Below are 144,179 nucleotides of genomic sequence, written 5' to 3'. Positions count from 1 at the left end.
TGGTAAGTTTGAGCTGAGACTTTTCCACCAAGGATAAATTGAACCACAAATTACAGCTCACAGGTGTCAGCTACTAGTGTGCTTGAACCCACTTTCATATCCTTACAAAATAGTTTTCCACTTCAGATTGAATAGTATTTCTTCATTAAAATTCTGACTAGAAATAAGTTCAATATTTTATCTTTATAATTAATCTTCCCGAGGTTTCAAAATATTGTCCTTTCTTCCTAAAAACATGTACCTTTATTTGAAATGGGAAAGGGAAGGGGGGAAAACAAGATGATTGGAAGGGGAGAGGTGAGGGAAATGGGGACAAAAACATGAGAAGGGGTATCAATGTGTGAGAAGTAATGTATCCTCTATCTAGCGAATATAACTGTAGCCCCTCTATATATTACAATAACAATATAATACCACTCCTCTTAGGTTTAACATTTTTCACACATGAGGCCTATAATTTGTATCACCATCTATTGTATGTATGTAGTTGTATTTATGATGGAAATATATACTTGCCCTAGTATTAGTATAATGACCTTTCTAAATAATTTCATTAGGATAGGATCCCAAAAGTGAAAATGATGTGTAAATAAATATAACTTTTAATACGGATCTTTCTTACAGAGTATCTCCTGACATAGGATGCAATGCTCTCAATGTAGAGTATTCACCCTGGTTATGCTGTCAGATCACCCTGACATAATTACATGTAAGTTTTCTGTGTGTTCTCCTGAGATAAAAGGTCAGCCTCTTTCTCTATCGTACTCTGTGCCAGTCCTTTTTTCTGCCAAAGAGAACTGCAGGGAGACCAGAGGAGAGATTGTCCATGATATAAAGATGTGACTCAAAATCATTAGCAAATTTTATTAGTGATTCAAAAGATATAAATTAAAAGCTAGGCTGTAGTGCATATAACATATTAACAGCTGGTAACTGGTGGCTTACATCTGTAATCCTAGCAACTCAGGAGATTGGATCTAATGGTTCAAAGGTGGGCCAGGTAGCAAAGCCTGTAAGACTCTAATCTCCAATTAAGCACAGAAAGACACAGTGATACACAGAGATACACACGATACACACAAGCCAGAATGCAGCTGTGGCACAAATACTCAGTATCAGCCCCCTGGTCCTGAATTTAAACCCCTGGGACACACACACACACACACACACGCACACACTCACCATTTCTGGACAGTTAAGGGTCTTCAGGAATTGTGCTGTTATATATGGTATCTAAATATATTACAGAAGTACACTGCAGTTAATAGTAAATTTTATAGCTCTGAATTTAAAACATCAATAAATATTCTTTGTATCATGTTTGGGGTATAAATTGCTCGACCACAATCTACAATAATTTTAACACAATGCCATAAAATAAGTGAATTTAATGGTATCAAAATAGTGTCAAAAGTTGTGGACAAATCAGTAACAATCAAGATGCTAGTTTTTTGGGTGATTATCTGAAATATCTGGTGCCAAGAGGTATGGTGGATTCTTGTCTGGACTGCTTGTGCCCTGTGAGGAGAAAGTAGTCCAAACCCAAGATGAGGAGTGGTAGACTACTTTAAAGGTCAGCTCTGAGGATTCACACCGATAATCCTAGAACCAAGGAAAGATGAAGGTTGTGAGTTCAAAGCCAACTTCTGATACCAGGAAACTCAGGAGGGAAGTCACTCATCTCTTAATAGCTGATCTCTGTAATGGCTGGGCAGTGAATAGAACATATTAAATTATATGCACGTGGTTCCTTTTCTATTTCACTTTTTTTGGACATGTGTGACTAGTGGACACAAACTACCACAGCCATCATATTTCCTAAACAAACGTAAAACCAAATGGAGGTGAAACCAAAGGGGGCAGGCAAAGACAAGCTATGGAGATAGAATCAGAATAAGAGTGAAATTGGATAGGGAAGGGGGGAAAACAAGATGAGTGGCGAGGGGCTGGGGGAGGGAAACTGGTACTATGACATGAGAAAGGGTATCAATGTATGTGAAGTAATGCACCTTCTATCTGGTGAATATAATGTAACCCTTCTATTAATTACAATAAAAATATATGAAAAAAAAGAGTTGTGGTGCAAACATAACTTGGGTAGATGTCAGGTATTTTTTTGTTCCATCTGCATCCTTTCTATACTAGATATTTATTCATACTTAACAAATTACTGTCAGAATCAGTAGTTGAATACTATAAATTACTATGATTTTGTAGTTTTCTGTGCAGCAGGTATCTAGATGCAACTCAGCAAAGATCATCTCTCATGAATCTGCGATTAAGCAGTCACCCAAGGCCTTGAGTTCTGGTGAGGGTTTGACTGCATGACGACCTGCTATAAGTTCTTCAGATGGTGACTGGCACAACTCAGTTGCTCCCAGGCTTTTATACTTGCGATGTTAGCAAAAACGCTTCCTTTTTCCTTAATATGTGTGTCACCACAGGACAGCCTGAAACTTTCCATCTGGTTTCATGTAAGCACCATGGCAGGACAGGAAACTCAGGAGGGAAGCCATTCATCTCTTGCTGATTGATCTCTCTAATGGCAGGGATCTATTTCTGCCAAACTCAGTTCATTCAATAGGAGTAACAGCATCCAGGACATACTGAATGAAAATGATTGCATAGGACCATGAATATTCAGACAGGAGGCATCAAAGCCATGTGAGAAGCTGCCTATTAAAGTTCTTATACCACCCTGCTCTCAGCTTCAGACGCAACTACATCTAGTGGCCACAAGCTAGTTAGTACATACTCATCTCAATTTAAAAAGTTAATAAAAAACATTGGGGTATATAATATAATATAATATGTAATCTACAATATTATACAGTTTATAATATATTGTAATATTTATTATATCAATAATTTTATAATATATAATTAAATATTATATTATATATCTATAATAATATCATACACTATATATTGTATTATGCATGCTATATATGTTAACATATATTATACTATAATATTTACTACTTAGTTCCCTCCTCAATAGTAATATGTGTAGAAATTATATGTAATGTATTATATCTATAATATGATGTAATATATAATCCTATAGTATTTATTACCTCCCCATATTATGTGTAGAAGTTATATACATAATGAATGCTGTTAATACTAGATAATCCTGTTCCATACAATTTACCTACTCTCTAATATTTCTCATAAAATCAATAAACCACAATAACATATGCACACCACTTTCTAAGGAATATTTTACTTTCTCCAAATGTAAAATGCTATGAACAATACAACAAAAGTCACCATCGTAAACATTCTCTGCATTTATGAAAGAACACTTCTTGACCTGAGTGGCTTTTTTTTTTTTTTTTTGCCAGTCCTGGGCCATGAACTCCGGGCCTGAGCACTCCCCTTGGGCTTTCTCAAGGCTGGAGCTCTACCACTTGGGCCACAGCACCACTGGCTTTTTTCCCCTATGTATGTAGCACAGAGGAATCAAATCCAGGTCTTCATGCATGCTAGGCAAGCACTTTTACCACTAGGCCAAACTCCCGGCCCTTAACCTGAGATTCTTTAGATACAACTTTTAAGCAACAAATATCAACTTTGTTGATCACAGTAGAGCTGTTTTCCAAACAGGTATATTTGTTTGGATTTCATCCACAAAGGGATAGTTCTTGTTTCAATGGCAGTTGAAATTGCTGGCTTCAACAACATTTTCCACTTTGATAGATTTAAAAATCACATTTTATTAGGGCTTTAATCAGCACTTGCCTAATTACTCCTGAAGTTCTGCATATTCTACTCACTGAAACACATGAACTTGGCATTCAGACTCCCTTCTCTGAGGCTTAGCTGTTTTTATAATTTGTGTTTTCTAGATAGTTTCCATTTTCTTTCTTACCAAATTAGTGGGGCTTTCTATTTACTAATGTTTGCAGTCCTGTGGTTTTGACCACAGGTTCTTTTACTTACCAGGCCAGTGCTCTAATGATCCCAGCATGTTTTGCTTTTTAGTTATTTGTCAGTTGTTCAGCTGTTTGTTTTTTTTGCCAGTCCTGGGGCTTGAACTCAGGGCCTGAGCATTGCCCTTGGGCTTTTTCAAGGCTAGAGCTCTACCACATGAGCCACAGCTTGAGCTACTTCCAGCTTTTTCTATGTATGTGGTACCGAGGAATCCAACCCCCTTCTTCGTGCATGCTAGGCAAGCACTCTACCACTAGGCCAAACTCCTGCTCCTCAGTTTTTCAACTTTTGCCTAGACATAATCCTTCTACCTTTGCCTCTTGCAACCTTAGGTTATATAGATGCATGGAGTCTTTAAGGTGTTTCTTAAGATGAGATCGAACTAAATGTGAGCTACTGCCCTGTCCCACTATTAATTATTTTTATGAACTCTTTACTCAATATATGCGTGACAAATACTTCCTTCCATTATATCATTTATTTTGTTTAATTTTATATATTTAACTTCATACAAAAGAATCACATCTTTCCTTGTTAAATTAGTTGCAAAATGTCTTTGATTTTTGTGCTTTTTATATTATATTAAATATTCAAACCTCAATTCCATGAAAAATTATTAATTTTACTTGTATTTTTCTCAATGTTCTGTTTTAGTATATTTCATTTTATCTTATTTACTTTTGTCATTTTGTGTCAGCATTTCTAGTCATCTGGTAGTTGTACAATTTTCGAATTCATCATGTTTTATGTCTTCTGTAACAGAGGGGAAAAGAAAATACTTGGGTTAACATAAATGATTTCTGTTATTTTTTCTCATTAATTGTAACCAGAGTACCTTAAATAATGAGTCAACAAAGTAGATAATTTGATAAAGGATTAAGTATTAAATACTTAAACTATCAAAGAAATCTAAGGAAACAAAATTGAACTGTGTCTTGTGGCTAAAGTGGAAATAGCTCAATGTTTTGGACTGAAATAATAAGGCTGACCTCAAGATTTGGTCACACTTGTCCCTGACATCAAACTTTGTCATCTCTCAGGAAGGGAGTGAAGTATCTGATGTAAAGGTTTGGGCCAAACACAAGGGTGGGGTAGAGGGTGGCGGGTGGCAGTGGTATGCCATGAAGAGGTGTATGACGCCAACAAAGGTCAAATAAGAACTGACACCATGAGTTTGGAGTGAAATCCACTCACATCCTACATGGTTTCTCCAAACACTCAGTAGATCAGATCGAATGTGTTGCTGTGGGTTTGGGCACCAAACTGTAAGAAGGAAGATCTAGCATGTGGCATAGTCCTGTAACAAAGAGGAAGAAGACTCAGAGGTGTAGAGAGATATGTGCACAATGATGCTACAGCCATTTCCAGCTAGAGTACATGATGTGAAAATAAGAAACTATGCAGAGAAAATCGATTTTCTGGATGTCAGGATGCTACTATTCCAAATTCTGAAAGGATTTACTTTATGGCAAGTCAGTTTATTTAAAAAATGGTGGGGTCACCAGTAAGGTGTTGGATACTTTATCCATGTGCAGAAAGTAGTTTGATCATAAGATGGTCAGATGAAGAAATAAATAATGGCTGTAAATTTGGAATGTAATATTTTATAATGCAAAATATGTAGTTGTTGAGACATGACAATTCGAGTTCTGATGCATAGAAATAAATGTCTAAAACTATAAGTTGTGATTAATACGATTTGTCTTTCCTACTGTGCTAATTGTTATTACGAATGAGACTCTCTGGGGAATTAAATGTAATGATTGACCTTATACTGATCTAATGTATGAAATGCTATTGTATTGCCCGACTAGGTTGAAAAAGTTCAAATCGTAGAAAGAATGGAAAACTATGTTAAAGACATCTAATGTAGTCTCCCTTGAATTGTGCTAATATTTGAAAAGCCAAATACTTTTATTCTACCTCAAATGAAGAATGATTAGAGAAAGAAATACCGAGTACATGTTATTACATGGTCAATACTCTACTTAGATAAACAAGCATCATTTGATATAAGTTATTATTCATTTTTGCCTAGAAAATGCAAATGAATAATCAGCAGGAACACCAAACTGAAACTCCACTTAAGTAATAAGACACAGCAGGCCATGGTATTGTTTTAGTAAACACCCTGCAGTGAGTTAATGTTATGATAATGTGGTTTCTTTAAGCAAACCAATTACCGCATGCACAGGTGGTAAGTTATCACGGGTAGTCTGCAGCTAACCTTTCTGTTTCTACACACATGAACACTTGAAATTTCATATTCTTGAACATGGGCATCATTAATTAACTGTTTCATAGTTTGCTCAGCTCCAGCTGATTACTTGGCATGAGTTTTCTTTCATGTTTTTTAGTATATTTATTATTTTGTGCTCAGATAAAAACCCTTTACACTGATGAAAATGTACAAGGGACTCAAACAAAATACATATACATATATCTGTAGTATATAAGTGATCATTGTTTTTCCTTACAAAGATTATATTGTAGCTATATCAACTCACTAGAAGGCAGACTAGGGGGATTTCTAGATCTTGATGTGTAAGTCTTCAAGGAAACTATTCTTTCTTAAGGAGAAAATGTATTCAGTGCAATGACTCAAATGTCAGTAAAAAAAAAAAGTCTTAACCTCCATAATGATAAAGCTGGAGATTCAGAAGAGGGACAAACAGTATTTGCTAATATTGTAAATGAAACATAATATTTTCAATGAACCACAAAAATAAGCAAATTTTCTTCCGTCAAAAATAGGAGCAGTTGCCTAGGTAGAAAGGAAAACATTGTTGAAAAGATTCCAAATACATGCAAGAGTTAACAGGCATCTGCTTTGTAAATTATTTTCACTAAAATAAAATGGAGGTACTTTCACATAATATTTCTGTAAGTAAATGAACCTATGACTTCTAATGTATTCTTTGAGAAATATTCAGTGAGCATTGACTGTGTAGCATGTGCTACAGAGTCCAGGAGAGTTAAGATGAGGGAGAGATCAAATGTATAATCTATTCAGATTTTAATGTGCCAAGTTTTTCTGATGAGCCCTGAAAGTGTAGTTGAATAGAAAATGTTAACAATACAATACCCATGGCTTGACTTCAGCAATTAACTAGACAATGTTGCCATTTACTGGTGATGGAGACCAAATTTGTAAGCTGCAAGATACCCATGACACATTTCTGGTATAAAATGGTATCATTATTGTTGTCCTTAATGTATTATGTTATCTCTCATCTCTTTTGCTGTCCCTTGATTATCTCATATTGTTACAGTATTTTACCTTGTAATCTGATATATTGTCTATGTGCTTATTTGGTTATTTGAAATAGGATAGGGAAAGGGGGAAAACAAGATGAGGAGCAGGGGTGAAGGGAGGGAAATGGGGACCAAGACATGAGAAAGGGTATCAATGTATGTGAAGTAATGCACCTTCTATCTGGTGAATATAATGTAACCCTCTATTAATTACAATAAAAATATATAAAAAGAAATTAGATATAATACATTAAAAAATAAAATGATATCATGAATGTATATCTGCATTGTATTCCTTTTTGATTGTTTTTATTTTTTACATATTTAAGAAGCTTTGGAAATGCTATTTCATTTTACCTCTCAATAATTAAGAAGAAAGTTGGCTGGTTCCTGGATTTTTCTCTAGTTGACCATTATCAAAAGCCTCCCTGTCCAGTCTGTCATATTTATACACAATGAGAAGTGATTCAAATGATGTTAGATGCATTTCTGTCAAGCTAGCATGAATAAATAGCAAATTTTGTTTGAAAGGAAGATAGAGGGAGTGGAGAATGAGGAAAATAGAAACTTTATGTCCCTTTTTAAAGTACACTAGACACATCTATGAAATTTTAACTATGAAACATCTTTGTACAATGCATGACTTCTGACTTCTAAACATGTAATGAAATGACAAGACAGATACAGACAGGCACACATACACACACACACACACACACACACACACACACACACACACCTACTTAGTATGCATTAAGCCACATTAAATGATATTGAGTAACCTTCATTAAAAAATATCCTTTCCAAATATTTGAGCCACAAGCTCTGACTTCATTTCCTTACAATTCCAAGAGATAGCCTAATCAATGGAAGTCCCTTTTCTTTCTTCAGTTATTAATTTAATGTGACTACTTTCACATCTCAGGTGAATCTGACACGCACATCTTGAGAACCAGCCTAGGAAAAGTTACTGTTTCTGCTTTACCTCTAGTAAACCCTGCACTATCCAGCAATTGCCCAATTGGAAACTTTAAATTAGTTAATACAGCAAGACTGTGTATTGCACCTGGGTTTATACTTCATCTTTCAGAAAGAGCAAGCAATTTAAATATATTTCACTGCACAGTATTTGCTTGCTAACAGAATCAAATCCATCTATGTGGTAAGCAAATTATTATGAAGTCCTCGATTGCAGCCCACAAAATTTATGGTTGAAAATATGGACATGTCTCTTTATAATATATAAAGTTGGTCACCATCTTGGGTTATGACATTCTGAACAATTCCACATTTGGCCACTGCACTACCTCCATGAAAGCCCCTACCAACACTAGAATAAAACCAACACAACTAAGAAGAACCATAACTCAGACTTAACTAAAAATTCCATCTCCATGAGATTTTATTTTTGGTAACTAATATGGAATTTGCTCTTTGGAACCACTTTTTATGATGGGTGGTAAGTTCTCCATGAGAATGTGTCAAATTCATTTCACAATTTTTCAATCATATTAAAATTTTGGATTCACTGATAATTACAGTAGAATGTTATTAACGAGTGTTTTGCTAAGAAGTGACATAACATATTCAGAGTGTTAAAGAAATTATTGAGACCATATTGTGAAAAAATGAGGATGTGGAGAAATGTGCGTTGGGCCACTTGTCCCGATCTCAGGAGGAGCAAAGCTGTTATCTGAGAATTGATAATGAGATGTTAGAAAATGAGGTTTTAGAGGAACTATTAGGAGGTGAAATGATCACAAACTTACACACACTGAGGGTGAAATGCATGGGTGAGAGACACATGGACGAAGCTAGGGTTCTGACATCAAGGAAGGACAGTACAGTCTATGAATGCATCAAAAGACAGACGTTCCAGTTTTCCTCAGGCTGATCCTGAGCAAACTCTGCTCAGGTACCAAAGATGGTGCCTGGGAATGTGATGCTCAATGAAGAGGGTATCTTGGGTTTTCTGATAAGGAAATTGTCCATGTTCAGGGGAACAGAGGCAGGCGAAGGTAGAAAACTCTGAACAAAAATGAAGTAAAAGATAGAAAATGCTGTACAGGCAAAGATGAGTCTCCTCAAGATAAAAATTGGAGACAGCACTGATGTATGCATAGGTGAGAGTCATGCTGGGATTCTTTCTAAAAGGAAGAATGACAACTAGAGTTCTCTCAGAGATGGAAGAATAGGGAATTGTTGTCCTCTGTTTTCTAAAGTGGACAAAGTTATATTGCAAGAAAAGGCACAAATTGTGAGGCTCTCTGAACAGGATGACAACTACAGATAATGTATTGTCTATCTGAAAAAACAAAAATCTGGATTTTGAAAGTTTCACTACCAGAAAGTTATTACCACCTCAAGAGATAGATATGTTTCCTGACTTGAATATTTTATTATCCATTCATGCAGTGAAGCCTCAAGTTGATGTGGCTGCAGTACTGCAGTCTGCATTCAGGTCTTTGTACTTGCTAGGCAAGCACTCTACCACTTGAACCAGTCCTTTCTGCCTTTTGGCTTTAGATTATTTTCCATGTAGGGCCTCAGGCTCTTGGCCTTGGCCACCCTCAAATCACAATTCTCCTATACCTTCTGCCCAATGGTTATTAAAGAAATGTATACTACATCTAGCTTATTTGTCAAGACATGGTCTTATTAATTTTTTTGTGCAATAACTATTCTCAGATCATGATCCTTCTGATATCTAACTCCCAATGAATTATGATTGCATTAATTATTATTATCTTATTAGTGTGCTAATAAATGATGGATATATATATGTATATAATATATATACACATAGTTTCGCTTTTACAATCTAAAGTAATCCAATTAAATACAGGCTTTACCAAGAGTGGCTATGGCAATTCATGAATATAACTCTAGCTATTCAGAAAGTTGAGATCCAGAGAACTGAGCTTCAAAGCCAGCCTTGACAGAAAAGAGCTTCCAACAGTTAACCAACTAAAAGCTCAACTGGAGGCCTGGTTCATGTTGTATAGCACCAGCCAAGCAAATAAAAGGCCCTAAGTTCAAGTCCCAGTACTGGCCAAGATAGATGGATGGATAGATAGATAAATAGATAGAAAGACAGATATAGATATAGATATAGATATATATTTAGATATATATATACACATAAACATATATACATGTATACGTATATACATACATAGATCCAGTTACTGAAGTCATTACCAATGTACTGAACTGTTATAAAGCTGTTTAAGCCTAGTTTAGTAGAAATAACTACATAATTCCTATCTATTCTGCATCTCTTTCATAACTTTTTTCTTTTCTTTTTTTGATATCTATACTTTATCATAAAGAGAGGAACTTTCATATCCTTAAGGTGGTTTTAAAATATATCCATAATGTGCAGATTCATTTTCAGTGTTTTTCCATTAATTTCAAATTTGTTTTCTCTTTCTCATGCAAATATAGTATGGTATAGGTTTTTATTTCATCGGAGTCAATAGGATGATATGTCCTTTTCATCAACATTACATTTCCTTTATCTTTTTTTACTGTTCCATATTTTTTTACTGGATCACCATGAGCCTTTTATATTTATTTAATATCTCTAGCTTTGCTTTGGTTGCTAATCTGTAAAGTCATACATTATGTTCACTTGAGGGTTTTTGTTTCCTCAAAATAATGTCACATACAATGATACAATTTCTTATAAACTTTCATGTGTCTGTATGCTTTGATAATATTTTTTTTGGCCAGTCCTGCTGTTTGAACTAGGGCCTGAGCACTGTCCTTGGGCTTTCTCAAGTCTATAGCTCCACCACATGAGTCACAGCACCACTGTCAGCTTTTCTGTTGTATGTGGTCCTGAGGAATTGAACCCAGGTTTTTGTGAATGCTAGACAAGCACTCTACCACTAGGCCAAAGTCCCACCCTTAAATGTGATTTGTTTTTAAAAAGACAGAGAAAGGATATGTCCCCACAGGTTTGATAAAATCAAAAATTGCATTCGTTGGATGATACAAATAAATAGCTGATTGTAATACCAGGGCACTAACTTCAGATGAAGGAAGGAAGGAAGGAAGGAAGGAAGGAAGGAAGGAAGGAAGGAGGGAGGGAGGGAGGGAGGAAGGGAGGGATGGGAAGGAGGGAAGAAAGTAAGGAAGGAACAAAGGAACTAAGGAACTAAGGAACAAAATAGCTAAGTAACACTGAATTGTGGCATGAGCCATAGGAGGAAAAAAAGGGAGATCATAGAATGAATGAATGAATATTGATAAGGAAACTGTAAAATGTCAGGGTACAGGCTGAGAGGAAAAATGAAGTGTAAATATCAAAGGCAAAAGCACAGTGAAATGGTTTGAGAAAGGTAGAGTGGAGAGGGGCGCTGGGGATGACAGAGGACAGGTGATAGTCGTGAATGCCCCTTAGGATGAGAAGGCAATCAATTTCACTTGTATACCAGAAGCTCTGCTCGAGGTGTATTAAAAAGTCTATTTCTCAGATGTTTTGGGGTGTGGGGGGAGAAAAAGCAAATTGCATGAAATGAAGGGTGCTTGTTCAGGTGAGATAATGGAACTGGATGAACGAGTTGGTCTGAACACAGTAGCTCTGAGTATCTTCTTGTCACCTCCAGATTGTGCCATGGAATCCATGTAGATTAGGAGATGGTGAAGTGCCCTTCAGAAGAAATGAAGAAATCAGTCTGCTGGCTCCACTGCAGCTAAAGCAAGGCTATGTGTCCTGAGCTTATAAAGGAGGACATATGTATAGTTGAATAGTGTTCTATTTAACGTGCTGAATAGTATTGACTCCATAATTTAACATGGATTTCTGTGAGTGTACTGAGTCAAACAGGATGAATTATATCTTCCAAATCTCAAGAGAAAATAACAAGTGTGAATGTCAGAACATTGGTTTACTTTCCGCATACACACTTATTTATATGTTCCAATGATAAAATTGATGTAATTGTTATTGTTTAACCTGTGCATCTTTGTTAATTCTCCATGAAGGCCTTCTGTTTCTATAAATTCAGATGTTATAGACATGCTCGGTAGTATCTTTTCATAAGTAGTTTTGCAAAAGACAAAGCAAATTTTGTTCTGGAGCACTGGTACTTAGGTTTTCCTATAGTACAGTGATGGTCTACAGAGTAGTTTCAAAATGCATTTATCCTGAGTCGTTTCAGATGCATAAACAGAGACTTCTGTCTTCTTCATGAGGCATTTGCTTACATTCCAAGGTGATTTAAAGGAAAGATGTCTATCTCGTCAGGTAAAGATGGACAGTTTAGCTCACAGGCCCTTTTTAAAACTCAGAGTGCATTAAATACAAAATTCTTCTGGAACCAATGAAACCCTGGTGCCTAGGGACACCTCTGCCTGTGTCATGCTCTACCGTGGAACAAGATGGGGCCATGGAGAACTGACACAAGACAATGCCTTGCTAATCCTTTTATTTATAGTCAGAAACCTTGATTCATTCCCAAATGTCTTTCTACCAGTGTGAAACTGAAATGAAGACAGCTGTCCAGATTTCATATAAGTATTCTTTACTTCCTGACTTGCCAAATTATTGTTGAAGTTAAAAACCCATTTCACACTTCAATTGTATCTATTGATTGTAACTTTAAAAAGTAGGTTATCTTTCTCCATGCTTTTCCTTGCATTTCTAAAGTGGTATTTTTCTTATTAACTATGGCAGATCTCATACATGAGTGTACCACTTTGGCTTCCATTGATCATTGCTTTTTAATTATATTGAATTGTTTTACACTTTTTTTTCTTTTCAGCGTGGAGCAAAATTATCATTTTTATTTTGTATTTCTTCTCATTAAGTCTATGTTTAAAAAATGTTGTCCCATTCTGAAAAACCTCCTTTTTCTCCAATTCTGAGCATCAATAATTTCACACAGATGAGAGCAGCTTACAGGTTTACTTTTTAGTGAGTTTTCTTTGAAATTTTAACCTTTAACAACTCTGAGGTATATCTCAATATATGCATACCATTAGAAGATAATTAAAAGTCATTAAATATATTTTAATCTACACTAGTACTTGGAGAATACCTTACCTAATTCACTTCTGAAGTTTTGAATAAACCTTTTTGTTTTGCCTCATAGCATGTTAAAATACTTGGAGTTAGAAATGTTTGTAAACTAGTTTATCTGGCATATTAAAAGTACAATTTTAATTGGACATGGAATTCAAATAAAATTTGATAGCAGAAAACACTTAGAACAAATGTCTCTAAATTTTTGCTGTTGTTTGGCAAATACTTTAAAAATTGTCTTGCACATTGGATCTGCTTCAGTAATCCTGTCTGAAAAAAATATCAGCAATAAGTATATTTGAACGTTTTTTCCATGAGAATCTCTGGTTCAACAGAACTTAAAAGGGCATCCGTGTTTTAAAATTGATAATACATGATTTAAAGATGTTTAATATAAACCAAACAAATTATGAGGTCAACACATAATTGCCTTACAAAAATAAAGTATTCTTTAAAGAAATTCTTCATCTGGTCTTCCATGATGGTATTAAAGGAGATGGCCTTTCTCTTTGATATATAAAGGCTCATCATGAACTTCACTGGAATGTAGTAATTAGAGAGAGCTGATTCACTGTGCAAGATGAATTGAGGAGAATTTATAGCCTTTATAATTCCCACGAACAAGATCTATCGAGCTCCAATGGTTTTACTATTGATGGAGTATTTTTGCCAGAGGGTTTTAAGGAGAGAATATCTAATCTAACTACATCTTAAAGTTTTTTTCCTACTAAATATTGCAGTAGTAAAAGCATAGAAATAGTACAAAAACGTGTACCTGAAAGGATTTTCTGAAAGAAACACATAAAGCCAGCATTCATTCCAGATTTAGCAACGCCTTCATTGATGACCTCTTGAACTTAGCATTCTCTGTGAAAGATGACCATTAAGCAGATGCCTAACACGAATATGGGTTTGATTACTTGCATCCAAACTTTTCATAAATGGAAGTGCTCAGCATAAATCTCCCCTGTGCCTGGCTTCTTTCATTTATGTGTTTAGGTATGGCTGATTTCTGTTATGTGGCCATGCTTCACCTTGCATTGTTCATACTTTAGGTTGCACAATCCCTTTTGCCACAGTCACTACCCTGTGCACAATTCTTGCCCTCTAGTGACCCAGAGCTCTTCCCAGGTGGTGGCACTCAATGCTCTTTGGGATAAAATTATCTTCACTGACAACCACTGCTCTTTAAAAGTGAACATACCAAAACTGTTGTGTCCATTACTGCTGGTTAGCATTTACTTCATGCTAGCAGATATCTTACATTCTATCAAATATTATATATATGTATCAAACCTGATGACGATATGCATGTGAGTACAAGAATATGCTTTTGTCCACAGGCTGAGTGATTCTGAACATGAGTGTGCTCATTTATTCTCCCATGAGAAATGGTGGGAGCCTTAGAGCTCTGTGTATGAGCTCTGTCATTTGAACACTTATGAGGGGAGGGGTAGAAAGTGTTTTATCAATATGCTTTTACGTTTTCGATCAAGTAACTAAATGGAATGCTTTTTTTCTCTGTGGAATGAACATTTGGGTTTTTTTTTTTTGGATAGTGCATGCACGCAACTTTTGCAGCTGATTTTAAGTGACTTGGCACTCTATGATTTAAGTCTGTAGCAAACAAATGTACATTTTAGATGTCAATACCTTGTGGAAAATGAGTGTGCCAGGTATCATTGCATAATGCATTCCTTGCCATTTCCCTTTCTAAACAGAGCTTTGGGGATAAACAGATGTGTTTAAGGTAATTTAATTCATAATACCTTTCCTTTGTAATGTTTGTGTGAGCCACATGAGAATTTTTTTGACTTGGCATATTGTCATGTGTTGTATTCTTCAGGTGTTTTTCATCTTTGTTGTTCATTGTGGGGTGAGGGTGTTCTGTTTTCATTTTTTTGTTGTTCTTGTTCAATTTTCACTTGTCTTTCCATGACTAGGTCTGGAGAAGTGCGGTGAGAAGCCTTCAGTCATTGGAACCCTGGTCTTCCTGTTCTCTAAGTGGGGAGCAAGATTAATATTATGAATGTTTCATTCCTAAACTCTGCTCCAAGTTTGCAGAGACTCAGTTGCTCTGCTGGGGAGCTCATTCCAGTCCTTGAAGTGGTTCCTGTTTGGCATGACCAGTATTAGGAGTAGGGTATGTTTCATTTACATTTACTAAGATAAACTAATTGCTTACAAAGTTTTCATTGTGATAGTCCTGCACACATACTTAACAATGTGCCTGGATCAAATCCACCCCAGCTGTTGCTCTTTCCAATCCTAACTATTTACCTTTTTAAAAAGTAATTTTTGTACATTCATAGACAGTGCTTTGGATATGTTGTCTGTCAATCCAATCTAAGGATACCCTCTGTCGATTTCCTTCAGAGAGTTTTCTATCAGCAATTCTGATTGCAAAGCAAAGCAAAACACAGGCCTCTCCTCAGCAGGGGGAAAGGAAACAAGCTGTTTTCTGTTTCAAAGGAATGCAACATTTGCAAACTCAATAATAATAATTCATTTTGTTGTTTTCCTGTTTTAAATTACCAGCCAGGAATTTCAACATGAACATTTAGGGTAGGAGTTCATAATGTCCCTCTTTGCAGAGAACTAAATTCCAGTGATTTCTGGCTCCTCTCAGAGCTAGGATCCATGCCTGTTTTTCTCACCAGGATATTCAGATTGGATTTCGGATAAACCTGAGAATATCACATAGGCATCACTTCTTTGTTCTCCACTAAGCTGTCTGTTAATACTTGAGGCAAAATGGTAATGCATGAAAAATTGCTTTATCTTATCTGGGAAGATACTCTAGTCCCCTCTGCTAGGAAATACAAATTTATCAACTGATAATTTCCATTAATAAAAAAGGGAGAAAATTGCCATACAAGTAAATAAAAAGAAAAAGTATTCTACTTCTTGGTAATTTTGATGGCTATGTATTCTGCTGCTAATTGCCTTACATTTCTGTTATTTCTTTTTCAAAGTACCAATGAAGGTACATTGATAGGAACTCAAATACCACATTGATTGTACTTTAGTATTGCTCACTTCCTGTCTCTCAGAAATTGATTGGTCTATTTTTCACCTTAGTGAGTCCACTACAGTTGTCTCCGCAAATAAGACCTGTAGAGAAATGATGTGCCATTATACACATTTAATCAGATAGCCTCTTTCTGGAAATTTCAGATGGAAACAAATCCCTGAGGAACAGATAACTCATTCAGATACCTCCAGTACAGAAATCTCTGTCCTTGAAGTTGTTCCCAGCACCCTCTTAGCTACAGGAAGCTCCTATCTAGAAACAAAAGAAGCTAACCCATACCAATTCTCCATCCATCAGGGTTCTTTCTGAACCTAATGAAAAAACAACAAAACCCCCACTACTGTTAGCTTAGTAAGAAACAAAATAGGATGCGCCATCCTCTCTGTTAACTATTTTATGAAACTTCTCATCTAAAAATCAAGTGGCTGCAGATATCTCATGGAGAAGATTCATGGGGTATTGATGAGTTTGTACTTCCTACTTCCCCATGTTTGACATGACTGCTCCTACATTTTCTTAGAGAACTAAACATTACGTGTGATAGCCAAATTCTACTAGTTTACAGATGGATCCCTTTATTTATTTATTTATTTATTTATTAACAAATCCTCACTTGGGATTATCTTCTGTTCTTCAAACTGCAAGTCTTACAGCATTGATTCTTTCCACTTGCTGACTAAGCTTTTAACAAATTCCAATTTTGCCTGATACCTAGTGCATTTTTCTAGCCCATGACAACATACAAAATGATAAGTCCTGTTCTCTCAAAAAATCGAACGTTATTTATAATTTTCTTCAGATCAACTGCTAGAAGAATCCTTGAGAAGTTCTTGGTCCTGGAGGATATGCTTGATGGGAATTCTAATGTTTTCAAGCTAACTACAATCTATAGACCATCTGATGGACGCCGAACAAATCTACGCCTTTAGCTCAGAAGCATTCACAAGAGATTGTTGTTAGTGCCGTTGAGACTCCTTTTAAAATCTCCTTCAATGACTTAATATCTATAAAACTTTAGTTTTATTCTGCCTAAGCATCAGGGATTCCAACTCAACAAGACAATACTTACTTTAAGCACACTGTTTTTTGTAACTTCTCACACTACCCCAAAGGCAAGCAGTTTTCAGTTCACTGTGTGCCGCAGGGACCTGTACTCAGGCCTTGGACCAACCACAGTACCAAGTCCTGAATTCCAAAAACAAACATCGACCCATGGTGAAAGCGATGACATCGTTCACTCCACCCACAGGTCTCTGCAGCCACCAGACAGCTTTCTTTGTCTTCCCGGAAACATAGTTGCACACCCTCTCTCCGAAGTGTTACTTATTGCTATCAGTTGGAACTTGCCTGTTAGCCCCAAATCCATGTCTTGGCTTGGCCCCTTCCGTGGTAATTCTGCACCGTAGTAAATCCCAAGGGGAAGCGATTCATTGAAAATTGGCTAGGGTTCCTTCCTGGTCAATGGGGCAAACACTTCGGCTTGGGGAATGGCTCCCGCCAGGATGTACAACCCTAGGCCCCAACCAAAGTGACCACCCTGACATGCACTGCCACCCTTGAATTTGGGAAGCCAAGCAAAACACCTCTCATGATTAGCTGTTTGCCCAGAATACTTTGTCACAGTAACAGAAAGCTCATTCAAACCCACAACGTGGAAGGAAATTTAACAGCCCATCTGAAATAAATCACAATGGCTAAACTTCTATGAAACTTGCCGAGGCAGCCTCGCCTGTACAGGGCGGATGTCATCCGTAAGATACGCACTCCTCAGCCATCTGTAAGGAGGCCTGTGGAAGAGGACGCAACACCTCTAGGCTCCAAACTATTTACAGAGCGCCTTGAGTGGAAGAAACCTCATCAATGATAATCATAGCAACATATTCTTATTATTGTCTGTAGGTGTTTTGCTGATAGGCTGGTGGTTTTGTTCAGGCTTTGACTTTGCTTTTTCCCTAGGACAAAAGTGCACCTATTCATTGTAGACTTCGGAGAGTCCATTTTATTAAACTAGTAACTAAAAGCCTTGTAGATACTTTTTGCTTAAAAGCTTCACTCTCAAGTTTCTCCAGAAAATGGGAGTGAATGAAAATATCCTCATAGAAAACTTCCAAATCCAACTGAGCACTGGTAGCTTAGGCCTGTAATCCTAGCTACATAAGAGACTGAGATCTGATGATGGCTGTTCAAAGCCAGCCTGGGCAGAAAAGTCCATGACACTTAGGTCTCCAATTAACCATCATAAAACCAGAACTGAATCTGTGGCTCAAACAGGTAAAGCACTAGCCTTGAACAAAAGAGCTCAGAGTCAGTACCCAGGCCTTGTGTACAAGCCCTACAACTGACAAAAATTTGCAAATGTATATGTGTAGCACTCAAGTAATTAAAGCCAAATGTTTTTCCATGAGTTTCCATGACAGCAATCTAATAATAGGGACAAATTTGTTTGGGTTGAATGTAAGCTTATTTAAAACAAGGTCAATAATGCTTCCCCAAATAAAACATACGTTACTTTTAGTTTAAAAAATTAAGTTCTGAAGAAATTATTGGGATTTAAGAATTTTGTTGAGGATTTAGTAACTATAGTCACTGAGATTTTTCTGTAATTTTCCTTTTCTGAAATAGTTTCCCAGGTTTGGGTTCAAAGGGAAAGGTGAATTAGTTGGATAAATTGGGATATTTTCTCATTTCCTTTATTGTGAAAGGGCCTGAATAGATCTGGTCCTGTTCTTTCTCAAAGAACAACTTAAGCTTAACTAATTTCAATCAATAGATTAATTATTTAACTGAATAAATGTAAAAGCTTTGCTGTATTGTATTTCAAATATAATTATATTTGTACAAAATATTTTCTTCTGTGTTCAACTACTGTGGAGATGGAAATAGAGAGGATTATTTTTATCCTTGCATAAACTTAGTGAGACTCATGCCTTATCTAGTAGCCTGTCTTCCAAATTATGTAGGATGTGTTATAGGGGAATCACAATCCAGGCAAAACTCAAGACTCTATCTGTAAAAGAATTAGAGCCAAAAGGACTGAGTATGTTTCTTGAACAGTAGTTTCTGACTTTAAAGCTCAGTATATTTCAAGCCTTATTCTTTTATGTCTATTCTTCATTGAGCTAACCTAGCACCTACCATATGCACAACTAGCATTCTGGGCTAAAAACTGAACTCTGGGAGGTTCAAAATGTCCATACAGCCCCTCCATCCAATGTACAAAACACAGAAACAAGCAGTAGTGAAAGTCAGAGAAAAGAGATTTGTTATACAGAACAGGCCATGGTAAGGAAAGGAAACATCAGCTTGGCCTGGCTGGGGGTTATAGATAGATGAGCTTAGATGTAAATAGAGCGAAACTGGGGCAAGAGTAGGAAGTTTCAGTAGTTAAACTCTCCTAGGCACATGGTGGCCTGGTTGGTCATTTTCTAAGCTCTGGTCCTGAGAATGTCTCTAAACATGTTAGAGCTGCCATTGTTTGAGAGTGCAATCTAGATCCTAGTGGATTCATATCCTTGCTCCTGCTTATCATCATGGATTACTGTCTTCATTTTGGCATTGATGTGTCCTGTGAAGCTTTCCTCTTCCTTTCATGTCCTAGACATGTTATAGGACACACATTTCACTTTTGGAAACCAAGGTGATTGTAAGGGAGAGATATTCAGAATAATACAAATTCTAAATGGAATCCCAGATGCCAAGCTCATAACCTGTTTCCAGATAACCTGTGTATCCAAGTAAGGAGTCATTGCTTCTTAGCACAAGCAGTTTCACACTACCTATCAGACACATGGTTACACTACATTCCATAACTTACCCTCTTTATACAAAATGATTCCTTAAACTAAAACTATAAAGTTCACTTTAGTTCATTTATACATATATGACTGAATTTTAAATATGTTTTAATGGAAAGTATTTTTATTATTCATTTTTTTCAGCCCAATTCAACTCGATTACACATTTTTTAAATGTGCAATAATCATTTTAATGTAACATGGCACACACCTGTCATACCAGCACCTAGGAAGCAGAAGTAAGAGGGAATGCCAAACCAGCCCAGGAAAGAAATAAACACAGAAACAGAAACATACACATCTGACTACTCAACTCTCTTAAAAAGTAACATTTAGGGTATCAGTATTTAGAACATTTTACTACTCTTAAAATTACAATGACAAGCACTACAAAAAATACATTCACTTTGTCCTCAGAATATAGTATAGTTAGAATCAGTGATGCAAACAGAAACTTTCTATTTATTTTTATCATTTGTACATGACATTTTCATTGTTACAATTAAATTATTATGTTTCTGACCTCAATACATTTTCAGCATCATTGTATTTTTCACTTTGATTACCAAATGATGCTATTTCTATAGCTATTCATGATCCATCAGTGATCATCTCACCACCAGTCTTTTGCAGGGACTGGACCTGGACAGTATTTGACTTCCTATTAGTTTTTACTTTGTTGTGAATTTTTATTCTTTTATTTCTCCATCTTTAGTTGCAGAAGTCGCATCTCTTGTCTGGCTCAATATTTTCCTTTCCTTGATTTGTTCACTTTTATTCAATTTTCCTTTATTGAGAGTTTTTAAAACTCTCATTTTGTTCATCTATCTGGTGATATTATGGACTGTATCCTCAGTAGAATTGGTGAATAGAAGAATATCATCTCTGCTGGGCACTGGTGGTGCACACCTGTAATTCTAGCTCCTCAGAAACCTGAAATCTGAGGACCACAGTTTGAAGCTAGCCTGGGCAGGAAAGTCCAGGAGAGTCTTAGCTTCAATAAACCACGTAGAAAAGGATGGAAATGGTGCAGTCACTCCAGTGTAGAACACTAGCCCTGAGTTCAATCCTCAGGACTTGCCAAAAAAAAGAGAAAAATCTATCATATCACAAATAATTGAAGCTTGAGGTTGTTGTTACAATTTTATTGATAACAATGTCATGGAACAATCAGAACACTCCAAAACTTAGACCAACAAGCCTAGTGAGGATAGTGTGTTAAAAGTAAAGAAAATGAGAGCCTGGCTCAGTGGCTCATGTCTGTAATCCTAGCTACTCAGGAGCGTGAGATGTGAAGATCAAGGTTCAAAGCCAGCCCAGGCAGTAAATTCCATGAGATTCCTATCTCTAATTAATCACTGGAAAACGGGAAGTGGTGCTGAGGAGCTCAGGGACAGTGCCCAGGCCCAGAGTTCAAGTCCCACAACTGACAAAAAATTTTAAATAAAATGAGTATACTAGAAACAATTGTCCATGAATGTAGATCAAATCCATAATGTATGATATCAGGTTGTATGGTACTTAATAACTTACTCCAATTCAAATCTGCTTACATATTTTCTTCCTTATTTTAGAGACCCTATTTCCATGATCAAGAGGCTGATATAATTGCACTCTGTGTAGATACTTTCAACTTTCCCATAGGTCAGAAACTAGGAAATGTTGGACATGAAACAAGATTAGAGCAGTCTTTCTCTGCCCAAGAACTGAGGCCCAGAAACTTCCTGTGGATATCTTCAGGATATCCTGAGAGCAAACTTCTGTCATTTGTCTTCAATGCCTACAAATAATGCCAGGTTTGGAAGAGAATGTCTTGATTTCTTTGAGATTTTAATCCACAGTGACTTAAAAGGATAGCTTTGAGCTTAATTCCTAAAATCTCTGTATAGCTTTGAGTGATTTGAGAATCTGATGCATAGAGACTTAAAAGAAATCTGAAGCTGGCAGCTCTCTACAAGCGGGGCAAATGCTATCTCATTGTGATTTACAAAAAGGAAAGTTAAAAAAAATGTCCTTTGTTTTCAGAAAAAAGACATCCTTGGAAATAAAAAAATATTACATTAATATATTCAGCAAATGTCAAGTTAGACAAGGTGGAATCCATCTTTTCATGATTATTGCCAAATATTAATTCCAAATCATATTTCTCAGTACATATACATTATAAAAGCACATAATGGAGCGCTGAGTGTGACCTAGTGGTAGAGTGCTTGCTTAGCAGGCATGAAGCTCTAGGTTTGATTTCTCAGTACCACATACACAGAAAAAGCCTGGTGGTGCTATGGCTCAAGTGGTAGAGTGCTAGCCTTGAGAAAGCTCAAGATGGTCATTTTGGATGTACGCTTAAATTAGTATTTATTTGTTACTGGAAAACAACAAAACAAAGACAAAATTCTTTAAAATGTTTACTAAATTCAGAAAGGCAAAATTATAGCAAGTTCAAGTAACTTTAAGCATGTCTACTTCATCATGTATTATTCTAAAAATGGAATATTTAAGTATCTTAAAATATGACTATTTTTAAATGAAAATAATAGAAATATTTCAATCTCACAAGCCAAGCTTTCATTGTTAATTATTAAAATTTATTATAGCAGGTTAGGCCAAAATGACATATGTATCAGTTCAGTCTCTGGAAGCATCTCTTTCCAAACCTAATATTTATGGAGAAAGAAGTACAAGAAGCAGTTCATTGTTGGTGCATTTGTCTCAAGGATACTGGCCAATGCAACAATAGAGAAAGAAGATAAATCTAAAGAAGAAAAAGGAAAATACTGTATGATAAAATAAAAACCAAGATCTGCCACAATGGGTCTTTCCTTTCACTTTGGGAAAAGAGTGAAATCAATTTGTCTCTCAGGATTGGCTGAGGTTTGGAGAGATTTCCACTTATGACTAAATTTATTTATATATCTAATAGGTGTGCATATTTTGTCTTCCTTAACATACAAATTTATATTAATAAGCAAGAACAAAGACGAAAAATCTACTACATACTATATTCTAATGCAATTTCAATAATGGCCATTGAATGTCTGCGTACCGAAATGGAATTAGGTGTAGGAACAGAGAAAAGACTAAAAGCAGAGTTGTATTTTTCTGGTTCGAAACAACCAAAATGATCATGTCATTAACTGGAACACCTAATGTACCTATCAGATTACTATAATTACATCCAAAGTACACCCTGGACTTACAAAATGAAGAAGTGGCAAAATAAGAGATTCATATTTTATTCAGATACAAAAAAAAATCATCTCAGACTCAAGTTGCACACAACAGTTTCTTTTAGTCAACATGACTCTTTGTAAAGGTTTTAGTTTATAATAGGACTTTAGCACTCTAATTATCCTTAGCAGATAAGGCTATCAGGTACCTCTCTAAAACCGTTATTAAAAAAGCACATATTTTATATCTCTCTTATCCAACATGTTTATTCCTTTCAGGATTCTTTATCTCTGAAGCCACCATCAACCACTCTTGCCATGTACTAAATTGTTTCTCCTTAATTTCTCCCTCTTATAGAAAATAGTCAAGTAAATTTAATAACTTGAGAAATTTAATAACTAACTTTTGAGTGGAAATTTCATTGACTAAATATTGTTGAAACAAAGAAAACATAGATAAAATACTTAACAAACCAAACAAATTATAAAATCGAATGATTTATTAAGAATCTAAGTTTTCAGAGTTTATCAAATGTTATGTCATGTTCCTTAAATAAAACTGCTCAAACATTTCAGAGGGAGGAAGAAATGCTTATTGTAAAATGTTCATGTAGAGTTTGTTTGTAGGTTGAGTCAAATTGTAGCTGATTATGTTTCTATTCTTGGGACTTCATTCTAAATCAAGACCTTCTGTTTGCTGCCATTAAAAATTTCTAAAATTATTCCATGATGGCCAGTACACATAATATATAAAATTTTGAATAATTACTTTACCAAGATTCTGATACATGAACAGAGCTAGCCTAACATTTGGGACTCTCATGGTGCAATTTCTGTTTTGACATGATTGTCTGACCTCTGACCTCTTTCATATGGTTTCATTCTGAGGAGACATATATATATATGTATATATATGCATATGAACACAAGACATACTTATATCTGTTATACTTATATATCTGTTATACTTATATATGTTATATAATATATAATATGTATGTTATGTATTATATATTACATATGGGGGTATTTTGATGACTGTTTATATGAACAATACATTGTTTTCCATTTGAATTGATTTTTATTTATAAATTATAACTGGCATGCATTTTAGTACAAAATGCTTTTCTAGATTAACACAATACACTTCTTGCCTTTGATAAACCATCATTACAAAAATTAAATCAAGCCTGTCCTTGACAGGAGAATATTTGATTTAAGCACAAGGATTATTTTATCTTTGCGTCTTTGGTAGTGTCTCACATATTATTGCTGGTATATTTCATTCATGTTAAAATAATGCCAATTTTATTTGTCCATACTACAATTGCTATATGAATTGATCATTTGTTTAATAATATATTCCTATTAATATAAGGTAATATATAAATTTAGGATTTAATGCTTAATTATGTACACCCTCAATATTTATGTACACTACACATTTAGGCAATGTAATATTGGTATATTTAATATAATTAGAAAATAAGGAAACTCAGAAAAGGCATAAGAACTAATTGTATGAAAAACACCTGAATACCCATTTCTGCTACCTTTCTGACTTAGTATAGCATGTGCCATATTCAGATCTGAGATGCTGAATCCCCACCAGACTATTCACGTTTTTACCACTTCAGCATTCTCAGGAAATCTCCCATAGGATTTAGTCTTTTGATCATAATTTATTTGCACTGTTTTTGTTATTCCATCATAATTAGGCCCCATGCCTTTACTTTCCCAATTTCTTCCTCCAAAGTAAGTTGCAAAACTTCCAGCCTCCTGGACAACACATTGTTTTCAATGGCTCTAAGCCATAGCTACTTTATGTATTAGCTTTTCTGGTTTGTCTGAAATGTGTCTTTGTCATTTAGCATGTAAGTAGGTGTTGATTTTCCATTTCCTTTTTTTTTTTTTTAGCCAGTCCTGGCCCTTGAACTCAGGGCCTGAGGGCTGTCCTTGGGCTTTCTCAAGGCTAGAGCTCTACCACTTGAGGCACAGCACTACTTCCAGCTTTTTTCCATAAATGTGGTACCAAGGAATCGAACCCAGGTATTTGTGCATGCTAGGAAGGCACTCTACCACTAGGCCAAACTCCAGGCCCCCATTTCCTCTTTTATTTTCTTCTAAGTAATGGAAGCTCTCCAACTATTGCTATTTTGTATTTCATCTTCGAATTCAAGTTGAATTTATTATAATGTAAATATGAAATGTCAATATAATTGCAGAAAATCATGCAAATGATACAGGAGGAAATGCTTGTATTTATTCATCACCTGTTTTGTTTGTATTAATAAAAATGTCTTCAACTAATTAATAAGCATTTGTGTGTCAAGTCCTATTGCAACTTGTTGGTGAAAACCAAATTTTCTTCCAGAAAAATGCTGTATAAAGAAAAAAGAAAAAGAAAAATTTTTGTTTGTGTGTGTGTGCTTGTTCTGGGCCCTGATCTCAGGGTTTGCAAGCTGGGAGCTGTCTCTGGGGTTTCTTGCTCAAGGCTGTCACTCCACCATTTATTTGAGCCACAGCTCCACTTCTGGTTTTTAGGGTAGTTAATTGGAGATAAAAGTCTCACATGCTTTTCTGGTCGGACTGGCTTGACTGCAATCCTCAGATCTCAGCCTTCTGAGTAGGATTTGAAGAGTGAACCACCAGCACACTGCAGAACTTTTATTGCTCTCTAGTCAGTAAGACTGAATATGTTATGCAGCACAATGTATTAAGAGATTACACATAGAAAAGAAATGTCGCCTTCATATATGTCAAAGTACAATCCATGCATACTGGATATCAGGGAAAAAGATAGCTATTCTTCCAGCAAGAAGACTTAACACCAGAGTCACGCAGAATTTATGATGAATTTATCTTATAATTGGGAAATCTATTTGGAATGATCAAGTGGTTTTAGCCAAAGGAGAAACCAAGCCTATTTTTATAACAGAATGTAGTTTTTGGAGTAAGAATCTCTATCACAATTGGACAGTGAATTTATATTTAGAAATACTTTTTTCATATATTTTTATTGTAATTAATATAAGGGTTACATTATATTCACCAGATAGAAGGTACATTACTTCACAAATATTGACACCCTTTCTCATGTCATGGTCCCCATTCCCCACCCCTGCACAACTTGATTTCCTCCCTTCCCTCTCCTATTTCAAATAACCAATTAAGCATATATAAAATATATCAGATAACAAGGTTAAGTTTGGCCTAGTGGTAGAGTGCTTGCCTGGCATGCACTAAGACCCAAGTTCGATTCCTCGGTACCACAATCATAGAAAAAGCCGGAAGCAGTGCTGTGGTTCAAGCGGTAGAGCTCTAGCCTTGAGAAAGCCCAAGGACATTGCTCAGGTCCTGAATTCAAGCCCGAGGACTGGCAAAAAAAAAAAAAAGAAATACTTTTAGATTGACTGCTTACTTAATATAATTTTCCCAAGTCTTTCCATTTCATTACAAAGAGCATAATATCATTCTGTCTGATTATATTAACTGAAGTAAGCCAGGTTAAGCGAGAAGCACAGGTTTCCTGCTTTCCTTTATCTGTGGGAGCTTGAATGTGCCTATAAATCTATAAGGAAACACACTGGGTACTATGAAAGCAGTTATAAATGAATTGATGGAAGTATAATGAACTCTATCAAAGAACAAATACTACTTTTGTAAACAGCCAAACTCAAAGTCCAACAAAATAAGTACAACGGAATGGGGACTTGCAAAGTGGGAGGTAGATGAGTAGAAGAGTGAAGGCAGATAGGGGGTAGAATCTAAGCAAGAACGCATTGCATATACCACAAAATTGAGAAAAATCAGAGAAGGAGAGGGTCAAATAGAGTGGGGGAAAGATGTGAAAGGGTTGACACCAATTGAGCTGTATTTTATGCATAAATGGCTTTGTTAAATGGCAAAAATTCAACATGTCACATCAAAATTAAGACAGTAAGGGCAGGGATGAGTTGGGAGGGGTGGGTTATTACTGTGCTCCTAAATTGCTTTGGTGAATGGAAATTCATTCATACACTTTCGTAAAGAAAATGAAAATACTCAGAAAATGAAACACTCACACAGAAATGTACCATTTTTTTTTTTTGCCAGTCTTGGGCTTTTAGATCAGGAACTGAGCACTGTCCTTGGACTTTCTCAAGGCTAGAGCTCTACCACTTGAGCCGCAGCACCACTTCCAGCTTTTTTCTATGTATGTGGTACCAAGGAATTGAGCCTGGGTCTTCCTGCATGCTAGGCAAGCACTTTAACCACTAGGCCAAACTCCTGGCCGAAATGTACCATTTTTAATGGCAGATTTATTTCCTGATTCACATTGCCCTTTACAAGGATCCTTGTGCTTCACAATTTTATCAATAAAAATAATGCAAAATGAGTTTTAAAAGAACCACAGAATAAAAGCTTTGAAATAATTTTTTTGATCATTCTTTATCCTCCATCTACTTCCATTTACATACAAACAAGTGAAAGCGAGGTGCTCAAATGATGTATTGAACACACAGGAGTCTCTGATGTTCACACATTGAAATCCAAGAAATTGTTAACGCATTCAGTGCATTCATCGTGAGGACATGTATGTTTATATACTAGATGACTTGTTTGTACAAATGCATTTAGCACGTATATTTTCTTTTTCTTTAATGTCTATTCAATAGAAAAGAGCTAGAGCTGATCTTATATAAAGTATTATTCTTGAATGTGCAGACATCATCTGTTTCCTGCCTGTCAAACCTCATGAATTACTCCACAGTTTGAAACAGATGCTTTGTGAGAAGTCATAAATACGCAGGAAGTCTATTTTTTCTATGTGAGGAAACAAATCAAAAGATCTTTTTAAAAGTCCTTTTTATAGTTTTAGCATCATTTTATTAATGAGTTCATTGTACAAGAGGGAATTTCTCCTGAGAACAGTTTAACATTTGTCCTGTTCATGTTTTTTTTTTCTTTTCCTTAGCTGAAATTATACATTTTAATGATTACTGTCAATGCCATTGCTAGTCACAGATAAAGTCTGGACATTTGATGGTCAATTATGCATTATAAAAGACATTCTGTTTTGCACAATGCATGGATTGTGAACCATTCATTTCCGCTCTCAGATCCTATAAGATGGGAACAGTTCGTTTTGACACTAGTGTGCTTATTATGCTATTTTGAGTAAGTATTGGGGGGAATTGTCTCTATAAACAGATTGAATTATGACATTTACATCTTCCACTGGGTGGTATTCTAGCTAAACAATGAAACATAAAGCTTAATTCTACTGTACAACGTTTTGTTTTCTTTTTTTCTTCTCAAATTTACTCTTCTCTCACTCTTCCATTCTCACCATTTAAATACTTAAGGGTAGACAAATACCAGTTTTCTGGTGCTCATTGTGTTGGATTATAAATTTGGTTTTCTGAAGAACTGTATCATTTTCATTCTCACTTGCACTTCCATTTATACATTTGTGTACATTTGCACCCAATCTGGTTTGTGTTTACTTGTACATTTATAAATTGGCTCCGGCTTTTAAATATGAGAGAAAACATTAACTCTTTGTCTCTGTGGGACAGAGTTCACTGAACATAACTTTTTTCTGGCCCACCTTTTTTATTCAAGAATTCCATTGTGTATATACAGCACATTTTATTTTATCTATTTGACCAATGATAGGCATATAAGCTATTTCCATAGCTTTTGGTGGTGACGGGGGCTACAGTGAACATAGGGGAGCAAGTGGCTTACTGTCTCCTGATTGTTCATTGCTTTACTAGGGATGGTAAGAATATACAAAACAGCAGTGAATGCCTGCAATCCATGCTCACACCCCTGGTAGAGGCCTAGAGTTTATACAAAATATGAATATTTTATGCAGATGATAGAAATGATATTAAAAAGAAACAAGAGCATTTAGTCACCATAGCTGTTTTTCTTATTACATTGCATGTGTGCTGAAACTTAAGTCATTCTTATTGTTCATCTCTATTTTTATATCAATTAGAAAAGGATGAAGAGATTGTATTTGATGTTTTCATATGATATGAAAAAGAGTTTGAAAGCTTTTTGGATGTTTCCCAAATAAGTTATTTTCAACAGGGTGTAACAATTTTTTATTTTGTTTGTAACATAGATAAAAGTTATATAGCCAGAACTGATGAGTCAAGGGTATAATTTACCTTAATAAGGCCAGTTGTTTCCATTAATATAAAGGTTATATTTCTATATTTATTCTAAGGATATCTTTTTTACAAGGCAGGCTCATAAATTAGTATTAATTTTAAGGAAATCATCAACCTTTGAAAATATGTTTTAAGTGATGGGTACCAAGACATGTGAAAGGGTATCAATGTATGTGAATTAATGCACCTTCTATCTGGCAAATATCATGTAACCCTTTTATTAATTACAATTAAAAAAAACTCATGATAATGTATGCTAAAAAAAAAGAAAATATGTTTTAATAATATAACTTACCCTTATTTTTGAGATACTTTCTAAATTTCCAAATTGTTATTCTAATTTAACAGTCTTCTCAATAAAACCTCAATGAATATGCAAAATTCTCTAATTGTAACATATAATGATTAATATGATATATGTAATATGTTACATATGATACATGGTATAAAAGAGAAGGAAAAGAGATAACTCATGAACAAATAATTTGTAACAATGTCAATCATTGTTTTCTTAATAATAAAATTGTTTTTTTTTATATTTGTCATCTATTTTAGCCTATTATCCAAAAATAAATAATTAGGTTTGATAAACAGCCTTTATGTTTGTTTCTCTGAAAAGATGACATGGTATTAATTGTGAATTCATTTGGGTGATGTCTTGATTAGCAAGCTGACTTCCTAGAATTTATTCTTCTTACTAGTATCAGCATTTGAACTCACAATCATACTCTTTGCATAGGTATTTGTTAGTCTGGCCTAACAAATTTGTCAAGCCTGGAATATACAAGTTTTCATTATTATGATAAGTTATTTAAATGGGATTCTGAGTGAGTTAAACATTTTCAAAAATGGTAATAGGTTTATTCTTATTTCACTAGAAATGTGAACTTTTAACAGTTTACTCTGCTGCAGAATGTTTGCTGTAATTTCTGTGCTGCCTTAAGAAATCTCTAGTATCTTTCTACATTTCAAAATATTAAAGCATCAATTAAATGGCAAATTTATTAGCTGTTTCTCCTGTGTTTACAGAGGTGATTATTGGTTTTATATTTTCTAACTTTACCGCCTTTCATTTATTTTTCCAAATATAAGTATCCCTGACATTTCTTCAATGGAACAATTCCAGAACATTTATTTTTGTACAAATGTTTCCCGAAGTTCTTCTTGACCTTCAAATGTTCTTAATTAGTGGGTTTTATTAGAGAAGTTTTGTTCAGAGAAATGAAGCCGATTGTACAGTGATGTCTTGAGGCCCTTCCTACTCACGGGCACCCTGTGTTCCTCCCACACAAGCACCTCACACATTCTTGTTGTCCATATTTTACACTTGATGGGTGGTCAGAACATCATTACTATTAAGTAAACAGGATAATTCACAGGGTCACCTTGGATTTAATTTAGGGTTATTTTTGGTCGGTTTGGGGGCTTGAACTCTTGGCTGGGTGTTGAGCGTTTCAGCTCAAAGCTAGCACTCTACCACTTGAGCCACATTTCTACTTCCTGGGTTTAAAGGTTTCAACAAACTTGTAATATTTAGAGTATCATGCAATCCTTAGGGCATGATAGAAAGACCTTCAAAGATTTAAAATTTCCCCAACGATTAACCTTTCCTTTCCTTCTCGCAGTTCTCTGGAAACTAAGATTTAAGGTACTATGTAACTATGCCATTTCCAAACTTCAGTACATTTCGATTCATAGAATATTTACATTTCAGACTAGTTTCTTTCACTTCGATGAAACATACTTCTATATCATATATGCCTAGACAGTTTATTTGCTTTTATTTATTTATTTTATTTATTAATTTATTTTTTTTTGCCAGTCGTGGGGCTTGAGCTCTGGGCCTGAGCACTGTCCTTGGATTTTCTCAAGGCTAGAGCTCTACCACTCGAGTCTCAGCACCACTTCCGGCTTTTTTCTATGTATGTAGTATCAAGGAATCGAACCTGGGTTTTCGTGCATGCTAGGCAAGCACTCCACCACTAGGCCAAACTCCCACGCCCCCTTATTTGCTTTTTAATGCTGAATTTTAACAGTTTGGAAGTTTTTTGCTATTTTGCTTATTTTTTTCCTCGTTTTTTTGTCATGAATTTATGATCTATAACAAATTATATGCTATTTTATGTGTGATCATGAATATTGGTTTTGTTTTGTTCTGTGTCTGTCCCTGTGCTTGAATTCAGGGTTGGGCATTCTCCCTGCGATTCTTTTCCTCCAACCTAGGACTCAACCACTTGAGCCTCAGCTACACTTCTGCCCTTTTCTGGGTAGATTATTTTGAATAAGAGGGTCACAAACTTTACTGCCCAGCTTTGATCGCTTCAAACTGGTCTGCAGAGCTCAGCCTTTTGAGTAGCTATGTTTTCAAGTGTGAGCCATGAGCGCTCCTCAGTGAGCTTCCAGCTCATTTGGTGGATACCACGTAGTTCCTCTATTGGCTTAAAAGGAAATCTCACACATAACTTTCGTAAGAAACTTCCAGATCTTCTATAGCATCTATGTCATTTTTCACTGTTGTCAGTAATGAATGGATATTTTCTTTGCCACACACTGCCAGCAGTGTTTGATACTGACCATGTTTTAGATTTTTTACAAATCAGTGTGTTGTTTTCTTTGTTCTAATTTATAAGGCTTTATTTGGTTATAATGTAGGACAATTTTTATTTTCCTCCTTGAAAATTGGTATAATTCCTTTGGTAAGATGTTTGTTGAAACAATTGTCTCGTTATTTTTTAGTTGTTGTTGTTGTTTTTCTTTTTTTTTTTTGCCAGTCCTGGGCTTGAGCTCAGGGACTGAGCACTGTCCTTGGACTTTCTCAAGGCTAGATAGAGCCTTAGCACCATTTCAGGCTTTTTTCTATGTATGTGGTACCTAGGAATTGAACCCGGGTCTTCGTGCATGCTAGGCAAGCACTCTACAACTAGGCCAAACTCTTGGCCCCTGTCTTATTATTTTTTAATTGAGTTGCATGATGTTATAAACTATTTTAAACTATGATATGGTATTTTTAACTATGTAATTTTAAACTATGTAAATTGCACCAAAGAGAGCAGAAAACCTAAGAGGCAACATTTCAACATCATGGGGAGAAATTCTAAATTGTTAAGTAAGCATGCATTCATGTCACAGAAGAATAATAAAGAAATAGTGGGGTAGGAAATGCATTGAAACTATTTACAGTTGAGGTTCACATGTTTTCTGAATTTAATTACAAAATCAATTTTCCAGTTCAAATACTATTATTTAGAGAACTTTCCCATTTTTCAAGTATAAAATAATAATTAAAGCTTTGTTTCCAGACCTTCAAATCAATAACATTAGTACACTCTATTTGTTCCTTTGCAATAGGAATCTGCGGTCATACCTTGAATAGTCTACTGTTTCCATAAGTATTTAAATATCTCACAAGAATTGGAATTGCATTTAGTTTGCTTTTCTATAAAATGGTATTGGCTTTTCTGGGATAACTTGTAGAAGAGGATATTTCTCAGGTGCATTGGATGCCAGCACCCTCCCTCTGGCTGTCTTCTGGGGTGGGTGACTAGCTGCAGTCGCCTGAGGAGACCTTTAGATGAATGGGTCAATTGTTTGGTCTCATTTTTTTTAATTTATAAATTCTTATAAAGGTGATACAAAGGGGTTACCTTAACATAAGCCAGGTGAAGATTACATTTCCTTTTGGACAATGTCAGCTCTTCCCACACTCTCTTAGAGTCTTTCCCTCTTTATTTGCTTTTTTTTTGTCATAACAAAAAAGGAGCTAACAGTGTAAAAACCACACCAACAATTGGTGAATAGATCAGCCTTGGTAACCACATAGAAGTGCCAGTGAACCAAGAAAAAAAAAACTAATTAGCAATATTTTAATGGTAAAAATCTCATGTTGAAGTCAGGCCTGCCTACAGAATATTGTTTCTTTTTAATGATATCTTTTCAATTCCAGTTTCAAATAATATAAGATTAGGGTTCAAATTTTTCTATGATTTAAAATTCCATGACGTGAGAAAGGGTATCAATGTTTGTGAAGTAATGCACCTTCTATCTGGTGAATATAATGTAACCCTTCTATTAATTACAATAAAAATATAAGGAAAAAAATCAGACTTTTAAAATCTTTGTGTGTGTGTCAAAAATAAGGAACAGAATAGTTCATGAAAGGAAACAACATTATGAAACAAACTATTTCCTAAAATAATTTATTTAGTCTCGTATTCTATTTCTGGCCAATTCTTGTTTGGTGCACTATTACAATATTACATTTTATCTGAAACATTTTTGCTTTATCTTGAAGAAATGTTTTTTAGATCTCCTAAGTGGTTGTATGATTTTATTAGAATTATGTTTGTTTCTTATCTTTTTTTGTGTGACTTTCATGAAAATATATACAAATGTTGTACATGCATTCAAAATTCTTGGGTTTGAGGGTTTCATTTTTTTGGGTCAGTTTGTACGAGTGTGTGTATGTGTGTGTGTGTGTGTGTGTGTGTTGCATAAATGTTCAGGGACTTGTACAATTTCTTTGGAACAAATAGAGAAAATAATTTCTAAAGCATTAAATGTTTTTAACTTATTTTTTGCATGCTTTTAAAATGGTTCACATCTTGAATATTTGACATACAAGAAAAAAATCTCAATGAGCTAATAAGTGAAGCAATCACAATTGTTACATGCTTGCAATAAATTTGAAGAGTACATGTACAGTGTCAGATTTGAAGAAAAGAGATAGACAGACAGGAAGGCAGATAAATAGATATCTGATTCTTTTGTTCAACAGTAATTCTTTTTGCTCTATAACATTTGGTAAAGGATCATGAAATTTCTAAAATCTCTTCCAAAACTAAATACTTAGGATTTTGTTACTTGTTCCTTTAAAATTATGTCCTCTTCACATTTATTAAAGTGAGTTGTTCAAATAGTTACTCTTTTGATTAATTTCATTAAAAATACTTTATTAAGGCATAAATATCTTCAGGTTAAAATTTTGAGATTTGTCATATTGCCTAAAATGTTGCTTTATAGTAGGAAACTCCTTTATTTTTGCCATTCGTGGGCTTGAGCTCAGGGCCTGAGCACTGTCCTTGGACTTTCTCAGCACCATTTCTGGCTTTTTTCTATGTATGTGGTACTGAGGAATTGAAACTGGGTCTTTGTGCATGCTAGGCAAGCACTCTACCACTAGGCCAAACTCCCAGCCGAAAACTCCTTTGTTTTAAAAAAGAAAACAGTATACACTGTGTAATACACAAAAGTGTTTTACACATGTAATTAACATGAAAATGTTGCTATTTTTTCTTTGGTTTGCCATTTTAGACACATAGCACATAGTATTCCTGCTCTAATACTCCAAAATTTAAACGCTAAAATTTCTTATATTTATCACAGAGTAACTAACTGGTTAGAGCTGGCAGTACAGACAAATTTGGATTTAGTGGGCCATGTCTTTAAGAGGAAAATATATGTTTAGAAGATATAAGAGATGTGATTCCTCTGAGACAAGCAATAAGGGAAGAAATAGTTTTCCCCTGGGAAGGAAGTAGATAAGAAATGTCAGGAGAGTTATTGGTACCAATTCTTGGGACTAGGGAATTTGTTCTGGTGAAATGTGACAGCATACCTACCCTAGAAAGATCTCAGTGGGCAGATTAAGCTGAATCTCAATGAAGAGCCTCCTAGAAAATCCCTAGAGACCCGTTAGACTGGAAAATGCCCACTCCTTTCTCCGCCATTAGTAGAGAAGAGATAACTCATTGTCCAAATCCCCAAAATTATTACTATCATTTTCTTGTGAAGAAAAATTTTCTTTACAGAATATTTTCAAAAAAACCTTTAGTAATACGTTCCTTCACATTGAATCAATTTTAATTGTATAAATTATACCAGGACATCTGGCACTTTCAAGGTTATTGTCTGAAGATCACAGTTCATGGATCATAACCATTTATTTAGCACATTACTTTTTCAAAGAACCCTTATGCCTGTGGTCTTATATACTTCCTAGAATTAAAACTGACAGTGAAGTACAACTGAACATTTGTGAGCTGGAATTCAACAATCCTGGTACCCATTTGTCTTTATTTCAGAAGTCACAATATTTGTTGTAGAAAGTCACACTTATAGTAGGACTTGATAAATGTAAGGTGATCCTGTTCTTGCCTCTACATCATCCAATTTCACTTATTTGCTCATGAGTTTCTCTTGGATTATTAAACTATGTAATTTAGTATAGTGGATTAGTCATTTCATTGGTGACGAGTTATTTCCACTTGTTTTGAGATAGAGCTGTAGTCTGTGTGGGTCAGAACTTTGGTCATGAATAGGTAAATAAATGTTATAGGTACTAGCAACTGTACCTGGATAAACTTTTGAGCTGGAGACAGGAAGTGCAGTGTCCTATAAGTTAGCCAAACTGATCGAATGCAAGCCAGGAGGAGTTTGGAAACCTATACAAGATACATTGCAGATAAATAATCCAATGCAAAGGAATGAAGATATTGGGAAGACAGGAAATACCCATCAACATGAACATTTGTGTTCAATGACATTTGTCAAGAAACTTATAAGCCAAGTTGAGTTGTGATGCTGTCCTTTTGAAGAGGTTAACTACCCATTTTTATTTACCAACACAAAGAACAATGGAGGCCAATATATATTTATTAAATGATTAGTTCATTTTTTTTTGCTTGGGCCTTAAACTCAGGGCCTGGGCACTATCCTTGGGCTTTCTCAAGGCTAGAGCTCTACCACAACACCATTCCTGGCATTTTGCTATGCATGTGGTACCGGGTCTTTGTGCATGCTAGGGAAGCACTCTACCACTAGGCTAAACTCCTGGCCCAAATTAGTTCATTTTTTAACCTCATCATATATGTGTTAGTTTTCCTTAATTCTTTTCCTTTACCAATCACATATCAGAATATATATATATGTATATATTTAGTTACAAAGAAGAGTGACATTAAATTAAACCCTATCTTTAATTGACTTGCATAAGCCACTTAGAAACACAAGAATCATTTTATCTCCATGAAATTTCCAAACATAGACTAACTAATTTTCTTATTGAAATGATGATCATGAATAAAGTTATCTATGACTATTACTAGGTGATGGATGGGAAAAGAGATGGGGGCCTAACTAGAGGAAGTAGTTTCTGGGCCTTTGAAGGCTCTGTCTTATCCTCTTATTTCTTTTTCTTTCTGTGTTTCCTCATTCTGTAAGGTGAACAGCTCTTCCAGGTCTGTTGCCTGACCTCAGGCCCAAAGCAGCACTAGCAGACAACTATGACTGAAACCTCTGATGCTGAGAACCAAAGAAATTCATCTTCCCTTAATTATTTATGTAAGATACTTTTTCACAATGAAAAATAAAAGAACACACCATCAAATCAGTGCAAATCTAAAAAGCATGTGCTTTGCCATTGCAATCAGTTCTTTACTGGAATATGGATTTACCAAGCACTTTGGATGTGCCAAAACTCAATCTGTTGCATTATTATTATAGAAATTATCATAGCAATTCCCTTTCCTGTATTAAAACTAGCAAATTGATACTTTGTAAATAGCAAATTTTGCCTAATGTCCATTTTTTGTTTTAATCTGCTTATTTATTTACTTATTTATTATTTTGCTGTATATTGGGGTTTGAGCAAAGCACTTTATGTTTGCTCAGTTAGCACTCTACCACTTTAGCAGTTCCTCTAGCCCTGCTTTTTACTTGTTATTTTCAAAATGGAAGATTCCCAAGCCAATTTTCAAACACAATCCTGCAGTGACCAGAATTACAGACATGAGTCATCAGCTCTTGGCCTTTCAGGGTTTGGGACATATACAAAGATAAAAATATACTTGTGACAATGGTTTTGTAACCTGGCAATTAACCTGTACATTCAAGTACCACTTAAGGCAAATCTTCACTAAGAGTTCAGATGGAATCTTACTTCAAGGACATGAGCAATTGCAGGTTTCTGCAGGGCTGTTTCTGCAGAGTAAAGTGCAGATCTTGCTCTCTGGAGGTCCAGAACGAGGCAGGCTTGTGCTTCTCAATTACATCAGCAGAAATAACTTAGTTATCGTGAGTGTCCCCTCACCTTGTGGTACTCAGTCCCTGTTCAAGTTTCAGTTGATACATAGAGCCTAATTGTCAGCTTTCTGTCCATTCACGACCAATTGACCTTACCTGCTGGTCATCTGACATTGAGCTTCCCATAGAGTTACATAAGTTACATCATTTTATATTGTACCTGCAGAAAAACACTAACTTATCCCTTGTCCTCCACAGCTGAACTTGGCCTCAAGTCTACCAATCTCTATTGCTGCTGTCCAGCTTAACACTCTTCCTGAGACATTCTTGCTGCTGTGTGCTTTCAGCTATTTCTATTCCTGCTAGGATCCATACAGCCAGAAGACAATAACTATATTGAGGAAGAAAAAGCGAATAACAAAAGTTGTTAGCTGAAGCCTTTACTGAAATCTGAGAATAGTACAGAGATACAAGCAACACATCTCATTCTTATATCTTAATCGCTGGTGGACAGCAAGTAGCTTGAAGAGTTTTTAAGGCAAGTTGAGACTGGTCAGGTAAAGTCTGTTTTTTTTTCCCCAATGACTTTTCCTTGAGTAATTCTGGAGATATAGGAACTAGAAGTTAAGTTCATCATGGGATTGATGTGGTGGCATCAAGACTCATTCCACATTTTGCAGCTATTGAAGCACAGCTATGAGTTAAGAGGTAATAACAAATTCATGTGGCTAGATGTGTAAAAGTCTTATGCCTTTACTATATTGAAATTTGGTACCTAGTAGATTTGCCATGGACTCACAGGAATTCTTTAATTCATCATTTTAGCCAGTATGCTTTATCACATACTAGCTAAAGTGTTCAATAGCCCTTATTCCTTAAGCCCTCCAAAGGAAATAGATTTAAGTTATAGCAGTCTAGGAAACAAAGTATAATTTTGGAGGGGTATTGGAACAGTGATATCCATGCTGTGCAGATGCTCACATCTTAATCCACCCTAGATGACTGTGTTTAAAAACAGTTTTACACTAGTACTTAAACTAGAATCATCAATTTATTATAAAATGTGTCCCGGAATGACATTGCCCCATTTGTAAGGAAATGGAAAGACAGAAAAAAAAATCATATTAAGTGAACTAAGCCAGACCCAAAGTAACATAGGCTCAAGGGTTTCCCTCATTTGTCATAATTAGTATAAACCTTGGACTCTCCTAGTAGAGCTTTACAATAGAGCAAAACCGAGATACATAGGCCATATAGGATGAGGCTAAATGAAAGGACCTCCAGGATATAGACAAGAGGCATATAAGGGGTGACCATTGTTTTTAGTGTGTTCTGTTATTTCTCATCTTACCTAGTTATCTAATATATTGTAGATATGTTTATTTAAAATAGGATATAGAAGGGGGAAACAAGATGAGAGAAGGGGTGGGGAAGAGAATTGGGGACATAAACATGAGAAGAGGTAGCAATGATTGTTAAAAAAATGTACCTTCTATCTAATGAATATAATGTAACACTTCTATTAATTACAATAAAAAATTAATAAAAAAGAAAGAAATCAGGAAATTTGGACATGAACGACTACAGTAGAAAGCCTTGGTTTTACAATTCCAGACTCAAGGAATATAAGCAAACAAATTCCCATTATGTTAGTTACCTAGTCTGTAGGGCTTTCTATAAAATAGCTATAGCAAAATAATATGCCTCTCACCTTTAGGTTTGCTGTCTGAGAGCTTCTTAAAAGACATAGCCACCTAAAAATGGCTTCTTCAACTATTAAAATTAGTTTCCCCAAAATAAATTCCTCCAGTTTAGGGGTACACAGATCTGAGTCCTAGAGCTCAATGCACCTTACATTCCACACAAAGCACACACTTCTCCTCTCAAGCCAAACGCTTATACATTTAATGATGTTGCAAATTGCTATCCATGGTTAGACTGTTAAATTAAATGCTTCTCTGAAAAGGTAAAGATCCTTTACTGTAAACCAGGCTATCATTGTAGGTCACTAGTTAACAAACACAGGCTTAGAGGACAAACTCTGAGAAAAGAGTTTGCTGCCTCTAATTTGTGAAGCATCTTTAGGAGAGTTCCTTGATTGTTCTTCTGTTTTCAAGTTATGGTCAATACTTGAAGTAATGGTGTTTTCATTAGACTTGCTTAAACATAAATGCCTTAAGGTGTCAAAGAGTATCTTCATTGAAAGAAGAATTGACTACATGGCACACTTGAATGTGCTTGTATTTCTAAATGAATTTATAAGCTCATCCTGATGAATGACACATTGGCTAATAACTTGCAGGGTTGGAGAATAAAGTTAAATAGAAACAAACCATGAGCACATAAAGAGATGATGTGTAATCTAAAATTTTATTATATGTCAAAATAATTCATTTTATTGTATGATAAGTGAATAGATTACATTGTGAGCTGGAGTTAAACATTAATTGAAATTAAGACTCTCTTGCATAATACTTTAAGATGCTTGTCTCCTTTTTAAACAAAATATTCTAGTCAGGGGCCAGGAGTTTGGCCTAATGGTAGAGGGCTTGCTTAGCACGCACTAAGACTCGAGTTTGATTTCTCCGTTCCACATACATAGAAAAGCCAGAAGTGGTGCTGGGGCTCAAGTGGTAGAATGCCAGCCTTGAAGAAAATGCCCAAGGACAGTGCTGAGGCCCTGAGTTCAAGCCACAGGACTGGTAAAAGAAATAAACAAAATATTCTAGTCATCAAGCTAGGCGAAATCATTTCAATTTCTCAGTAGTTGTGAGAATTATTACTGTACAGTCCCTAGAAATTGGTAAACGTTCAATAAATGTTAGTTTTATGGCATTAGCTTGCATGGGCAGAAATATTGATATTACAATAAAATTACAGTGACTAACAAATATACTTTGATTGTAGTTTTTGCTCCTTTAAGGAGATATCTTTGTTTTCTCCTACCACTACAACAATGTACCATAAATAAAGGGGCTAAAATACAAAGAAATATCTTCTCACCATCCAGGAGGATGGAAACCTGAAACTAAGGTTGTCAGCAAGTACTCTTGAAGCCTCTGAAAACATGTTTCTTCTGTGCATATTTCCCTGCTTTTGTGTAAAAAGAAAGCGATTGTTTTGTGCTTCTGTGTTTCAGGATATATAGATAGCTGACTCCAGCCCTATTCCAAGGTTCACCTGGCCTTCAATATAGAACTGCCATCCTACTCACATCTTACATTCATTAATTACATGCACAAAGGCCCTGTTAAGACCATACTCAATTTTTGTTTTGTTTTGTTTTTCATATTTTTATTGTAATTAATAGAAGGGTAACTTTATATTCACCAGATAGAAGGTACATTACTTCACAAATATTAATACCCTTTCTCATGTCATGGTCCCCATTTCCCTTCCCCCCCCCCCCCGTGAACATCTTGATTTCCCCCTTCCCTCTCCTATTTCAAATAACCAATTAAGCATATAAAAAATAAATCAGATAGCAAGGCGAAATTTTGTAACAATATGAGATAACTAAGTGACAGCAAAAGACATTAGCGATAACATAGTACATTAAGGACAACAATCACTCATTATATGGCTTTTGTTTCTATATCCTAGAGGTCCTTACATTTAGAGTCATATTATATGGCCTTATGTATCTAGATTATGCTCTATTGTGAATCTCTGCTGGGAGAGCCTAAGGTTTCTAATGATTATGACAAATGAGGGAGACCATTGGGCCTATGTTCCTCTGAGTCTAGCTTACTTCATTTAATATGATTTTTCCTAAGTCTTTCCATTTCCTTACAAATGGAGCAATATTGTTCTTTCTGACAGCAGCACAGAATTCCATTATGTGTAAATACCACATCTTGTTGATCCACTCATCAACTGAGGGACATCTGGGATGGTTCCCTATCTTTGCTATGGTAAATAGTGCTGCAATGAACATTGTTGTGCTGGTGGATTTAGTCTGTCCTTATTTCTGGACAATTGGGTAAATACCTAGTAGTGAAATTGCTGGGTCATAGGGGAGCTCTATGTTTAGTGTTTTGAGGCACTGCCACACTGCTTTCCATAGTGGTTGAACGAGTTTGCACTCCCACCAACAGTGGAGTAGTGATCCCTCCTGGCCACATCCCCTCCAGCATCCCTTGTTAATAGATTTCTTGATCCTGGCTATTCTAAGTGGAGTGAGTTGGAATCTTAAAGTTGTTTTGATTTGCTTTTCTTTTATGACCAGAAATGCCGAGCATTTCTTCATGTGTCTATAGGCCATTCTTATTTCTTCTTCAGAGAAGACTCTCTTTAAGTCTTTGGCCCATTTTTTAATGGGATGGTTGTTTCTTTGGAGATTACTTTTGGAGTGATTCAATTTTTTGAGCTGTTGATATATTTTAGATAGGAGGCCTTGGTCCGTTGTATGGTTAGTGAAGATCTTCTCCCGCTCTATAGACTTTCTAGTTAATTTACTAGCTATGTCCTTTGCCATACAGAAGCTCTACAGTTTAATGCAGTCTCACGTGTCCAGCCTTGCTCTGATTCATTGTGTTTCTTGAAAACCATACTCATTTTGTGTGTATGTCGTTGGGAATGAACTGCATATCTGGGAGCAATTCCTGCGTCTCTGTGCTCAAGGCAATACTCTACCATTTTAAGCCATAACTCTACTTCTGTTTTCTTTTTTTTTTTTTTTTGCCAGTCCTGGGCTTGAGCTCAGGGCCTGAGCACTGTCCTTGGACTTTCTCAAGGCTAGAGCTCTACCACTTCAGCCTCAGCACCACTTCCAGCTTTTTTCTATATGTGGTATCGAGGAATCGAACCTGGGTCTTCATGCCTGCTAGGCAAACACTTTAATCACTAGGCAAAACTCCCGGCCCCTTCTGTTTTCGTTTTTATTTTTGGTAGTGAATTGGAGAAGAAAGCCCAATGTAGCTTCTTACCCCATCTGGTTTCAAACTGGGATCCTCAGAGCTCAGCCTTCTAAGCAGCTGGAAAGAAGCATTAGGAGCTTATGTGCCAAATACATACCTGGCACATGGGCAAGACATAGTCCCACCATCCCACCATTTCTTACCCTCTTGACTCATTTCGATATTAATCACACGTGCAAATTTTATCGCTGGGGTAAAATAAAAATTTTTATGAGTCTGGACATGGTTCATTCATGTTGAAATTCTTGTGGATCTATAAAACCAGATTGTAAGGTGGCTGCTTCCAAAATACTATGGCACGATAAGTAGTTGGCACTGTCATGCTGAAAGGAACAACAAGGCAAAGCTGAAGGGGCCACAGGTCTACAAGTTCCTCTGTTTTGTTTTGTTTTGTTTTTTTCTGCACACTTGGGAAGGTCCTATTTTGAACCTTTACATTTGTTTTTAGGAACGTTCTTAGCTAGATGTCTAAGTTCGTTCCCACTGTCTCCTCAACACTAAGAAACAATTCAAATGAGTCTCCTGTCATAAGAAGAATCATCTTACCTCCAGGGTCCAATAATCTGCTTCTCATTTCTCTCTGTGGCCTTGCTGGAAACACCTTACCATTCATTTTGCTGCCAGCACCCCTCTTGGATGATTAACGGTGTACCCAGCAATATAGGAACCCTCAATCATCCATTCTTGTTTCAGGAATTTCACTGGAACCATTTATACTATTGATGTTTCTACTCAGTGTCTCTTCATGGCTATCTACACTTGTGAATCTGATGTCTTTGCCCACTAGTCACACCCCTAGACACTTCTGTAGTTTGTGTTACAGCAGCAACCTCATGTAATACCAAGGCACAGAGCTGTTTTTGTAGACCTATCATGACAAATTGCAAATCTCTGCTGTTCGGGGACTTACAGATCTGTCTTTCCAGGCTCTGCTTACATCTTCATATGATTTTGTTTTGTGATGATGATAACCTTTCATTGCAACCACAGGCTACCCTCACCCAGTATGAACTGACTTTAATTTGTTATGCCTACAAAACATAGCCATTCTTGGTGAACATGAGTAGTGAAGCATTATTCAACACAGTGAAGGGGAGACATATATTTCTAATATGCAGTAAATAGACTCTGGTAAACTATGTAAATGGAAGGAACATCATAAAATGTCAATTAAGGAAAAAGCATTGATATAAACATCTTTCTCCTTTCATTTACAGGAAACAACATCTCAAAAAAAATATATGATTCACACTAATAGGAAATGGAGCTCCATTCAAATGACTTGCAGATTTCCACAGGATATTAGACTTTATCATCAAAAATCTGTAAGGAGTAAATAACAAAGCTACCAAAAAAAAACCCAAAAGCATTTCCAAGAGTGATGAAGCAACAGATGCTGAGGAAAATTTACAAGCAAAATGTAACCAAGGGACTACTTCCTCATGCCATCTAATTTTCTGTGTCATGTTTCAACTGTAAAATAATGTTTACATGATAGGCCCTGGTTCCAAACTGCATTTTCCAAATTCTTAATAAGTCTCCTAGGATTGTTTAAAGCCTCCACACAATGAGGACTTGAGGTGCAATGAAGTGGTGAGGGCAGGAGAGGGTCCTGCTCTTCCTGTGAAGTGGATCCTTTGATGAGCTACTTCTTGTTTCTGGGCCTGGACCTCAGGTCACCATCAGGACAGGAAGGAAGGATTCGAATGAAGCCTGCCAACCTCACTCCCTGCAGTTGTCAAGGGCAAAATGATTTCAAATGGGGATTGGATTCAAAAGACCAGAGCAAAGAGCATTGTGATGATTTAGAGTAGCAGAGATGAAGTGTAAACTGAAGCTGAAGAAACAGGATGGACTTAGGGGAGTGACAAAATACTTAGACGCCACCTGTTTCCTGTGACTGCCTCTGCCTTGGTGGAGGGGGATTGTTAAGAAACACTTGCCTTGGAGCCCAGCCTGCGCATTGAGGATAGAAACAAGAAAGTACTCTACTTCCTACAGCCTTTAGTCAATTTCTGTAGCAAGAATATTTATCCAGATGTTTTCAATGGCATTACACTCATATTTTTACATACCATATTTACATAAAAATCCACATATAAAAGCTGTAGTCACTTTCTAAATTTCACATAATTCAGACGTTTGTCTATAGAGCATTATCTCATGACTTGTAATATCTCCCTTGAATTGTTCAATCTCATAAGCATTGCCATGTTTTGTTTATTGATGCTGTATCCAAATGAAGGTATAGTAATATGTAATGTCTCCCCACTTGCATACTTTAAAAATTTGCTAATCTGATTGATACAAAGCAGACTTGCATTCAAGTTTCAATAGATGATTCTTATTTATATTTACCTTATTTTCATGAATTTAAATTGTCCATTTTGTTTTTAAACTTCTTGTAAATATATATTACCTGTAACAAAATTTTTGCTTACTAAAACTGTAAAATATAGACTACTATATGTGAAATATAGCTATCATCTGTAGTAAGTTTTCAAAATGCATTATATACCTTGCGACTTGTTCAGATTTTGTGTATTGTTTTCCATAACAGGGTTTTTAAAAAAAGTTCTGGGTCATCAACTGTACAAAATAAACAGTCAGAGAAATGTATAGATAAGCAAACTGAATAAATAGTATGGCACCCAAAGAAACAGTACCTTGTTGGAATCTTAATGATCTTAAAAAAAGAATGTCTTTGGAAATAGCAGTCAGATAGTTTATATTTACATTCAAATGGTTTAGGTTCTCTAGATAGAGAACTGATTAGAACTGAGCAGTGTTTATAGCTCAGTGGAGTTGTGGGAGAAAGAGAAGCTATTAAAGTAATTCCTCATGTACAAATGGTTGCCCTGATAAGTGAGTTGCTCATCTAGGTGAGCAAATTATTTGTCCAGATGGATTGATTTGCAAGAATTTCCTCCTGCACCTCCAGGCTATAGAAACAAGAGCCATATAATGTGTGATTTTTGTCCTTAATGTACTATGTTACTTCTCCTCTCTTTTGTTGTCCCTTGGTTATCTCATACTGTTACAGTATCTTACCTTGTTATCGGATATATTGTATATATGTTTATTTGAAATAGGGTAGGGAAAGGGGAAAACAAGGTAATTAGAAGGGGTGGGGGGAGGGAAATGGGGACAAAAATATGAGAAAGGGTAGCAATCTTTGTGTAGTGATGCACCTTCTACCCGGTGAATATAATGTAACCCTTCTATTAATTACAATAAAAATATTTAAAAAACAAGAATTTCCTCCTGCAAACAGTGAGGTTGTTTATTGGGTAACAGTTTTATCATCCTTGGCAAGATTTTTCTGGAAGAAATAGTTCAATTGTGCTGATCCAAGTACCCTTAATTCCCAGTCTAATCATTCATTATATCAATGCAGGTGGCCTTAGTTTCTGTGGCTTAATATTTAATATTTTGTAGGTCAATATTTAATATTTTATGATTTTAATATTTCTATAGGTATTCTCCATGTTAGCTATTTTTAGAAATCCAAAAAGGAAAAGTTCTTTTATTTATACTAATTTTGCTCCTTAGTTCCTACTCTTTCTCTTGTTTCTCCTTCCAAATTTATTATTTGTGAGATCATATAAGATTAAGGAGTTTCCATGAATTTGTTTTTTCATGTGACTGGCTTAATATCCCAACACCATTTACTAATTAATCAATCCTTTCTCTACTGATATAAAAAATATCATGCACTGGGCCGGGAGTTTGGCCTAGTGGTTAAAGTGCTTGCCTAGCATGCACGAAGACCCGGGTTCAATTCCTTGGTACCAATACATACAAAAAAAAGCCGGAAGTGGTGCTGAGGCTCAAGTGGTAGAGCTCTAGCCTTGAGAAAGTCCAAGAACAGTGCTCAGGCCCTGAGCTCAAGCCCAGGACTGGCAAAAAAAAAAAAAATATCACACACTAAGTTTCTTAACATATGCTCATATATTATATATATATGAATTTTTCTTCTTCATTATTGATCTATATATAAATCAGTGCTATAGAACATAAATTACTTAAATTTATATTATTTCATAATATATTATGTCAAATCTATTTATATTGTTTTAATTTACGAAAGTGTCCTAGATAATCATTAAATATTCAGTTATCAGAATAAATATTAGAATTTGTTCATCCTGTATTAATAAGGAATATATTCTGGTAAATTAAAAGATCAAAATTTGTACATTGATTTAGATTGAAAATCTTCTAATATAAAGTCCCTTTGTCCAGGAATGCCTTCCTTTGAAAATATACAGCTTTCATTTACAATCCTTTACTGTGAGGGACTACTGCTATAATTTCTTTACATTAGGGATATCAAATAATTTTGCAGAATTGTAAAAGAAATACATTCTTCTATTCTTTTTTCTAAGAACACTGTTCATATTTATCTATCTATCTATCTATCTGTCTATGTGTGTGTGTGTGTGTGTGTGTGTGTGTGTGTGTGTGTGTACACACATATGAGAGCTGCTGTTTTCAGTGTATTGGTTTTATACCAATCAATTCATTGAGTTAATTTTGGTTTTGTAAATTTTTCTATCATGGCGTGAAAACATTTTCTAAACTTTACCTCTTTTTCCCAACATTTATAATTAACATTTTTCCTGTGCCTCACCTTAAAGCATCAAACAAAGACTTAGGTGTGATGTTGCATTTTCTTATTTTATTTTCGTCTTTAAGACTCACTTTGTACTATAGACAACATATTATATAGAATAAACATTAAATATATTTATGTGTTATACACATACTTATACATACATTTATGCATTGTGTAAAGAAGAAAAAGCCTTATTTAATTAACATAGTAAAGCAATGTATTAGTACACTTTCTGTGATTATTACAAAGGACATAAGATAACTAATGAACAGAGGCAAGAATTGCTTTAGACCTCCATTTGAGAGGTTTTGAAATGTGGACCCATTGTTTTGTGTCTCTGAAGATTCCAGGCAGTAAAGGCAGACAGTGTATAATAAAGTCCAGTGTTCACATACTGGCCAAGAGACCAAAGTGGTAAAGGAAAGGGATTGTGGTCCTCCAAATCAGTGAGGGTGTGTCCCTAATTAACTGGGGATTCAGTTAATCCTGGGCCCTCTGCTTTTTCCTTCCACAAGGCTATGCCATTGCCCTGCAGGCTGTGGCCTTTCATTCATGGAACTTTGGGAGCCTGAAGTGTGTGGTTAGAGTCCAGAAAGCTAAAATCTTCATTATTTCATGCAGTAGTGTGGAAAATAAGTCAGAGTGGTATGAAAATACAGAAATATTTTGGTAGAGAATCTCCAACTATTCTTGGAAAGAGCAAGTAAACTGCAGCTATTGAAAGCAAATGAACACAGAAAAAGTTTACTTTTATGTGCTAAGACATATTCAATAAATCAAGTCTATTACTATGTGATATGTGCCAAATTCTATTTTGGATATTATGTAGAAAATAGAAAATAGAAAAACAATGTATCTTCTTTGAAAACAACAAAAAATCAGAAATGGGCAGATAAAAGAGTTATACTGGTAAATAAGGTAATTTCAGATGTAATGCCTACATGAAGACAACTAGAGGGTCTTTTAATTAAGACATTTTGACCTGAAATTAATATGCAACTTGTCTTCAAATGTCTCAGGTAAGAGTGAGAATTTTTATCACACATAAAAAGAACATCAGAGTTCCATGGGTAGAGAGTTAGCTAACACAATACTGTCATTTAAATGCAGTTTCTTTCTTTGTATTCTTTGCCATCCTGGGAGTATTTAGTTTTATCTTCAGTTTTTTTTTCTCTGGGCTTAAAACAGCTAAAGTAATTAAGAACCTCAAATTTTTGCACAAGCACATTTAGCTGATTGTGGAAAAGTGAGGTATTCTTTGACTAACCTTCTTCCCCAACCCCAAGCCATTTAGGACAAATTAGATTCAGGACAAAGAAATCAATCAGCAATCTTTACTTGTTCTCATTCACCAAAATGCAACACATGCTCCTTTTTTTTTCCTGTAGCAAATCCCTTCAAGTTGACTCAAAATACATGGTTGTTTCAAACTCAGGCTAATGTTGTAAGAATCTCTTCCAAAGAGTAAGCGTCTGGTATTAGTTGAAACTTTCAAGGTTAGATTAATATAAATGGAAACTTGTCAGATTTACACAAATGAAACTGAAAATCTGAAACCCATGGCTGTGTATGAGAGGCACACACTTGGTGGTGTTAGAGATGAATACAAGGCAGACTTGGGTCTTCTGTTGAAAGAAGATTGTAGTGAAGTTAAACTGCTTCTCCTCAGGTCATGGAAATACTGAAATCTAAGACACAGAAGTCAGCCATACAAATCCCCACCAAGCCAACAGAGATAAAAAAAAAAAAGTCAGACACTGAAAACTCTCCTGGGGTGTCCAATACAGAAAGAAAAGAGTGTTAAAGAAGTTGGTGGAACAAGTTCCTGAGGTGTCAGAAGGGAAAACTTACTGAAAGGGAGTCCCTTGGCCAAGATTAAGACAGCGTTTGCTACTGAAAGGCTTCCTTTCCCATGTTGGACCATTCTATCTGGGCCTGTTTCCTAGAGAGAGAGAGAAATATTCAGAATAAGGTAGTGTCCTACTTATTATGTTTAATGGACAGACAACAGGGACAACATTGACTCAGTTAGTGTGATACAGCAACTAAATATGAGTTAAACATACAAATAAACATAGCACATCCATATACACAAAATTGTACATAGATATATATGGAAACCTTTATACACACACACACACACACACACACACACACACACACACACACACACACACACACACACACAGGGTTGTGCTCTCTTGCTCAGGCTGACCTCAAATATTTTAACTCAAATGAGCCTTTTACCAAGCAGCTGGGACCATAGGCACTTGCCAATGTGTTCAGTTGAATTACAACTTAAAAAAAGTCAACATAAATAATAAAGCTTGAGGAGTGCTTTCCTAATAATCTCAAACCTAAAAATAATCTGGAAATGATATACACTGATTTTATTTAGCCTGCTAATGCCAAACTCTGTAAAATTGTAATCAAATATTTCAACATTTAGGTCGGCGGAACCTAGGAACTGGAGTTTATGACGACAGAGGGAAATTTTTCATGGGGTGACACTGATCAAAGAATTTCTTACTCTTAAACTGATATGATGAATTAAAACCCCCTTGTACAACTAACTTAATGTAAATTTTAGAAAGATATTTATACCATACTCATAAAAGAATGTCAATGATTGTCTTAGAATTTCCCTAGAAATGCAATGAGTGAAAATGCATTTCAACATAGAATATTTATTCCTGGCAAAGAAATTCGAATTTTTGGTTTCCACAACTTATCATCTTTCTTTACAGGTACAGTGAAATATATTCACTCATGACACCTTACTATATTAAGATCACCAAGAAAGAGAAGATCTGGTTGTCATTCATATTGTTGCAAGTTGACTGAACACTACAGAGTAAATCAATGTTAAACTTAAAGAAAGGTTGGCCCAAGTGGTGCAGTGGCTCAAGTGGTAGAGCCCCAGTGGTGAGCTGAATAGCTGAAGGACAGCCAGGCCCAGAATTCAAACTTCAGGGCTGACCACAAGAAACCAAAAAGAGACGGCTAAAAAAGAAAAGTTTTCTGTAAGCTTGATTTTGTGTCAGTAGGTAATATAAACAAATGAAGGCCCCAAATTTGGTGAAAATGAATCCCATTTACTGATCCCACGACAGTCTGCCTTCTATTAAGAAAACAATAAGAGTACATCTATACAACCATGTTTGCTAACTATAATTGAAAGTGCCTAATATTATAAATAGTAAAAATTATGCTCACACATATATACCATAAATGTTTATAAAATTGAAAACTACATATTCCAGGACCTTTTGAAAGGGCAGCCGTGATGTAAAGTTTCATTTGAAAGAATAAAATTGATTTAGCTTACTTATTCAGTGAATATATACTGAATATGTGCATATGTCCAGTGCTATTCTGTGTGCTAACCAAAAACCTTTAACAATTTCTTTCATAGAGTTTACATTTTAGGGCAAAACAAACAGCAGAAGGAAATGCACAACAAATGAACAAGGACAATCCAACCAACAGAAAATATTTCTGCCATTTTTAAGAGTCATAATATGTTCTCCAACTTTTCTATGCAAGGGTATTTCTTGGTTGGAGATTCTCAGCTCGAGCAGCTGAAGTGGATGTTATACTCATGACAGAAGATTATATTCTAAAGCAAGATTCAAAGCTCTTTCAAAAGCAAGGTGCAAAGCTGAGCACAGAGAAAGCTCTTCTTGAGACTGTTAAGACCTTGAGATCACACTGTACCCGAACGAGTGCTTCTCCATCTTCTGCTGCTACCAGCCATTCACACTCACAAGATGGTGCTGGAAGTAAGAGCTCTTGAGAGAACCGATGGTTCTTACTCTGAGAATGGCAACAGAGATAATGGTATGCACAATGCTGGAAGGAAGAAAGGTCTTAGAATTCCCTGGATATATATAGAGAGGAAATCCATTTCTGTCTCCTCTCAATGACACGTTGATTTTTCACAGGTAGAAATCAGTGACTTGAAGCCAGGCATTGTAGTTTACACCTGTAATCCCAGGCCTTGAGAAGCTGAATTAAGACATGGAGATTTTGAAGTCAATAACAGGGTTACATAATATATTGTGCTTTGGTCTGAGCTACATAGTGATTTAAAATAAACAGGGTATTTGAGTATCTATATTAAACAGGGTATTTGAGTATCTATATTAAAACCAGAATAATAATCAAGGAGTTGATAAACAGCTTTAACTAAAATATATTTTCCACTTACTGAAATTGAACTACCTTTGATCATTTTTAAAATTTTTTTCACATATTTTTATTGTAATTAATAGAAGAGTTACATTATATTCATCAGACAGAAGGTACATTACTTCACATACATTGATACCCTTTCTCATGTTTTGGTCTCCATTTCCCTTCCCCAACCCCCGCCCCTCATCTTGTTTTCCCCCCTTCCCTATCCTATTTCAAATAACCGGATAAGAATATATACAATATATCAGATGACAAGGTGAAATTCTGTAACAATATGAGATAACCAAGGGGCAGCAAAAGAGATGAGAGATAACATAGCACATTAAGGATAACAATCACTCATTATATGGCTTTTGTTTCTATATCTTGGAGGTCCTTTCATTTAGCCTCATACTATATGGCTTTATGTATCTAGATTTTGCTCTACCACAAATCTCTGCTAGGAGAGCCCAAGGTTTCTACTGATTATGACCAATGAGGGAAACCATTAAGCCTATATTCTTTTGGGTCTGGCTTTCTTCACTTAATATGATTTTTTCTAAGTCTATCCATTTCCTTCCAAATGGGGCGATGTCATTCTTTCTGACAGCAGCATAGAATTTCATTGTGTATAAATACCACATCTTGTTGATCCACTCATCAACTGAGTTTGGTTCCATATCTTTCCTATGGTAAATAATGCTGCAGTGAACATCGTTGTGCTAGTGGATTTGGTAAGTCCTTGTTTCTGGACGATTGAGTAAATGCCAGGTAGTGGAATTGCTGGGTCATAGGGGAGCACTATGTTTAGTCTTTTGCGGAATCACTATGCTGCTTTCCATAGTGGTTGAACAAGTTTGCACTCCCACCAACAGTGTAGTAGTGATCCCTCCTGGCCACATCCCCTCCAGCATCTATTATTAGATTTCTTGATCCTGAACATTCTAATTGGAGTGAGGTGGACTCTTAGAGTTGTTTTGATTTGCATTTCTTTTATGGCCATATATGTGGAGCATTTCTTCATGTGTCTATAGGCCTTTGGTCATTTTCTTATAGAAGAAAATTCTTTCCTGTTTTCAAAGTTGATAGCAACCAATGATGATGAAATCTTGCTGCTAATATTTTGATAACAGTGTATTCCAGCACCTGATTCTATACTCAGATAAATGTATTAACATATTATAATAATATAGCCTATATTCTCACCACCACTCAAACATAGGATTGTATCTCTCCCGCTTTCCACAGGGCTTGCAATATGTGAATTTGAAGCAATTTAAAGTGGAGAGGATACGAGGTTGAAAGTTTTATGGCTCACTTGACTTCCCAGAGACCCCAATTTCATCTTACATTAGTTCTATTTCTTTAGTAATCACATTTCCACATTAATTCTGTGCATTTATTCTCCTCATTTCTATCATTTCCAATAACAGATCATGGTTGTTTAAGCTAACAGTGATAGCAATGATCTATATCTTTAGCATTTTATATCAATCTATCTACTTATCTAGATCTATAGATATATGGATCTATATAAATCCATAGATCTCTGATAGAGGTAAAAATAGATATCTGTACCTCTAGACATAGATATTTATATCTATCTCTATATCTAGCTTGTTAGCTTAATAAATGGATGATAGCTAAATAAATAGATGATAGGTTGATAGATGATCATCTATCTAAAGAGAGATCATTAGGTAAATAGGTAGGTAGGTAGGTAGGTAGACAGATTGACAGAAAAACTGGGATTTGAATTCAGGTCCTAGCACTTTCTAGGCAGCAGATCCATGGTTAAACCAAGGCTCAAGACCTTACAATATTGGTTTGAATCTCAAAATGCAATTGTATAACCAGCATTCACGATGAGTGCACATATGAATGTAATTTAGAAAACAAATCAAAATGAAGTATTGACCCATGGGAACACATTGAATCATTTGATTCACATTACAGAACCTTAGAATTGTAGAATGCTTCAAGTCTGAGACATTCAAATCCAAGTGCTATGTGCTATATAAAAGGTATTTTTTCTTGTACCCTACATTATTGATGTTCTGTTTGCTGTATCCCTGCATCTTTCCTTTTTGCTGTCCATACTTTCAGCACTAACTTGCTCATCAAAGAAATGCTCAAATTCTATCCCTTTCATTTTGACTTTTCTTTTTTTGTGATCTCTCTATACGGATTTGAATCTGAAAATTCCACAGGATGTCTTGAATGATGAGGAGCTGGCTTTCTGCTACCCATAACATTCTCAATGTTGATAGTTGGTAGTTAACTCAGAAGATCATGAGTTATACTTGGTAAGTTGTAGGCCAGCATGTATGGCACAGCAATTACTTTGCTTGAAAAAAATAGGGAATTGGGCAATACTTTCACTGTTTTGCTTTTGAGGTTGCTGTTACCGTTGCTATTTTTGACAGATAGCCAATTTCCAGGTAAGAATATGAGAAAAGTTACTGAGATACCCCAATTTGAAAGAGTTTAGTAATTCCAGAAGTATGTAGCTAGTGTACCACTAACCAAGCAGAAATAACACTAAAAAAAGCAAAGCAAAAGTAGTTTTCTGTAACGAAATTGTGATGGACACCTTATTCGAAGAGGTCAATAAGCAAGATTTCATTCCATATCTGTAGTTCTGATAATAACAATGAGTTTTAATTAACTTTAAGTGTCAGGATTATTCGTGGGCACAGATGTTTCATGTTTGTCATCTTAGTGACTTAAATTGGAATCCCACAGTTCAAAGCCAGCCAAGGCATGGAAATCATAGAGATTCTATCCCTATTAAATAAGCAAAAAGCTAGATGGAGAGCATGGCTCAAGTGGGAGAGTACCAGCCTTGATGAAGGTGCAGAGGAACCATGAGAAACATTGGGTTCAAAATCTAGAATGGGGGAACAAAAATAAAAAGCAAAGTGTCAACAACTTTGCTTTAACAGAGTTTACCTGTTCATGATACCCAGTGGGGAAATTTAATAGATTTCATCCTATGGATTACTCCCCCCCCCCATATTTATCCATGATATCAAGGCTGGATATTTTAGCTTTCTTTGATTCATTCTAAAGATACTATGATTTATCCCAAGTGATTGTTATCATTTGGCTCAATAAGAGAACATATAAATAGCCTGAAGCATAAGCACAGGGATAAAAAATGACACAGCTGTAATTACGCACAGGTATTATTCACAGGGTTATGCAGCAGCAGACAGGTGTCCCTGTGTACTTCTGCGGCACACCATCCTACACTGCAGTGTCCTACTTCAATGGAAATGATTGCAATGAGAACATCATGCATTCAGTTAGCTGCCTGTGAGTGGTGAAATTTCAAAGCTTTCCCAGTATAGCCTTAGACAAAAAAGACTGCCAGCATCCACGTTTTTACATGTAACTAGAGCATATTCATGTTGTGTAATATTTTCATTTTCTGGCTTTTGTCTCACCAATGATATTTTAATAGAGGAGTGTTCCATTAGTAAACAGACTGGTCTTGCTGACACATCTTTCCTTTTAAAATATACTTTGGCTGAATTCTAACAAAACCATTTTGAATGCAAAAGGGATGCTTTTCAAGCCAGATGGTTTATCTAATAGGGATGTTTTCTGATTAGAGAAACAGCAGTAGACTCATGATCACAGCAGGTGCCAAACGGGTTCTGTAGTTTACATGAATTTGCAACTGAACAAGTCATGAACTAGAGAGAATCTATTTTGCAATGTGCCACGGTCTATTCAGAGAGGAAGAGTGAGTGAGTGCAAAAACTAAAAAAATAAAAAATGTGACTATATGAGCCAACGTTCATGTTATTCCTTGAAATTGTTATAAACATTACTGCATTTATGACCAAATGTATCTGTATAAACATTACTGCATTATGACCAAATGAACTGTACCCAATATTTGCCGAAATAATCCATAGAACACTAGATCTTTACCAAAATAATTAGAAATCTGTTTTTTTCTGACCAAGTGATTACTGTTTTCCTTTGTCATGGTGCTAATTCCCTATTTATTTCAAGAAAAAAAATTTATTTATACTGGCAATAGGGAGGTAGTGGGATATTATCTGGCAAGGTCAACGCAATTATTTCTAAGTGTACATAAAAAGGAACTTTGCCAGCTCTCCTCACATGGATGAGGTGCAGGTGGTCGTAGATAAGGGCAGCATTGCCTTTTGTGAAGGTCCAGGCCATCTCTGTGTTTAGCTGTATGAGGGCCCAGGAGCCCACATGTTCCTGATATGACTCAGTTACCACTCCTTCCCCTAGTTCTGCTGCAATCAACAAAAGCACTAGGCTCTACCTTCTGCATGCCAGGCAGGAAAGTTCCTGAGACTCTTGCCACTATCCACCAAAAAGCTGACATGGAGCTGTGACTCAACTGGTAGAGTGACAACTTTGAGCACAAAAACTTAAGGACAGCATTTAGGTATCCAGTTCAAGACCCTGGTCAGTTTCAGAGCAACTCCTTAAAGTGCAGAGATGGTTGGTTCTTGACACATATTTATATTAGAGTTGCATTAACCGTGACATCATAATTGCCTAATGTTGAGCAGTTCAAAGAGTAGAGAGTTTGTTTCCCCAGTGATAAACATGTTTTCCAATTAATCCATTCAAAGAGCATCCTATATCAACATATATCTAATTGCTGGCTTATTCAACTGGAGATATCCTTTTTAAAATAAAATATAATGATGTGTTTTATGAATGGATTTGTGACATGCTCTGAGACAGGAGCAGACCTGGAATGAAGTGGAAGTAGTTATCAGGCTCATGGCAGGTGGCCTAGGCACTGACTGGCTCCACCCAAGTCTTGCTGAATGGGCCAGCCAATGGCAATGCCCAGGGTCAGCATCTGCAGAGTGAAGGAGCCATCCCTAGACTCAAATAGCACCCAGGTGGCTTTGTTATGGTAATAAGCACAAGTAGTGCCTAGATGAGGCCCTGATCTCTAACTAACTCCCCTCTAAGGTGCCCTCCAAAAGACCTTGGCCTGGAGCCATAAACACACATGCTAAACATGCTGTAATCAGAGTGCTTCCTTAAGGAGATACAAGCCCTGCACTCCAGCCTTGAGCTCAGGCAGCCCAGAGGCCTTTCCCAGCTTTTCCCCAGCCTCACTGTCCTGCCAGCCTCCTTTCTTTTTGCAATTATAAGTGAACTAACCTGCTTGATGTTATCTGTAATCTAGTCTCCTGATTTCATTGCATAATGCCCGGTTGATGTGTGAGTGGTTACTACTTGTTGTTGAAAAGTTGTTTTGACAGTGTCTATGTTTAAGTCTTCCTTTCACACCTTGGCCACTTCCATGATTTCAACAGAGACAATTTGTCATTGTGCTAATCAGAGCATTTGAAGATTCTACACTATCTGGATTCTTATAAGCAAGTTCCAGTCATTTATGTCACTGCTCTAATAAATCGAAGATGTTCACCGTTGAAAAAGTACAACCATTTGTGTTAGTAGTTTTTTGATATACAGACCTGAAACCCAATGAAATCTATCTGATATACTATAATCTGTTCTTTCTTTCCCGCTTATGTAGCTTTATAGTGCAGGAAACATATGTCCTGCTTACTTCTCTTAGAATTCTATTTATGCAGAATGTCTTTGAACATATTTATTTTATTAAAATTGAAATGTTTCTTTGGGGCAGGGTGAATTTACAGCAATAGAGGAAATGTGTGGACTCTGCTCAGTTTTAGAAGACCATAATAAGAGTTGCTCCAGCACTAGATAATGCTACACTACGTAAAGTTTCATCTATATAACTGAGTTGTACACATTTACATACCAGTACTATTTCATGTAACAAAATAGACAGCAGACAGGATTGATAAATCATTTTCTTACTTCTGAAGTACCTAAGGGAACAGTACAGATGCACTGATAACATGCTATAAATATAAATGATCTATTTCTTTTTTCATATGTTTTTATTGTAATTAATAGAAGGGTGACATTATATTCATCAGCTAGAAGGTGCATTACTTCACAAACATTGATATCCTTTCTCATATCTTGGTCCCCATTTCCCTCCCTCCACCCGTACCCCTCATATTTGCTTTCTCCCCTTCCCTATCCAATTTCAAATAAGCATATACACAATATATCAGATAACAAAGTAACAATATGAAATAACCAAGGGACAGCAAAAGAGATGAGAGATAACAGTACATTAAAGACAACAATCACTCCTTACATGGCTTTTGTTTCCATATCCTGGAGGTCCTTACATTTAGCCTCATGCTATATGGCCTTATGTTTCTAGCTTTTGCTCTATTGTCAAGAAAGTACAAAAACATAGTTTCACAAAGGAACACCAAACACTTTCCAGTCAATTTTTACTTTCACCAAAAAAAAAATGGCTAAAGCCCTTCTTCATACTCAAGGTCAAAGTCAAGGTCATGGTCAAGGCTGGGAAAATAAGTGTGGACAAAGATCTTTGGTTGTCACACTGGTGAGACAGCAACGAGTCATTGCCCTGAGGATACCTGCATGGTCATAGAAGCCATAGAGGTTTTCTATGTATGGGGTTTGTCTGCTTAACATTTTAGGGCCTAAACTGGGTAAATTAAAGTGAAATCTTGCCAGGAGGAAAATTATTTGGTATTTGGTAGAATCTAAGACGCTGTTCTGGATGGACTCTAAAGTGCGAATCTTCTTGACTCAAAAGCTATTTTAGCTGGTTCTCAGTCTTGTCTTCCAAGGGAAAGTATTTTCTGGTAGAAGTAATTGCCTTAATGTTGCCTGTCCTCAGTAATGTACAAGGGGACACAAAAGCCTGTGTAGGCTGCTATTCTTTAACAAGCTGATCAAAATGATTTCAATTCTGCTTCTCACTGTTTTATTGTTGTGCAAGCTCCTTGAGGTGAAAGCAGATGTTATTTACCAAGCTTTAAAAAATGACTTTACCATTGTAAAACTTCTTTTCAGAAGATTTTTTATATCATATGATTTCTTTTGATAGCATGTAGAACATTGTTAAAGAAATTATCATTTCCGTTCTGGTTTCTTCTTCAATGTAATACAATATTTTATTTTCAGAAGGTGAATTCAATTATCCAGTTTGCTCTTAATATCTAGTCTTATTATATCTTCCATTAATATATATGTATATATATACATTTTTAAATTTTACTCTAACAATGTCATGAATATTTTTCCAAATGTCATACTCTGTACACTAAAAATTGTTTGAACTATGCTTTGTGAGGTGCTTCTTTTCCTAATATTTTTGGTCTTGTGATATAGTGTTATATTTCAGCACATACATCTTTCTTGTGCCTGGTCACTTTATTGGAATGTTCTTCATCTTCAATTCCTTCTTCGTTCCACACCTCAACTTTTTCATCTTGGTCACCTCACCAGAGGGACAATTCCTTGAGCTTCTCAGAGGAGTTCCCAGCAGAGTTGCTCCTAGTTCTTTTATATTCAATCTCTGGGTTTCCATCAAAAAGTTCTCAGATTCTCTACAGAACTATAGTTTCCTAGAACAGACAAGTCTTCACCATATTAACAACTCAAAGCCATCAATCTACAGAGATCGACCTTAGTGAGAATATGTTCCATTATTATAGAAAGAATTCTTACTTCGTATAATGAAAACTCTGAAGTAGCTTTTCTGATAGACAATTCTGCCTTTCATTTGCCTTGTTGTATAGCTCACCCAAATGATCTTTCTAGAACAAAAGTTTGTCCTACAGATATATCCCTTACCTCCAGTTCAAAACAAAAATTCTGCCATTTCCTTTGAAATATCACAAGAATGATTTCAAGCTCTACTCTTTCTTTAAAGATTTCAAACAATCTAGGGGCTACATCAGAGTTCAATTTCAAAGCAACCGGTCACCACCCACTAGAGGTTAGTAAGAAATCTATTTTTTCTAGGTTTCTTCATCCTTATGAAAGTAATTTAATATTGTGTGAAATTCACTCTCAGGAGCAAGTAGCATATACCTGAGTCATTGTTTTGCTGTTCCCCCACTTGAACAATTCACAAAATTTTCTTACAATTAAATGTATCTACTTATGGAAGGGGAGAAATATTTGCTCTTACCTTGTGCCACTGTTGCCAGGATTAAATGAGATAAGATGTAGAATATGTTTTGTAAGAGCTTGGCACAGAGTGAGGACCCAATGTAAGGCAGCTATTATTAGTAATGCAAGCTCAATGCTGAGATGATAAATATATGCCTGGCTTGCATATCTTGTTCCCGAGGTCATCATTATTTTTTTTCTGGGCAAAGATTACTGTTACACCTCCAGGCAAGATCCAAAGATCCATCAGTATCTGGAAAAGCACAACGGGTAACTGAAGATAGAGTTCAGAAAGCAGGTGCTGCATGATCCATTTAATTCTGATGGACAGCATGTATCTGGCATAGGGCTATTTTTAACAGGCCCATCAAAATTGCAGCACATCACAGCCTGTAGCCTCTTAAGGGAAGTGCCAGCACCAGCCTGGCTTCAGACCAATGAGATATCTGTGGGATTGTATTTCTTATTCTTTCTGGTCATGATTTTCATTTGGTTATCACTGAAATCCTTCATCACATATTTTTGAAGTAATATGCTCCATTTGCACTAGAAGTCTATCAATTATAATGAAAACAGTGAAAATTTCGTATTAGCTATTTTCTTTCTTTTCTACTCTCCATTTCAGGGAGTGAGCCATGGGCCTACTACCAGCAAGCTGCGTCAGCAGATAAGTGACTTCACAGGACCCCATGCTTTCCTTGATAAAAATTAAAGGAATAGAACTGATGTGTTATTAAGGCCTCCCATATTTTACACAGAATACTTTTATGAGTCATTTTTACTATTTTTTTCAAAAAAAGGAACTTTAAAGACTATGGTTCCAATGGAGTTCATTTAACCCAGTAGAAACCATCATGGACTCTAACTGGCAATATTTGAGTCAGACACCTCCAAGTCAACCTCTCTAGTCATAGTCCCTAGACTTCTACTATCTTCTGAACTCTTTTTTTTATGTCTTCCAAGATCCTCTGTCAAAGAAATGGCAGCATGCTGTTGTTTCGAGTTAGTAAGTGGCCATCATAACTCATCCATCCCTTTCTCCAAATTCTCATACCTAAGAAACTTCAGAAACTTTACTTGAGAAGTTTCAGAAGTCTTCAGAAGCCCTCAGAAACTTCACTTGAGCATATGGTCTTAGTGTTTCTCTTCTTAACACATCGATTGCCATAGTTAAAGACACCTGCAAATCAAATAGAAACACAATTTATACCCTTCCATTTTACTTTTGATCTTCCTCTCTGCTCCATTCAACTTGATCTTCAGGCAATAGGAAGAATGAATAGCTCATGAATCCTGCGCAGTAATACCCATGGGGTTCATTGTGCCCAAATCCATGCAGTGGTTCCGCCTTACACAAAATAGATCCCCGAGTTCATAGCATGGTTTTTACGTCACTTCTCAGGCTTAACTGTAGTTTCCACTGCCTTTCCTACTCATCCTGCTGCTGATTGCTTCCTGGATCTCAGCCATGTGCGGCAACTCTTTGCCACCTTAAGCTCTGCAAGAAAGCTTCTCAGGGAATTTGTACTTGTCCTTTGTTCCCCTGAAAATCTATTCATTCACATATTTGCACAGTAGTCTCACTTCTGTCCTTCATTCCCATTTCTGTTCATCTATCTTCTTGTCATAAAATCATTTCGGCTTCTGTTTTCACCCATATCAACAATGTATTTCCCTCAAAGAGAATACATATGTGTCTCTACCCCATGAACCTACTCAGTTTTCTTCATAGCATTCATTCTAGATTGATAACTGATTTCTATCTTATTATTTTGTTTGATTATTATCTGTTCCTCCTTATGCTCTCATGGATTATCTGTGCAACGGAAACTGACTTTTGCCCATCTACTTTTATGTTCCCAACTTTTATAATAGATATTGTATTATATTCATTAAGCAGATTTTTTAAATATTTAGTTTGTGTTTGTTTTGTCTTTGCAGTAATCAGAGTACGTGTTGCTCGGGAGATTCTTCTATTGCAGGCGGATTCAGGGTCATTAGGTATGTTTTGCAGCCTGTGCACTTGAGAATGCCAGTGGCACCCCTTGGATTTGCATTATGAGCAAACTCTGCAGCTGTTCACATTGGCCCTGGGAATGAGAAATACAAAAAAAAAAAATACTAAAGAAAGGTTGGACAGGAATCCAACCTTGAGGCTTATAAAGAGGTCTATGGGGGAGGTGATGCCTTTCAAGTGGGTGGATTCTCATATCTACTGACAATGACATCACCCCACAGCTGGGAATACCAAAGGACATGATCTCATTAGAAGTCATTTTTCTTCCAAGATAGGTAAGATAAACACATAATTTTAGGTCACTGAAATGTATATGTTTAATAGTCAACAAACAGAAAGTGGTAATGGTATGGCATTATGTGAAACAGGCTTGAGTCACATGATCATGTGAAATTAAATGAGAGGAGAGAAGTAGCATTGGGAAATGACTAAAGATGTACATGTGTTCACAGAAGTTTTCTTTCTTTCTTTCTTTCTTTCTTTCTTTCTTTCTTTCTTTCTTTTTCTTGTCACTATCTCAAGAAGAGATAGATGGTCTGTGTGTATTTGCCTTCAACTTTCCCCATGCTATGGGCTGGCAGAGATTTCAAATTGAAATGTACTTTGAAGTTAGGAAGACAGAGAATAGAGACAGATGTTCTCTATTTTAAAGTCTTTCTTTTTCTCTCTACCATTCTTCAGGTCATTTTGTGCCCTGGACCTTTTCATGCCTGTTTTCTTAAGTCTCTATCATTCATTCATGTCTCTATTCAGCCATTTCACCTCTGCTTTCCTCCCATCAAAACCACTTCAAGGCCCACAAATCAGGACCTCTTGTAAATAATTTCTCTTGTGTAGTTTATTTTTCATCATCTATAAAGTAAAATTCCTACTGATCCTTTATGTAATTTACAAATATAGGATTCTATACATGATGGAAGATGCTAGGAGATTATTAGGAAAGAAAAGTGAAGGAGCTGAATTGTCAAAGGATATTTCACTTGCAGAAGGCAAAGCAGGAAGTACTAATGAATAAAAACACTAGGTGGGGAGGGGAAGGGTATACCTGTAATCCCTGCCTTCACTGAGGTCTAGCATGTGGCTATTGTGTCTTAGATAAAAATAGAAGATAAACACCTGATAAAGAGAAGCTGGAAAGTTCAGAGTATCATACACAAAGGGACAGAATGCAAATTAATGGGATATCTTCTGAAGGTGCAAGGTAAGCTATAATAAATGTAACATTTTTGCTCATCTAGAGTTTTAGGTTCTAGGCTAAGCTAATTATAAATTGTTATTTATATGCCTTGGGGATTGCTTGTTAAAAGCTTGGGTTGGTTTATTTATACTAAGATAAGAATTAAAATTAAGTATTGGTCTCTGGTGTTGGGCTTATGATTAAACAGAATTGCATTATTATTCTGTTTAAAAGTGCAAGGTTTGGGAAAGCCTCAAGTTCTCACCCTTTTCAGTTTTGTAGGAGAATGAGCAAGAAATAATAGGTAATTAAAGTCAATCAATCTCTAATCCCAGGGGAGCTCCATACTGGTGCCAGACGAGTTTTTTAGAAGCGGCTGTGCTCTGAACGCCTCAGAGTGGATGATTGTCTGATAGTTTCACTTCATGTTTCTCAAACTGGAAGTACATTGTGTACTTCTCTCAGTAGGGTATCTTATGAGAAAATTCCAGTGCAAAATCACAGACAAACACAGACAGATGTCCCTATTCTTTCAGAACTAGAGGTCAATGAATGAGACTGTAGGCTGTGTTTCTTCCACAGGAAGAAAGCATCCAGGCAAGTCTTCTCACCCATTTTAGAATTACAAAGAAGCTCAACCTCTTAAAATGATTGAAGTTGAGGTTTCCCTAATGTTTGTGCCCATACTTTATAGCACAGGCCATTTGAAGTGCAAAGAAATAAATTCTAGGTAAATACCTTTTAAAAATATTTATTCAATCAAGTATATTTTCTTAACTGGCTACTACTAATAACTTTTTCTCTCCTGGAAATAATTTATAAATAGTTAAATATTAAACTTAAAACCTGATATTAAGCATTGAAAATAAAGCTGCTGTTATCTTTTGGGATACTTCATTGTGCATGAAAAATAACTTCATTTAACCTTCCTATATTTAGGAAGTCTCATTCTAAAATTACAAGAGATCCACATCTAGAATCTTATCATGGTAATCAGATGTGGTATACAGATAATACCCCTCAAATACAGATCATTGAAAACCCTTTCTCATGGTCTGATCATATGGGATATTATCTGATTCAAAGAGTCAGTATGAGTGTTGGGACAGAGTAAGGGCTAAGGCTGTAGAGTCTCTGTTTATAATTATAATAGATCCACATCTAGAATCTTATTGTCTGATTCAGATGAGGTAATGAAAAGAGTACTCCTCAAATATATCTCTTGGAGTATTCTTAGAATCTGATCACATATGACAATATCTGATACAAAGAATCAATGTCATGGTCAGGACAAGGATAAATATTATAGATATTCAAAACAAAATGGCAGACAAGGAGCAAGAACCAATGTTCAAGAATCTCTAACAATTCAGAAATACCCAGGCAGACACTGCTATCCTTTTGACTGAGGAACAACCTTTCTCTTTAGAAGTTGTCACTCATGAGCTCTGTTAAGAGCTTCTAGCTTCTTACCTCCCAATCTTTCCTTGTAAGCCTTTTGAACTTCTATTTCCTGCTTATGAAGACTTGGATACTTTGTTTCTTTTTTCTCCTTTTGTGCTGTTTCTCATTCCTGTTCCACTTTGTTATAAGCTGATTAAAAAAAATTAGATTATCTATGGTGTCTAATTCAGTCCTTTACCATAAGCCACAATCACTGATATTATCTGGATAGCATATCCAGACTCACCATGGACTGTCCTGAGATAATATATTCTCAGAATGCTCACGTAGCACAGAAGATATTTAAATGATAATGTCATGGATCTTAGAATGATGTTTGTGGAATATCCGCAACCATCATTGAGCTCCCTACAGTCCTAATACCATGTTTGTGTAACAGCTGACTTACTCTCCTAAACAAATCCTTAATTTAAATATCACCCTATAATCGAGAACCATAAGAAAAGTGAAGCAGGTTTCCTCCATTTTAAAACAAACAAAATACTGGATTATTTATAAACAAGACTTTATTTTTAACATGTTATTCGCCTCTTACATAGAAAACTATAGTTATGGAGATCTAGCTAATACTTTCAGCATTCTGCCAGGAAGTTTCGTAGATTTCTCATCAAGTTCCTTCATATACTTCCTGTCTTCTGAATTAATGCAGGTAATAGTATAACAAAAATTTCTACCACTGCAAAACATTTTGTGCTCACATTTCCCTCACTTCCTTGGAGCTGTAAGACACAGCTTTGTCAAAATGCTTTAGATTTACTGTAAAATGTTGTCACAGCATTTCTTCTTTAAGAGGTCTCAATGCGTTGTAGATTTTTATAGCAAATCTCCTCTGTGAGAGTCACACAGAGTCCATATTCATAATCCATTACTCTATATTCTAAAACTTAATGACTTGAAATAACAGCTGTGTTGTTTGCTTATAATTTTGTGATCTAGGTGAAACTTGGTCATTCAAGTTTCATCTCATTCCAGCTGTCAAGATGGCTCACCTTCCTGGCTGGCAAAGTAACCCTGGCTATTGGCTCCTAGTTTAGCTGTGTGCTGGAGAGCCCTGGATTTCTCCATATGGAATCTTCTACGGGACATCTGGGCCTATTCTGGCATGGGGGCTGGGTTCAAAAACAAATATTCCAAATGACCCTGGATATTGCTTTATCTAATTTTATCACCTAGAATTTTATATTTAAAATGAGAGTCATTGACTTTCAACAGTTAGTGGTATGAATATCCATGTATATTAAAAGAAAATATGTGGTTTAGCCATTATTGGTAAATGAAATTTGCATAAATGAAGAGATAGTTAATAGTTTTGAATAAGATTAGTAAAGTGACCTGATTTTTGTTGGCATGGAATCCTTTCACTATTTCATTGATGAAAGACAAGTCTCAAACATGAAGATCATTAGAGAAATAATTGCCATTGCTTAGGAAGTAGAGAATCACATTTTGCACAGGAAGAGACACAAATGGAGAAAAGATTAGTGATGTGTAACAAATGTATATTTGATAGAAATGGATTAGACACAATCCTTTCAAAAAAGGAGAGAGTGAATTATTTTGCTATTAATATCAGTTATGAATGGGGGTGTAGGTAATTCTACTTACTGATATGAGGCATACCAAGGAAGGAACTTATTTTGTTTTACATTGACTAGAGTTTATTGTGTTTCAAGTGGGAGTTCCTTATGAGTTCCTTATGAATTCAAGCAGAGAGTAAGCAGACAATACACATATTAATGTAGACTTATTGTATAGATTTGAGGAGGTCCAAAGGGCAGAATAATGATAGAAATGTAATGAAGTGGATTGAAGGAGATCAGCCATGTAGGTATTTTCTGTGGTTCAGGATAAAGAAATTTAGTTAACAATATAGAAAAGTACGAGTAGTCCATATCTTCTACCACTCATATATTTAGATTCAGTGCAACCAAATCTCAATAGCTGTGTGCACATGAGTATATAGGACGATGCTAAGCAAAATGGAAACCGTAGGTTTACCTTTGTGATTATTGTATTTAATGTACTATGAGAAGTTGTTTCTTTTATCCTTTGTTTTGGTTTTGTTTCTTTTATGTTTTGCTTTGTTTTTCCCTTATAAATTATCCTTTTTTGTTACTGTAACTGGCATTGGTACCTGGTGTATCATATATACCTTTGTTTATTTGAATTAAGGAAAGGAAGGGGAACAAGATGATGAGGCAGAGCCCATGTAACAGTGATATTCACAAGACATTATGTTGGAAATGAACTTTACAACTTGGGTGGGGGTGATGGGAGGGGAAGTGGGAGAAGTGTATCAAAAGGGGTAACAATGTTTGAGAAGAAATGTACTCACCACCTTGTGAAAGTAACTGTAAACCCTCTATACATCTCCCTAACTGTTGGGAGCCAGAGTAGAATCAAATTGTACCTTGATTTGCATCAGACCATGGCTTTATTGTCTTATTGTTTTATGGCCTTATTCTGTTTAAATTACCTGAGATTTACCATATGAATGTAACAGTTGGAAGTTCCCTGGTTTCAAGAAGGGATATAAGCTGGAGTTGACAATAAACGAAGCAGTCTTTACTTGGGCTGCAGACATCCCGGACCCGGTGTGTCTGTCTCTCTTCTATTTTTTCCTAGTCCTTGCCCCCTATTTCAGGAACCCCTATCTGCGAACCCTGATTTGCTGCCGGCTGGCCCCGGCACCTAACAATAAAACAAAAAAAAGAATACTGGTGCAAAAGAAAAGGAGGACAATTTTTGAAGGAGGTGGGTAATGTGCAGACCTACTATGATAGAAGCCACATTAACTGATTCAGACACTATGAGTCTAAAATTTTGATATCTTAATTTTTTTTCTGTGAGTCAGAATTCTTGAGAAGGCTCTACTCTACTGTTCCCTCATTACAAGTTGAAGCTACTGTGAAAGTAACTAACTGATCTCAGCCTCCTCAGAAGGTAAGATTATAAGCATGAACCACCAGCACCCAGATGAAATGATAGCCATCACATTCAAGACCACACAATTATCTCTTCATCTTCATCATATCTCCCTCTTTAATTACCTGAACTGCAACTCATCTATTGGCTAATTTAGCTTGTCTTCACTTTGCTAACTCTTTAAGCTTCTATTTCTAAAAAAAGTTAGCTGTAATAATACTAATTGGAGGAAAGCCAAATTAGATTTCAGCCCATGGTCTACCACTGATTTAGTTAGTATTGACCACTCAGTTTTGTCAGATTTTAGTTTTTTCATCTTTGAGCGTATAATAATAATGCCAGTAAGAACACCATATATTTATATAACAATGGAAAATGTTAACGACTTTAAATGTTTTTGTTCTAAATTATTAGGCTCAGACAAAAAGTGCAAATTTAAGAAATTACAAAAAATCATATTTTCAATGCTTTCTATGCAAACATTATTTCAGTTTAATCCTTTTGATATTGCTTTGTGTTAATCTTGTGGTTTATTGTATGAATGTTTAACTTTGATTGTTAGGACGTACATGTCTTAAAATTAGGCAAGCTTTTCTTTCCTGTATATTTTTAAAGCTCTACAGTCTCACAGCATTAACACAATGTGGTTGTTATGGGACTGAAGGATATATATCAATACATGGACTTTACAAAATACTGATATTTTCCCTAATTATTTGGAATCCCTTTGGATACTAAGAAAATGTTCTAGGTACCATTGTACAGAGGTTAACTGAGACCAACCAGCTAGCAAATCCATGATCTTAACCACTAATTAGAACTGCTTGTATGATAATGGTTGTTACTGATGATAATAATGACTAAGAAAATGATATTGATAATATATATCTGAGAATAAGTTAAACAAATCAAGCTTGCTTGTAATGAAATGCCATAGCAAGATCAAAGAACTGTACAGAGGAGGGAAGTCAGAAAGGGGCTATTGATTCCTAAATACATAGAGGAAGACAAACAGCCAGTGCTCTGAAAATGTAAGACAAAACCGTTCATGCTATTGCTAATTAATAATCTGAATTTTATAAATAAAATCTACCTCTTTGGTTATGGTCTGAAATGATAATGTTTTAATCCATATTTCTATCAAGACCCAAAGTTTAAATATATGCATGTTGCATGTGTATTTAAATATATGTATGTGTGTGCATGCGTGAATGCACACTCATTCATTCATAATTATACATTATATTGTGTGTGTGTGTGTGTGTGTGTGTGTGTGTGTGTGTGTGTGTATGAATGTGCACCTGTTTCTAATGATTAGCCAGTTCAAGGAAGTCTGAATGCCTGGGGCCAGAAGAGATCAAACAGTTCATCCAGTTCAAACCTAGCAAGCTCTAAACACCAGACAACTATGTCAGTGCAACTCACGGTTTGAAACACTTCAATGTCCCAGCTAAAAAAATCCAACAAGGTGAATTGTTGAACCCAGCGCCTCTATCAATTGGATGCAGCACTTTTTCGGCTCAGAAAAGTCAGTCTGCCTCACTCAGTCTCCCGATTCTAAATGCCACTGCCATTCAGATAACCCCTGCAAAAACCAGCAGATTAACTTTTTGCCAAACACATGGCCACCCATAGTCAAGGTGATTCATGAAACTAGCCATCAGTATCATGTGTCCAGTGGCTGGGTCTCCTGTAGTATATGGTGTCCAATTCTATAGGTAGAGGACAGCTTATTGGATAAGACAGTTAAAAAAGGCAAACATCCTAGGGAAAGAAAAGTGTGCATAGTTTTTCCTTCTCTGGAAGATTTTCCCCAAGTGTCTTTCCTGATATTCATGCTTTATGTGTATGTAACTCGGGCTTTTCCGGTTCTGTAAAAGATCCGCCATGAGTACTTGTTCCATAAGGCACTGCCCTTCCCTGGGGTTAACTTTCAGATGCAGGTGGAGGGCCTGCCTTCTACTTCCTCCAGAAATCCCTCCTAGGAGATCATCCTGAGAAGGCGGTGCTGCTCATATCCATCTTGAAAAACAGAGGGCTCCCTGGGTGGCTGAGAGCCACACTGTGATCACCACTGCTTCTGCTTTCATTCTGCATGTGCCCGGTTTATTTCAGAATTTACCATTTGTCCTTTCCATTCTACTGATGAATGCTGTAGAAAATCAAACAAGCTGAGACCCCCTGGGAAAGAAACCAACAGTCTTAAAATTAAACTAACTGCTGTAAAGAAGAAAAATCTAATTATCAGCCACACACAGAGTCCTAAAAAAAGATCTAGTTTATGAGATACAGGACTGAGGCAGAGATCCAAGAATTCAAAGCATGACCAAATAAGCCTGACATGCTGGTCAGAGTGGCTGGAAGAGAATATGCTCCAGGAGTGAGAAAGTATGTATTCTTGGGGAAATGAGGAAAGCCTATAGGGATGTTTAGAAACTGAGGGAGAAGGGGCCGTTTTCAGAGGTTGCAGGCAATACCACAGCAAGTCAAACTCAAGAGAGCAGATAAAGCAACTATAATTGAAGTAGCTGCAAAGAAGACATTTCTCTTTCTATAAACACATATCATATATTTGTGTCTCACTTGGAGGATAGGTGAAACATATAGCAGTATGATATAGATAACTGTACTATTAAATGAATATAATTAAAAAAAAATAAGTATGGGCTGAGAGATTAGCCTAGTGGTTGAGTGCTTGCCCGGCATGCAGGAAGACCGGGATTCAATGCCTTGGTACCACATACATAGAAAAAAACCAGAAGTGGTGCTAAAGCTCAAGTGGTAGAGCTCTAACCTTGAGAAAGTCCAAGGAGAGTGCTCAGGCCCTGAACTCAAACCCAGGACTGGCACAAAAAAAAAAAAAATGGGTAAGTAAACATCGTATGGCCTTGGGTGCTGTTACTGAGATTTTTGTTTTTCAGCTCAAGGCTAGTGCCCTACCACTTGAACTACCACTCTACTTTTGGCTTTGGGGGAATTAATTAATTATAGTCCTTCCTTCCCTGGCTAACTTTGAACCATGCTCCTTAGATCTCAGCTTCTTGAATAGTTATGATTATGAACATGAGCCGGATGTGCATCTAAAAATTCATCTTTAACTTATGGCCTGACTATTTTTACAAGACTCGTAGTATTTTGGAAACCATAATGATCATCCAATCCTCCTGATTTAGAAATCCTTACCTCAGTCTTACCGATTATAGATGCAATGTTAGAAATTAATCTACTTCAAATATCTTTTTGGCATCTCTGTTATCCATTCCTGCATATAGGTCTCCTCCATTTTCTAGCACTGCTTTCTAGCTCCTGTCTCTGACTGGCACACTTGGATGTGATGGTCAGTGCTGACTCTGATCCCAGCTCTATAGGGAGTGAATATCTACTCTCAGTCATCTCATTTTAGGGGGTCATTCACACTTAGAAGTATTTATCAGCTCAAGAGGGGAAGGAGATTAAATACGTGCAAATGAAGTCTTATCAAAAAGAATCGACACACACTGCAAACACTGGAACTAAATAATTGCAAATAAGGCAAATTTTAGTTTCTGACCAATAGTAAGGAGTATTTGACAGAAAATCGAAAAGCCCACCGAGGAGACAGGCCCAGAGAAGCTACCATAGAGCCCATGGTGCTGTGTTTCCATTTCAAAATAAGCAAAGTGAGTGGAAATTGCAGCCCAGTGTCATGCATTTCAATTTAGGATTCTTAAGAGTTTTGAAACATAGATCATCAATCCATTCTGGCTAACAGCTGAAAATGCTTCTATTGGCATTTTGAAATGTGTTCACTTTCAGAACCTCTTGGAGGTTACACGGAACAAATGAAGTGTCTACAAGCTTTTACTAAAACAAAGAGTGTGTTTGTCAGCTCTACCCAAGAATGTAGGCATTGGTCTCTCATCATCAATTTACTTTAGCTTTGTTCCTGACTCACAGGAATGTAAAGTATGCCAGGGATTAAACTCCAGTCCTTACGAGTTCTGTACACAAATGGCTGATTTGGTCTAGTAATCAAATGAGATTTGTTTTACAAGAAGATACGAGGACAATTACTGAAACTAAACACAAATAAAAAGAGGAACTGGTTGCCAAGCCCAAAAGAATGCCTGTATTTGAAAGCAAAGAAATAGAGGCTATCCATTAGAGTCTACACACTGTGAAGGAGACAAATGCCAGTTCGGTTCAGGAAAAGAACTCATGCCTAAAATCCTCTGCTTAAATAAGAGAAACTTTTCATCCTTAAAAGTGAAAGAGTTGGCCGGGAGTGTGGCCTAGTGGTAGAGTGCTTGCCTAGTATACACTAAGACCTGGGTTCAATTCCTCAGTAGCACATACATAGAAAAAGCCAGAAGTGGTGTTGTGGTTCAAGTCGTAGAACTCTAGCCTTGAGAAAGCCCAAGGATCGTGCTCACGCCCTGAGTTCAAGCCCTAAGACTGGCAAAAAAAGAAAAGTGAAGCTGTTATCTTTTTACTCAAAATATTTAGATTTTAGCTGGACCCTGAGACCTCACACCTATAATCCTAGCTACTTAGGAGGGTTGGGCTCTGAGAATTGTGGTTCAAAGTCAGACCTGGCAGGAAAGTCCATGAGGACTCTTTCTTCCAATTAACCACCAGACAACTGGAAGTGGTGCGGTGGCTCAAAGTGTTACAGTGCTAGCCTTGAGCAAAAATGAGCTCAGGGATAGTGCCCCAACCCTAAGTTCAAGCCCCATGGCTAACAAAAGAAAAAAAAAATAGACTTAAGAAAATACAGTATTTTGTTTGTTTGTTTGTTTTGTTTTTTGTTTTTGTTTTTACCAGTCCTGGGCCTTGAACTTGAGACCTGAGCACTGTCCTTGGGTTTTCTCAAGGCTAGAGCTGTACCATTGGGGCCATAGCACCATTTCCAGCTTTTTTTCAATATATGTGGTACCAAGGAATTGAACCTAGGTCTTCATGCTTGCTAGGCAAGCACTTTTACCACTAGGCCAAACTCCTGGCCCCATGGCAGAATTTAAGATGAGGAAAACAAGGTAAGGAAGTGGGAAGAGTTAAAAAGACAGGACAAGAAGGGATATATTATAGAAGGTAGGTAAGAAAAACAATTTCAAGAATAGAAATGTGGTATGAAGTTAAGACTATTCTGAGAAGAGGATGCTTGAGATTTTAGTTGATGTGATAAGTTGCTTTTGTGACAATTGTTTCAATAAAATGGAGGAAATCAAGTTGTAGACTTGAAGGGTAGAAGTGATCAAGTGTTCAGGAAGTACAGACAAGAGGTACAGAGATTTCTGGAAAGCCATTAAAAGTGGCCACTGGAATTCTATATCCAGTGGTACCGAATATGAAGGCAAAGGTCTAAGATCAAAAAACAAAATAAAATCTGAGAAACTTGTGTTGTGATTGGATTTGCACTACACAATATTTTAGCAACTTCTTCAAGAGAAATGACATATTGCCAGATGAAATCTGCCATCCACCAAATGAATGCAGAGATCCAGAAATAGCATGCAAGCAGCTAATTAGGTATTTTATGTGTGTTTATTTGTTTATTTGAAATAGGGAAGGGATGAGGGAAAACAAGACGATTGAGAGGGGTGGGGGAGAGGGAAATGAGACAAAAAACATGAGAAGGGGTATCAATGTGTGAGAAATAATGCACCTACTACCTGACAAATGTAACTGTAACCCCTCTATACATTCTCCCAACAATAAAAAAAGAATTGAAGAAAAAAAAAAGAAAAGAAAGTATAGCGATGCAACCTTTTTTGAATTTCTATCTTTTTTTTTTGGTGGGGGGAAATCTTTGGGGCTTGGTCTCTGGGTCTGGGCACTGTTCCTGAGCTTTTCAGAATAAGGCTACCCTTGGAGCAACAGCGCCACTCCCAGTTTTCTAGTGGTTAACTGGAAATAAGAGTCTCACGGTCGTTAGTGCCTGGGCTGACGTTGAACCGCAATCCTCAGATCTCAGCCACCTGAGTAGCCAGAATTACAGGCGTGAACCACTGTGCCCTGCTTCCATCTTCTTTTAGTTACTTCTTGCAGATAAACAGGGGTAGTGATAATTCACAGTACAGGAAAGAACAGTTTAGCAGCAAAAAGCAATCACAGATATATGTGTGAAAATGGGAAGAATATTACATAAACAACAATAATTCATTCCATTCTAATATCTTAAACCTATCTAATTTATATCCTTACCTGAGAACTCATAGTGGAGATGAGATATTGTTCTGTTTAATTACATTACACATGGATCTCAGCCAGAAGATCCATATTATAGTCTTTACCCACACTCTATGTTAACCTAGAGTTATGTGTATTAACAGATAAGAGACAATATTTAATAACAATATAGTTTATAAAAAAACAATGCAAATCATAGTTAAATTCTCATGACACCTATGATAATTAAATACATATTTCAGAATGTGTGTATGTATAGTAAGCAATATTCTCTTGTACAGTTTTGTAGTAACTTAATTAGAAAAAATAGAAACTAAGAATACATAGATGTATTCATCCTTTTTAGTTTCTTCCTACCATTTTCCAGGAATTTATAAATTTTTGCTTTCAAAACTACCCAAAATTTGTTTCAGAGTTTGGAAGAGGTGAAACGTCAGTAATTATGCTACAATTTAAAAAATCCCCACCAACTACTATATAAATTACTTGAAAACTTCTCCTCCTTGATGATTATTAGTTTTTATTACACACTAAAATGTTCTAATTAATATTTTTCATAACAACTTTATTAAAACTCATTTGCTGTTTTCTTGATCAGTTTCAAACTCCAAAGTACTCAGTTATTTTTTCTTTGCTTTTCAGTTTAATTTGCAAATATTTTCATATGAGATAAACTTGTCCTGTTTCAAAGGGAATCAAGTAACACTTTTTCAGATTTATTCTGGAACACTTTTTTTTCCCCTGAAAACCATTGTCTTTTGCACTCATCAAAACTTCACTTTCTAAGACTCTTGTTTAATTTTAAATCTGCTTGTGTGATCTATCTAGTATTGATTTTTTTCTCCCTCAAGATTGCTTTGGCTATTTGGGGTCTTTTGTGTTTCCATATGAATTTAAGGATTGATTTTTCTACTTCTGAGAAGAAAGATATTGGAATTTTGATGGGGATTGGTATTGAATCTGTATAATGCTTTTGGTAGTATAGACATTAATTACATTAATTTTGCCATTTCATGAGCCAGGGAGGTCATTCCATCTTGTAGTATCTTCTTCAATTTGCTTCTTTAAGATTTTATAGCTTTATTTCATGATAGAGGTCTTTCATTTCCTTGGCTAAGTTTATTCTTAGGCTTTTCTTTTGTGGCAATTGTGAATGGATTTATTCTCTTAATTTCCTCCTCAACATGTTCATTATTGATAGAAAAATTAGTGATTTTTGTATGCCAATTTTATATCCTGTTATGTTGTCAAAGTTTTGGAGGCCTAGATTACATATACAACTTGGTAAATACTTTTTAGTCATGATGCAAACAAATAAGCTGGTTTTCTAACCTAAAAACCAACGAAATATTTTAAACACTATTTTTGTCAGTGACTAGATCATCTTTAAGCTCAAAAATTCTTTTGATATCTTTTAGCAACAAACATCTGAACATCTAAATGATGCACAAAACTCTTTGTACCTAAATGACTGTTGAGTCATCTTCCTCAATATTGAGAGGGTTTTTTTTCAGTACTTTTTAAGATGATGTATCTATAAATCCACTTAAAGGACAACATCTGATAAAAGAAAGTCTTTTGATTTTGAAATGATCCTTTGGCTATCTTGGTTATTTTCTAAGACTGTCATGAATGACCATATGATAAATTGCCCAAGGAAGAGTGCATATTGTCAGTCCTTCCAGGTATTCTTTCTGTTTTGTTTTTGAAAACTAAAGACAAATTCTAAAAGGTTATTTTTAAATGCCACCTCATTTTTGGGGGGGAGGTTCTTGACTTTGAAACAAAAATGTACAGCTAATGGAAAGAAAATGTATTGGAAAACAAAGAAGTTTGGACTGAAGAATAAGAGAAAGAAACATAAATCTCGAAGAGAGGTGACATTCCTAGTATGTGCTTCCATGCAGCATTCAACTGTACAATGAAATATGGGTGCGTAAATACTGAGTGAAGTTTATAGGGAAAGAAATCAGAAATAGCCAGACTAAAAGGGAAATAAAATCCAACAAGAGAAAACCAAATCCAGGCTGTGCATCTACTCTGTCACTTTGACTAGATTTAATGGGGATGGATATCTGCATATGCCAAGCGAAATTCTCCACTTAATTTTATCCAGTAACAATTTGTCTCTGTTTTAATATTTTAGGAAGTCATCTGTGTCTTGTATGTGACAACCATAGAATTTACGGCTGAAAATAACACAGATGTAGTAAAACGCCTACAATAGTTCTAAGGGATTAAAAGCATGTTGTCAGCAGGGACAAATTCCTCTGGTAATTTCAGAGAAAATCCTTGCCGTGCCACCTTCATAATTCGTAATATGCCTTGCCTTTTAGCTTTATCTTTGTAATCACTTCCTCAGACATCCTTTCTTTATGATTTCTTGCACTCCTCTGATATGGTCTCCCACATGTACATCAGGATACAAGGGAATCTATTTCATATTTAATCACATTGACAAAGTCCCTTGTTCCAGACAAAGTAATATTTGCAGGTTTTAAACTCAAAAGAGATTATATATATACATATATATGTATACATATATACAAAGACACACACATATCTGTGGCTAGAAGGGGGGACATAGAGGCAAAGTACTTGCTCAGCATGTGTGAAATCTGAGGTCCCTGGTTTAATCATTAATATGGGAGGGGAAAATCACACAAACCAATGTTGACATTTTCCAGACAAATAGACGTGTCTGAGTTGAGTAGACAATCATGGTGTCTATATTTTTTCCTAGATTGTACACCTTAGTCCTTTTCCCTACAAAATGTATCCAATAGCTGGTGGTTTAGTTTGACACCATAAAATTCTAGAGCTAAATGTTTTCCATTAAATATTCTGGATTCAGTTAGTGGAGGGCTATAGGAAAGTATTGTAATCAGATATTTAGAGAAAATTGACTCATGTCCCAAACTAGTGGCATACAAATATTTTAGACACTCCAGGAAGATAATAATAAAATAATGCAATGATTTACATTAAAAATGTCCTTACATTAGAAAGGATCACAGTATTATTTGATGTTTAATGAGTCCCAGAATACAAAAATGTGGATCCATGGAAAATGCATACATCAGTTTACATAACAGTATAACATTCTCCTGTGCACATTTAAAAATTGATGGCTCAACTCATATAACTTAATAATACTAAGCCATAAAGGATTTCCTCTCAAACTAATTGGGTGATTACTAGTCTTTGGATGCATAAATCATACTCTATCTTAGCTACAAAAAAGATTTAATTTTATATTAAGCTTGTATCTCTTAAAATATTTTTCCTCATATTAGAGTAACTCAATATCCCACCAGTCTGCTTTTATCTCCTTAGGTTTGCATTATATTCACAAATGGTGAATTATGGAAAGAAAAAAGATCAAATTTAGAGACAAAAAATTGACCTCAAATAGTATCATGTGTAAAAAATAATTTGAAATACATAATTACATTTTAATTCTAGGATTATTTTATCTGCCTACATCCTTTTACAATAGACTATGACTATAACTTCTAGATAAAATACAATGTTTGGCCGGGAGTTTGGCCTAGTGATAAAGTTCTTGACTAGCATGAACAAAGGCCTGGGTTCAATTCCTCAGTACCACATACATCGAAAAGAGCCAGAAGTGGTGCTCAAACTCAAGAGGTAGAGCTCTAGCCTTGAGAAAGTCCAAGGACAGTGCTCAGGCCCTGAGCTCAAGCCCAAGACTGGCAAAAAAAAAATATATATATATATATATATATATAAACAATTATGTTTGCATTGTTAAACAAGTTTCTAATGATTTTAATTGCATGAGAGAAATATATAAAATTGATTATTTCTTTTTATATTTTTTACTCTTTAACACATTTCTAACTCCATCAGCGCCTCACATTTAAAATTCAATCCCAGCTACTTAGTAGGCTGAAATCTGGAAAATCATTGCTCAAAGCTATCCCAGGCAAAATTACCCAGGAGGCACCACCTCCAAAATTACCAGCAAACATCTAGGCTAACGACCTGATTCAAGTAGTAGAGTATTAGCTGAGTAAGCAAGCAGAGCAAAACCAGGCATTGAGTTCAAGCTCTGGTACTGGCCAACACCCCATAAAACACTTAACTATAACTAAATTCAAAGATAGCTAAATAATACTTACAAAAATGACAGCCATATTTACTTAATCTGATAAATTGTACTAGTAAAATAAATTAAATTTGCATCCCACAACTCATACATTACAAATAAGATGAAATATTAAATATATAATATCCATTCTATTTTAATGCTCCACTGGTTACATCTATGAGTATTCATTAATATATAACCAAATACACAAAGCCAAAATACAAAATTCACTACACTTTCTCTAGTTTTTAATTAAAAATTAAGGCAGTTGCATGGATATCACTATGAACATGACTTTTACTTTTTTATTTAAATGGAAAAAGTTGTACTTGACACTGTACAAGAATTGTCCCATCAAGTTTTGCCAAGAAATGTCCCATAAGTAATGATACTAGGAAAATATTGTTATTTCTGCCACCACCAGTATGTCCCCATCAATCCTGAGATGTCTTGACATAGACACAAGACATGAAATTTTTTAATTATCTAATATGATATTGGTTCTGTGATGAGAAGGTCTGAAGGTTCTATCAGAGAAGGTCTGTATTTGATGATTATGAGCAGGGGTTTCCTTGTAAGGCTTCAGTCATGTTCAAAATTCAATTGATTGTACACACAATCTGCATGTTTTCAATCTATTCTAAAGAAAATCAGGTTTAAAAACACAATGTTCACAAGGATTTTCATTCTTAAACCCTGTATCAATTGAAATATAAAAATAAATTTCTAATTGCTGAATTAACTGAGAGGATACAGAAAATTAAAATAATATTTTTGTCTCCATGTATTTCAAATATTTTAAACAGTGCAAACTGAAGATTTATAAAAGTACATTCACCTTCCAGATCTGCAGAGCATAAGCAACTAAGTCATGTAATTTTCAGCTTCACAATTGAATGATTTTAAACAAAACATATAGTAATACTTGAAAAAAAGCTAGCTTGGAATCTTGCAGTGAGTTATTTACTTTCCTATACAAAACCACAAGTTATGTATGAACATTTGAAGTTCAATTGAAATTTTTGTTATTCTGATTGGAAAATAACACCAATAATTTCCCCTTATTCCATAGTAATATCTCTCTGTAAGTGAGTCAAAGCACATATTGTTCTCAACACTGTAAGACAGATAGCCTGCTTCCTCTAGTTGGAAGTACATTACTTTTGATTTGCTCACCTGATAAATGCCTGCTTCTTTTTCAAATTCATAAAGAGCATATATTAATATATATTCAAATCCATATAGAGCACTATACCAAGGGCATATAGAGCATTTAATCATGTCCTGTCACACAATTTCCAATGTGCTTTTTCCTGATGTCATTTATAACTAAGTAAGTGGATGAAGAAAGATAACTTGAGATTTAGGTTTTTTTTTTTTTTTTTAATGTTGGGGCAGGTAATAAGTAACTTAGAAGAATTAGGTAAAACTGCATGGCCCTTAATGATATTCTATCTGAGGCACTGTTCTGAATACTAACCATTTTCTCATTGTGCTATTATTATTATTATTATTATTACCTATTATTGTGTAAACAAAAATTGTCATGATTTTAATCAAAACATTAGTTCACATTTGTGTGTGTGTGTGTGTGTGTGTGTGTGTGCACGTGTGTTTTTCTCTTTCTCTCTCAGCCTCTCTCAGAAATTTAGTGTTTAGAACACATTAACTTTTGCTGGAAAAACACTCCTGCCACACTCAGCCCATGGCTCTGGCATTACTTTGATTCCCAGTGGCACTGTTGGACTCACCATGTGAATTCATAAACCATGGCAGCTATATTCCCATAGAGCCACTAAGGGTGTGTGTAGCAGAGACAGCTATTACTAACCGACAGTTGGCTTTGTTTCCCAATATCAGAACGAAGAATCAATCACTTGCTGTCCATGACAAGCAAGTCAATGAATGAGCCCCACTTCAAAGGAAGGAATCACACAGACCACAACTAAAATTCCTAGAATTGCTGTGTCCCTCCAGAAGGCTCTTACCTACACAGATGCCAAAACAAAGACCTGTCCACACATCCCTCATCTATATTTTAGGTTGGATTTTAAGGAGGAAAAGGTCAAATTTTATTACTACATCTCTGTGTACCATGTTGAGACCGTGGAAAAAGAAGTGACCAGATATATCTGGGTTTCCTAATAGAGAAGAAACATTAAATCAATTTTGTTTTCTTTTTCTATATATTTTTAATTGTAATTAATAAAAGGGTTACATGATATTTGCCAGATGGAAGGTGCATTAATTCACATATATTGATACCCTTTCACATGTCTTCATCCCCATTACCCTCCCATTCACCCCCCCTCCCCGTCTTGGTTTTCCCCCCTTCCCTATCCAATTTCAAATAACCAATTACAAATAAATCCAATATATCTGATAACAAAGTGAGATACTATAACAATATGAGATAACCAAGGGACAGCAAAGGAGATGAGATATAACATAGTACATTAAGGACAACAATCATTCATTATATGGCTTTTGATTCAATATCCTGGAGGTCTTTTCAATTAGCTTTATACTATATGGCCTTATGTATCAAGGTTTTGCTCTATTACAGATCTCTGCTAGTAGAGCCCAAGGTTTCTACTGATTATGACAAATGAGGGAAACCACTGAGCCTAAGTTCCTTTGAGTCTGGCTTACTTTACTTAATATGATTTTTTCTAAGACTTTCCATTTCCTAACAAATGGGTCGATGTCGTTTTTTCTGACAGCAGCATAGAATTCCATTGTGTACAAATACCACAACTCGTTGATCCACTGATCAACTGAGGGACATCTAGGTTGGTTCCATATTTTTGATATGGTGAATAATGCTGCAATGAACATTGTTGTGCTAGTGGATTTAGTATGCCCTAGTTTCTGGATGGTTGGGTAAATGCCAAGTAGTGGAATTGCTGGGTCATAGGGGAGCTCTATGTTTAGGCTTTTGAGGCACTGCCATACTGCTTTCCATAGTGGTTGAACGAGTTTGCACTCCCACCAACAATGGAGTAGTGATCCCTCCTGGCCACATCCCCTCCAGCATCTGTTATTATTCGTTTTCCTGATCCTGGCCATTCTAACTGGAGTGAGGTGGAATCTTAGAGTTGTTTTGGTTTGCATTTCTTTTATGACCAGAGATGTTGAGCATTTCTTCATGTGTCAATAGGCCATTTTTGTTTCTTCTTCAGAGAAGACTCTTTTTAAGTCTTTGGCCCATTTTTTAATGGGATGGTTGTTACTTTGGAGATTAGTTTTGGAGTGATTCAATTTTTTGAGTTGTTGTTATATTTTAGATATGAGGCCTTTGTCCGTTGTTTGGTTGGTGAAGATCTTCTCCCACTCTGTAGGCTTCCTAATTAATTTACTAGCTATGTCCTTTGCCATACAAAAGCTCTGCACTTTAATGAGTCCCACTTATCCAGCCTTTCTCTGATTTGCTGTGCTTCTTGGTCCTTATTAAGAAAGTTTTGACCTGTGCCAAGGAGGCCTAGTGTATCTCCTATTCCTTCTTGTAAAGTTTCAGTGTGTCAGCTTTTACCTCCAGGTCTTTAATCCATTTGGAGTTAATTCTAGTGCAGGGTGACAAAGAAGGATCCAACTTTAGTTTTCTGCAGGTGCTTAACCAGTTCTGCCAGCACCACTTGTTGAAGAGGCTGTCTTTCTTCCAGTCTATTTTTTTGGCTCCCTTGTCAAAGATTAGGTGGCCATAGGTCTGTGGTTTAATATCTGGGTCCTCAGTTCTATTTCATTGGTGTTCAGGCCTGTTCTTGTGCCATTCTGTTTTCTTTTTTTTTTTACTTTTCCCTCCCTCCGTCCCTCCCTCCCCCTTTCCCTCCCTCCCTCCCTCCCCCTTTCTCTCTCTCCCTCCCTCCTTTCCTTCCTTCCTTCCTTCCTTCCTTCCTTCCTTCCTTCCTTCCTTCCTTCCTTCCTTCCTTCCTTTTGTTGGTTGTGGAACTTGGATACTGGACCTGGACACTGTCCTTGAGATTTTCAGATCAAAGGCTCTACTACTTGAGCTACAGCAACACTTCCAGTTTTCTGGTGGTTAACTGGAGCTAAGAATCTCACAGACCTTAGTGCCTGGGCTGGCTTTGAACCAGGATCCTCAGATATCAGCTTCCTGAGTAGCTAGGTGTGAGACACTAGTGCCCTGCCTCTTCATTATTTTTAGGTTAAAGGATTTGTACTCTGGGCTTTTCACTTACCTGACAGTATTTCTACTCCTTGTTCAACATTTCTAGCCCTCTCTTGTTTTAGTGTATTTTCTTGTCCTTTTGACTAGGATTTGACCTTAGATTTTCCAACTTCTTCCTCCTGCTTATATGGCATTCAGAGAGCACAACCATAACACGGTGTGTTCTCTCTGTGTTTGGATTTACTTTGAAAGAGTTTTCCGTTTTCTCTGCCTATTTCTCTTATTGGAATGGAAGTCTCTGCAACATCCACTTGTTTATGGAGATGGGATCTCTTCAGCATTTTTTCTGGGTTGGACAAAACCCAAACTTCTTCCATCCCTTCTTCCTGAGTAGCTGGATATCACACTAAAACTTTGAGCTTATTCCATAAATAGAACAGACATTCTTTTGTCTATCTGTACTTATTTCTTTGCCAGTGTTCATCTCCTATCACTTAGTCATTTACTGAATTTGGTTTCTGAAAAATATTTTTCCATTCTTGACTTATCAGGTTGCAAATTTCAGTGAAAGATTTCTTCTTTTAATTTTTTTCTCTTCCTATTTACAGTTTAAAGTTACCAAAGAGCACCTTCAATACTTTGCTTTAAATTTTCTTTTACCTTTGATTCTACATTTTATTAAGACAGCCTTATGATGTGTTGGCTTCCATTGCCTAATGATAAATAGAGGGGTAGATTTACAACTTGCATGTAGTATGAAAAGCTATGCAAATTTCTCTGAAGCTGATTTAGTTCATTGAAAGAGATAACTGTCTACATAACTTGTGTTGATCAAAATGAGTTAAGGTACTGTCAAATGTTCAGCTTAGTCCTTTCTCATTTGCACAATCATTTCAGAACACAAAAAGTTCCACAATATATGTTTCTTCACACACAAATAAGCACCGAACATTAAGGAAATAAGCTAGTTAACTATGATGCATAAATATTTCTCTTTAGTTTACTGTGTGTGCAAATATATATATATATATTACATATATATGTGCACACTGGCAAAGAAGTAGATCAGAGAAACCTCCCCAAAACCTTCTTCACTGCTATCAGCTACTTCCATGCCAAAGGCCACAAGCACCTAACATCTGACATGTTAAAATATGTAAGTAAAATTATATTTTGTAAGTGTACTTCTACAGTACGTAGCCTTTGCTGTGTGATTAGTATCATTATTATTGGGATGCAGCTCAAATCCTTTTCATTGCTGAAGAGTTTCTGTTTAATGAGAGGTAGGGTTATAGAGTCTATGCCTGCATGCCCACAGAAATTTGCTAGGAATTGCAACTGCAATATCACAAAAAGTCTGTGGATCTACAAATGTTAGCAGGTGATGCTGCACTGGTTGTCTAAATATTGCAATCAATTTATTAGATACCTGGGGATATTCATAAATTTATTTTCTGTATTAGAGATTCATCTCTAGGGCTTACATAGGATAAACAAGTGCTAACTGATGAGCTAAACTCCCAGCCTCTGTAGTATTATGAGATATTTTTTTATTTTATGTCAGCCTAACTACTTTATGTTAAAATTTGCTGAAATTTACCCATTCTGCTGGCTTTTTTGTGCTTATTTTCATGCTTTTTTAAGAATATATCATTGGCTATTTTGGCTGATATTTAACTAACTTTGTAGATATGTTTATGATTTTAATAGGCCTTTAATTTTTTCATAATGATATCCCTGTTAGAGTACTTTAGTAAAACTTACTTCCATTTTTACTAAATTTAGAAAAAGAGTGCACAAGAAAGGCACAAATTCCTGCTTACATATTTGGCTGATTAAATGAGTTTTATCATTTGGAACTGTCATTATATGTACTGGAAGCTTTTATGGTTTATATTTGTTCTCAAATAGTCACAGAATTGTTTGGCTATTCTATTTAACTGTTCTATTTCAAAGATTGCAATCTATTTCAACTTCAGAATCTGAAGATGACTTTTTTATTTCACCTAATTTAAAAACAGTATTATATATAATATGTATACATATATGGACATAATATATACATTTGTATATATACACACACATTACACACACATATATATGTATACATACGATATATGCAATATATAGCCTGGCACTATATATGTATGTATGTATATACATATATATGAACACACACACACATACATGAATTTTATTTTATTGTCAGGATGATGCATAGAGGGATTACAATACACTCGTAAGGTAGTGACCACATTACTTCTTGAACATTGTGCCCTTCCCATGCATTTCTCCCACTCTCCTTCACCTCAGCCCCTCCCAAGGTGTAACAAAGGACAAAAGACAAAAGGCGAACCAATGTAATAGCAATATTTATAGGGCAATATGTTGGAAATGAGCTTCCAGTTGTTTTGGTAGTTTTAATGGAAATCTGAAGCTGACGGTCTTTCCTGTCCAAGCTGGCTTCAAATCATGACCATCTGACCTCAGCCTCCTAAGTTGCTAGGATTACAAGTGTGATCTCCTGGTGCTTGGCAAAATCACTGTGCTTTCCATGTAGCTGTTGCCTATTCTTTCTGAAGGTTATTGAGCAGGAGTCTTTGGGGGCTGATTTTCAGTTTCTTTTTACTACAATATATTTAAAGACTACACTTTTCCCATAGACTCTCTCTAGATATTCTTGGGCCTTGAGGAGATTTCAGAACCATTATTCATTTCACAGAATTGCTCCAGGAAGCCTATGAAAATGGTCAAGATGTTTTGCACATGATGAATGAGTTGGGAAAGTGTGGTGCAAATTCAACAAACAAGTGTTTTTATGCCACCATAAACAATGAAATCATGCAGGCAAATGGATGGGACTGAATATCATAATGTTCATCGATGGAAACCACTTCAAAAGAAAAAGTATATTTATTTGTTTTTTCATATTTGATTACTAGACCAAAATGTATTAAAATATGCAATACCATATATGTATATATACATGCTATATGTATATATACAGTTCTAGTTGCACTCCTGGATTCCATTTCAAGAGAATGAAGTGGGAAGGAGAAGGAAAGAAAATGATAGAGGGAATCAGTACTGAAACGTTGCAACTGTGTATACACACGGCCAAAGGAAAGCCATTACAACCTGTGAAATAATAGTGGGTTATACAGTGGGTAAAGAGAATGTGATAGTTTACTCTGATTAAAGTGCACTTTGTACATGTGAGAAATGCCAAGGTGAAGTGTCTTTGAGCAACTGACATGTGATTTATAGAAATGTAAAACAGCTCTGATCCAGGGCTATGTATCTGTAAGGTACAAATGTTTAACTTTCTGATATGAAAATAGAAAAAGTGAAGTAACATGAAATTATTGGAAAAGTGTTGAAGACAAAATAAGAGTGTTGAAAGGGGTGTGTCTAATTACATTATATTATAAATCTATTTAGAAATTTTATAATGAAAGACTTCTGTACATGCTCATAAAATATTTTTAAGAATTATGTTATCTCTCATCTCTTTTGCTGTCCCTTGGTTATCTCATATTGTTACAGTTTCTCACTTTGTTACCTGATATATCAGATATATTTGTATTTGGTTATTTGAAATTGGATAGGGAAGGGGGGAAACAAGATGAGGGGAGGGAAATGGGGACCAAGACATGTGAAAGGGTATCAATGTATGTGAATTAATGCACCTTCTATCTGGCAAATATCATGTAACCCTTCTATTAATTACAATAAAAAATATATGAAAAAAAGAAATATGTCGCTAAAAAAAGAATGAAGTAATGAATTTTGGGAAAAGTGACATGAAACCCCAACCATTTCTGATGTTCAGATCTTGACCTTTTGATTTTCACAGCCTTATTAGCTCAATGGGGATATCAAGCATTTAGTTTTAACTTTACCAACTTTTTAAATTGTTTCAGCATGAACTTCAGTCCAAGTTCCCATCTTTCATTGCAAAAAATGTTAGTCTAAAAGAATTAGTTTTTAGAAATCCCTGAAGGATAGCATCAAGACAAAAGATCTTTCTGTCTTTATAGTTTTCAAACTTGATACATTTCAAAAATATAAAAGGAATATTTCATCATAGAATGAATTAAGTGGTGAATTTTGTATTACATTAAATGAGCACAGAAACATGGTCTTCATAAATTTCCTCTTGTTAGTGTTCCAAAAGTCCCTTTAACCTTAAACATACTCTTAAAATTTTCTCTTCATTATCATATTGCATATGGCTTAATGCCATATGATAGTAAGTACCTAATATAGCATATTAATCTCATATGTGATTATATTTTAAAGAATTTCCATTAATTAATTGAACAGGTATTTTAAAATGGCTACCTTAAAACATGTTTCTATAAAGATATATGTAAAAAGATAAGTAAGCATAAATAACAAATTATATATAATTATATATTTTGAGTTGAAGGTGTAAAAGTCGATAAAATCTTAAAAACTTATAAATTACCAATGGTAATATATGTAAGTTTATAATGTGTGTATATAAATATTGATGCACTTATATATATGATATGCATATATATGTATACTTGGATACATATGTATAATTTCCTTACAGTGATTTACAGTAATATATGCATTTGAAATATATTTAAATACATTGAGCATATTTAAATGTGTTATTAATAGTGAGTTTTTCAATTTTTCTGTAACTCTTGGGAGGTTCACTAGTCACTTAGATTCACAATGTTTGAAGGTGATCCAGGTTCAAGATCATTAAATATGTATGTTCAAGGCCCATTTCATTTTTTTCATGGTATCAAGTCTTCTGAGTGTAGAATCAGAGAATTATATTGTTGTGACTGTAGTTCATAAGAAAATAACTTTGTAGTCGTTTGGGGTTTCATACCTATCATCAATATACAGCCAAACTCTTTACGTATGCCTAGATTTTTCTCCTTGGTTCATAAATAAGAGCCTGTCTGTCACTGATATATTGAAGATTGCAGGTGTGTGTGTGTGTGTGTGTGTGTGTGTGTGTGTGTGTGTCTGTGCGTGAGAGAGAGAGAGAGAGAGAGAGAGAGAGAGAGAGAGAGAGTTGCTTCTAATTGTAACCCATGAAAACCGAGATACATATTTCCATCTACTCATTCAATATCTCAGGACCTTCTTTTCTTCTTCCTAAGCAAGCACCTTTCCCCTATCTTTTGTATAGATGCCCATACATAGATAATCTAAGGTATCTGTATGAGTACATGGCTGTGTTTTTCTCTCACATACTATACGTATTTGTTCCTGTTTTACCATGGACAAGATGAGCAGAGGAAAAAAAAAACCTTCCATGACAGATGCTTGTAAAAGAGGAATTTAAATTTCAAAGTCAATAACTATGTGCTGAATGTCACAATAAGAAATACTAGAGAGAATCAAACATATATTCTAATGGCTTTTAACATAGGCCCATAGTTTTCTATTTTTTGCTTTCATATCTCTGTACAAGATGTCCATGCCTGAATGTATATCTTTGCTCATTTTGTATTTCATAGCTGACTTCCTTCCCATGAAGTCATTTTTCACTGACTAGCCTATAGTACAAATTGATTCAAAGCTAAAAAAATTAAATAGGCCATAAATTAATCTACATTAGACTCCAGTAAATATTGCAGTAATATTAGATCAAAATAGAATTTTTATTGTTATTTCATTCTTATTTCCTGTTCTAGACACAGAAGTAACATCAAAAAAATTTTATTTTCTTGCTGACCTGCTGTGGCTGCCATCACAATTTCTTGCACTAGAATTCTGAAGTTTGAAGAAGATGTTTTTGAATCCTAACAGGAAGAGAAAATGTTATGAGATGATAAAGAATGTTTAACTCGCGTGTGTGTGTGTGTGTGTGTGTGTGTGTGTGTGTGTGTGTGATCCTGAGACTTGAACAGACACCAGAGCTTGTCCTGCAGCATTTTTGCTCAATTGGCACTGTCCAACTTGAACTACTTGTCCAACTTGAGCTCTACTTCAAGCTTTTTGGTAGTTAATTGAGGATGAGTCTCAAGGGCTGGTTGAAAACTTTAATTCTCAGATCTCAGTAGCTAGGATTACAGGCAGGAAGGCCTCTGGTGCCCTACTGTTCCAATTTTCAAACATTTATTATTGGTGCCTTACAGAAAACACTTGCTATATTATCTAATTAATAATAGTATGGCTTGTGCAATCTTTACCTTATCTTTATGAAATTTTTATCTTAGCTTTGTAAACAAATATGTTTTCTGGTACTGAGGATTGAACCCAGAGCCTCCAGCCTGCTAGATAAATGTTCTTCTGCCTGAGTCATAGATCTAGTCCTTTTTATTTTATTTTATTTTATTTGAAATAAGGTCTTCCTAACCTTGCAAAGGTAAGTCCTAAGTTTAAAACTCTCTTTTCTGTACCCTTTAAGGAGCTGAGATTATGAATATGTGCTGGATTTGGGCTTGATCTCCATTTTTTAATGATGATGCAAAATGGAAATTTGTAAGAATAATATCGCTGCAGTAATAACTTCACGTAGTTTAGAATTTCAAAATTTCTAATTGTTTAGGCTTTTTGATTCACATTTAAAATCCCAAAATTTAGGCTGCATAGAAATTACCAGAAGACCTGGTTAGAAATGCATATTCTGACTCTGTAGTCTCAGATGGGATCAGACTTTCCATCCACAAACAGTTCTAGCCAATAACATTCAAAAGGAATGCTTTAGATCATTGAAAATTTCCTCAGGCTAACTGTTTCTAAGAAGCCTTTAATTTGTTCATAGTTGTAAACAAAATAGCACTCTTCAAATTTATTAAATTTCATAAATTTATGACTCAATGATGACAGTATATTTTCCATTGTGACACTGAATCATGTCCTACCAATATCCCTTTATATATATAATAAGGATGTCCATATTTTGTATTAATGCTGAACATTAATCCTGAGATCTCATACAATCTTGAATTTGTTCTTGCCTCCACATTTGTTTAGTGGTTTAAACACTTCAGTTTCTTTCCTTTATAGTTCTGTGGTCTCTAGGGGAGGTTATGTGTTCTCTCCCAATAAAAATGATGGCAAAATTCAGTTACATTCAGTTGATTGGTTTCTGCCTCTTTACAGGTTTTCAGCCAATGGCTGACCTCAGCCTGTGGAGGTCACTGCTTTCCCTGGACTCATGTGGCCAGTAAAGAGGGTCAAAACATTTACCATACTCCAAAGGTTTCCTGACTTCTGAGTCCCCCATCTTTGGTCATTGCCAGGACATAATCCTTATAGGGATCTATGTGAATAGATTGTGCCCACAAATTCATATGAGTAGATTGAGCTCACTTACATAATCCAGCAAAGCTACACTCCCTGCTCAAGGTTTTCATCACATTGGTAAAAATCTCTTTTGTTCATAGAAGTTCATATTTTTAAGTTACAAGGAGTGTAACCTAAGCGCCTTCAGGGACTGTTGTTCTAGTACTTTTACTTTGTGGGTTTATTTTAATTACGTTGTTTAGTGGCAATGAGAGAAAGACTAAATGCACCAGAAAAGAAATATATGGAAGATAAACTAGCCTTCAGAATTTTCAGGAAGGCCAAAATCAAGACATAGCTACTATGCAGTCATGCATCATCTTCAAGCCCCATCACACACTCACAGACATGAATCCTGTAGGACAAGCATGAGGTACCAGCACCAGCCATTCTTTCATAGTTGTTTCTCAGCCATATTTACAGTACTGCAATTCCTCAAGAAGTTTTTTTGTGCAGAGCTGAAATATTTTAGGCATACATTTCTCAAGGAGAAATGGTAAATATCCATAGCCATAAAGAAATCTAGAAATTTTAAACAACTTTGGTTTGATAACAATTTTGCTAAATAAAGAGAACATGAAACACAAATGTGGCAGAACCACAACAAGAATCCTAAATCGAGTATGGCTCTCCTTCATAGATGAAAGTCTCAGAAGGACTGTGACATTCGTACTAGTCACCAGCTCCAAACTGGAAGAGGGAACTTACCAAGGCCTCCCAAAATGCCCAGAGTGAATTGCTCTCAGAGTATTGGTTACCATAGCAATATATGCTTCTCTTTTTGAAGCCTTATGACACTTGAAGTACTGATAACTCAGTTCATCGGCAATGGTCATGCTACTCAGGAGGCAGAGATCTGGAAGACTGCATTCTGAAACCAGCCAGGGCAGAAAAGTGTCAGTCTATTTCTGAGGAAACAATGAAAATGTCAAGCTATAGGTGCGGCTTGAGTACTAGAATGGCAGGCATCTGCAAGAACTCAAATAAAGAGACAACACATTTCTCTCTCTCTCTGTCTCTGTCTCTGTCTCTGTCTCTGTCTCTGTCTCTGTCTCTGTCTCTCTCTCTCTCTCTCTCTCTTTCTCTCACACACACACACACACACACACACTTATGAATGAACAACTTGCAAAATCGTAAGAGTTAGATTTCAAATGCATAAATGCATAGTACTTTCTAAATATTCTGTAACATACAATTTGAATATTTTGAGACTTAAAATTTTTATATCAACTCAAAATGATTGTTCCCTTTCTGTAGAGCTCTGGAATCAGGATTAAATAACACAAATAATAGCATGTGCTATGTGTATATATATATTATTTTTAAAACACTTTTACTATAAAGGTGATGTATAGAGGGGTTATAGTTACATCAGTCAGGTGATAATACATTTCTTGTTATTTTTTTAATTATGTTATTGTCAAGGTGATGGATAGAGGGGTTACAGTTACATTCTTAAGGTAGTGAGTACATTATTTCTTGAACATTGTTACCATTTCCAATGTTTTCCATAAGTACATTTTCTTTTGAACCATGTCACCTATCTCATTCTCTTCCAGTTTTTACTTTCCCAGCCCTTCCCTCCCTGTCCTGCAAGTTATATAGCTCATTTCCAACATAGTCTAGTTGGTTTCACTGCTGAATTGATGCACCCTTCTGTATATATTTTATTACTTACCATAATAACCCTAGTAGTTGTAGCTCACATTTATGAAAATCAGCAATAATATTTTTATTTCACCAATATATTGCTGTTACTCTTACTATTTTAATCTCCAATTGAATAATAATTAGGTAAGTTACTATTTTAACAATGATTTATCTTTCCCATAAGATCTAGGTTGAAACTTCTTCCTTGTATCAAGCGCCTTAATTTTGTAATAGGGCTACTTTCAAAATTAAGAGAGATAAAACATACATTGTGTAATTGGTATTAATTCAATGTAAATTCAGAACCCAATGGGATTTACAAATGTTTAAAATAATTTCTTCATTGATGCTCGATAGTTTAATTGGTCAGTGGTTTAACTGATCAAGTAATGGTTGGTGATTTGGGGTAGAAAAAGATGATGTCAGCTCATATTCAATCCAGGACTTGCCCTTTAGAACAACAAAGATATTTTTATGTAGAGTGTAAATTACAAGTTGTGGGAAAAAGCTAAGTTTTCTTGGAAAACCCAATTTCCCTTGTAAAAAGTAAATGAGTAGCCTAGCCATGAACTCTGGAGGGTCAGGATTTATCATTTAAACTGTAACTCAAAAGCAATTCCATATATATCAACCATGAAATCACACAGCTAGAAATGTCCAAGAGACTTGAAAAGCTACCCCTCTATACATGATTTATTCAACAATAATGTGTGAGTTCACTGAGAAAGCCATCCAATGAATTTCATGAGTGTAGCCTGTTATTTCCAAAGTCAAATCAATCTCTGAGTGCAGACTCAGAACTTGGCTTGAATTCTTCTCCCTACTGTGGACTAGTTATAAAGCAACACATTTATTCAATTAATCAATAATTTTCTATTGAATAGCTGCCTATAATAGCATCCCCAAACTATATGTAAGGGCTATGGCTCTCTAGGCAGATCCTGAATTTATCCTGGCAGATTTTGTAATCTTGGGTAGCTTCTCAGTGACAACCATGACACAAGCAATTACACCATATTTTTATTATACATGGAATGTAAGTTACCCAAATGAACTGATGTGCATTTATAAGACTGTATTATTTATTTGTGTTTTTTTTCTTTATTTGATTGCTTGCCTAGTTGCATTCTGCCAGACTTGGGGCTTTAACTGAGGATCTCAGCACTATCCTTAGCTTTTCCAAGGGCTGGTGCTTTACCACTTGAGCCACAGCTCCACTTCTGGCCTTTTCTTGGTTTCTTGGAGATAAGAGTTTCATAGACTTTTCTTCTCGGGTTGGCTTCCTACTGTGATCTTTAAGTCTGTGGCTTCTGAATAGCTAGGAATACAAGTATGAAACACCAGTGTCCACTTCACAAATCTATTCTTTTTGGTAAAAATATTTCACCAAAAGCAAATTATATCCCTTTAACCCCTACAAAACACAAGAGAAACTATATTAAATCAAGAAACAGTTAACTAATACCAATAAGGTAAACCAGATTACATTCTAGCATTTTATTTCTAGTTAACCCTTTTCCTTTAAAAATAATATTGGGGGCCAGGAGTTTGGCTTAGTGGTAGAGTTCTTGCCTAGCATGCATGACACTCTGGATTCGATTCCTCGGTACTACATACACTGAAAAAAACAAGTTGAAAGTGGTGCTGTGGCTCAAGTGGTAAAGTGCTGACCTTGAGGAAAATCCAAGGATGGTTCTCAGGCCATGAGTTCAGTCCCCAGGACTGGCAAAATAAAAAAATATATATGCATATATAATTATTGTAATTATAGAGGGGTTAGTTACATTTGCCAGCTAATGGGTGGGTGCATTATTTCTCACACATTGATATCCCTTCTCATGTTTTTCCCCATTTCCCTTTCCCCACCCCCTCCCAATCATCTTGTTTGTTCCCCCTTAGTTAATCCTTTTCTTAAATATATATTTTGTTTTGCCTATTATTCTTTTGGGTTTCTTACAGTTGGGCAGAATGTATTCAAAGCTACATCATTTGTGTGATTTAGAACAATACTTTCATTGACAATATGCAGTAATAATTGCTGTCTGCTTAGCAGCAGTGGTCTATAATTACTGGACTGATCAAATTGATGCTGTTTTATTATCTTATGTGACTACATAAGTGCTAATGTATTACAAAAATACAGGGCAATTAAACCTTCACTGAAATGTATTCTGTGTTGCTTGATCTGGATTTCATTATGCTTTTTAATTTCTCAATGAACTAAGAATAATTAAGAACAACCTTGTTAAATAAGTATAACCTTGTCTTGTTCACAGCCTATCTTCGAACAACACTGTAATTTGAGATGTTAGAACTTAGAACCTTCAATTACTGACTTCAAAATGATCACCTGAGTAGATATTAAATGTTTTGCAAAAATAAGCATGTTTACTTATATAACATCAGAAGTAGTTCTATTAACTCAAAAGTGTTTTATTACCTGTAAAACTGATCCTCATCAAATATTTTTTTAGCAAAAGTTAGTTACCTGAAAACTTTTTATTTTGCATACCTTTACTCTTGATAGCTCTCCAGAGCCATCAGTGGAGTTTAATTCTTGAAAATTAGTATCCCTTTTCAAACTAAGTTGGGGATGCAAAGTCTATTTCTCTACAGTATCTCTAGGAGTTTCAACACATTCCAACACTCTAGCGTTCACACCGGATTCACATGCTTCTCTTTAATACCACATTTCCTTTTGAAGCTGTTACAATATTCCTAGAAAGGCTTTGACTAGTCTGTTGGATATTGGTTCATTAAAAATATCTTCTTTCGGGCCAGGAGTTTAGTCTAGTGATAGAGTGCTTACCTAGCTTGCACGAAGACCTGGGTTCAATTCCTCGGTACCACATTCATAGAAGAAAAAGCCAGAAATGATGGTAATGTTCATGTGGTAGAGCTCTAGCCTTGAGAAAGCCCAAGAACAGTGCCCAGGCCCTGAAATCAAGGCTCAAGACGGGCAAAAAAAATCTTTTTTAGAATAAATCATATTTATTTCATTGCATAAGGTAAAAACAACCACAGCCAATGAGCTTTTCTGTTGTTTTGAAAGCATAGTGTTGTATCCAATGTTCTAACATCCCCTTCCAGATAAAACAATTTTATTAATATTAAAGAAGAGATATGTCTAGACTCTGGTGGCTCATGCCTGTAATCCTAGCTACTAAAGAGGTGGAGCTGTAGCTCAAAGTGATAGAGTATTAACCAGCTTTGAGCAGAAAAGTTCAGGAACAACACCTAGGTCCTGAGTACAAAACCCCAAATGAACAACGACAACAACAACAAAAAGATGTCTCCTGCCAGGATACATTGGCTCTTTCTCTGGTGTGCTGGCTACTCAGGAAGGTGAGTTCTGTGGCTCATGCTTTCAATCGAGCTAGGACAGAACAGTCTTTTATTTCCAATTAATCACAAAAAATAAAGCTAGAAGGGGAGCTATGGCTTAAGTGGTAGACTGTTAGCCTTGAGTAAAATTAAACAAAAACCCACAGACAGAAAAAAATCAAACAACAACGACAACAACAAAAACTCTAGGATGTCTCATTATAATTTACCATCCCTTATATATTTTGAATAATATTCATTTTTTTTACCAGTCCTAGGCTTGAGCTCAGGGCTTGAGCACTGTCCTTGGACTTTCTCAAGGCCAGAACTCTACCACTTGAGCCTCACCACCACTTCTGGCTTTTTTCTATGCATATGGTACCGATGACTCGAACCTGGGTCTTCATGCATGCTAGGTAAGCACTCTACCACTAGGCCAAAATCCTGTCCCCTCTAATGTTAATTTTTAAGGAAGCAGGGGTAATGACATTTAGTTTGTATGATTTTCTTGAGAATTCCAACAAAATGCCATGAACTAGAGGGAGAATTGTTCCTCACACTTATATTTGACAAGGTAATCACATTTGAAAAAAAAAGGTTTTACAAGAAAACAGAACAAATTTTGTAATGACATGAGAAGGAAATTTTTTCCATCAAGATGTTGTGAAAATGAATACACATACCTATTTAGTGAATGCAAATGATGTGAGGAAAATCCAGTTAAAAGAACTGTCAAAATTGCTATTATTGATAAAAATATTTATCTGCTTAAATGATCAAAGGGTTGTCAAATTATTTTCTGTGCCTTTTCTTCAAGGGCTGCCCAAATTTGATAAAATTTACTTGTTTCTATTGCCATTTTTCTGAGGCTGTCTTTAGTTGGGCATATCTCCAGATTGGCAAACTCAACTTGAATTTAAAATATCCTTTCTTCATATCGCCCACACGTGTCTTGCTTGTGGATGGATTGACATCTGAGCTCAGATGGTTGTAACTAATCTGTTTCACTGAGCAAAATTTAAAAGTTCATTTTCCTTCAGCTGTGGTGGATCGTTTTTCCTCAGCATTGTACAATTGCTCCAGCCTGCTTCCTAAGGTTAACTACAGAGTTCAGAGTCATAGTTAAAGAATCTCACATGGAAGAACCCCTTTCTCTACCCATTGCATCAAGTTTCAACATGGATAAAATTTGATCTAATGCCCGGTACCACTGGCATATGCCTCTAATCCTAGCTATCTAGAAGAGTACAATATTAGTGTCTTTGTCTCAGAAGACAAAGCCAGGAGATATTTTTATCTTCAGCTAACTAATAAAAAGCCAGATGTGAAGGTGGGGTTCAAGTGATAGAGTTCCATCCTATGGTGAAAAAGCTAAGAGGTGCTATAATTTAAGCCCCAAGAATCACACACACACACACACACACACACACACACACACACACACTGATCATGTATGTTGCTCTTCTATCCAGTGAGAGCCATTGATAGACTATTTTATTTTGAATATTTATTTTTAAATTTTAGACATCCTATACTTGATCTTAATAATTTAGCATGTCAAATACATCATAAATCATAAAGTTATCTGTGTATAATTGTGTTTCCCCACACCTGGTTCTTTCATGAAATCAGGCCCCTGGAAGAGTCTAAAGGATGATGAACATCTCAAACACACCTGTTATATACAAACAGTGAACTAATCTTTCCATTTGCATCTAAGACTACCAACAAACTACAGATCAGGGCTGGTCATACAATACACACTGTTAATCTTGACCCAGAAAAAAATACCAAGCTAATCTTGCTCAAAATTCCAACCACTCTAAAGGAGAGAAAGTGGCTTTCTTGATTAGGTTGAATGGCTAATTTGCAAAGTAGAAATACAGCCCTGTGATATCTGCCCCAGCATGATTATCTCCCATGTAAACACTCCTTTACTGTGGACTGAAGCCACAAAGATGCCCATTGACAAAAGATCAGAAACACCATCTTATTAAGGAACACGTTACCATTGCTCAATCAATGATCTGACATGTACTAAGCATGTGATTTTTTTACTTTCTCATAGATTCCCCTATGTTATATTTCTTAAATAAAACCAGGAAAGTTGCTTCTCTGAACCTCTTGCTGATGTGTATGGAGATGGTTTAAATTCATATCCACTGTTGTAGGTAATGGCTAAGAGTCCAAGGGCTGGGGTTGGTTATGTACACGACCACAGAGATTGAGAAGAAATTTTTATATATTTTTATTGTAATTAATAGAAGGGTTACATTACATTCACCAGATAGAAAGTGAATTACTTCACATACATTCTCATGTCTTGGTCCCTATTTCCCTCCCCCCACCCCCCCATCTTGTTTTTCCCCTTTCCCTATCTGATTTCAAATAACCAAATACACATGCGAAGACAATTCTGTGAGCCAAGGTGACTCTTGCTGTGCCCCACGCCTGTAATCCCAGCTACTCAGGAGGCTGAGAGCTACAGATGACAGGTCAAAGCCAGTGTAGGCAGGAAAATCTGTGAGACCCTTCTCTCCAATTGACCACCCCATAAACCAGAACTGGAGTGGTAAATAAAAACACTAATGGACAACCCCTAGACCTTGAGTATCAAGCTTTAAGTCTGGTAAAAAGAAGAGAGCATAATGAAGTGTGGATATGTAGAAGTATTTGAAGATTAACTATGTTATTATGGTGTTATTTTGATGTTCTTGTTGCTGTTGTCATTATTACTTTTGCAAAGATGTGAATTAATAAACTGCTTTCAAACGCATGGCTATATTTCTTTCATAATCATCTCCTCTCTAGAATTCCATCCATTCCTTTTAATAAAACATTTATTGGAAAATTGCATCCAAGGCATTTTCTGAGCTTAAATTAAAGCTATAAGCAATAGAATTTCAGCATTAAAAATGTATTATATATAAATGGCTTTACACTAAGTTCCAACTAAGAAATATTTGCTGATCAAAGTGTTAAAACTTGAGAATGAAAATTAAGAATTTTTCTCACATACATCATCTGTGCCAGGTGTGGTGGCATGGACTTGTGATTCCAATAGTCTGGACATTGAGGTAGGAATATTATGAGCTAGTGACAAATCTGAATTGCCGAACAAGACTTTAATCCACAATCCAAAATAACAAAAATTGGGAAGAGGAAAAAGAGGAGCTGGAGAAAGGAAGAAAAAAGGAAATGAACAGAAGGAGCTGGAAGACAAGAAAGCTGACAAAGCATAAAGATGTATGAAATAATCATGAACGAATTAAATTTTCTTCATTGGCAATTCTTGTAGCTTCAAATATTCAGCAAAGAAAAATGCTATTATATGTCCAGAAGACAAAACAGACTTGCTCAGAAAACAAGTACACATGATCATCAATCATCAACATTTGCTGATACAATATTTCCAGATTAGAAATCAGAATTTCACAGATTTCTTTTTCACTACTGATGATGATTTGAAGTTTCATTTGGGCAATGGAGACCACTCAGAAGTCAACTTTGATGGACTCCATGTCTTGATTCAAATTTGAAAATCTCAAAACAGGAATTTTGCATTCAAAGTTATTTTTCCCTGTAGGCATTCTTTTTGGTCTGGGGAAAATGGACAACAGTATAGTTCAAATAATGCAAATAACGACCTGGGCACTTCTCTTTTCCCTTCTACATATAGAAAGTATATATCCAGGTGAGTTACACATAAAATCATTTAATTACTTGTCCAAACTGGACTTAGCAGAGTTACAGATATAGTTTTACAGGATGACCCAAATGACTAGTTCACTTAAGTTGACAAAGTAGTCTAAAAATATTCAGTGAAAAACTATTTAAAGATTACCTTAACTTTTCATTTTCTTTTATGGCAAGCCCACTCATAGTGCGTGCGAGCACACACACACAAACACACGCACATACACACATGCATGCACACATAAATGCATGCACGTGCACACAGATAGTAATACTTTCACTTGCATGTATATCCATAACATGTATTTTTTACTGGTGTGTTTCTAGGTATGTGTGTGTGTCTGTATATTTCCCATTTGTGGACTTGAACTCAGAGCCTGGGCAGGGTCCCAAAGCTAGCTCTCTTGAACCACAGCTCCACTTTTTTGTGGAGGGCACTTTATTGGAAATAAGAGTCTCAGGGACTTTCCTACCCAGGTTGGATTCCAACTGAGATCCTCAAATCTCAGACTCCTGAGCATCTAGGATTACAGTTGTGAGTTACCAGTGCCTGGCAACATCCATTCTGGCAACATCCATAGCATTTATTCATGAACTTCCTTCTTTAATACACATTTGTATATATAGTTCATTCAAAATATTATTCTTACCACTGGGGAAAGAATAATTAAATTGCTTTCAATGTGAATTATAGCATTACATTACAGGTTTACAAACAAAATCTTTAGTTAAGAAGCATGTAGCTGATTTATTTTGTGATGCTGAAACCTAGTGAATAGTTTTGTAGTTAATTTTGGTGGAAGGCAATAGCATTGTGCGCATAGCAAATCATTTATGTCAAAACCAAACACTTTTCCATCTAAATTTAAAACTGTCTATACCTACACTTTCATTTCTGTGCTTACATATAAAATAAACTTGAACCAATTAAATTTGCATTTACAGCTTTGCTTAATTATACAGATCTTACTAAATACCTTTAAATTGTTCAAATGTCAAATATCAAATTTGAAAACAAAAATGTGGAATGGACACAACTTAATTAAAAGTCACTTATGTCAGGTAAAGATTTTACTCCAACTTAAAGAGTAATGACATAAGAGTATATGGGGGGGCAGGAGTTTGGCCTAGTGGTAGAGTGCTTGCCTAGCATGCACGAAGACCCGGGCTCGATTCCTCGGTGCCACATACATAGGAAAAAGCTGGAAGTGGTGCTGAGGCTCAAGTGGTAGAGCTCTAGCCTTGAGAAAGTCCAAGGATAGTGCTCACGCCCTGAGCCCAAGCCCAAGACTGGCAAAAAAGAAAGAAAGAAAGAAAGAAAAAGAATATATGGGCAGAATCTTCACCAGAATTACTAAACTTACTTAAAATGAAAATATATTTTTCTGAATGTGCCTTAATTTGACTGTTGTTAAGAGATAAATACAGAGGAGACATTGCTTTCCTTGTTGCTTAGAAGCAGAATAGAGTTCAAAAAACAAAACAATAAAAAAAAGAAAGAAAAAAAGAACTCTCCTCTATTAGGAAGAAACAAGGACAAATTACCCAGACACTTTTAGACTTGCATCCACGGAAAATGCTAAATTATGTTAGTCAGCTTTTTAACCTAAGCTTCTACCCATAAAACTCTTTTCTTTTCTTTGATTTTTGTTGAATGTAGATGCTACAGAATCTGGAATTGAAGGCCATCCATTTGAAAATTACTCATTCTCTTAGTGTATATGTACATATATTAAAATATATGCTCAGAGAACTGGTTATGGTTTTCTATTTTTAATATTCCTTTTTATGGGATCTTTTTCTTGCTGTGATTAATCATTTTTATTATCTATTTAACTAATGACAATGCAAAAGACAACTATTCAAACTGGTAACAAAAGAAAACTTCCTCTGAATTGGATTACTCATGTCTATTTTCATCAGAAACCCAAATGACTTTGCTTTTCTTTCCTGTTGGAGAGCTAAGAAATATCTTGAATTGATACAATGTAAACATGTGCACAAGTACACATACATACAGTTTGACAGAGAGATGATTGGTGACACATACATACATTCATTCATACATACATGCACTCACAGCTTGCTTCCGACCTTTACTTCCAACTATTTCTCCAGTTTTCCCATTGCTAAGAGCTTTTCCATGAGCATGGAAACACGTGTTTTTTGCCTTGTAAAGCTAGTGATTTCAGTTAATAGATACGCCAATCACTGGACCTTTCTCTGGAGAAAACCATTTCTTCTACCATAGTTCTAAATCTGTGAAATAATTTCTTCTCTCTTTTTTTCTGAACAACTAAAATGTTTCCTATATCATTTCTCATTGTTTCTAGACTAATACACAATGACACAGTGTGAGCATGTGTGTCTAAAAAACAAATTCAAATTCATCATGAATGTGTTGATGTTAGAAGATGAGGCCTTTTGGAGATGATGATTAGAGCATATTCTTCTACCATTATTAAAGATACCCAAGCGATCTCTTCTGTCTTCTGGTGGGACTCATATGGGTTCACAGCAGACATCCAACCATTGAACATCTTCATTTTGTACCTTCAGAGTGATGAAACCTAAGATTCCATTGGTCAAAAGCTCCTAGTCTGTGGCATTCTTTAATAGCGACCTGAATGGGCTGAAGCATGCTCTTTTGTTGGAGGATTGACTATTTTAATACATGCAATATTTTAATAATAAATACAATTTTACTGGCAAAGAGATTTTTATTTCATCCCTTCTATAAATTCAAATATAATCACCACACTGATTTCCCTGAAAAATAATGTCTGTGAAATACTTGAAAAAAAAATGTTAGGGTGACTACCTATCTCAGACTTTCTATGCCAGAGAAGTCTGAAAGCACATGCTCACAAATATATCTAAAAAATAATATTCTCACCCAAACAGTTTATGACTCATAATCAATGACTGTCAACTAGAAATTTAGGGCAGTTAAGTTGATTTTGAGTCTGTGCGTCTGTCAAGAGCAGAATTCAGGCTAAATACAAATATAGTAAAGGTGGTAGGAAATAAATTAGAAAAAAATGTATGGCAGAGAGAGAGTAAACAGGCAGTATAGGCGGCCTGGAAAGATACCACTGCAGCCCGTGTCAGCTATGTTGGCACATCTTCCTCATCATAAATTGGCCTTGGGTTAAATAGGGAAAATTGGAGTCTTTGAAGATGGCTGTCTGTGTGGTGTCTTCCTGTTCCCTATGAGGTCATAGAAAGATATTCAGTGTTACATTCTTAGTGACTTCTTTTGCCCTTCTTCCTTGTTTTTATAACCCTTGAGCTGAATTTGTAATTAGTATAGGTTGCAATTCCTTGATTGGATGCTTTTCCTAATAACTCATCATTACCGCACAAAGAACTCAGAAACAAGCAGAAACAGCAGACAGTTTTACTTTTTAACTGAAATCTATGCTTGATGGTGGGACACAGGGAGTCACATAGCAGACTCAGCCTAGGTGAAACAAGCAAGAAAACTAAAAGGAGGGGAATTGGCAGGGAGGGAAAGTGAGATATGGTTCAGTAACATTGCACAGGGGAAAAATGCTACCAATTTAGAGATCGGAGATTGTGAGAAAAAAAATAAAACAGAAGATCTGATTAACAAAAAAAGAGAATAGTATATCTGTCAGTGACAACAAATGGGAACAGTGAATGGTGAGTGATAAGCTCAGTTTGCCTCTGAAAACTCAAGGCCAAGGAAACACAAAGGAAACATTTTGATACTGATAACAAGAAAAGGATGAAAGTCACATTTTGGATGTCATTAAATTTCCTTGAGATTGCCTTGAACTAGTAAATATGTGCTTTATCCATAACTCTCACTTTTATATGCCTTTGAGCAAAATGGAGCATTTTCATTTCTCAAGTATCACTGGATTTTTCTCCTTGTTCTCACTCTTTCTCCTCTTCTTTTGATTCTTATTTCTTAGAAAGACCCATGAGCACTGAAACTTAAAGTAATGCATTATATACTGTTTTATGGATAGCAATGCTGACAGCACAGGAATTATAGGTTGAAATATTACCAAATGAGGAGTAAAAGGAATATCTCAGTTTTCATGCAAAATAAAAGGTACTTGAGACCCAGGATATCATTCTCTGTAAGTCACTGTCTCTGTCTCTGTACCTCTTTTTCTCTGTCTCTCTCCATCTCTCTCTCTCTCTTTGTCTGTCTGTAAGTCTATCTCTTTCACACACACACACAAATTCTCAGAAAAATACAAGTTTTATTTTTATCAAGGATTTATTTTAATATAATAGGATAAATTAGGAAGAAATGGAAAAGAACCATATTCTGATCCATGTACAGAGAGAGAAGTTAATGAGGTCTGCTTGTCTCATGCAATATTTAAATATATATATACTTCTTGGGATTTTTATTGAGGATGAAGGGAAGAAAATATATAAAGTTTATAGATGATTATAGGCAATTCCCACTTCTAATGTAATACTAGAATTTTATTCAACTATTTCCTAAAATTTCTAAAACAAAATGTTGGTTAGAACTGGGATTTGAATTCATGGACTGAGGACTTCCAGCCTGGCACTCAACCACGTGAACTACTTCCTCAGTTCTACATTTGGCAGCTTTTTGAAGACATTTCAAATACCTGTATAGCTAAGAACCCAAGCATGACCCACCAGTATATCCCACTTCTTAAATTCTTAGAATAAGGTTATTTATATAGAACATGGTGCTGATTTCTTAATTAATATTGTGTCCATTTCATATTCATCAGAGTATATAAAATGGTGTCCTGAATGGCAGTCCACAAGTACAGGTTGCTAGGCTGATATGACATTGCAGATTGGTGCCTCCAGCCTTGTCTTTCATTGGCTCATATTTTGATAGCGAGTCCTTTTCTATTTGGACATTTCCCTGAATCATGACCTACCTACTTTAAGTATCCCATGGACCATAAGCCGCAGCACTCAGCTTTCCTCTCTGAAGATGGAGTCTTTCCAACTTGGTGATTTCAGATGTAACTTGTCCTGGATCTGTGATCCAGATCTCAGCCTTCTATGTGGCTTGCGATGGGACATGTGAAATAGTTTGCCAAGAAATGCGGCAAAAAAGAGGAAAAGGGAAGGGGGATGAAAAACCTTTTGAACTGTCCCTGCTTTGTGTATCATACACCTGATTACTTTTTTTTTTGTATAACAAACCATTTATTTATTTGCTCTTTTTTCAGCACTGGGGTTTAAACTCAGATATTTGTGTTAACCAGGCAAGTACACTATCACTTGGGGCATGCCCACAACCAGATTACTTGTGTCTTTAATGATTTTTATGTATTTTTTTTATTTACTACAGTTGTTGTTGCTTTTAGACACAGGGTTTTGGTAAGTAACCCAGGCTAGACTAGCAATCTTCCTACCTCAGCTGAGTGCCCAGATCACAGACTTATTTATTTCTTCACAATCCAGCCCTGATCAGTTTACACAATAACATGTGTAATTAGCATCCAAGATAGCCAGAAACTTCTTAAGATTCAGCTATAAGAAAACTTAAATGTGAACTTTGTTTAATGGAGAAGAAATTCTAAACAGACACCTGAAGGGCGTGAAGGGCTAAAGGTTAACCCCAAAAAGATTCACAACATTGTTTGTATGAAAAGAATTACAAATTATACTACATGTTATTATAATGGTTAAAGCCAAAGAAAAATTGAGACCTGATGATAAAGCAAGAACTCACAGTTATGGTGGATGGAAATGCAGTGCTGCACAGGTTTATGCCAGGCAGTTTAATATTGTCTTATAAAATGATGACTCTAAGGAGCTGGCTACCCTGTCCCCAGCAGATTATTCAAATGGCCTTCAAACATCTTTCCACACAAAACTTGTCTGCAGTGGTGCCCTCTCTCTTTCTTCTTTATACTCAAATTTTGTTTGTTTGTTTGTTTTTGTGTCGGTCCTGGGGTTTGATCCCAGTGCCTGGGTACTGTTGCTGAGCTTCTTTTACTCAAGGCTAGTGCTCTACCTCCTGAGCCACAGCTCTCTACTTCTGGCTTTTCTGTAAATAATAGTAGTTTGTTGGAGGTAAGAGTCTCATGGGATTTCTACGCAGCCTGACTTTGAGCCACAATCGTTAAATCTCAGGCTCTTGAATAGCTAGGATGACAGGCATAAGCCACTGGCACCCAATTAGACTCCATTAAAAAAATAAGTTCACAGAAAAACTGAGTAGAAAGAACAGTTCTTATATCCTTCTGTCTTAACACAATACAGAGTTTCCCACTATCTCTGTGTCCTCCTCCAAGGTAGAATATTGGTTACAATCAATGAACCTTCACACACACATCAATATCAGTTAAACTCCATGGTTTTATGTTCAACTCCTGATGTTGCTCCTTCCATAGTCTTTGACGTAGCACAGACAATAGAGATTCTCGCCTAAATTCCTCTGTGCATACTTGCGTTTCCCAACTCAGGGTCAGTTATTGACCCATCCTTTCACTTTTTCTATAAAATTATCTTCTCTAGAATATCATGGATGCTCTTTCAGATGACAAGCATTTGTCTGACATTGTTGTCACGATGGCTACAAGCTGTGATTGTCCGAGGTTTATTGAAACAATCTCTATCCTTCTCATTCCAAGGGCTCTTTTTGCTTTTTGTTTTTGTTTTGGAGAGGAAACATGAAAGCAGTTCCTTCTACAGAGTGCAAGCTTTCCCCCCTCTACTAATAGGTGGCTGTGGGCTCCGCATCCATACCTCATGCTCTGAACACTCAAAAATGATCTTTCTAAAGACCGAATGTGGAAACCACATTCAGTTTCATTTTCCTCATGACTACATTTTCAATAGGTTCATATGCAGGAACTAAGCAGTAAAGTCGAGTGCAGCTAATATCAGAAAGGTATATCCCTTATAAAAGATTTGGAGGTGCTTTTAGGATTCACTTATTCTCATACTTATGAGAACTTATCTCACAAGGAGAGAGCTGGTTATATGATCTCATTTGTCTCAAATATACTCTGGGTTTAAAAGGTATGATTAATCTATATCTTATTTTTCTTCTTTTAAAAAGTAATCGTTAAGCTAGGTGCAGTGAGTCACACCTGTAATCCTAGCTATACTGGAGGCTGAGATCTGAGGATTGCAGTTAAAAGCCAGCCTGGACACAAAAGACCTTGAAACTCATCTCCAATTAACTACTAGAAAACCACAAGCGGCGCTGTGGCTCAAGGGGTTGGGTGGTAGCCTTGAGCTGAAAAACTTAGGGATAGTGCCCAATGCAGAGTTCAAGCCCCATGACCAACAAAAAAAATTAATCTTTTAAATTACCTTAGGGGAAATGGTGAAGAGACTCAAAGTGACAGGGTGCTAGTTTTAAATGAAAAGGCACAGCAATAGTGCCTAAGACCTGAAGTACAAGCTCCATAACCAACAAAAAAATATCTTTATAGATAGATATTATTTATACTCATATTATTTATATTTATATCATCTTAATTATATTTTCAAATTTTGTTACCTAAAATGCTAAGCAATGAGGAAATCATAAATATATGTTTCATTGCAAACTACTGAACTATTTCACAGTTGTTTGCACCAATTTTTCACTTGACTATTTTAAATCATTTGGATTAGGAAGTCTTAATTTGATAATAAAACAAAAATATCTAGTAAAATTTATTTCAAGCAAAGTTGCTATACTCATTACAATGGAAATAGCCATGTGAAACCTGAATTTAATCATCTTTTAATATAAACAATAATAAAATTACTGTGATGCAATTAATAGCATTTTGAGCATTTTTAAGTTAGAGTCATAAGTTGTGCGAATGAATAACATTAATTCATTTAAGAACTTAAATTTTTCCTGAGTTTTTAAAAATCAAAATTTCATTATGATAAAATTAAATGCCCAAATGAACAGTGTAGGGGTTTACTTACGTGTAGGTGCTGCATTTTAATACTGTGTTTACAATCAGTAACGGAGAGGGAATGATAAATTTTGGGCATATTTTACTGCAGAAATGTGTTTTCCACTACAGTTGTTTAAGATAATAATGAAAAAGGAACTCAGAGATGTATACTAAAATGACTTTTATTTGCCATAAAACTAGCACATGTAACTGCAATCAGGGAAAGTAAATCCCAGCCTTGAAATATGGTATCTTGATTAAAACTGCTCTATATTGTTGTCTAGCCCAGTTTAACTATTTAGCTGTGGGAAAATAAAAACTCCAATTCATTTTATAGCTGTTGAAGACATAAAGTTTACCACTTGTTAACACAGAGATTCACCTTGTGGAACAAAAGCAGCAAGACAGCACTTTCCCATATGTGCAATGTTGACTATGTAGTTTTTGTGAATCACACAAGGCTGGTATGCTAGAAACAGATGTCCTGAACCCAGAATGGAGACTATTTCTGAAGTATCTCCTATACTTTATCCCCTGGATTTCCACCCCTTTGCCCATTATTGATTTGATAAATCATATTGCACTACGTACAATTTGAGCATCAGAAAGGGAGAAATTAGAAATAATAAAATAATAACAAACTGACATGTTGAATTGAAACCACTTTGTACAACTACTTCAGGATGACAATTAATTAAATATGAAATATGCTTAGTTTAAAATCTTTTTATATGACAATTTTTCTCTCTTAATTTAAACTACAAGACAGGGAACATGACCTAGTGGTCACCTAGCATGCGTGAAGCCCTTAGTTCGATTTCCTAGGAACCACAGAAACAGCCAGGAGTGGTGCTGTGGCTCAAGTAGTAGAGTGCTAGTCTTGAGCAAAAAGTATCCAAGGACAATGTCCAGGTCTTGAATTCAAACCCTAGGACTGGAAAAAAAGTAAACTACAGAAATACCATCTTAGTCATTGCTGTATTTTGTGCAGTTTTGATCAAACATGACCTAAACTATTACAAAAATATCAAAAGAGATTTCCTAAATAAAATGAAAATTTCTGTGTGAGCACTGTGTGGCTTGAGTGATGAGAAGATCTATTAGTCTGGTGGGATAATGAATTGTGTGTAAGCCATGGAGTAATTTCATGAGTATTTTCCTGCCCTTACTGCAGTAAAATCTGCCTTCCAAAAAACAACTCGTCCCCCAAAGGTAGGGAAAAGATATGCTAGTTCTCTAAGATGAAAAAACAAAACTGCAGTGTGCTTAATTTGCATAATAAAGTAAAAATGTGCAATCTGTTGAAAGCTGAGCTGTCTTTAGTTGGGTGGTGTTATACTAAAAATGAACCAAGCATCTGTAGTACTTAGCATAAAGAGAATGAAATAAACTGGAGTGTTTTGACCAGTATGAAAGTGGACAGCAGTAATTTTGGCGAAGAGATGAGTTTTGTCCATGTGGTTGTACATTTTAAATGTGCTGACTAACGGTGTGCACAAAAAGTAAGGAATCTCCATTCTCCAGTTAAGGTGCAGAGTCTCTGCCTTCATGTTATTATTTCCAGTAGACATAAATATCATTATTATAATGGTGATTTATCACTGGGATTATTAATGACACATCAGTCAGAGATTTTCATAATGCCCCAAGCCATTTAATTTGTGTGTGTGGTGTGCCAATTTTGGGGTTTGAATTCAAGGTCTGGGCACTGTCCTTGAATTTTGTGCTCGAGATTAAATTTCCTATTTTTGTTTTCTGATCTTACCAGTTGTCTTGCTTCCAAGACTTTTAGTTTATCAATACTGACCTTCTAAAATCTTTCTGAAATGTTGGTACGGGTCATACTTGAACAACAACAAAACATCATGCATTTTTTGACAATAATTTACTACCATTAATTAATGCAGACAAGAACAACAAGATAGCCACGTGACCCATGAAGAACTTCTTCATATATGATTTAAGAAAATTCTATATTATTGAAGTGAATATACCTTAGATAATAAGTAGATAATTAAGTGTGATTAGAGATATGATAGATAAAAGATAAATAATTATAAATCAACATGAAATTGCTGCAAAAAATGTGCTTGTGTTAACAGGAAATGTTTTGGTCATTAGTCTTATATCTTTGTCATGAGGATATTGAATTTATACAAATAGGATTGGGAAAATATAACTTTTAGATAGAAAACACAATGGTTCATTTTAAATGCTCATATCATTATAAGCAGAAGGAAAACAACTTGAAATTCCAAATTTCTAAAAAGATTGGAATCTACAATATACTTGATTTTAATTTATGCACAAATGATTCTTGAAAGTCAAAGTTTTACCTTTTTATAGAATATTATATATATTTACCTATATTACACATTTTAGCAACAGATAAATTATTATTTAAAATTATCCATGTCAAAATTGCCCACTTAGAAAATTACTGAGGAAAGCAATTTCACAATGTAACAGTCCACAATTTTCACATTAAATGACAGGTACATCATGTTCTTTCACATATCAAAAATATAAGGCAGATAATTATCATCCAGTCTTGGCAATTGTTGTAACCTAATCCAATGTCTAGCACAGAATAAAGGAATAAAGAAGCATGGTAGCATCTAGCCACATACCTAGCTCCTGGAATGTGTAATATACAATATATATTATGCTTACATATTATATATTATAAATGTAATATAGAGTAACAAAAGTATTATAATGTAATAATATGATATTGGATATCAAATTTATGTGATATATTGAATATTACATTTTATATGTAATATAGATCGAGAGAAGCATTATTGGAGCTTGACTCAGGGACTATTAGGTTCAGGAGCCACACTACCAGAACTGATATTTTTCATGTTTAATTTGACATACGATCTCACTTTCTTCTGGGCATGTGCCTGCACCATGGTCTGCCTATTTTAGGCTCCCTGTCATTGCTGAGATGACAGCCACACACCATCATGTTCAGCTTTGCTGCTTCAAAATGGAGTCTCACAGAGTTCTTTCTTTCCCCTTAGATTGGCCTCCAACTACAAGTCCACTTCGTCCCAGCCTCGCACATAGATAGGATTGCAGATGTAACACAAGGACACAACACAATCAGAACACAATCAGGCCTTGTAGGTTTTGAGGCAGGTTCTTTCTCTGTAGACTAAGCTGTCTCTGCCTCCCTAGCGTCTGCACAATCATGCTTTCCTAACACATACTAATCTGAACTAGGGAAATGGGTTGTGCTCTATCCAAGTTAGTATTGCCAAATAATATTTCACAGTTAGGAAATTACTATTACTGTTGAACAATGAAAACATGTGGCATGACTGATAAACAACAGCTTGGTAGTAAGTAATACCGAAGGAAATGTATTGGTGGAAAAAGGAGCAGAAGTGAACTGAAGACAGATGTATAAGATTTGTTTTCAGAATGAAGCATCACTCTCTCCAGCAGGGTATTGTACATCAGATTCAGGTGACTTTTATTAAGGATCAAAGAACTTAGTTATTTGCTTTTTTGTTTGTTTGTTTGGGTGAAACAGTTGCTTGGGAGATAAATTTTCAACTTGAGACTTCTTGCTAATAGATATTATAGAAAGGCAGTGGAAACAATGTATAATTTTCATTAATTACTTAGGGGAACATCTGGCAGGTATTTAAGGTGAAACTCTCCAGTATTTCCATAAGTGCTTTGATCATATCCTAGCCATATATTGTATTTCATCTTTCTTACTGTGTTAGGAAGAGAAGAATGAATCTGATTGTGAATTCAGTATAATTTTTGACAAGTAAAGAATATAAGGGTAGAGGAAGGACAAAACTATTGAAACAAGACAAAATATAGGTAGCACCAGATTCAGTACAGGTGTCTGTTGGAATTGATCCATCCAGTGCTCTGCAGAAATACTTTTACATACATCCTAAGCAGATTATTGCCCAATTTGTTAAAACCATTATATCTATACCCAAACTGATAGATAGAAATAAGCAATTTAATTATGCAAATGCATAGGCTAAACTGTAAGCTTAATGAAAGAAAGAGGATTTTGCTATTTGAAATATTTCCATGGCCGTAGAATTGTGCATAATGAGATGGTGAGCTAGGGTGTAATAAAAGGTCTGGAAAAGATAAAGAATCTGCTATAAGAAGGAAACTCAGCTTCACCCAAGTAATTTCTTCAAATGGCCCAAGTAGAGAAAGCAGATGAGAGGTGTATAAAAGAAGATTAATGAAGTAACTTTTCCAAGGTCATGTAACCAGTTATCATCAGTGGATAATAATTTCCAATCTGAATACAAGTTTATGTTAGTTGTTATTGTTGCTGGTGGTGGAGGTCACAGGGCTTGAACTCAAGGCCTGGGGGATATCCCTGAGCACTTTGCTCAATGTTAGTGCTCTACAAATTTGAGCCGCCACTCCATTTCCAGTTTTCAAGTGGTTACTTGGAGATAATAACCTTAAGGAGACTTTCTTGCCCAGATTGGCTTCAAACCAAGATTCTCACATCTCAGACTCTTGAGTAGGTAGAATTATATATATGTACCACCAGAAAATGTATTTATTAAGTAATCAGTATCTATTTGTCAGGAATGAGATAAATATATGATGTATCTTATATATAAGTTAAATAAATATATATATTATATGAGATAAATTTAATATTCATGATATATATTTATATAAACATATTAAAATCTGGCATGCTGTGACAAATTGCCTGAGGTACACAGCTAATTTGTAGACACCTAATAATCCATTGAAAGACTCAAAGATATCATAGTTCCCACCAGTTCCTAAAAGTTTTACAGCTGAAGAATGCTAAAATGGGGACCAAACTTTCAAAATATGAAGACTTTGAAGGACACATCTTTTCCAAACCATAATGCAATATTAATAAACTTTAGCATATGAAAGTAGATTATTATAGAGCTGACACATTTGAACTCAGATATGTCTAACTTCAAAGCCAATGTCTTTCTATCTCTTTTATCACTCTATGCAAATACAAGTCATTGAAGAATTCACAATATTCTACTTCCCCTCATTCTAAGCAACCATTCCAATGCACATAACCAGATCCTAAATTAGGGTAGACTTGTTTCATTTTTCTAAACCATATTAAAAGGCATTTCTTACTGCTTTGGAGAGTCTCTTTGGAAAATATAAAAAAATTACATGAAAGGAAGCTGAAATTTCTAAACGGAGAGGTAACTAAATATAGGGAAAAGAATGTAGTTCTGCTTCTCCTGGCCAATGCTTATCTCAGCAAACAACCATAGCTGTAATGCAATTTTCAACTTAATACTAAGTTATTTCTCCTATGGATTCAAGCAAACTATGTAATCCTTGAGCTACGCCTGAGTTCAAATCTCAGTACCAGAAACACAAGGGGTGCTGTCTCTTAGTCTATTATCTATGAGTGCCAATAAAATAAAGTACAGTGACTTTTCACTGTATCATCTACATTCTCCAGAACATCCTCCACTTCTTCTTCCATAAAATCAAGATTATATGCAGGTATCTCTCTGTAATAAGCATCTTAGAGTAAAAGAAAAGCAAAAATAAAAAAGCCAAAAATAGGAGAAAGAATGAAAGACCTAGAAAACTGGCATAAAAGACACAATATGATTAAATGGAGTTCTGGAAAAGAATAGGAAATAGAGAGCAACAGACAATACCAAAGAAGAAACAAAATAAACTACGCAAGAACTCCATAATTATTCAGCGTGAAAGCACGCATGCCACAGGAGGCATATCATTATAGTTCTGCATGCTAAAAAGAATGAAAAGAGGCCTCAGACTCAGTACTACATAGGCTGAAAAGATTCAAGTTTATAGCACATTTATTCCCAGCTATGTGATTCTAAAAGCTCCTAATACTGTGAGAGTAAAATAAGTTCTACATATACAAACAAAACTTACAGCTGAGCATTTAAGGAGAAAGGTGTGAACATAAATTCTAATAAAAACATAAAACATATGTAGAAATATGAGAACCATGGGTATATTAAATAGTTGAACATTTACTAAATGGTGTACCTCAGGAAGTCAAGAACCAAAAATGTGCTAATCAATCAACTAACCAGTGAAGACACGAGGTATAGAAATTCCAAGGGGGACAAAGATGGACAAGGAACCAAAGTGACTGTGCATCAGATGAGTTTCAGCCTGCCTTTGTGAGAGGAAGATCAGCAGACCTGAAAAATTAGGACACCAATGAATTGATGATCTGAAGAAATATATGTTTAAAATTTCAGTATATATTTAAGCCATGAGCCATTCTCTCATGTCCTTACACCTAGCTATGATGGAGGCTGAGGTTGGAAGGCTCACAATTTGAAGCCAACCATGGCATACAAATGAGACCCATCCATTTCCAGACAAGGTGGTTTAGGTCACATATCCTATGTATGTGGGAGGCTAGGCAAATGTTCACAACAGTCCATCTCAAAGAATTAACTTGAGCAAGATGGCACACACTTTTCATCGCAGATATGGTCGTCAATGAAAATAGAAAGATCACAGTCTAGATGCACAACTTAGAAGAAAGTAAGCACATCTTCTAAAACAACCAGCACAAACAGGGGTAGAACCCTGGTTTAGAGGCAGAGCACCAGCCTAGCAGATGTAAGGCCCTGAGTTCAAAGCTGTAGACTATAAAACATGAAAAGGGGCTATGTGTTTAAAAATAAGATATAAATTATAGTGATGTGGGGAAGTAGTCTATAAAGCAAAACTATTCTGCCTGGCTCCAGAGGTTCACATCTATAATCTTAGTTACTCAGGAAGCTGAGCTCTCAGGGTCGAGATTCAAAGTTAACCCAAGCTAAAAAGGCCATGAGACTCTTTTTATTCTTTATTTTGGTCATGGGGCTTGAACTCTGGGCCTGAGCTCTGTTCCTGAGCTCTTCAGCTCAAGGCTAAGACCTGCCCCTGGAGCCACAGCCCCACTTACTGTTTTCTAGTGATTAATTTATGATAAGAGTCTCATTCTTCAGTGCACAAGCTGGCTTTGGACCTCAATCCTCAGATCTCAGTAGCTAGGATTGTAAGTGTGGGCCATTACATCTGGCACCAAGAGACTCTTATCTCCAATAAACTACCAAAAAAAAAAATGGCCTTAAGTGAAACTGTTGCACACTGGTAGAATAATAACATTGAGCCAAAGAAACCCAGGAACAATGTCCAGAACCACAGTTAAAACCCCAGAACCAGCACAAAAGGAAAGGAAAGAAAGGGAGGGGAAATCAGAAAGAAAGGAAAATAAATATCCTTACAGTAAACTGAATGACTTAGATTATATTGGATGTCATTTGTAATGGAAAGTGTGGACTTTTCTAATATTGGAGGAATTTGAAAAAGAAGAAATCAAGATGCCTCTAAGGAATCTAGAGCCATTGCAGCATATATTAATATATAATTTACACTATCAATCAAAAAAGTAATATCAATAATAGTACATCACTTAGTGTAATTCATGTCAAGGAAAAACAAAGTGAATTAAAGTTATTGCCTCTGGAGATAGTGCTTATTGGGAAAACATAGAGCTTCAGATTGTATATTTTCTTTCACTAATTAAGATTTTTAACATTATGGTAGTTGAATACTTATTTGATTTTTTTAAAGTACAAACAGATGAACACCAAAAGATAGAAAAGTAATTTCAAATTTAAAGCATTCACCAAAATGTAGTGACACATTCTTTTTCTGTAGAGCAGGATAACTATCTTAAGAAATATTTAAACATACAGGTATATTCAAATACAAAAAGAGGAACTCCTCTGGATATGAGAAATGGGCATTTCTAGGATATGGAGTCATGAAGAAAGGAAGATGTAATTTCTATGCAAGGTCTAGTGATCACTAGGTCAAATAAGGAAGTAACAGAAATGAGCTGTCCCAAACTCCTGGGTTTTGCAATAACGACTCCCTGACCTAGATTTCTATCCTCATAGATAACCTTTCTGCAGTCTACAGTTTGCCAGTGAGATGGGTTTCTGGGAGCAGAGCGTTTAACTTGGTAAGCAAGAGGCCTTGAATACAATCCCAATAATATCCACAAATAAAACAAACACAGATATATATTAACAAACTATATACTACAAGGTTGTTCACTGAATTTCAACTATGTATTCAGTAGCTCCTCATTTAAAATATTTCTTTTGTCTCTTTCACTATTCTAAATATCTAATGTATCAACTAAACTCGCAGTAGCACCTGTAATCATAAATTTCACCTGCTCTTCACATTGCTTACATTCTGGTTGAATCCAGTAGATTATGTTTTCTATCTGTAACAAGTGGATAAGTGGATTTGGGTTCTACCTTTGCCCATTCTAATGCCTCTCTTTGGAGCACTAACCCCTCAAGCTGCTTTTCAATCCACTAGCCTCTCCTAGGCTTTGTTATTCTTTTTTTTTTTTTTGCCAGTCCTGGGCTTGAGCTCAGGGCCTGAGCACTGCCCTTGGACTTTCTCAAGGCTAGAGCTCTACCACTTGAGCCTCAGCACCACTTCCAGCTTTTTGTATGTATGTGGTACCAAGGAATTGAACCCGGGTCTTCGTGCATGCAAGGCAAGCACTTTAACCACTAGGCCAAACTCCCAGCCCAGGCTTTGTCATTCTTTAAGACAGAAAATATCACTTCCTTGGTGAAGTCTGTCCTGACTGCCCCCCACACCATAAAACTAACTTTTAAAAACATCCTTTATTGTGTACTATAATGATGTGTAAGAAAATTTCACTTGGTATTTTGATAAAGGAGAGCGAGCGAGAGAGAGAGAAAGAGAGCGAAGAGAGAGAGAGAGAGAGAGAGAGAGAGAGAGAGAGAGAGAGACAGAGACAGAGACAGAGAGACAGAGAGACAGAGAGAGAGACAGAGACAGACAGAGACAGACAGAGACAGAGAGTCTATAATTCCCCTCTGGTCTGGATATCCCATGAACATTGACATCATATCTTGGTCTCTTTTACAAGTTTTCAAACACTTCCTGAAATATTATAGATGCTTGTCAAATGGATTAGTTAGTAGTTCAATACGTCAGCATGAATAAATTTTAATGAAAAATGTTTCTTTTATTAATATATTAAGCAGCTTGAGAGATTGACAACTCGTCACATAGGCTTAGGCTGCCAATCTTCCTGTCTATTTATATATAAAACAGACTTTAAAAAGAAACTTACAAGCACATTAGGATGAAGGCCATTGCCATACAAGTCAACAGAAAAAGTATAGAGGACAAACTTGAATGACTTGATCTTGCATCACTATAGACCATTGTGAAATTTCTGCATCTTTATCCTTCTCTACTTCTTCCTTTGGAATTATTGGGCGATGCTTTATAGGGGAAAATTTGAGTGTTTCTTTACAGTATATTATCTCTTACATTGTTAAGCAAAATTCACAACTCTGTAAGGATGATGCATTTTCAAAGAGAAAACCATGCAAAGGCCTCTTACTAACAGGACATATAGCTATGAGCATATGGTAAGTATAAAAAATAAGATTTTCATTGTAAATAATTTTGTGATAGTTAATGTATATCTGTGGCTATTTTAAAACATCAACATATCACTAGTTTTGATTCTTTACAATGAACAATAAATATCACCACTGGGACTGAAACAAGACCTGTTTCCTGATTTCAAATTATAGAAGAAGCCTTAGATATAGGCAATCTGGCATTATTGAAACAGCAGCAAGGAAGTAGAGGTTAGAGGGAATCCAGGTGACTTCCTGCTCATTATCACAGATAAGCCAGAAAAATTCTCCCCTCGAATCCCCAATTCTTGTTATAACTTCCCACCCTGGAATAATGTAAATGTTTTCCCATTCTATATTTCTCCTTCTGATCATCCTACACCTTTTGTAATTTATCTCCAAAAGTCACTTTTATTTCAAATTCTCCAAATAATCAAATAAATTAAAATTATATTTCAATTATTGACCATTCCAAAACTTGATTTTACTGGGTACTGCTGTTCAGCTAATGTGCTGAGACAGTGGGGGCTGTCTTAGCTCAATATTCTCTAAGAAACTTCACATCATGTATTTATTCCTGTATTTCCAATAACAAGCATCAATGAAAGGCCATTACATCAAGAATTCACTCATAAAATCCACTTAGAAGGCACTGACAATATCATCTTGATTATAATCCTGTGAGATACATATACTACCTGCATCATTTTAATGATAGTCAAAGTATAATACAATGACTACCATCGTAAGTATAAATTTTTATTAATATTCCACTTACTAAGGAAAGCAATTATCCAAGAAAGGAAAAGTAGGTTTTAAAGCTGTGATGCATGCAAACACATATACACATTGCAAATTTGGATTTGGGATGACGAATCAAGATTTTTATTCTAAAATACTAAGGTCTGTAACAACATCTCTAGGTTCAATTCCCAGCACTTACACTTGGCTTTGTGACTCTTAAAAGTTATTTGATCTTTGTCTCCACCTCTGTAAAATCCAGATTACAACTCTACTCTCTCAATGTGCATTCCTTGGAGATAAAATGAAGTGAGATTCAGGAACTTGTTCTATTATCCAACATACTGTGCACATTGTAGACTATTATTATTTGAATAACCTACATAGAGAGTAGAGGGAATTATCCATCTGTAACATTCTTCTGAGTAGACACAACTACAAGCTACCATATTTCTTACAAAAATATCAGATCGTGGGGTTATACTAACAGGATATCATCTTCATTGCTTTTGGTTAGCAGGCATCCCCATGAAGATTGATAAAAGCTGATGACTCTATTATTTAAATTATATACAGTATATTCATGTGCTCATCTGTAGGTGATGGGGGGAAGACACAGAATCAGAGCAAAATGGTGAAAACATGCAGCAGTGGGGCACACTGAACTTTGATGAAAATGACCTATGCAACTCATGGGTGGAGATGGGAGGTAGGGATGGGAGAGAAGTAAGGAATAGATGATGCCATGTGAAAGAAAATGTACTTATCACCTGAAGTGTGTAAATGCAACCCCACTGTATATCACCTCTAAAACAACAATAATATAAATTATAAGAAAAAGAAAGGAGAGCAATGGAATGAAGTCAAAAATCAAAATAAAAAGTTGTATTAAAAAATGTAGCATTAGGTAAGCCTATAATTTTCCTATTTTCAGTTCTTCTTGCAAATCTTGTTTTATAGCTTACTCCCATACATTTAGTCTTTGATTCACTATTTCTCTTGACAACAGCCTTAAAAAAATATGTGTACTTGCTGCATCTTTTCACATATATTTCTTTCAAAAAGTTAGAGAAGGCAAGGTAATACAAAGTTCTTAATTTCATTTTAGAAAGATTGTCATATAAGAATGGAGAGAGGGAGCTGAGAGGCTCATGCCTGTAATCTTAGGAGGCTGAGATCTGAGGATCACAGTTCAAAGCCAGCCCGGACACTAAAGAACATGGGATTATTATCTCCAATTAACCGTGGTGTTGTGGCTCCACGGCTAGGATGATAGCCTTGAGCTGAAGAGCTCAGGGACAGTGCCCAGGTCCAGAGTTCAAGCCCCATGACCCACAAAAAAAAGTGGAAAGAGGGAAGTTGGGTGAATATGGTCATAATATTCAGTGTACATATGTGAAAATGGAACCAAGAAAATTAACAGGATGAGTGGAACTGGGAGAGATAGGTGAGTATATTAAAAGAGGTTATCAGGATTTATTATACCATAAACTGCCATGCTGAATAAGAATCCCTTTCTACAAGTACATAATGATAATAAAATCTTCCTTGAAAGAGTGCTTGCATTCAAAAGTGGTATATGAAAAATAAACACACACACGTGTATATATATATATATATAAAGTTAGCATATGCCATTCTTGTTCAGTTCCTTGTATTTTGATTATGGTTGCTTATCACCATCCTTTCAACATGCTCAAGAAGGATTTTGAGTTTATTATATTTTATTTGTCAGCACTGAAAAATGAGCCTAGGACCTTGTAAAAACTAAGAGTATTATGGTACTGAAGTATGTCACCTGTTCTTTTTGTCGTTGTTGTTGTTGTTTTACTGCTTTTATTTGCATATACTAAAAATAAAAGAAACAGAGCTGACAGTTACCTAAGTCAGGTAAAGTACATTTCCTTTTGGAAAATGTCCAAATATTCTTTAGATTTCATTATAAACTCAACCTATATTCTGTCAGAAAGTTTTGAGTATGTTCCCACTTAAAAAACCTGCTTTCCAGCATTAAAGCTTTTAAGACCAGAGCATGTGTCTGCTTTAAGACCAGAGCATGTGTCTGCTTTTCTTAAGTGGTTTCAATTTTTAAAAATAATTTTAAGAGCTGGACACAGAGGTGGCTAATGCCTATGATCCTAGCTTCTCAAGAGGCTGAGCTCAGTGGGCTGTAGTGAGAAACCAGTACAAGCAGATAAAAGCAAAAAACTATTGTTCCCAATTAACAAGAAGAACACCAGAAGCTGAGATACAGTTCAAACAGAGCAATCAAGCCTGAGTAACAAAATTACCCAACCATATTTCGTGACCCCCAAGTTCAAGCTCCAGTACCTGTGCACACCTAAACTGGTAAAGTCTGTGTGAGATGAGAAAAAGAACTCTTCTTCATTTAGTAAATAAAAGTATGACATTATGAAACAAAACCAGAAAAATAAATAGCGTGAGATATAGAAGCCTTTAAAGATCTTATCAAAGAAAATAGTGAAAAATTAGAATGTTTTTCATCTCGCAATTTTTCACCATCATTAGTCATTATTATTACATCATGATTAATGCAATAAACTTAACAGTATGTGTCCTAATATTAAACTGCCGTATTGGTCAGAAAGGTTAACTTCCAAAATTCCCACATGATTCTTCACAATTGGTCTCCTGAAATCTCAGCCTCCCTTTTCCTCTCCCTCAGGATCTCCTAGGGCCCTCCTCAGCATTAACATACTTCCTTAATCCCAATCAATCTAATCTGATCTGATCTGATCTGATCTGATTTTACCAGCTCCTCTGCTCTGGAAGACAGCCTCTCACCAAGCCAGGGTATCAATGCAGGACATTCCATTCTGGCTGACAGTAGGACTTCCTTGGATCCTTGTAGGCCCTTTGGTTCTCTTTGTGCCTCGAATTAGGCATTAATAGAGGATCTCAGAGCTCACGGTGGTTAAGGACCTCGCTGGCTGCTTTGCCCCTGTTGAGTCAGAGAAACATAGCAATAAGTAGTTTGTGTGAGTATGGATTATAATAGTTCAGAGTACAACCATGGAGTAATAAGACCCAATATTTAATTAACCTGGTATGTGACTTTCAGAAATTTAAATTATTTATTTGTAGGAAAGCAATTTCTCCATAAGATGAAGAGCTTTATATGCCTACATATTCCAGACTAGTGCTGGCTAAGAGAAAAAAAATTGTGAATGCTTTGTAATTAAATTTTTTCTAGTTGCTATGTGAAAGGCATGAACCTCAATAATATATTTTATTAATACAGTATATCAAAATGTCATTAAAACTTATAATTAGTGAAAAGGTAAAGAATATTTTTAACTACAACTTCTTCCATCTTCCAAATATAATAACTTGGTCTGCTATTTTGATGTTTAGTATTGCTTTGATACATACAGGTACTTTTTTTCTTTACAGAAATTATTTTCAGAAAACATTTTTTACAATGGAAATGTACTGTCTATTTTACCAGAATTAAAAAAAAATAATAGTAATACATTCATCCAGATGACAGTGGCTCACACCTGTAATCCTACGCAGGAAGCTGAGCTCTGACTGTCATGGGGTTTGAAAACAGCCTGGTCAGAAAAGTCTGTGAGTCTCTGATCGCTAATTAGCCACCAAAGAAGTCAATATAGAACTTTAGCTCAAGTGGTAGAATACTAGCCCTGGACAACAGAAGCTCAGGGACAGCTGTGCTGTCCAGACCCAAAATTCAAACTCCTGGATTGACACCAAAGGGAAAAGAAAAAACATTCAAAAAATCTGAAAGAAATAAATGTATCTTTACAAAATGTGAATTATTTTAGAACTTTGTCATTTTTCCTTCCTTAAGTTTTCTATTTTGAATTGTAAAAGCATGCACCTTGCTATTTGAATGTACAGTTACTGAGTTGTTAAGTTTTCTTCTCCCTTCTATGTCATGGTTTCACATGGAGTAAATTATGATATCTTGTACAATTGCTTTATTTTCCTCTCTTGAATCCTTTTGCTTGGAAAGTACACTCATCCTTTTCCCATTTGCACTTTTTTCTGAATCTAGCTTGGCCAGTGTATCTCCTGTTTTGTCTCCAGAAGAGCTGATGCTATCAACTTGCAGGATATACATGTCCTTATTTTACAAAAATTTACATATATTTTATTTATAATCTTTGTTTCAGTCAAATCAACTTGTTCTGTAAGTTTGTGATGGGCTCCCAGTTTACATTCATGCTAGTCACCTTCAAATCTATCTTTAGTTTATTAGAAATATTTCTGTCCTATACATTTTTTAATCAAAATGAAGTTTTATTATTAAAATGCATTAACTTTTTTATAAAGAAGTATTTTTAGCTATGTTTTAAAGTCTAGTTTCCTTAAATAAAATCATAAAAGTGTGCCATGAAATGGTAAAGTCTACCTCTTTGTGTTGGTGTTTGTGTGTGTGTGTGTGTGTGTGTGTGTGTGTGTGTGACAATTTCATGATTGAACTCAGAGCTTCATGCTCCTAATTTACCTGTAGTGATAACAGTCTCACAGACTTTTCTGCCTAGATGGGCAGATCTCAGACTCTCAAGTAGCTCGGATTACAAGGATGCATCTACTAATGAGGCTATTTTGTTTCAAGTGACACCAAAACAAACCGTCAAAATAAATTAATGGCATTCTTTGGGAAGTGGATGAGAATGGCGCAAATCATGTTGAATGAGATAAGTCAAGAACAAAAGAACAAAAGGTGCATGGTGTCCTTGATATGTAGATATTAGATACATATATTATGTGGACCTACCTAATATGTGGATATTAGATCCATAGTATCAGAGCTAAGACTCAATATTCAGGTACTCAAGGTCATTGACATGATCTTGGAGATATAACTATAACTACATAGGCATAAAAATCAATGATGGAATAAATACCCTATAGACATAATATTATTATAAGATCTATATGTCTCTATGACATACGAGTTCTCAGCTTAATCTTAATATTGTTCTTATATTTATGTGCCAATGACTGCATAAAGAGATTCCATTCATGTTGAAAGCACTAGAAAAATAGGACTAAGAGATATATTCCTTAAAATAATTAAAGCCATATATGAAAAACCTACAGCCAGTATTATACTAAATGGAGAAAGACTGGAACCATTTACCTTAAAATCAGGAACTAGATAGGGATGCCCACTCTCTCCACTTCTCTTCAATACAGTGCTGGAACCCTTAGCCAGAACAATAAGGCAAGGAAAGGACATCAATGGGATCCACATAGGGAAAGAAGAAATTAAACTATCCCTATTCGCAGAAGACATGATCCTCTACTTGAGTGATCCAATAAGCTCCACTCCCAAACTCCTAGAATTAATAAACCACTTTAGGAAAATGGCAGGATGCAAAATTAACCTGTGAAAATCAGTAGCCTCCTTGTACACCAACAGTACACAAACAGAAGGCCAAATCAAGAAAATGATCCCATTTGCAATAGCCCCCAAAAGAATAAAATACTTAGGAATTAACTTAACCAAACATGTAGAGGAATTATTTAATGAAAACTATAAAAGCCTAACGAAAGAAATTAAAGAGGACACCAGGAAATGGAAAGACACCCTATGATCATGGGTAGGGAGAACCAACATAATAAAATGGCCATACTGCCAAAATTGATATACAAATTCAATGCAATCCCCATAAAAATCCCAAAGACATTCTTTACTGAAATAGAAGATATAATCCAAAGGTTTATATGGAACAAGAAAAGACCTAGAATAGCCAAAACAATTCTAGGCAAAAAAGAGCAATGCAGATGGTAGTACCATATCAGACTCCAAACTGTACTATAGAGCCATAATAACAAAAACATCATGGTATTGGCACAAAAATAGACCAGAAGATCAATGGAACAGAATAGAAGATCCAGAAATAGGACCACATACCTGTAGTCAACTTGTATTTGACAAAGGAGCCAAAGATATACAGTAGCACAAACACAGCCTATTCAATTATTCGTCCTGGCAAAACTGGGCAGCCACATGCAGAAAACTAAAAATTGACCCTAGTCTTTCACCATGCACAAGCATTAACTCAGAATGGATCAAGGACCTCAATGTCAGACCAGAAAACCTTGAAACTGCTACATGATAAAGTAGGAGAGACACTGGAACTCATAGGCACAGGCAAAAAATTCATGAACAGAGTCCCAGGGTCACAACAGATTGGAGAGAGACTCGATAAATGGGACTACCTAAAAATAAAAAGTATCAGCACAGACAAAAGCATAGCCACTAAAGTAGAGAGACAGCCAACTAACTGGGAAAAGATATTTACCAATGATACATCAGACAAATGCTTAATATCCAGTATCTATAGGGAACTCAAGAAACTAATCCCCCCTCAAGCCCAACAAATCAATTACTAAATGGGCAAGGGAACTAAAGAGAGACTTATCAAAAGAAGAGGTTAAAATGGCAGACAAGCATATGAGAAAATGCTCATCATCCATGGTCATAAAGGAAATGCAAACAAAAACAACCCTAAGATACCACCTTACACCAACAAGAATGGCCAATATTTTGAACTCAGACAAGGACAGATGCTGATGGGGTTGTGGAGAAAAAGGAACCCTACTGCCCTGCTGGTGGGATTGTAAGCAAGTTCAGCCACTCTGGAGCAGTGTGGAGGTGTCTTAAAGAACTGAAAATTGATCCCGCCATACCACTCATAACCCAAGATTTGATAAGGACACCTGCTCAGCTATGTTCATCTCTACACTATTCGTAATAGCCAGGTGATGGAAGCAATCCAGACACCCTACTGCAGATAAATGGATACAGAAAATGTGGAATATATATATATATATATATATATATACATACACACACACACACACACACACACACACATATATATACACAACAGACAACATAGCCAACAGACAAGATAAAATAATGACATTTGCAGGGAAGTGGATGAATCTAGAGTGAATCATGTTGGTGAGACAAGTAAAGACCAATGGAACAAAAAGCGCATGGTATCCTTAAATATGGCGATTAGATCCAAACAGTACAAGAGCAAGGATTGAATATTTGTGTACCCAATGCTATGGATATGGTATTGGAAATATAAATACAACTACATAGACATAAAAATGTATGACTCTATTGACATAATATTTTATTACATAGATTAATATGTATCTATGATATACAAATCCTCAGCCTAATTTTAATTATGTTCTAAAATCTAAGTGCCAGTGATTGTATACAGATATTCCCTTTTTGAATACTTGTTTGCTAAACACGTCATTTGAAATATGATGTAGAAATCAATGTAACTAAATTCTTTAATAAAACAAATCTATGATGGAATAAATACTTTATAGACATAATATTATATTATAAGACCCTTATGGTATCTATGACATACAAACTCTCAGCTTAATTTTAATTTTGTTCTTATATTTATGTGCCAATGACTGCATATAAAGATCCCATTCTCAAACACTTACCTGTTAAACTTGGCTTTTGAAATACGATGTTAAAAAATCAGTGTTAATAAAATCTTTATTAAAAAAACAGTATTTTAATGTTTCCTAAATTTATGTTTCACCAGTTCCAGTTATCTTTGAATTATAACTTTTCTGTGCTCTCTTCTTTTATTTTTTCTGAGATATGGTTTTTCTATGTAATATAAGCTAGCCTCAGACTCAATCCTTCTGTTTCCACCTACCAAGTGCTAAGATTGTAGGTGTTTTCCACAATGCCCTTCTTGATATAGTGTATGACAGTTTTTGTTTTTTCCAAAATGATTTGCTTGAGAAATCCTGTTTGGCCAATGGCATGTTTTTAAACCTTCTACAGCACACACAAAACAGGGACACTCTCTCTTAAGCCTGGCCTCCGCCTGACTGCACAGATAGAGAATATGAGACCAGAAACCACTATGCCGGTAAAAGATTGTCACCACTATGCCAAGTCCCTGTGATTTTTGGCATTCAAGGCAGGCACGGATAATTTGGCCAAATATTACACCAACTGCTGCCATGTGACTCCCAGAGGCATGCTGTTGGCTTACAAAGCTAGTCTGACATTTTCTAAGCGCCCAGGAATGAAGTTTAAAAATACACAGCAATTATGTCCATGTAGATTAAGATGTAAATAAATATTTGTCTGCATGCACATATTTATTTAAGATAGATTACATATTACATATACACATACACACACACACATATATATATGTATTCTCCCTCACTGGAGGAGGTTTACTATGTAGACATTATGTGTAGGAAACTTGCAAAAACACATTTGCTCTTTACGAGAATGTTCAATTATAAATCTATGATAAAATGGAGATACCACAAACATATTGGAAAATCTGATATGGGTGAAAAGTTAAAATATTATGTATCAGCCCTTAAGAATAATGTTATTGTTATTAAATAAATAAATGTTATGGTTTTAATATTTGCAATGACAATTTCCCATTACATTAGATACAACAGTCACTATAACAAGATAACTATATCTCACAGTCCGTATTATAGCCTTCCTCATGGAGACTTATATAACCATTGTTCTTTTTATCAAACTACATCATTTCCTCTTTTAATCTTCCCGGTCATATTTGTCTGAGTCCAAAATGACTACACAGTTTAGATGTTCTCTTTTCATGTTATGAGTATATGTATTATTCTTAATCACTTATTTCTGTATACCAAATTATGTTTGTAGCAATTTTGTTTTTTTCAACATTGACTTCAATTCTCAGAAGTAAAAGAAAGAACATACATCTTATTATTGCTTTCTTTAAATGACTTTGAAGAAAAATGATGATACATACCCTGAATTCCTTTGGAAATGATATACTGTGTTGATTTAGGTATGCTAAAAGAAGATATAATTTTTCTAGTGCCAACTAACTTCAGGGTCATTTGAATATATATCTTTATTCTGTAAGGAAGCTTATGCAATAAGATATAATTTGGTATTGAAATAAAATGAAACAGGATGTACTGGTAGATAAGACATAAGAGTTTCAAAAAGTAGTGACAATCTCTTTTTAGATTAAAAAATAGGAATATCTTGCTACTAATTGGCATAAAAACACTAGATAGGATGATGGGCAGGCAAGAGGAGAATGGAGAAAAGTTTTGTTTTCAAATCCCAGTAAATAATGTATACATTTGCAGGCATCAATTTGAAGAGATATTGCGAAGAGAGGACAATAATAGGGAGTATTCAAAACAGCTGATAATAGAATTTATAGGACTTATAGAAAGATGAACTTGACATGAAGAAAGATGCAACTCATCACTAAGCTTATGTATTTATGTTGAAATGTTCAAGTTAATAAATTGTACTTTCTCAATTACTCAGAATCTTAAATGTTGAGGACACTCAGGAATTCCTGCTTCTGCATCCACTGAAAACTTCCTGATGATAAGTCCAAGTAAATTTAAGAAGAAAACCACCAGATCAAACCCAGACCACGTTTAGTAATCATATTTCCAGGGTGATTTTGTCCAAGAAGAAAATTACTCTTTACTTGACTGTCATCCCTCTATACATCATCTTTATAATAATAGCTAAAAAGTAAAAATGAATCATATTCTCAATCAAACAAGGAAACTCTGTGACCACAGCATTCAAAAGCAGTAAAACTGGAATCAAGTCTACCCCTTATTATAATCCATAAAGCATTACCATTCAATTTTTTATATCTAAAGAGCATTATACTGGAGTTATTCTGAAGAATAATTGAAGCATCCATAATATCATTCTGGACAAGAAGGCACTGAAAAGTCATCCCATTTATACACTAAACAAAGTAAATAATCTATTAAAATAGATGCTTGATGGCCATTCCTGAACATAGGATATTCTTAACAATGATCTTACTATCATAGTGCATGCAAGAGTTGATGAATTTCCACTGAAAGCTTGAGGAGTTAAAACAATGGAACAGAATCCTGTTAGATTCACAATAATGAAATTCATCTCTAACGATATATCTGTCAATCATCTACCATTTATCACTCTTATACTGCACAGGCTGTTTAAAAATTAGCCATTTATATTGTCTTCCAAATATGATCTTTAAATAGCTTCCACAGCTTTGAAACATTTTACATTTCATGTGTAGAAGAAAATATCATATTGGTGTTGTCACATTGTTCCCAAGACAACTGAACTGCCAGCATAATGAGGTGTTTTTATTTAACCATCTGCCTAAATTGGGATAGCTCTTGGGAATAATAAAGATTGTATCATAAGAAAGAAAACCATAAATATTTACAGAGTCATTAAGAAATTACTAGATACCTAACAGCTATTACTGTGTTTGTATCATACAAATACCATTCCATCAGGAAACTGCTATTGATTGGGTTGTCAGCAGCTCCTGTTGCATGAGATCAAGTTATGATCTCCCAGTTTTGCCACAAGATAGATGGTGGAGAATGATGGACACTTTGTATGTGGGAACAATGCGGGAAAGATGGGATTCTGGAATCAAAAAGTTCTTGCAAATTCAAACCCTATCTTCTGCTATTGATTAGATAAACTCAGCAGTGAACATTCTTTTGGGCCATGACCTAAAATAATCTTTTGGAAATGGATGGGTGTGTCATATGTTGTATTTACATTGGAGGCTGAACATTAAAGGGCATTCTGCTCTGATAACCTGTATGTGAACTGTATGCTCTCATTGGAGAAGCTGAGCAAGGCTGGTCCTGGTTGGGGATGGAGGGGAGGAAAGTTTGTCATCTACAGTGAGTTAGGGGAGTTAGAACCAAGCATTACCAACCCTAGACTAGACTGAGCCAAAAAGGCATGAATTGTTTGCAAATCAGCTGCTGATTTACAGATGAATTTATACACAGACTTGTAAAATACAAAATAACTTTGGTCAATTTTGTCCATATTTCTCAGACATCTCTATATCATCTTTAACTTCCCATTCTCTATTTTTCATCCTAACAAAATCCATAGTAATTCATATTTAGACATGTTATAATTAAGTCATGTAAGAAAGGACTTCAGCAGGATACACTATTCTTCTGCTATTTCTTAAAAGTCAAAATAAATTTTAAATAAATAAATAAATGCATATAAATGGTTACTTATAGTTTTATCTATGTCTTTATACTTTCATTATCTTTAAATAGTAGAACAAAAGAGCGAGTGTTCAACAAAGCTGTTTCTGAATGCAATGTATCTTGATCAGTGTCATCACTTTCATCATTCTCCCCATCCTTCACAACCTCAATTTTCCCCTCAATTTTTGAATTCTGTAACATATGCTATAGGCCCTTATGCTTAGTAACATGTTAATTATTATATATTGATGAATTAATTGCTATACATTAGCTTTTATGTTAACATATGAATATAATCAATGCAATCAATATATTTATACAGAGAGAATGGGGTTAAAAATGCATGAGAGTAGCTGGATGCAGGTGGCTCATGCCTGTAATCCTAGCTACTCAGGAGGCTGAAATCTGAGGACTGGGATTCAAAGCCAGCCTGGGAACTGAATTCTTGAGACTCTTATCTCCAATCAATCACTAGAAAACCAGAAGTGGCACTGTGGCTCAAGGAGTAAGGCAGTATCCTTGAGCTGAATAGCTCAGGGATAATGCCCAGGCCCAGAGTTCAAGCTCCATGATTGACAAAAAGAAAAATAAATGTCAGGCATAAACACTGCCATATTTCACCGCCGTAAGATTTAGATACTAACAGACTAAATGTTATAATCTGCCTCCTTTGCTGTCAAAAGTTCAAATGGCTTTGTTATCTGTGTTTCTGACTTTCCCTCCTCATGAAGCTTTCCAGTGCAGTAGATAAAGAAGAAAAAAAAAATCTCAACAATAAAATGGTTCCCACAAATCCCTCTTCAATTTAATAGATTGAAGCTTCAAATCAATTACATTCTACAGCTATGCATTTTGTGTCTGCAGCACGCAAGGACCAAGGCTTGATATTTTTCTGATAATGCTCTGAATAGTTTTCCCATGTTATTAACTCATGGGATCAACCAAACAGAGTCAGTTGTAGCTGTGAAAAATGGGAGGCTGCCAGCCTGACTTAATTCAAGAAGGTCATTTATTTGTTACTCTGTATGAAAATGCTTAGGCTACTTTGCATACAAAATAGCTGGGAATGGAAAATGCATGGTAATTCTGTAGCAACGGTGTCAAAATATGAATGTGACACAACTTGAAGCTTGCCATCCATTTTTATAAAGTCACACACCAGATCTACTGAATTTTACAGATTAAAATTGTACCTGTTTGAAGGCATAAGAACACTATTATTGAAACACATAGGAGTATGATAGTAATTAAACTTGCATCAAGAGTCATAATTTCATTTTCCTAAATCTCAGTATATTGTGTGAATCAAAGTCCTCCCCTTTTTCTATGTGCCAGTACTAGGATTTGAACTCAGGGTCTCTTCCTCTTACTTAGCTTTTTTGCTCATGTCCAGTGTTTCTACCGCTTGAAGTATACCTTTACTTCCAGCCTCTGTGAAGTTAATTTGAAATAAGGTATGTCTCCCTGAGCTGGCTTCAAATCTTGAGTAGGTGATATTACAGGTATGGACTAATGGCACTGTGCCAGGATCTCACCACCATTTTTAACTCATAAAATAATATAGTGTATGTATAAGAAAAGCCATATAATGAGAGATTGTTGTCCTTAATGTACTATGTTATCTCTCATCTCTTTTGCTGTCCCTTGGTTATCTCATATTGTTACAGTATCTCACTTTGTTATCTGATGTATTGGATATATTTGTATTTGGTTATTTGAAATAGGATAGGGAAGGGAGGAAAACAAGATGAGGGGTGGGGGTAAGGGGAAGGGAAATGGGGACCAAGACATGAGAAAGGGTATCAATATATGTGAAGTAATGCACCTTCTATCTGGTGAATATAATGTAATCCTTCTATTAATTACAATAAAAATATATGAAAAAAGAACACTTTATATAAGAAAAGAACAGTTTGACAGGAGCTGTGGCTCACTCCTGGAATCCTAGCTGCTCAGGAGGCTAGTATCTGAAGATCGCAGTTCAAAGCCAGCCCGAATTCGAAAGTTCGTGAAACTCATATCTCCAATTAACCACCAGAAAACCAGAAGTGGCGCTGCGGCTCAAGGGGTAGTGCGGTACCTTGAGCTGAATAGCTCAGGAACAGCGTCCAGGCCCAGAGTTTAAGTCCCACAACTGACAAAAAATACATAAATAAACTAAAAAGAACAGTTTTGTTTCTCATAGACACTTGTCTATAGTTTGGCCCCAAATGTTATAAGCTTGCCAAACATAACTGTTCAAATCAGAAAAAAAACAAAATTGGTCCAAATTGCGGTGTTCTGTAAGTATAAAATATATGCTACATTTCAGAGATGTAATCCCAATGGAAAAATGGAACATCTTTTATGTATTTTATACCTGATTATAAGTTGAAATAATAATAATTTTGATGTATTTCCTAAGTAAAATACATAGTACTAAAAATTAACTATCACTTTCATTTCATTTAAAAAATGTAGTTACTAGAATATTTATAAATTTTAAACTTTACCAAATTCTTAGGGTACATACAGCATTTACATTATATTTTATTTCCACTTACATAGACTATATAGTACTCATATTTATTTTCAAAGATCATATTGTATTCCATTTTGTTAACTCATCCTTTCAGTGTTTTTGCTACTTCTGTCGCTCTTCTATTAATTTTAGATAATTCATTCTACAATGAATGGTTTAGAGTATCTTTTTATTTCTATTGGATTATTTAATTAGAATAAAATGATAAACATAACCACAATAAACAATATGTGAGTCTTATTACATATAAACATGTTACATTGCACCAAAAGATGTGTTTATGTTCACCTCATTAATAAATTAATAGCAGGCTCACCAAAAATTGCTACAAAATTAGTTTTTGAGTTAAAAATGTTATTATGGTAACAATAAAACATTATTTCATAATTATCTTTATTTGTATTTTATCTTTCCACAAGGTATATTGTTTATTTATTCATGGATTTCCTTAAGATGCTCTATTTGTTTCACTTACCAATACATTTGGATTTTTGTAAGCTTAGTAAAAATCTGAAAAACATGGGCTTCTGTTGTAACCACATGAAAGTTGTGGGTTAAATCTGGCAGGTTAAATACCTACTCTATTTCAAGTACAGTGCTAGTGACTTCCTATATTTGTTCTTCATTTTCATATTAACATCAGACAGAAATATTATGAAGTGCATCCACATAACAATGAAATTTAATTCATGCATTGAGAATCACAAGTCTACTAAGGAAATTCTAGAGTAGATGGTCTTTAGAGCCTACATTCTTTTACCATAGTACTTTGCCCCGGTGTACTTGATAATTGGATCTATTGCATTTAATACAAGTGATTTCCACCCTTAAAATCCTATGTAGTGGTATATAGTTGCAATGCCAGCACTCAGGAACTGAGCTAGAAGGATCATAAGTGCAAAAACAGCTCTGGATACAGAGGAAAATCCTATAGCAACTTCCCATAAAACAGTGACACCGGCATTATCAATAATGACCATGAAACCTATATATAAACAAGTAAAACTGCTCTTTTCCCATGCAGCAATGTTTTTCTGAACATTATTGGTGTGGCAAAATGATGTTCCCAAGTAGCTAGGACTTGCGGTACCCAAACAGGCCTGTCAATAACCAGCCCTTTGCTTTTGATCAGATTCCAGAGATTTCATGGGGTGAGACACATGCCTTTCCTCAGAGCAGGCTAAACCCACATTTTGTCTATTGAGTTTGCATAGTTCCTCACAGTGCCATGCATAAACCATGTGTGACCTTCACTCCTCACCTGAGTCAGAGAATCCCTTTCTTCAGGTTGGCTGGAAAAATTTAACAACCTACCAACAACTACAGCTACAACTGACAAAAAAAATCAAATTGTCCCTCAGTGAGAAATAAACATTGTAATTATTCATCTGTCAGCATTCTAAAGTTTATCTGATGATAAATGTAGCTGTACCTCTCTAGAGTGTTCTATGCATTGCTTTTGGACATGGAGAAGACTGGAGTAAAACTGCAAATGTATTTCAACTAATCTTAAGCGAATGAATGCTAAGCATGTGTATTGGTGCTGAGTGAAGCTGGAGAGGCAAAAATGAAAGACTTTAGTAACACCATCCATGGTAGCTTGAAAATTTGTCATTTTCAAAAATTTCCTTTATGTTCAGCTTTCTGAAATCGAACATAGAGAACCTATCCGACATAGGATCTTATGGTGGACATTTTACTGGGACATGTGGATTGTGAAAAACTCATCTATGATGCAGTCAGGGTTATCAAGGTCAGTGCTCAAGGTCAAGGAGAATAAGGTTTGAAAGTCCTTTTCTAGATATAGGGAGAGTGTCCTAAGTAATTCAAATGACGATAGATAACTATAACAAAACTGTGAGATTAAAATACATTTAACTGTTGAAAAATGTTTCAAGCTCTAATAAGCTGATATTACATGTTTTACTTTAGTAAAATATGAGGCATTTTAAGTGTAATATTCAGTAATTCCAATAATTAATATTAAAATTGTTATTTATCCACTTTGTATCTATAATTAATATAGTGCTCATAAAATGTAGTGGTTCCAAATATTTTGAAGTTGAGTTCAAATTAGTCAGACTACATTTTGCAAAGCAACATCATTTTCTAAGTTTTAATTTTACCTAGATGTTGTAATTTAAAAAAATTATTTTGTTAGAATCCTTGGGAATCTGTATGCTAATTGCTCAGTACATATTCTGGTTCATGATAAGAGAGTCTCTATTAGTAGTAATTTTATTGTTTTAGAAACAAAGGTGAAGATCATCATCACCATACCTTGATATACTACTTTATTTCTCACCAAGAAGTAATGAATTTATATATTATATACATATATATGTTTTATATTCATATATACACATATATAGTATGTGTGTATAACATTAGCTGCACCATCCCTTACATTTAGTACTCCTAAAAATTTAAATTGAGGCCAAGAGTATGGCTTAGCAGTAGAGTGCTTGCCTAGCATGCATGAAATACTGGGTTCAATTTTGGGGTACCCCATACACAGAAAAAGCCAAAAGTCATGCTGTGGCTCAACTGGCAAAGCACTAGCCCTGAGAAAGCTCAAGCCCCCAGGACTGGTAAAACAAATAAAATACTTTGATGCTTGTTGGAAGAAATTAATACAATTAAACAATCTTTTTTTTTTCTTTTGTCAATTGTGGGTCTTGAACTCTGGACCTGGGCCTTGTCCCTGAGTTCTTCAGGTAAACCACTTGAGTCACTGTGCCACTTCTGGTTTTCTGGTGGTTAACTGAGGATAAGAGTCTCACAGACATCTGTGGCCAGGCTAGCTTTGAACTGTAATCCTCAGGCCCCTGAGTAGCTAGGATTACAGGCATGAGCCACCGCGCCGGGCTTAGAATCATTTTTAACACCCATCAGACATGACAATATCCACCAGCATTGCCTAAATTGTTTGGTATGTTTAATACTACAAATATTTAAATATGAATCCTTTATCTTCATCAATAAAGTTGCAGTTTAATTCCTGATTTATTCCGATTGTCTCCTGTTGCTCAGAATGAGCATCTGTGTTTTTACAGTGTAGATGCAAACAATTCTGCCTCAATTTGAGACACCTTTTCACAGAATTTTTCACTCAGGGCCTCCTTAAAGATCTGAACTTCCCTCATTATTTTGTCTAAAAGTTGTGTGAGAGAATCAGAACTCTGTGAGTCAAGTGAGCACACTCCCTGAGCCCTGGAATACAACACATTGCCAGGGAGGATGCATCAGATAAGGAAGGACTAGGCTATGAATAATGAACCATGATAATCACTTGACCCCTCAGCACAACCTCTGAATTAAACTGGAGACAAGCTCAAGACATCATGTCAGCCTTCAGGACAAGAGTTACCAGGAAGACTTTCCTCGGAATTTGCTTCTAGTATCAGGAAACAGAGAGCTTTCCCACCAGATCCCACAGTTCACTTACCAAAATTATACAATATGGCTACTTCTACCAGTAAGAAGGTTAGAAAAATAAGTATTTATTTTTCCCTGTTTATAGAGTATAGAAAAAATGGAGAAAAACTTGGGCAATTACATTGAGCTGGACAGTCTACAGTGACTCCTTTGCAAAAGAATCCACCCACTGCATGTCTCAATACAGTGTATAGTGTGTAGAGCCAGCCCCTGCTCATAACAGGCACATACATCAAGGTAGATAAAAGGACAAGAAAAACAAAGTCAGAAACACTATATTCTACAACCACCTTTAAAACATATTTCATTGATTATAAAAGAGCCAATACTTGATAAAAGGAAGCTTTATGTACCTGGTTCTAAATTGTAGAATCGCATCTTGAAATTAGTATAATGTTCCATTTAAGCTATTTTCCTATATCCAGGTGGGTCTTGTCCCACAATATAAAAATATTGGCAAGTCCAACTATGAAGAGTATTTTATGAAAACGGGATTACGTTTACATGATCAAGTCCAGAGTCCTTTGGTTGATGGAACACATCAAAATTTCAAAATGAGACAATTGGCATGTAAACACTCTAAGAATCAATTTGAGGTGTTTGCTTTCATGATAGAATAAAAGGATTAAGAAAGAAATCTACTTAGGTTACAAAAAGTCCAAGTGTCCTGGAATGATGAAATTGGTGGAGATCAAAACTGTGGAATAATTTTGTGAATTAAGCTCAAAAATCCATGATCTTAATTTTCCCAGAAGACTATAGGCAGAGGTCAACTAATAGAACAATGAAATTAAGAACAAAAGAAATATCTTCTGCAAATTGTGACCATTCAATTTACATTTTGTCTCCATTCTATTCCTAAACTAAGTTCGCAAGCTGCTAGTGAAAAACAAGAAGGATAAATGGATATAAAAGAAGTGAAAAACAAGAAGGATAAATGGATATAACAAGAAACATTGAATTGAACCTGAGAACAGTTACTGTGGGGTTCAGTGTGTGTGGTTTTGGTTTCGGAAATGCAGGGTGGAGCATTTACTTACTATACCCATATATGCTCCAGGTAGACAGTTACGAATGTGCCATCACCAGCCACAACTGGACTGTGGAGAATGACTAGAGAACACTATATGGAGAAGGGAGATGGAAGGGATTTGTAGCATATTAGTTAAAGACAAAAGTCTAGGTAGGAAGTCATTTGTGATTCAAATCTGAGTTCTTCCAGCTGCAAGGTGATCTTGTGGTGGATGTAGAGATGGTGTCCAGATCTCCCTATAAGGCAGTGTTTCTCTCTGCTGTGGCAAATGCTGCTGGAAAAATCCCTTAAGAGATTTATTAGACTGATTCTCAAGGTCAGACATTCCACAAACTGCCAAAGGCTAGGCTATAAAAGCTGAATCATTTCAATTTTAGCCCGACCTGGGATAATTTGACAGGTCCATCGAGTGCTGTGAGACTGCCCATCCTGCCTCAGAGCTAGACTCGCTCTGTCCCGCGCTACTCTGTCTATACTCAAATAAATTTCAAGGGCATATTCTAGTACACAACTCACAGTCTTACATTTTACCTTAGATTCTGCCTCCTGAGAACCAAAATTGTGCCATCCCTTCATCAAGAGACCCCTTTGTAATTCTCCTTTCATACATGGAAGAAATGATACCAGTCTCTTAGTTGGAGTCTGATATTCAGTTAACAAGTCTAAACAAGAGAGACTCTTCTGATGTTGTTTTCACTATTGGACCTCTAGGCTCATTAGGTCTGAGAGAACAAAGATAAGTAAATGATGAACACAGAAATTATCATAACAGCACATGAGTTTATGGCTTCATGCTGAATTGACATGAAGATCACTATGAGAGAAAATCAAAGAACACGATGAGGGAATATCAAATGATTTCCTTAAGTAATTCCATGAATATATTAACAGTGCTTTTTATGAATCTTAGTATTTATAATCTAGAGTTTTCTCAAGGGTAGGATTCAATTATGTAAATATTTTGCTCAGAAAAAAAATGTGTGTGTATATGCGTTTGGGGGGAAATGCAAAAGGGATTTTCTTTGTTGCAGTATTTTCTAATAGCCAGTTTAATATAGGAAAATTATTTATGATTAAATATGGTTGATACTTGAACAATTTTTATTTCATAATAATTATATAATTTATTATACATAATCATATAAATTATTTTAATTTAATGCTATACAATTAAATATATAAAATAATTATATAACATAATTTACTATATATTGTTATGTTTATAATTTATATTTAACATAATATAAAATGTATACCTATAAGTGTATGTGTATAATATATAATTTTATCTATGATATGCCATATGTATTAGTTGCTTGCTATAAGCAAATATATTTTCCTTGCATAATCATATTTTAGAGAAATATAATTTAAACATATTTTAATTCAATGGCATGGCATTTCATGTATCAATATTACATGTTATATTATTAAATTCATCTGAAATGATATCTAAGTGTAATTTTTTTACAAATGCTGTGAATTAATTTTAGACATTCCCTAGTATTTCTATTACTATTTAGTCTTCCGGTGCGTGTCAGTCATGCTGCTGTCAGAACATGAACTGCATGAACTTCACTATTGTGAAATCTTGACTGCTTTAACTGTTTCTATTCTTAATCCCCTTCCATAGCTCTTGCCACACTGCCCTGTGGAAACAACGAACAATTTCCATATTCATTTTTACCCATTATGGCCCAAGTGGTATCACTTCATTCATCTTACATGGAAGGCTTCATTCGGTTTCTCCCTGATGGGCTTTATCTTGTCATGGATTCAGGAGTGTTCATAGGACTCTGCAGTAGACATCTGTGGTGCTTTTTTAGCTCTTGTTATCTTTTGAACTCACCTCCTGATGGGTGCAAAAATTCCTACTTCGTGGCTGCAGACTCATAGCGTCCAGTGCTGCCCAAACTCAGCAGGCTGCACCCCAATTCCCTAATGAGAAACCCGTTCTCCAGTCATCAGATGACTGCTGGGGCCTCCACAGGAAGCTGACAGCCGGCAAAGCCTTAATAGAATGAAATCAGATGAGCAGCTGATAAACCCGGCACTCAAAAGGAAACATTTTAGCATTTTCCACAAAGTTCTCAAGCATGATGACACAACTACGTTCATTTACCTCTTCCCCTTCTCCATCTCTTCAAGTTGGCTCCGTATACAAGTATGAGAACAGACACTTTAAATTTCAAATTACTTTCCTATTGATTGTATCTAGGTTTACGTCTTGCAAATCATACAGTGGTATTCATCACAACTGACCAAATCTTCATTCTGGAAAATGAGATTTTTGTTGTTTTTGTTGTTGTTTATTGCAGCATATACTTGCAAGTTTAATTTTTTTCCAAACTGTCAACTCACTAACTCCTTAAATATCTTTTCTGAATCTCAAAATGAAATGTAAATAATTTCTGTCTATTTTTTCTTTGGATTTTATTCTTGCTCATATCTGTATCTTGACAATGAAAAAAGACATTTATCACTGACTTTTTTCTGCTTTTTTAATATTAGTGTTAACTAGGTCAACTGCATTTCTAAATTTCCCCCTACAGTCTAAGAAGGTCTTCCACCTTAACTTTATTATTTTGATATTAGAAGATTTGTTCTCTAGGACTCTCTGGATAAAGTAGAATCATAACCAAAATGTAATATTAATTTTGTGAGTCATATGTTTAACCCCCAAGGTACTGATTAGCAAGTTAGCACACTAACAAAGAGCCCTTCCTCAGTTACATACATATGTTTAGTCTTATTTTAACCTGTACAGTAGATGCAAATATTAAGAAATTCAGTACTCCAATAATATCTACCATTTTTACATTTTCATGTATCAGTTAAAATTAACTTGACATTTAAAAAAATCTCTACTTCATTAGAAATTGCAAGAAGCTGAGGATAAAGCATTAAGAATGTCTCCACATTTAAAAAACAGACTATCGAGGTGTAGCTAGGTCATGCCTATAATTCTAGCTACTCAGCTCACACAAGAAAGCTATGAGACTGCTTTTAACCATATAACTACCAAAAATCCAGAGGTGTGGCTCAAATGGTAGAATTCCAGCGTTGAGTCAAAAAAAAAAAAAGATTAGGAAAATTTGAGTTCAGACTTCAATATTGGCAGAGAGAAAGAGACAGACAGAAACAGAGAATATAGAAGCTATGTAATTATCATGTACTCAGTAGTTAAAGGCATTATTTAGCTATGGAGGGCTTATGTAGAAAGTGTAAGAAGGTGAATTCAGATCTCAATACTACCAAAAAATGATATACTGAATGTTCTATTAAAACATAATTAACTGAGGGCTAGCATTTGTGCCTGTAATTCTAGGTACTTTGGAGACTGAAATTGGTGGATTCAGAATTTCAGGTCATTCCACGCCAAAAAGACAAAAAGAAATCAACAAGCTTGAGCCTGTGTGGTAAGTGCCTGTTTTAGAGAACTACAGGTAGTTACATACCCAGACAAGAAAAAAGACGCTGTCTAAAAAAACAACAGCCAGCAACACAAAGAACTGGAGCGGTGGCTCAGCAATACCACACTAGCCTGGCATGTGTAAGGCCAAGAGTGAGTGCAAACCACAAACCAAAACCATTTCCTGTCAGGGTGAGAGGAAAAGTTGCCATATGAGTTCTTAAAAATCTGTATTTGCTTAAATATCTTTTAAAACTGTGAAACACGATCAACATCATAATAAGAATTGTGTCCAGCAATACGTTTTTGATATCTACATCACACACTACTTGTACTCAGTGCTTCTCCTCAGCATGGTATAGAATTATGATTTGTGCCAATTAATTCAGCCATAGTCTTGTGCACATTATGCTTATAATATCTTTCCTGAGATACTTTTACTTGCAGTGTGTGTCATTGTGTAGGAGAAGTTGTATTATACAAAACTATCTATTTCCCATTCCAACTTCAACAGGAGGGCAAGTTGCAAAGATAAAAATTTAAAAAAAAAAAAGAAGAAAAAGTTCCCTTGATTATTTGAAGGAGAAATGAGCTGTAGTGGGAAACATCTGGGGATGTTTGGCATTAAATGATGAAGAAAAATTGAACACTAGTTAGAGGAGGGAAAGCGAAATATTGATTTAGAAAGACGAAGGTGTAGAGGAGTATATTTAGTAATGAAACGATGAGGATAATTTGCCATTGCTAGAACCAGAGGAAATAATTCGATCAAAGGATATATCTTTGAATACATGTGAGGTCATATTTTTTTAAGAAGTGGAAGGGCCTGGGAGTGTAGCCTAGTGGTAGAGTGCTTGTCTGCCATGCACAAAGCCCTAGGTTTGTTTTTCTCAGTACAAGATACACAAAAAAGTTGAAAATGGTACTGTGGCTCAAGTGGTAAAGCACTAGCCTTGAGAAAGCTCAAGGACAGTGCCCAGGTCCTCGAGTTCGAGCCCCAGGACTGACCATAAAAAGGTAAATTAAGTGGAGAAATGAAGACAAGCATGAATCACATCTATTTGGTAAGGCAGGACACAAAGTTATCCATTTCAGTAGGAAGTCTGTAGAAAGAGAGAAGGGCCTGTAAATCGCATATCCCAAGAATTCCCAAAATCTAAGACAATATTAAAATACATACAAAATGACTGTGAAAATTGTCTCTCTTACTAACTGGAATATTTGGGACAGCAAAGTCTGCTAAAACCAAAGAAGAAATAAATACCATATCAAATATCCTGTGATCTGATCATGTAAACATCAAGCTAATCATCAAGAAGAGCGTATATCATTTGCTTTTCAGTTGAATTGCTAATTTTTCTTTTGATTCCTATTTGAGGGGCAGGCATGATCCAAGGATGCTGAGGTTAATGCTGTTATAATCAAACTAATAAAACTAAACTAAATTCTCTTTATGCTAAGGGTTTTGTGTGATGAGGCCAGCAATCAATGTAAAGTATATAAATGAAAGGAAAAAATGTATAAATGAAATAGTTGTAGTACTGACTAAGGTCACATAAATTGTTCACTATTTAATTGAAAATATAAACTTCACATAAAATAGGTACCCCAAAGCTTGTGGGATATTTTTATATATTACTAAATTCCCTCTACAGGAAGTTCCATGGTTGATTTACAGATTCCTGCAGTGAGTTCACAGCCTCAGGTCCATTTTTGGAAACTCTCTTATCTCCCAGGTCCTATCGTGCATGTTTTGATTTTTTTTCTCCCCTGAGGTTTTATTTTCAAGTTAAGAGCTTGCCTTTAAAAGTAACATGGCACAAATGTTCTAAAAGTAACTCATGGCTTCTATTAAATGGCTGCAAAAAGTGTTCTGAGATTTCCAAATTTTCTTTACAGGCCTATTCTGATTTTTTAATTTTTTCAAGTTTTATTAACCAGGATAGTCTTTTAAAAGGCAATAAATTATCAGAAACTCATTTATTTATTGAGCCTATAAAATAATGGAGTCCTGATTTCATCTCATGAAAGGATTACAAATAAATATTGTCTTAAAGAACAAATTCTCCAAGTGCCTATAGCTCACATCCATTATCTCAGCTACTCCAGAGATTGAGCTCTGAGGATAGCATTTCAAAGCCAACTCAGGCAAACAAATCTGGGAGACTCTTATCTCCAAGTTGTCAGCAAGAACTGGACATGGATGCATGGCTCAAGTGACAGACCAACCATCTCTACACACACACACACACACACACACACACACACACACACACACACAACTAAGATTGCATCGATTAACATCCTAAAATGAATAATAATGATTAAGGATTGTTTACATTCTTAATAACCAATGTGTCTGTGTCTGTGTATGTGGGGGGGAGGGGGTGTGTTGTCTGTTTTTTTTATTTGTTCATTTGTATTCTGTCTTTTTCTGACTCAAAGGACCACTCTGGGTTAATTTGACTACTTTTCAAAGCAAAGCCCCATGTCAGAGATTGGTTCTCCCAGACTGAACAGCATCATCTGCATATGTTCTTGGGAGTACTTGGCCACATTGACATGGAAATCTACAATCACTGAATCCCCAGGTTTGAATTCTATCAGCTGATGGAGTTTCACTATGCATAGATATAGAAACAAGCTAGTCAATCCTGTCTCCTCTCCAAGTTCTGGAATCTGGAAGAAATCTTTCATATTCATATTCATGTTGCCTCAAGGTTTTCTGATCTTAGCCAGGAATAAATCAAGATACTTGGTTCAGGCTTATAGAAGATAATCCTCATTCCTATCTTCATTACTCAAAGGACAGAGGAATGACCGTGCTAGACAGTGCCTGAGTCGTGGGTGTCACCAAAATAAGTCAGAGAAATGCGTGTTCAGGTAACACACAGCTATTGATATCACATCACTGGAACAGCCTAGAAAGAAGGCCACTGGCAGTTAGACCTAAAAGGAAAGAAGGAACTAACCAATCACAAGAAAAGATTTCCCTCTCCCTGACAAAGATTCTGTGTGTAATCATGGGAAGGGAAAGGACCTTTCTAGATAACTTAGACCAACAAAAGGACTGTGATATTAGAGTTGAGACTCAACTCTAATGGAAAAAGAAAAAGATTGTTGAAGTAAAAGTCTGGTGCAGATTACAGAGACATATTTGCACTTTCATATTTGGAAGAGATAATGGGGTGCAATGTGAATATACTCTAGGCCAGACACTTTTTATTTGAAATGTATTTTACAGATAGTCAAACATTTTTCCCTCCTCCAAGGCCAGCCTCAGATGGAGTTCCTTCTACCCATGCCACCCACATGGCTGAGATTATATCCATGCACCCTGCACCCAGTTTATGCATCAGCATCAGGATGGGAGGAGTCTTACTAACTTTTGGTCCAGGCTAATCTCCAGTGGCAGTTCTCTTGATCCTCAGTTCCTAAGTAATTGGGACATCAAATGTGAGCCCTCATACCTTTCACTTAAATGCTACTTATTTCTTAATTTATTTTATAACATTATAACATTAGGCTGTTTTGCAACATCACCAGGGAAGGAAGTTTTTTTTAAAATATAAGGATTGCAGTGTTTAGAACATAATGGTGAAAGCAAAAACTGGAATTAGGTTCCAGAGCTAGAAATAATTAGATCCACCATTCAGACTGTCAACCTAACAATAACAAATTAGGTGACATATGTGGACATCTAGGAATAATGCATCTCTTGACATTACAATGCAAATTGATGTAACACGGCATCTTCACCACCTACCCTGCAAAACAATTTAGCACTGGTTTACTGATCTCTACTATTATGAGGAGATATGGCAGTTAGTATGATGAAAACTCTTGAGCATTGAGACCTGAATATAGGCCAGAGGCTCCAAATATCCTCTCCCTCCTGACAGATTTTCTCTCTGCATCTGTCTCTTTTTGCATCTGTATCTCTATCTCAGTCTCTCTGTTTCTATAACAACCCACTCCCACACACACACACTTCTCACTTTAACTGGGCTTTCAATTAAAATCGGGTACTAGTTCAACGTCTCGCAGAGTTAGCACTATTATTGGTTTGATTAAGGGCACAGATCATAGATAGTACTGAATCCTGACCACACTAGCAAATCTTCACACAGCCCAGTCTCTTCATCATAGCTTATTTTAAAGTTATAAGGAACTTCTGTATCAATGTCAGAGTTCCCCAAAGAAACAAATTTGATAGACCACCTGTGCATGCATGAAACAGACAAATGCTTCAGATGCATCATAATATCTTGTTCATTCTTTAATATTTGTATAGTCTAAATATTAGGTATATTCTAAATGCATCCCAAGAAGCTAAAATGTAAATATTTTATTTGCATTTCTTAACAGAAAAGCAAATCGTGATCTAAATTTCCCTCTTAATTATTTCAGATATAGTTTACTTCGCCGTGAAGTAGAAATGTGGAGATAGTCTGAGGATAAAAATATCATTATTTAACATAAGATATTTATTTTCTGGCTAGTATTAAATTATTAATACCTCATATACAAATGATTTTATAATGGGCATATACAATATCTTAGCATAATTATGTATTTTTATTGAATGGGAAGAACATTTTTAAGAAATTCAAGTGAAATTTTTAGAATGTGTTTTATGGTGCATCCATATACTCTCAGCCATTCAGGAAGCAGAGATTTGAAGTAAACCTAGGCAAAACTTATGGAGACCCCTTGATAAATAAGACTGGAGGGTTAAGAGTATGCCTATAATATCAGCCACACACAAAACCGTAGCTATGAGGATTGTAGTCCAAAGTTGCCCCTTTTAGAGCAGAAACTTGAGACCCTACCTGAAGATTTCCTAAAGCAAAGAAGATTTGAAGGCATGGCTCAAGTGGTAAATCATCTGCTTAGTGCCTGGCTTACCCTTAAACATTTTTGTGCATGAACAGCAGTTTGTAGCACATACACGCACACACACACACACACACACACACACATATATAAAATGTATGATTGCATCCAAAATATTTGATACTAAATTCAATGAATAAAAAATACAAAAAGAAACCATATAAAATCCCTGCATAGATTTAAAGAGCTCTTATTATGAACTCAGCAACAATTGTTTTCTTTTTCTCGTCCTTGATTAATATTATCTTTTTAACAATTGCTTTAGAAGAACATTGTAAATAAAATGACACCAACAGTGGGGCTGCAGCCAGCTGATTTTCCGACAGATGGATAGACCTGGTGGTGTAGGAGTAATAAGCAATGAGCTATGAAGATATGGAAAGACCTGGGATTGTTTGCTCATTAAGAAGGTCCATCTCAGGGGCCAAAGACTGCAGGATTCTAGGCAAGCAACATTCTAGAAAAGTCAGTGAAAGAAGATCAGGAAGAAGACTGGAGGTTGCTAGGTTCTGGGGATGGGTCAAGGGGAAACCTGCACAAAACAGGGGCTGTTCGGGAACGTGAGGGTGGATGGATGGATGGACGGATGCACATCATTCACATTCACATAGGGCTCTAGGAGCCCATGTGTGAATTGTGACCCAGAGACTCTGTATGTAGGGAAGATGGTCTGTGGGATAATGTCATCCCCCCACACACATACCAACCCCCCCATCGCACATACACATCCCAGAAGGAAGCTGAGAAGTGGAGGCCGCACATGTGTGGGGAGCAAGACACAGAGGAAAACCTTCCCAATTTGTATGGAGAGTCTAAAACTATGTCTCTTTCTAAATAAATAGGGAAACAACAACAAAAAAAACACTAAAAGTTAAAAAGAAAATAAAAAGTTCATGATAGTTCACAGTTATTTGGCTAAAACATTAACTTTAAGAAACTATTAGGATGAATGATATACATCAGTTGACAACTTAAATTGAAACTCCTTAGTACAACTACTTGAAGACTATGGTCATTTTAAAAAAGAAACCTTAGATATTTTAAAAAAGATATTACCTCTCTGTGCAGCCAGAGCTGGGGAAAGGAGATTGTGCATGCTCTCTAGATGAACAAAACTTCCCAGTTTCAATTATTTTAATCTCCACTTTGGAGGGGGAAAGGGGTTCTCTAGTTACTTTACTTGCTATGAGCTATACCTAAAGAGCCAATAATATGTTACATTGATTGGCTAAATGTGAAGCAAGCTTTTCTAAGAATCATTTTCCTTCCTTGCAAAGCACTCAATTAGTCACAAAGGTGAGCATTATGGCTATTTCCAGTTATTATGTATATTATTGCTTACATTAGATTAGGGTCCTAAATAATATTTGATGAAGTCAGCAATTGCCAGGGTTTCTAATTCACTGTGTTAAAAATTTGCAACCTAATCCTTGCAAAAATGTTTGCCTTCCTCAGTTACACTGTTGATTTCTTCATCTGTTGCTACTGACAAAATGTTTATAAAATGCTTGGTTTGAAAGGCAAAAAAAAATGAATTGCTATAGTATGATTCTCTCTTCTCAAAGCTTCCTATTTCCATACAATGATAGCACATCCGTTGACATGCATAAACCTTTGAAATAAAATTGGTTATTCAAATACCAGTTTAGTGAAGTATTGGTTTAATTATTTTTTCCTATCTGAAATTCAGTTACCATAGCTCTTCTCTCCAAAATATACTTGGCATAGCCATAAATCTATTTATTCCATATCACTGCTTAGAATTGAAATGTTGTGTTTGTTTTAAAAATAAAAACTATATCTATTCTGTTTTTTTTTTTTTTTTTTGCCAGTCCTAGGCTCGAGCTCAGGGCCTAAGCACTGTCCTTGGACTTTCTCAAGGCTAGAACTCTACCACTTGAGCTTCAGCACCACTTCTGGGGCCTTTGTGCATGCTAGGCAAGCACACTACCACTAGGCCAAATTCCCAGCCCTATTTCGATTTATTTTTTTAAGTATGTACATTTATTGAGGTAGATGTACACTAATTTATACTTTTTTAATGCACTATTTGTTCGTGGGCAACCATTTTCATTTCACGGTTCTCACTTTCCGCTCTGCTAGGAAACATACCTTTGAAAAAGAGTTCAGTTCCTGACTATACCGAGGTGAACACACATGCAGCTTTTCAAGTAGTTACTCAGTTTTTATCTAACTTACACATAATAAATCCTCCACTCAGGTGACTACAATAATTGAGATCATGTAATCTTAAATTCAGCCACCAAAAAAAGAGTAACCTCTTCTAGCAGAGGGTGAGCTGCAAGCATAGCTTTAAAACATGGCTTCGCCATACTGGTTAACCATGACAAGATTAACAAGTATGCACTGGCTAGTGCTTAACATTCAGAATCCATGCAGCCACAATGTGACCACCATGTGCTTGCACATGATATAGCTGTCCGTGACTATGAAAAATCAGACGTTCTAGAATATTTTTTTCTAATTCTCAGCTTTATGCTGTAAGTGCCATGTGGAAAAGGCAATTAAACAGAGAAAAGAGAGTTCATCAGAGGTTGAAGTATCAGAAAGTTCATTATAAAAGGCA

At 35.6% G+C, this 144,179-nt stretch overlaps 2 long non-coding RNA genes across 2 annotated transcripts; both read right to left on the bottom strand.

Moving 5' to 3' along the window:
- Positions 1–48,705: 48,705 nt before the first annotated feature.
- On the bottom strand, positions 48,706–118,173 carry LOC150068483 (uncharacterized). The gene is made up of 3 exons (XR_016535953.1): positions 118,028–118,173; positions 50,658–50,948; positions 48,706–48,882 (listed from the first exon to the last, which is right to left on the bottom strand). It is a non-coding gene; the product is annotated as an uncharacterized LOC150068483 (long non-coding RNA).
- Positions 59,110–63,996, bottom strand: LOC150068484 (uncharacterized). The gene is made up of 3 exons (XR_016535964.1): positions 63,830–63,996; positions 60,217–60,342; positions 59,110–59,415 (listed from the first exon to the last, which is right to left on the bottom strand). It is a non-coding gene; the product is annotated as an uncharacterized LOC150068484 (long non-coding RNA).
- Positions 118,174–144,179: the final 26,006 nt, after the last annotated feature.

Source organism: Megascapheus bottae, chromosome 1, assembly GCF_031878675.1.
Source record: "Megascapheus bottae isolate mThoBot1 chromosome 1, mThoBot2.hap1, whole genome shotgun sequence".
In the NCBI taxonomy this organism is placed as follows: Eukaryota; Metazoa; Chordata; class Mammalia; order Rodentia; family Geomyidae; genus Megascapheus; species Megascapheus bottae.
This window is presented reverse-complemented; position numbering and strand designations above follow the sequence as displayed.